At 40.4% G+C, this 144,179-nt stretch overlaps 2 protein-coding genes across 6 annotated transcripts; one reads left to right on the top strand and one right to left on the bottom strand.

Moving 5' to 3' along the window:
- Nucleotides 1-68,285: 68,285 nt before the first annotated feature.
- On the bottom strand, nucleotides 68,286-70,434 carry TMEM100 (transmembrane protein 100). Its single transcript, XM_069481161.1, has 2 exons — nucleotides 70,430-70,434; nucleotides 68,286-68,796 (listed from the first exon to the last, which is right to left on the bottom strand). The coding sequence occupies exon 2, from the start codon at nucleotides 68,725-68,727 to the stop codon at nucleotides 68,323-68,325; it is 405 nt and encodes a 134-aa protein (XP_069337262.1). The 5' UTR covers nucleotides 68,728-68,796; nucleotides 70,430-70,434; the 3' UTR covers nucleotides 68,286-68,322.
- A 31,393-nt stretch (nucleotides 70,435-101,827) lies between these two features.
- Nucleotides 101,828-136,737, top strand: PCTP (phosphatidylcholine transfer protein). Of its 5 annotated transcripts, none has more exons than XM_069482368.1 (6): nucleotides 101,828-102,057; nucleotides 114,261-114,378; nucleotides 117,030-117,109; nucleotides 120,450-120,621; nucleotides 121,509-121,576; nucleotides 136,693-136,737. In XM_069482368.1, the coding sequence occupies exons 1-6, from the start codon at nucleotides 101,917-101,919 to the stop codon at nucleotides 136,696-136,698; spliced, it is 585 nt and encodes a 194-aa protein (XP_069338469.1). In that variant the 5' UTR covers nucleotides 101,828-101,916; the 3' UTR covers nucleotides 136,699-136,737. The 5 variants fall into 5 exon arrangements, with proteins under 5 accessions (XP_069338469.1, XP_069338468.1, XP_069338467.1 ...); XM_069482367.1 differs by lacking the exon at nucleotides 136,693-136,737 and adding an exon at nucleotides 122,723-123,976; XM_069482366.1 differs by lacking the exon at nucleotides 136,693-136,737 and adding an exon at nucleotides 122,209-122,660.
- The last annotated feature ends 7,442 nt before the right edge of the window (nucleotides 136,738-144,179 follow it).

Genomic DNA, 144,179 nt, shown 5'->3' with positions numbered 1-144,179 from the left:
GCATTTGAAAGATTGAGGATGTACCTTCACAATAAACAGAAAACAAGAAGTGTCAAATTGAAATGTCAGAGATAACAATTGTCAAAACTTTATACTTAAGGAAATGGGACATTTCATACTTAATAACCTAATACTTTCCCTTCTCCCTTCTCCAGGGTAGAGTGTGAATGAAGTGAGTTTGTCAGTACAGATGAGTGGTAAACATAAGAAGATGTCTTGAACCCTGGTAATGAGAGGAGAGTGGGCAGCCACGGATGTCACTTAGGAGGCGGAAGAATAGCAGTCGGGTCACTCAGATCCATCAGAACTGGGTGGAGAAGAGATAAAGGCAGGAGGTGCAAAATTCTGAAAATAATCAAAGCCCTGAGAACCTCCCCTCCTCCGTGTTTGGCAAGGCATTGGGGGATGTTCTCTGACAGCTGCAGATGTGAGCATTGACAAGAGAAGACAGGGAGGCTCTGTTTATTCCTGAGTAAAAGGAACACTAACTATTTTTCATTTAGTGATTGCTTGCTGTTCTTGCCTCGTTGCCAGAGAGCACGTCAGTGATTATGCATCTCAATGACCATGTGTTTCAAATAGACGCTGTTTGCTGCTCACTCTTCAGCATGTACAGTCCAGGGAATGGGGTCTTCTCAGAACTGAAGAGAATGTTAGAGGCTGGGCCATATAGAGAGACATTGCATCTATAAAAATAAAAATAAATTAACTGGGCATGGTAGTGCACGCTTCTAGTCCTAACTACTTGGGAGGTTGAAGTGGGAGGATCGCTGGAGCCTAGGAGTTTGAGGTTACAGTGAGCTATGATCACGCCACTGCACTCCAGCCTGGGTGACAGAGCAAGACTCTGTCTCTTTAAAAAAAAAAAAAAGACAGAGAGAGAGAGAGAGAGAGAGAGAGAGAGAATTAGAAGAGACAATACCTAAGAGATATTAATGAAGTGTAGACCTTACCCAAGTCTCAAAGTAGAAATATAGAAAAGGAGTGTGAAGTAAGTGAAAGAGATACAAGAGAGGGTTCAAATGTAAAATGTGTGCGATCCCTTCCAGGCAAGGGGTCAGCCAGGTACAGAGACTATGTGGACAGATATAGGTCACTGCTGGGGTGGGATCTAGATACATGGAGCTGGGTTCCTTGTCCTGGTTCCTTGGTTGGTGTCCTTCCAAAGCCCCTAAGATTTGGAAGGGCCACAGTCAGGACAAGTTTTGACTTGCTATTCCAGGAAAGTACAAGTCCAAGGGAAGAAGAGTAGACAAAGCCAAGAGCGTTCAAATGTAAAGATATAGAGCACTGTAGGGCTCTAGCACATTGCCACAGTGTTTTATTATGAAAATGGAGTAAAAACTTCAAAAATAAAACGATCCTTTCTAATTTAAAGAAAAATTTGTTATTTTTTATTGATTTCTGGGCGTGTTATATGCAACTTGAAAAATAGTTCACATGGCTCCCAAGGTAGAGATGTGGGAGTTACATATGCTTCATGAGGCCCCGAGCTCAAAACTAGCATGAGTTAAATACAACTCACATGGCAGTTAATGTGGTAGACACTTCCAAATTACAGCTTCAACCAGATCTTCTACCACATTCTGTAGGAAGCACCTGGGACTTAGCACACTACTCCAGGCATTGCCTAGCATGCCCTCTATTTCAACCCTAGTCAATCATCCTCCTTCATATCTCAGTTCAATTGTCCCTATCTCTGTGACCTTGACCACCTTGCATTCTCCTCTTATGGCGCCTGGGACATCACCTCTGTAGCACTTTTCACAGGTGTAATTTTGCAATGATTTGATTGGTGCCTGCCTTTACCATAGCAGGTAAGCCCCACAAGGCCAGGCCTTTGCAAGTCGTTGCACTCTCAGATCCTAGTTCAGTCTTTAAAACTGTGTAGGTTCTTAGTTGCATCAGTTTGATGGACAATGGAGCAATGAATAAATGTTCTGGTTTCTCAGATTCTCATCTCGTTTCCTGGTACCTGGAATCTCTTGCTCAGCTTGGCCTCTCGACATCAGTGATTCAGTTACATCTTTTGCTTGGCTTTGGTTTTAGTTTCTAGCCTTGAAACTGCCTTGGCTCCAAGTTCTGTGTCTAAAGGATTAGATAACAGCGGAAATAGAAACCACACAAGTAACATAAGAACAAAGTACTTGAAGGAATGAGTAAGAAGGACCGTGACAATTGATAAGAAGAAAGAGAGGTCAGAATGCACTTTTATTGAGCTTTGATCAAGCTGTATGGGTATGGTATGGAATCAAGAAAACCACAAGAGAAGAAGAAATTCAAAGAATGTCCTGAGATACTTCAGTCAAGCAAATTTGACTAAAGGGGTATTGAGTGCATCAATCTAGATTCTTATAACTTTAGTTCTCCAATGATGTCAATAACTTTCTCACTGTTCTCTTGCATCTTAAACTCTGAGTTTATTCTGTACATTGCCTCCAAATTAACCTTTCCAAAATACTTATGTGTTGTGAAATTGCTTTCAATTCACACCCCTGAAGAACAAACAGATAAGAGATTCACCTCCTGGCAGACCAGAATTAAGAGATAATAATATTATCTATGCCTAATACTTATCAGGCACTTACTGGATCCCAAGCATTGTGTTGAATGCGTTAATAGTTATTTTCATATTTAATCTTCACAAAAACTCCAGGGGATGGAACCTCTTATGTATATTTTATAGATGAGAAAAATAAAACCTGAAAACTAATAACTTGCTTCAAATTACACTGCTGGTCACTGGTGGAGCTAAGATTTAAATCTATCTATACCCATCTGATTCTGGGGCTTAAACTCTCAGGTAAGCAGCATAGTAGCAGAAGTGTGCAAGCTCTTTTTACTATATCAAAAGCATCATGGAGCTGGTAATCTAAATGCCCTGGGGCTAAAGCCATTGCCTATGAAGTAAGAGATCAATACTTTTCTTCACCATAATAGTCATAATGGTTATTATCATTGTCATGATAGATATTATTATATTAATAATTGAACATCTAATTTGTGCCAAATATGTTCTAAGCATTTTATTTTCATTTTCCTCAATTCCTGCTTTATATGTGAGAAAACAGGCTGAAATAAGTGTTTTTGCATGTTTAGATTAGAAGCTCCATGAAGACAGGGACTCTGTCTTTAGTCTACTATTTTATCCTCAGCGTCCAGCATTTTGCCTGGCCCAGAGATGGTGATCAGTAAGTATTGACGAATTCAGTTTATTTGATTACAAAGCATCTGTAGACCTTCAAGAGATGAAAATAATTGTTATGAAAGAAATAAGAATTTATGTGAAAGGGGGAAATTTTTGCCTATGAAATACCTGGACTGATGCTGGCCGGTAGGAGAAGAGAAGCTCATGGCTCACGGTGGGGGATTGTGTGTGCACAGTGCTCAGGTTGGAATATAAGCTATTTAGAAGCTTTGTTAAAGAATGATATGTGGAAGGGAAAAAAAATAAGGCTAAATATGTATAAAATTGAAATGTATAAGACATATAAATATGTATCACAATGAAAAATTGATTTATGGTACAAGGTACTCCAAGCAAAGAGACGATGGGTGCCTGGGGTAAATTTCATGCACATGTCAAAATAGGAAAAGAAGGTTAGATATAAAATATTTTAAAGGACTTATGCACTGGCTGGGCACGGTGGCTCACACCTGTAATCCTAGCACTCTGGGAGGCTGAAGCAGGAGGATCGCTTGAGCTCAGGAGCTCGAGACCAGCCTGAGCAAGAGCCAGACCCCGTCTCTACTAAAAATAGAAAAAATTATCTGGGGAAAAAAACACATAAAAAAATAAAAGACGTAGGCACTGAAATCTTTTTAAAATGCTCATAATAATAAAGGATTAAATAATACTAGTTTGTATTTGCTTACTGACAAGTCAGCTAGTGGAATTTTCATTGTTTATGGCCAGCGAATGTTGTGATATATAACTCGAAAATCACGATAATCTCTGACCACACAATGATTCATTTCAATTTCTCAAAATTTCTCAAAAGCTGAGTAATTTTGCCTATGAAGTCTCACAAAATTCTTTTGAGAATAGAAAGCAAAAAAGTTAAATATCTAAAACAGGGAATCTCCAAAGCATGAAATCTGTAGTCTCTTTCCTTGATAGCATAAGCTAGGAATATTTTGGTCGTATAAAGAAAGCTTTCAAGTAAGTAAAAAAAAAAAAAAAAAAATATGCTGAAGTCTTTGAAGAACAAACACAGATAGGCATGATAGCAGAGGAAAAGAAAGGGCAAGAAGGTGAGGAACTATGAGGCTAAGTATTGAAAATCAGAAATTCAATGAAACATATCTGTTGACAAGTTCAAGGAAGAGATCAAGCAAGACAAAAGGCTCTGCCCAGCAAACACATTCCAGGGTGTCCAAGGAGGTGGTGAGGGAAAAGGACGATGATTCTTTTAAAAAGAATGGATTAAGATTGTGCCAAGAAATGATCTGCTGATAACTAAGAGTTTTTCTTCTTTCCTGAACTTGTCCAAGGCAACACACGGAGCAAAGAGGAGGACAGGGCAGGAGTCCTCAAAGGATAAATATGATTAAAGGCAGAGCCCACAGCTCCAGATGTGAAAACCAGGGATTGTCAATGAGAGACTGGCCCCTGGGTTTGCCGACCTCCCAGGGAGCAGCGCATCTCAGAGGGCTGTTGGAGCAGTTTTTTTTTTGTTTGTTTGTTTTTTAAAGCTCTGGTGTGTTTGTTTTTATTTTTTATCATTTAATTTTTTTATTGAGACATAATATATGCACATAGTTATGGAGTAGGTTTTTGACTGCAGAATTCAATGATCTAAGAAAGAGGAGATGGACAAACTCAGTGTAACAAGGAAGCTTAACAGTGCTATTTAAATGGGAAGGAGAGTATCTATTGTATTTGTTTCCTATTGCTGCTGTAACAAATTATCAAAAATAATCAAAACTTTACAAACTGGCAAAGTTATAAACACACAAACTGCCTTAACACAACACAAATTTTTTACCTTACAGTTCTAGAGGTCAGAAATCCAAAATGGGCTTTACTGGGCTAAAATCACGGTGTTGCCAGGGATGCATTCCCTTCTGGAAACTCTAAGGGGAGAACGCTTTTCCAGTTCCTAGAAGCTATGCCTTCCATTTTCAGAGCCCGTAAAGGTCAGTCTAGTCTTTCTCACATTGCGTCGCTCTGACACTGACTCTTCTGTATGCCTCTTCCCAGTATAAGGACCCTAGTCATTGCATTGGGCCCTCCCCGATGACCCAGGATGATCTTCCATCTCAAGGTCAACTGATTAGCAACCTCAGTTCTATCTCAACTTTAAGTCTTCTTTGCCATAGAACCTAACATATTCATAGATTCCAGAAATTAGGACATGGACATGTTTGGGCAAGGGTCCTCATTCTGCCTGCCACAAATATTATCCTATTTGGTTGAAATCAAGCCTACAAGGTGCTATTACCTCTGTGTTATAGGTCAGGAAGCCAGTTCAGAGCGGAAAGTGCTTTACCCAAGGACACAGCTATTCTCAGAAACAGACCTAGAATTGAACCCAGTTTTCCCTGACTCCAAAGTATGGCTCTTTCTACTGAGAATATTGAATACTGGATGTGACTAAAACTATGTAGCATTTATCCCAGGCTATAAAGACTCGTTAAAATAAGATAGGTCTTAAAGAACATGAATTCAGGAATGTTCCCAAAAGATCAAGGCAAAGGCTGTTTTATTGAGGAACTTCTGAAAAGCTATGAAAACCTGCCAAAGGAAAGAGGGAGAAAAAAATAATAAAAAAGAAAGAAAAATGCTTCTCATAGACAAAGTTTAGGGCAATGCCAAGGATTTGGTGCCTCATGGGCTACTGAAAAATATTCTTTTGATGGTATCCTAGACCTAAGGAAACTTGGAGAAAAGTTCTGTGATTAGTATCTGCAAATTTCTTAAGCCTTAGGTTTTCTTTCTTGGTTAGCATCTGACTGCTGTGTTTTATTCGATTTAAATATATTTTATGATGTCTTTAAGAAGTATCAAATCCTTTTCAAAACAAAAAAAGATGTGAATACACAAGCCAAAATATAATTTGGAGAGAAAATAGGAATGTAAATTGATATCTTACTACTGGCACTACTATTCTCCACGGGCAAGAAAAAAAACTGAAGCCACAAAGGTCAGGAGAGGAAAACTAGCTATGTGGTCTTCATCTTTGGGTGGTCTTTAGATATATCAGACCACGAAGAAGTGGTCTTTTTTTTTTTTCTTTAGCCTAACAGGACAGGTATGAAAGAAGTGGTCTTTAAATAAAGAACAGGGATGGGAGATACATAGGTTTGTTTCAGCTGCCACATGTGTAGGTAAACCTTTCTGGCAATAACAGCATTTAAAGCGCATGGATTCTATTAATACCAGAGATCTTAGAATGTAAACTCCATGAGGACAAGGTCAGCATCATTTTATTCTCCCCTGGGTGCTCAAGGTCTAGAGAATAAACATTTATCAAACAGACTGAAGTGATTTTAAAAACGCAAACATAAAAGTTACGGGGAAAAAGGACAATAAAAACAAAACTTTAAGCGTATAGGTACAAAAAGACATTTTTAATTGGAGAGAAAGCAAAGAAAGGAAGCAGAAGAGAACCAGCTACCCAGAGGTGTGGAATAAATTAAATGGTATGTGAATTATATCTCAATAAAGCTGTTAAAAGTGCCAGCGCTTGCTAAAGCACTTTACCTTATGAGGCAGGATCTATTTGCATTATTTTTCAGAGGAAGAAACCAAGACTTAAAGTGTCAAATGACTTGCCTCAGGTCATGCAACCTAGACATTCAGACCCACGTAATCTGACTCTGGTAGCAACCGTGAGTGCAGATTTCTTGGAGGGATGGGGGTGGGGGCGCTACCTGTAGAGATTTTGGATAAAGAAGAGGCCGGGCGTGGTGGCTCACGCCTGTAATCCTAGCACTCTGGGAGGCCGAGGTGGGCGGATCGTTTGAGCTCAGGAGTTCGAGACCAGCCTGAGCAAGAGCGAGACCCCATCTCTACTAAAAATAGAAAGAAATTATATGGACAGCTAAAAATATATATAGAAAAAATTAGCCGGGCATGGTGGCTCATGCCTGTAATCCCAGCTACTCGGGAGGCTGAGACAGGAGGATCGCTTGAGTTCAGGAGTTTGAGGTTGCTGTGAGCTAGGCTGACGCCACGGCACTCACTCTAGCCTGGGCAACAGAGTGAGACTCTGTCTCAAAAAAAAAAAAAAAAAAAAAAAAAAAAGAAGAAAACACACTTTTGCTGAATACCGCTTGGTGGTAAGGCTTTAGCAAGTGCTGGCGTTATTGTTCACCCATGGCATAGGCAGGCACTGTGAGGCCTGCTTGCCAAATGGGGCAGAGGGTCTTGGGGACAGTTCCTAAGCCATGTTTTGTAGGAACTCTTGGAAATAATTTGCCAACGTTTTTCAGTTGGAAATTCAATGTATTTTTGGAGTCTCCAAAATGAAAGGTCGTGTCTGATAGTAGCAGCGCGTAGAAACATGAAGCTGAAACTGGGTGGGTTTTCACCAGAGTTCATTTCCTCTCTTTCCTGTTGGCTTTGTTGTTGCTGTCCTACAGAGAGAAAGGCTTGGACCTGGATAGCTAAGATTCACAGGAGATTTAACCCTGTGAGATCATATGCAAATTTCTGTCCAGATGTGCATCCTTCTGAGAAGAGGGTTTCTAATTCTAAAAGAAGTTTCTGATTTCTCTGAAAATATTTAAGAAACTCTGAGTCAGAGAATGAGTCAAGACATAAGGATCCCAGAACTCAGTAATCTTTTTTAAAAAAATCCTATCTTTAGACTTTTCTTACAAACCTGGTCAAGAAACAAAATTTACTATAGCCCATAAGTCTTTTGGTGTTGGTTTGCCATTATGTCCTTTATTCATCAAAATTATTTAAGGATTTCATCATGTAATTTACATGAACAAGAGTAATTAATTTCCAGTAGTGATGAATATAATTTTTTTTTTTTTGGAGAGGATGCAGTAGGAATAGAAATATGACATTATAAAAGATTGCAAGACTGGCAGGCAATTTTTCTTGCTTATGGTCATTGCTGTCGGTTTATACATCATTAGTGGAGTAGTATTAATAGCATGAGTTACTTATTTATAACAGGGTCGGGTTAATAAATTATTCATGCTCAAGCACTGAATTTTTAGAAGATGTATACTCTGCTATTATTCTATCTAATGGTTATGCACATAATGTTTGCAAATATGCCATGACAAACATGCCTGGGAAGAGAAAATTATTGTCAATGTCTATTATTTGGAAAGCAGGAAATTTAAAAAAAAAACAACTAAAACTCAATAATTTTCAAGACACATTCTGAATGAAGGAGAACTGAATTTTATTCTTTTACAAATATTTTCATAAAATGTAGGAAACCAATTATCTTATTGGTACTTCGGGGAATTTAAGTAACATAAGTAGAGTCACAATATTGCCCTAACATGATTTATTTACACATTCATGAAACATGTATTTACTGAGGGCTGCTGTGTCCTGCACCAAAAATAAAACAGTGAACAATACAGAGGAGGGTGGAGAACCTGCCATAAGGTAGGATCTCAAAAGTGCTATTTCCCTTCCCTTGCTATTGAATGAAATCACCGTGCCCCAAAATTATTATTCGGTGTTGTTAAACTTTAGTAACTGAACTGCATAGGAAACAATGGTATGTAATTCAGAGCTGATTTTTCAGAGAAAGTAAGTGTCCATGAGTTTGTACCAAAGAGAAAAGACACAAAAAGATTGAAGTCTGCTATGGGAATTATAAAATGTATGACTCGTTCCTAAGTCAAGGGCAGGGAGAACATTCCTAAATAAACACTTCTCTCATCTAGATGAAGAGAAGTAACAGAAAATGAAGCTTGCAAGCTTCCCATGACTTCACTGCAATCACACATTGTGTGACCTTCTGCAGTCGTGCGGGACACACCTTCGCATTTCCTCCCCAGCGATCCAGAAACCCTGCAACAAGCCACCTTTAGGAAATCTTTACAGTATTGATAAAAATATCACTCTGAGCCTAGGGCCAAGTACTTTCTGGGCACCACTAAGGAGAATGACCCAGGCTGGACCTAACCTTTTGTATTTTATTCAGATTAAAAAATAAAGAATATTTATCCATCCTCCCTCTCACCTCCCCTCCCTCCCTCCCTTCCTCCTTCCTTCCTTCCTTCCTCCCTCCCTTCCTTCCTTTTTTCTTTTTTCTGCTACATTATAAGCTCCTTGAAGGCACAATAATGTCAGTCTTTTTTGTTATGCTATCTTAGCACCCAGCAGAGTGCCTGGCATATGGATATACAGTAAATATTGAACAAATGAGTGAATGAATTCAGCAAATGTCTATTATGCATAAAGGATGGTGTTAGGCCCTGGGGGTGGGGGTGGAAAGGAAAGTGGGCTCAAGGATGAAGCAGCAGTCCCACGTTAGTGAAAGTCTATGCCCTTCTAGTTAGCCAGTACTTGATCTGGGAAGATGGTCTCTACAAATCAGAAGTGCCAGGCTTGTGTTCCCTTCTACCACATCCTAGCTGTATGAGCTTACGCAAATTATTCAAATCTCCCTGAGCCTTATTTCCTTGTTTCTAAAGTGAAATAATGCATGCTTGTCCTATCTACCAGGGTTACAGTGAGGAACAATTGATTTAATGGGCATGAACTCGTCCGTAAACTATTAAGCTATGAAATTATTTGGGCCTAAATAGGAGATGACACATACAAAACCACTAGTAATTACAAAAGTAAGATGATTATGGCATGAGAGAAGTTCAGATAAGACGCCATGCAGGTGGATGACACTGCCATAGTAGTAATTAGAATAGTGCTGCTAATTCAATATGACTTTCTTCAATTTTATAGATGATGAAACTTACTCAGAAAAGAGTAAGGTAGCACAGCTAATAAGTAGAGCAGATGGGATGACCAGATCTGCTTTTTCATTGCTCTCTGTGTCTATTCCAAATTCAGTTCAGTCACTTAACATAGACATATATTAACCAAAAGATGGTGGTGTTACTGCCATTTTTCTACATTTCATTGTTTGTTATCCTTCTGGGTTCAAACTTCAGGTCATACATAAAAGTATATCTTTTCTACATATCATTAAAGGATCCCAAGAGGATCATCAGACATAAATCAGAAGAGAAATAAGCATTTATGTCTACTAAACAATAACTTAATACTCAAATTATGGAAGAACCTTGCATCATTGGTTCAAGAGGAAATAGAACTGGACTTCTTGTTCAAATAAACAGGCAGTTTCAAATAAATGGCAGCCAGAGGGCTGTAGTCTGTCTTCATCTCCCATTCCTGACATTTTGTCAGAGTAAAGATGTTATGTTCCCTTACGAGAAATATAGCCTTGGAGGAGGGCAGCGAAGATTAAGCATGACCATAAGCGTGTGTGAGCTCACCACACTGTCAACATGTAATGTTTTCACACTCTGCAACAGGCTACTCTTGGGGCCTGGACTGGGGCTCTCCACGTAGAGTTCCGGATCTCTGCTGCTGTGGATATAGAAGCTGGAAAGAATGGGACACGTCCTCGGAAAGCCTGTCGGCTGCTTTCTTGTGCCATTCAAGTTTAAAAGGGCACATTACATGCATCAACTGGGAGATGGGGGGTGGGTTCCTGGGAATGACAGTGATATCCAAATTAGCACTAGTTCCTTTGGTCCTAGCATAGTGCCTTTGAATTGGTGTCCCAGACATCCTGCATCCACATGTTCTCATCTTTTTTCTCCAAATTCCCTGAAGTCGTGCCATGCCTCTGACAAGTGTACCTTTCAGCTACTGTACACTGGGTTGTTGGTCCATCCTCTCAGGCCACAGTGAGGTTTCCAATGGCATCTATAAAGGGACTTTCACTCACCCCCAATTGCCTCTGCTTCCTCTGCTATACCCTCTGCTTGCTCGGTCATTGCCTAGGAGGTGCCTCCAGGCTGGGAAAAACATGAATTTTATTATCTTGCTTAATGCTTCTTGGCATTTTAGCAGCACTTCCAGGACATTTCTCCAGAACAGAGACTATCTATCAACTGGCTCCACCATTTACTCACTGTGTAACCTTGATACTAACCTTTCTGTGCTTCAGTTTTCTCGTGAGTAAAATAGGGAGGATTAAATAGGTTAATTTATATGATATGCCTGGCTCAGAGAGAGTACTATATGAGGATTAGGTTAAAAAGAAACAATAGCAAAAACTCTCATTGGCTGACTATGGTGCTCATTTCCTCTATGCTGTTCAACCGGCCGTGAGATTACATATACACATAAGTATAGGTAGAGATATACATACATGTATGCGTTTATATCACTGTTCAGTGCTGTCTATACATATCTTACATATGTGTATGCAATAATATATACATATATGTATTTAAAATTGAAATATAATCCTAGAGAAACTCTGCTATAAAGTATTAAAGCTTAACTAGGGAAGCAATAAATGGTGAGATGTGATCGTATTTGTTCTTCAGGTTTTATCACAAATTATAAAATGCTTCCAACATCAAATGAGGACCAACAACTCCTTCTTGGTCTTTCTCATCCTTAGAGGCAGCAGCTTTTGCCACAAAGTCTTATGATTGATTAGTCAATGGATTAATGAACAGCAGAACCGGTATCCTTGCTCTTTGCTGTGTTTCCTATTCTGTTAGAAATCAAGATACCATAGCTAATAATGATCATAGATACAGTAATTTTGATTTTCTTGCAATGCCTACTCCATGCTAGATCCTGTCCTAGGCACTTTTCACATATTATCTCATTGAGTTACTATAGCAGACTGATGAGGTAGGGCCCATATCTCTTTTAATACATGAGAAGGCTCCCAAATGCAGTAGTGAGTAAGGCGTGCAGCCAGCCTGACTCCAACCCGGCTCCACTGTAACCTGCTTCATTCCCCTGCCTCCCCACCTTCCTCAAAGGACTCAACTCAGTAGAACTTCATTTCTTCTGAACGAATATACCCTCTGCAAATCATCGATGAACATTGCAGACTACAGTGTAGATGTTGTGCGAGACGCAGAAGAGAGTCTATATTCCATGCCACACAGGAGAATACTTAATATGTTCCCCTTGAGATATATTTCTGCTCACTCCTCCCCAAACTCTCTCTTTCAAGCAGCTACTCAGGTTCTCCTTGCCCTCAACGTACTTCCTATGATCTGAAGTAATTCAGTTCACTGAAAACTTGCGTACACTTCTCAGCAAACAAATCCCCAAAAGCAAACAGAGCCACCTTCCTTAGCATGAAGTAGGGCCCCTTAATTTCCACTTGGGTGTATCCCTCCAGCCCCAAACCAACATATCAAAGTTTGCTTCCAAAGACCTAGAATCTCCTCTCTAAAAGGAATCCTGATGCTAAGAAAAGCATCATTGTTTTCCAAATGTTTTCATAATGGTTAGTCTTTTTTGAGCACCTACTGTGTGTCTTGGGCTTTATGCCCATAGTTCTGTGTTATACAACTTCCTTGGGATCAGGGGACACTTGCCAAACTACCAGGTGGTACCCAGTGGAGAGGGGACTAAATAGGGATGGGGGAGAGGGGAACTAGAGCACAGGGTTGGGAATGTGAATCTGAAACTAGACTGTGGGCTTCAAATCCCAGCTCTGTCATTTCCTGCTTATGGGGCCTTGAGTAGGATACTTCACCTCATCTATTCAAGTGGAAATCATCATCATCGTACCTACATCATACAACTGAGATGACAGTTGAATAAGATAATATTTATCAAGTGCTTAACACAATGCTTGGCCCTGAGTGTGAAGTGCTCAATAACAGTTATTAATTATTATTATTAATATTATCAGCAGCAGCAGCCTCATGCTGGTTCTGTTGGTAACTCATTCTTCTCTCTGTACCACTGCTCTTTTATCTAAAATAAAAAAGAGAGAGAATAATAATAGTTTGTCCTTCCCAAGTGTTAAGATAAAAACTTTAGATAAATTAAATTCAGCCGAATTTAATTGAGCAAAGAATGATTCACACACTGGGCGGCCCACAGAACCAGAGGAGGTTCAGAGGGGTCCCGTTTGCAATGTGAGCAGGCAACGTTTATAGACAGAAAACTGAAGTAAGGTACAGAAATAGCTTGATTGGTTACGGCCTGGTGTTAGCCTTATTTGATCAGGTCTGGTTAGCTGGCCACCTGTGACTGACTGACATTAGGCTGCTGAAGCTCAGCTATTTGTTATAAAAGTAAATTCCCAAGTCAGGCCTTCAGTTCCTTTATGTACTATGTTACGTTGCAGTTGTTATATAAGGAATCAAAATACGGAGGCCTTCTCAGGCCAAATTTAGTTTAATTGAACCCAGGTAGCAAGAATGACCAAGAATGATGATTGAATATGAATGTACCTTGAAAATATATAAATGACTACACAAAAATAAAGGACCGCCATTCTCGATATATCTTTATGGGAATAGAGTTTAGAACTGTTCAAGGCCCCTGTGATTCAGAGTAGAAGTTTGCATTTAATTCCTAAGTCAGTTTATCAAGTAATACGATTCAAGTACAACACATCTCCTTCCCCAGAGATCAACCAATAATTGTCATTTGACACATTTACAGCCCACTTCCTTAAAAAAAAATGCTCATTGAATGTTGTACAATAAACCATTTCCTCATCTTGATGCTGAACAACAGCAACCCACAGGCCCCTTCTCAGTTTCAATGAGCTAAATGCTGTTTTTTTCATAGCCTAACCAACCCAGCTTACCACCTGATTCCCAAAGGATTAACTCTTTTTGCTCAAGGGGGCTCAGACTCTCTCTGAGCTAGCAAGAGTGTATTCATTCTAAAACTGGAAACGTAACAGGATAAAGCAGACCATTTGCATTTTCCTCACAGCGTGGCTCTTCTTTGCTCTGTCAAAATCTCTGTGCCTGGTCTCACCATTTGTACTGAACCAAAAGGACCAGGACTTCAGAAGATAAATCTACATCAACACTTTACGGGAACAGTAGCATCTCTGCCCTGCCAGGGTGTAGGGTTCAGGGCTGACATAAAGGTCTCAAGGACTCAGTACTTGTGAGCCCTGCACTACTGTCTCCAGCAGACCTTTTAACAAGCTCCACCATGGCGCCTCTTGCCAGGCAGGCTGGTCTTGCTGACTCTCTGACTCTCGAGTCCCACTTTTGACACCAGGGAGTCTACTTCTTCCTCCCTGTCTTGTCTGCTTTACAGATTGGTGTCAAGGAGCCACAAAACGTAGGTTTGCATCCTGATGTAGAGATTTGGTAGCTGTGGGTACATGGGCAAGTCAGCTTAGCCTCTTTGAGCCTCCGTTTTCTTATCTGCAGAATGAGGTTTCATTAGTTTTCCCATACGAGTTTGTGATAATTGAATGAGATGATGAATGCAGAAGTTGCTTTTTCAACAACTGGTACATGACAGGGTCTCAAGCAATATTAATGAAAGTTGAATGCTTATCTGTGCCTCTAATAGCTTCCCTATCCTTCAGATAAGGCCAACTTCAGTGCTTGTCTTAGCTGCCTAACCTTTCCTCATTGTTATTTATACTCTTTAAGTACACACACTGACCTTTGCATTTGATGCCTAGAAAATGATATGTCTCAAAATCCTAAGTGCATGTCAATTAAAGCAAATGTAATGTATTTCTCAGGCTGTCAACATTCATTTCCCCCTGAAAACTCCAAATGCAAATGAGACATCTGGTTCTCTTGTACAGATGGTTTGTGCATTATTTGCATCTTTGGCAAACAAAGCTAATGCCCTCTGTTTCTTTGTTAGAGAGTAGAGAATATAATGAAAAAAATGACTAGGATATGTTAAAAGTCTTCTCTGAAGTCACACTAATTTGTATTTTGCTGTAAGTTGAATCAATTGATTGTTCTCAGCAAATATTTGTTGTTTCTCCATGTCTGTGGCACTGTTTTCAATTCTGTAGAAAATTCAAGAAAACCATGGTGTAGACTCCACCCAGAAGGGTAACATCATGAGCCCTATCTTTTTTTAATAGAGAGAGTATTAGATTATGCATTGTAAATCCTAGGACTGGGTTTTATAATTGGAGTCAGGACTCTCAAACTCTGAGTCTGATCAATTTAAAATCAATTAAAATTCAGCAAATATTTTTGAAATGTATACCACTACTAGCCATGGATGACCAATGATAAGCAAGCTTCTCCCTTTGCCATTTAGTGACATTTAGATGTTTTCAGTTTAATTGAGAGAGGCAGACAAGTAACTAAATAACTATAATACAATGTGACCAGTGCAAATGTCAGTCCTATAAGAAGGAATTGAAAAACATTGTAATTGTACACACACAAGAGCTAGGGTGGATTTTAGTCCTTGCTCAGATGCCAGCTTCCTCTTCTAAACTCCCCCAGCATTTTATCTGAACTTCCATGATGGCCCTTTTCCATTTTTGCATCCTCCACAAATATTTGTAGAATGAATGAACAATTTCCTTACCTTTTCCAAACACAGGAAGCCAGTATCGCTGAATAGTTACTGCTCGATATCTGATCCTGCATACTATTAGACAAGCTGCTAGCTGAGTGATAAAGTCCCTTGGAACCCCACCCCTGAGAACTTACATCTTTGTGTGACCCTGAAAAGGGTAAGAATTCAATGAAATGAGCAAATTATCAAAAAAAAAAAAAAAAAAAAAAAGAACCAACTTCCAGAATTTTAAACATGGCTGATCTCCCTCACATCATGCTGGGCCACTGTGACCAGAGGATCTTCCTAGATATCCATCCAAGAACACTCTCCTGCCCTCCCTTGGCCCATGACACCCATATTCCTCAGTTTGATTCTCTGACCCCAGTATGCATGCTGGCTTCTGTCTCTGCTTCTGACCCTACTCAGGTTTGGAGACCTGTCCTAGTATCCCCATCTGACGATGTTTCCCTCACTCTCTGTTCCTTCTGCCCCCTTGATGCCAGTCTTATTTTTATAGCTTAAAGTAAAGAACCCCCACAAGGTGGCTTCCTCTCTAAAAACCTCTTGCATCCTGGGCAGGTCCCCGGTTTCCCCCGAGGGAGGGAGAATTTGGACAAGGAAAGGAGGATGAGATTGAGGTGTTGGGATTCCAGCAATGGCACAGACCAACTGTGCAATCTCGGATTAGAGTCTTTACCTTTCTTTGTCTACTTCCTCATCTGTAAAAAGAGAGCTAATACCTACCTCAGGTGCTTACGAAAATCAAAGTTGAATGAATGTAGGTATAAGTGCTGGCAATGAAGATGACACTCAACAAATAGCAGTTCTTTCCTCTGTTACATCTTCCAGCTGAGGCCTCAGTTTCCTCTCAGGCCCTGCTGTCAATGTGATGTTATTATCAAGGCAGAAGGATTGAGAAGGCCCCTTCCTAAGGAAATTCCAGACTCATCTGCCTTTGGTGCTTCTTTATGCTCTTCAAAGGTTGTTTTTTCTTCACTCTTAGTTCATCTCAGGAATACTAGAGTATTCCCAAATCCAGTGCATGCCAATTGTTTTGCAACTGACTCATTGATAGTTGAACATGACATAAATCCAGGTATCCATCACAATAATAATAATACCATAAAAATACATAATATGATATAACATAAGAAATGTTACTTTTGTCCAGGATCTTTAAGTACCTATCTGTAGGTGGGTGCTGCAGGGTCAGTGATGCCATTCTGCCTGCCTTCTGATGGCTTCTAATCCTGATGTTCCATGTGTGTAGATTAAGGCTGGTAAGGGAACCTGATGACACTGTGGAGTTGCATTCTTGGCCCAGAGTTCTGCTCTTTGGCTAATCTAAGCATCAGGATTCTACTGAGCCCTCACAATGAGACCAGATCTACTGACCCAGCTACTTCCAGGTTGTGCCAAAGAATGCAAATGCTTGCCCCATCATTGAAACACAGATATCACAGCTGCCCAGAGACACCAAACAAAGGAAATAGAAGAGTTTGCAGGAACAAACTGTACCCACCCAAAACTGGTCATCTTTGGGTCAGTTGCTGGCATCTAGAGAAAGGTGGGAAATGGAGTAGTGATGTGGAGACCAAAGGGGCTTGCATCCTGCCTGCCTGAGACTATAACAGACCCCACCAAGGACCTCACAGATAACCCATCAAAATCCCTCACACACAGTCTGGTTATCATCCCGGTGGAAACCACAACTTTGTAACATATCCTGGGGTCATAAAACACCTTCAGGGAGCAATAGCATTTCTGAGAGAACTTTCTCCAGGGAAAGTTACACTGCTTCCTAGCCACACTGCCATACAGCCTAGGTACAATGTAGCCAGGTGACCAACACCATGCATACATCCTAGCCTTTTTTTACAGATCTAGCCAGGTTAAGTGACTTGCTTGAGACCACCTAGCAAACAGGTGACACACACTTATCCTTGCCAGATTGTCATTTCCAGCCACATCTTCCCTGCCCATCTCTTCTCATTCCAAATGAATCTCTTCTTTCTCTCCAACATGGACCTTTTACTCAAGCCAGACCAATTTCCCCAGGCACCTTGTCTAGAGTACATTTTCATTTCTCCTCTGTCATCCCCATGCCTTTATAATTTGGCAAAGAGGTCAGTTTGTGCAAATATTTTCCCCAAGCTCTAACTTCACCTGGGTTCTGAGTAAGCAAGAAAGGAGATGTTGGAACAACAGAGATGAGTGGACTGGGAGTGGGCTGGGACAGGAATGAGTAAATTGATAGATGTGAGGTGGTTGGTGTTTTTTTTTTTGTTGTTGTTGTTGTTTTTCTTTTTGCAGTTTCCATCTCCTCAACCAAAATTTTGACATCAGCCTTTACACCCATGCACATGCAGTCTAGTTTGCAGCGTGCATTTCATAGAAGAGGAAATCGATGCTCAGTGAGATGGAAATGACTTCCCCAAGGTTACATAGCTAGTTAATAAAGACTAGAATCCAGGCATGTTTTCCAGTACGGGCTCCTATTCCACAGGAAATGGAGAAGACTATTCACTATTAGAATGCTGATGTCTCTGAAAAGCATGCTGTGCAAGGCTGTTCCCAAAGCTGCTTCTGCTGTCTCCTGCCACTGGCACTTCCTTCTGCTGCATCCAGGTGGCACCATCACCACTGGGCACCCCCACCATTACTGCTAGTACGCAGGAGCCCCAAGCCTTGCTTTGGTCACCTCCCAGCCACCCTGTTGGTGAGAGAGGAATTGCTGCCCTAGGGTTATGGGAGTGTCTGACATTGGACAGATGAGATTGACAGCTTATGAGCCACATATACTCACAGTCTAGCGAAGGAGGACACTGCACACCGTGCAGGACCACACAGGGGTTGCCCTCGGGAACAGAACGGACAACCAGAGGATGGGAAATAGGCTTTGTACTTGCAAAAGGGCGAAGTGCCCTTGTTTCCCATGGGAGAATGTGATTGGCTTATTTGGATAATTCCACAGGCTGGCAGGGAACCGAAACCCACGCATCCAGGGTAAGCAGCACGGCACCTGGTCCATCCCATCATATTGCTTGGCGAGGGGACCTTATCAGTGGGAGCAGAGTGAGGAGAGGAACCTGCAGTTAGGCCATCCTGATTTCACCCCATGTCAAAGCAGCGCACAATCTGGGACCTTAGTTTTAGCCCTTACCCATCGCCTTCCTTCCCAAGCCCATCTGTGTTCTCGTTGGGGGGGGGGATGCTTCCCTCCCCCCGTGCTTCACAGTTTGTCAAAGGCTCACCGAAGCAGCGTTTGAGCATAAACAGTTCTTTCACTTTTGTTTTCTTTTACTACTCATAGAATCCCTCTTCACAGGGAAAACATCCAAATTACAGACACGACGCTTACTCATAAACCCCAGACCCATTTGAACACTGGGACTTTGTTTCCGGTAAGCTCATCTGTCTGCCTGGCTCCGTCTTCTCCCAGGCGTCCTCTCAGGCCCGCAGACACATAGACCCATGGTGGGCCCTGCCCGGGGGTCTGCCCAGTGTTCACAGATGTTAACAGACTCCAGAAGTGGTCAGAGTCTCAATCCTGCATCTCTGCCCCTTTTAGCATCGCGTATTCGAGAGCTAGAGGGCAAACTGTGGCAAGAATCAGGGTGAGGGACGGCCCCTTAGCCTCTGTGGCTGCTTTTGTTCATGCAGCCCCAAGCATTTCTGGCTGAATGCTGCCACTCACAGCACTCACACAAAATCTGGAATCGATTTGAAGTTCAAAGGCACCCACAGACTTCAGCAAAGCAAAGCTGGAGGCGGCCCCTGACTGGACAAAGGACATTAACACATACATCTGTTCAAGGGGCTTAGGGGCTTCTCAGTGGAGTTTCTGTCTGAAAAGTCACCAAAGAACATGCATGCCTGTAATATTCTCTCTGAGCCAGGGTTGGGGAGAACCCTTAGCATAGGATTTATGGAATGTCCAGAGAGGCATCTGTCAAAGGTCAGGAAATGAGAGTCCCTTGTCCACTCTCTTCTCAGCAGGCAGATGGCAAGCACTTGGCCATCTTGGCCTTCCAGTTGCTCAGGATGAGAACGGGATCCCTGGGTGCAAGGAACCCAGTGTATTTTTGCTCCTTGGTGCACACAGCAGACTCCATGTGATGCTCAGATTTGGAATTTCTGAACCAAGAACAAAAAAATATGCTCAAGTCTGTTTCTTGTTTAGTAATCCCCCTTCCTGCTCCTTCCTCCAGTTTGCTTTTTCTCCTTTGTGTTCCATCTTCTCGCCTCCTGCTACCTTCTTCCCTCCCCCTTCTACCATTAGCCCCTCCCTCCCCCCTTCTTCTCTCCCTCCTTCCCTGTCCTCCCCGATCTTGCTCCCATCTCTCCTGTGGTTGATCCTCTAAGAGCTGCACTTTGGCGGAGGTTGGCACAAGACCCTTTAGTCTAGAATCCTGCCTCTTTCTTCATCAGGGTCTGGTGATGCCTCGTGGCTGGGAGGGAAGCGCGCACTCCCCCCTGGTTCTGAGTCTGAGCCCTGAGATGCCTCCTCCAGCAATCCTGCTAACAGCTCATCGCCCTCCTGAGAAGCTGGGCAGACTGTGAGAGTGAGATGTGGGGCAGACACCACCTGAGAGCCTCAGTAAGGCAGGCGTTAAGGAAAGGGAGGGTGTGGGGCTAGGAGAGGCTCAGACAACCCGTGATCTAGTTCCTACTTTCCCTTTTGCAAGCTCTTGGGCAGGGCACCTTTCCTCTCTGTTCCTCAGAGTCTGATCTGCAAACGTCATCATGCTGGACTCAAAGAGCTTTACCAGTTCCTCAGTTTTTGGTCCCTTTTGTTTTGGCATTGCCATAAAACCACAGGCTTTATCTCCCCCAATGTTAACCTGTTTGATGAATGGGAAGACTTGTAATGCAAGTGGCCGTTGATACAATTTCCAAGTGGACAGAGGGAATTCAATTTTTCCCTGGGACTCTGGCTCACTGGTTCCACCCTTTCTTTGTCCCAGCCATACGCGGTCACTGGCTCCCACATCAGTGCCACTAGCCACTGGCCCCAGGACACTCTGACTTCCCTCTTTTCCAGTGTGTGGGGAAAAAATATTCCTTTTAGAAACTCAGAAGCAGGTTTGGAAATTAAAAAAAAATGAATGTTTACTGAAGGCAACACCACATGAAAATAAATAAAAGAAAGTATTTCTGAATATCGGCTTCTGAATATATTAGATTTGGGAGCCAAGCTCAGATAAGTTAAACCCTGGATTTAGGTTGTTTTGAGGCTGGGTTTCCAGATCTGACAAGATCTTCAGACTCTCTCAGGAGACTCCTTGCTCCATTTTTATGGAAACTAAACTTCAGTGTTACCACAAGACTTCTGACAGTCCACCAAGCTGGCTTTGTGGTGGGAATATGGCCAGTGTGTACTAAAAATGGAGCCATCTAGTGAAGGAGGGGCAACGGTCAGGACCAGATCAAAGACAGCCCTCTTTCTGCTGGGAACGCCCTTTTGGGACAGACCCTGTCCCCTAGACCACAGCTCTGCAACACCGGCCTCTCTGTTCCACCACCAGTGAAGTCTCTGGGGATGGAAAATCGAAGTTAGGAATTCATTTGGGGAAAGAATTGCTGGTTGGTTGATTTGTTTCTTTGTCATCAGACTTGGTTTTCATCCTGTTCATAACAGATCATTCCCGTTACCCTGGCGCGAGCCGGACGTACATGAGGGGAGTCAGTTACAGCCTTGGTCTTTGCCCCGCTTCTGTGGGGAGGTGCTGCCAAGGGCTGTGGGGAAAGGGGTGGGGCTCAGAGATGATGCCCATTTGTGGAAAATAAAGTCAAAAAGTTAAGGCAAATGACTTATGCTAGAAAGTGCAGTGTTGTTTCTAGTGAGCAAGGAGCTCTCTACAGAAGTGAATAAGGGTTGAAAACAGATACTGCTCCTGCTTCACTCACTTGTAAAATGAGCCAGTCTAATTTCTGCTTTCTAGAGTATTCTAACACCAAATTCTTTGGTTGATGGAACCCAGGGAGCATCGGCAACAGACACCTCTGATGTTTATACCTCTGTAGCTCTTTACAAATTATACTCTTCATAAATGATTACCCAAGGACATTAACGGAGATAGCCTTTCACCTTGCCATGATGCCTAGAAATTTTGGGGATGGAACAGAATTGTGCTCCCATTTCTCTTCTGAATGCCTTGTAGTGACTGTTCCCGGAACCTCTTGGAGTTGTGTCAATAAACCCTATTTTTCTTTCACAGGTAGAAAAGCAAGGCCAAGTGACTTTTTTAAAAAAAAGTATTTGAATCCTATATTCTTTTAATTTTAGACTATGAGAAGATTAAATGGATATGAAGTAGAATTTTTGAAATATAAGGATATCTTAAAGAAAGTTATCTCATAACTCACATGGTCAGCTCCATACCTAAGAAAATGCATTTGAAAAAATTCAACACCCATTCTTAATTTTAAAAAAGTAAAAATTAGTAATCAATAGATCCAAGTGACTTCTTAGGACTGGACACTTTGGGCCAGTGTTAGAAATAAGATGCCATGAAATGCCATGAAATATCTGGTACCTGCCCTACTTTGAACCTCAGGAAGGTGGGAGAATGTTAGACATAAATGTTCTCATTCAGACCTTTTGCTTGTAAAGTCCTGTTCATGTGCAAAAGCACATGATTTATAGTAAAAAATGGAAACAGAGGTGAATGTAGATAATATCTTTGAGCACTGGTATGGGCAAGAGTGTTAACTGTTAAGAAAACCAATGCCAGGAACACTTGAGATGCAAGGAAGCCCCTAAAGCCACATTTATTTGATTGCTTTTGCTGCTATTTAAGTAACTTCCTGCCATTGCTGTCACCCAGCTTATTAAGGGTTTATTCTTCAGAGACCAGGCTTCTGGGAACATCGCCCTGCCCCTGTGTGACTCCTCCCCATCGTGTCCCGGGCCAGATGGTCAGAGTCCACTTTACTACAGTGTGTGGAAATAACAGGCTAAACTCTATCCTGGTGAGTAATGACGCGTCTGGACTCATTACTCAGCTCAGCTCCGGTTGCCACAGGGAGAGTTTCACCATCCTCTCCCTTTCAGCTTCCCATTTCTCACTGTCTGCCACCCCTTCCAGTAACCTTCCTCTCCCCTCAGGCTCGGAATCTCTCTTATCCTCTCCCTCCACTCCCAGCTATCAAAGACAAACAAGAGTCTTTCTAGATAAATCTAAACTTTATAGTGTCGTGTCCGTGCAAGTCCCCAAAATGAAATAATACTTGACCTGGCATTTTTTTCTGAGTTATGACCCCAGAAATTCCCAGACCTAGAGCTTTTCCTTTCCAGGTATAGACTCCAAGGGAAAAACGTATTAAAGCAGTACACCTCCAAGCTGTTCTTTCAGCTATCATCCTGCCCTTTACAATTCTCTCTTCAGAGGATGCTGTAAATTTTTGCCTTCAATGTCTCCAAACATTCATATGTTTTTAACCCACTGTACAAGTCACAAAAGTATTTGAATGATAGCAGTTCATATTTCCATATGATCTTCAATGTAAGTATGCATATATAAAACTTAATTCCATTTAAATTAAAATAGACATGAACATATAGTTTCTTTCTTCTATGTCTATTAAAATAGACACACACACAAATTTGTGTATATATCTCTATTGATATCTGGGGGCATTTGCTTTTATAAATTTTAGTTAGTTGAATTATGAAAGTAAGATGTACATGTTGTAACAACTCAAAAAACATAAAAGAGTCTAAAGTCAAATTAATACTCTTAAGTTCTCCTCCTCCAGTCCTCCAGTGGGAGGCATACAATGGCATGGGGCACACAAATAGATGGATATATGTAATATTTTTATTCAAAGTGTGTCATACTCTGCATATTATTAGTCTTTAACTCCATCTTTTCACTCAATGATGTACCATGACAATTCTTTATTAATATACAAATCTTCCACATTTTTCTATTGGTTTAAATTTACTAGTTTTAAGAGTAAATGAACTATGTAAAAAAGAATACCAAAGAGTAAAGGCAATAAATGTTCATAGCCAAAAAAAAAATGTAAACAATAGAAATGTCATATAGCAGAATTTCTTCCCTTTCCCCAGACCTCTAATTCCCCTTTCTCAGAAGCTACAACTTTTAGTACTGTCTCGTTACTCATTCCTGAAATTTGGAACAATGAATTTGGAACAGTGAATCTTTCTCAAATAAATGTCTAGCTCACCTCTATCCTTACGTTATACTCATAGGTTGGAAAAATCAAGAAAACTCTTCTCTTTTGTAAATGTTTAGCGTCTTCATGACCTCATGAAGCACCAAATAACAATGGGATATTTCTCCGGGAAAGCCCCAAACCACATGCGGTTGATAAAAGAATATTACGATAGCTTAAGACTGCAAAGAGCCTTTGCCATTACAAGTCCAGAGGACTATAACCTCTTTGCAGTTCACTGATGCAGTTGAAACTATTGGAAGCTATGAACCATCTTGTCAGAAGAATAAACATATATGTATTTACGTATATTTGCAGGAGGCTCACAGATTTCCTGAAGTTCAGCCATGGAATCCAGGTTAAAAACACCTACTCTGGTCCAATCTCCTTCCTCTCACCCCTCATTGTATAGAAAGGAAATTGAAGTGCTGGTAGGTAAATATCACAGCCAGCATGAGACAGAGCTGTGATGGAATTAAGGTCTCTTGGCATCCATTCCACTGCTTAGTTTAGATGACATAACTATGAGGATGCCCTTTGTTTAATCATACTGCACACATAATAAAGAAGAGATCACAAAAAGGACAAAGGTGGAGGCATCACATTGCCTGACTTCAAATTATGCTACAAATCTATAGTAACTAAAACAGAATGTTACTGGTTTAAAATTAGACATCATAGATCAATGGAACAGAATAGGCAACCCAGCAATAAAGACATAACTATAGCCAAGGATCTTTGACAAAGTCAACAAAAACATACACTGGGGAAAGGATACCCTATTCAATAAATGGTGCTGAGAAAATTGGATTGCCATATGCAGAAGAATGAAACTGGATCCCTATCTCTCACCATATACAAAAATTAACTCAAGATGGATTAAAGACTTAAATGTAAGACCTGAAACTATAAAGATACTAGAAGAAAACCTAGGAAAAATTCTTCTGGACATTGGCCAAGGCAAAGAATTCATGACTAAGACCTCAAAAGCACAAGCAACAAAAATGGATGAATGGGACTTAACTAAACTAAAAAGCTTCTGCACAGCAAAGGAAATGATCAACAGAGTGAACAGACAACCTGAAGAATGGGAGAAAATATTTGCAAACTGTGCATTTGACAAGGGACTAATATCTAGAATCTACAATGAACTCCAGCAACTCAAGAAGAAAAAAAACCCAAATAACCCCATTAAAAAAATGGGCAAAGGACCTGGGCAAACATTTTTCAAAAGAAGACATACAAATGGCCAATAAACATATGAAAAAATACTCATCATCACTAGTTATCAGAGAACTACAAGTTAAAACCACAATGAGATATCATCTTACACTAGCTAGCATGGCTATTATTAAAAGTCAACAGATAACAGATGTTGGCAAGGATATAGAGAAAAGGGAATGCTTACATACTGTTGGTGGGAATATAAGTTAGTGCAACCTGTGTGGAATATAGTATGCCACAAACATGAAACTAAACATAGAACTCAAACAGAACTACCATTTGATCTAGCAATCTCACTACTAGGTGTATACCCAAAGGAAAAGAAATCATTATATTAAAAAGATACCTGCACCTCTATGTTTATCATATCACTATTCATAATAGCAAAGATATGGAATCAACCTAGGTGTCCATTAATAGATGATTGGAAAAAGAAAATGTACACACACACACACACACACACATGCACACATCATACATACATACATACCATGGAATATTACTCAGCCATAAAAAAGAATGAAATTATATCTTTTGTAGCAACATGGGTAGAGGCCATTATCTTAAGTGAAATAACTCAGGAAGTCAAATACTACATGTTTGTCACCTATAAGTGAGAGCTAAATAATGTGAATACAGGGACATAGAGTGTTCAATAATAGACATTGGAGACTCAGAGGGGTAGGAGGGTGGTTGGGGATTAAGGAACGAGAAATTATTTAACAGGTACAATGCACACTCTTTGGGTGATGGTTACACTAAAAGCCCAGATTTCACCACTATGCAATATATCCATGTATCAAAATTGCACTTGTACCCCCTAAATTTATACCCAAAACCCACCAAATTTGAATATCTGGCTATGAAAAAAAAAAAGCAGAAGAGATAATGGTGCAAGCAAGCAGTATGTGCATCTTCCTGCGTACTATTCTGAGGGAAAGTGGGCCATAGGGTTGTGAGATTATAGATTATGTAATATGTGTATTGGTCAGTGTATTAGTCAGGGAGCTCCAGAGAACCAGAACCAGTAGGATGTGTACAATTAGGGAGAATTGTTATAAAGAATTGGATCATGTGGTTATGAAGGCTCGACAGTCCAAAATCTGCAGGTGGCCAGCAGGCTGGAGACCCAGGGAAGAGCTGATGGTGTAGTTCAGATCCAAAGGCCATCTGTCTGCTGGCAGGCTTTCTTCTTGCTCAGGGGAGATCAGTGTTTGTGATCGACTTATTAAGGCATTCAACTGACTGGAAGAGGCACACTCACATTTTGGAGGGCAGTATGATTTACTCAAAGTCCACCAATTTAAATGTTAATCTCATCCAAAAAACACCCTCCCGGAAACATCTAGAATAATATTTGACCAAATATCTTGGCACCTTGGCCCAGCCAAGTTGATGCATAAAATTAACCACTATAGTCAGTCTTGTCTGGATCTTTTAGCTTCTTCACACTTAGGTCACAACCCATTGGAATGTGTTTGAACCTAGAAGAGCATTTTCTGGAATGAGAAGATGCATTTTTTATTATCCTTTGATAATGAAACCAGAAATGTGTAATTCCTAATGTTAGCAATTAACTAACTAATGAACTGTATTTACATTGTAGCAAAGTTATCCTGGAACAAGCAATTTTATATACAGATGGTATCAAATATGGAGGCTTCCCCAGATTCTAGAAAGGGTCCAGTGTTTTAGTGTTCAAAATTTCTGCTCCCTAAAAGGTATCACTTCTTTAGATAAATAAATATCGAGCACCTGCTATTAGCCAGAAATCGTGTTCATCATTGAGGAAATATAACAGTTCTTTTGTCAAGAAATTTATGGTCTAATGGGAAGAGTAGACAAGGGATTGAAAAATTTTCTCCAGCCTTCCCTCCAGTTAGTACTCTGAAAGAGATTTGCACAGTGTGCTAAAGGATGCACAATCACAAGCATGACTCCTATATCACAATTCATTTCCTCTTCATATTTACTGTGAACTCCTGGTTTCAAGATTGAGAGGCAAGAATCCCTCTGGCCAACTTGCTTAACCTTGCCCCAGTTCACACCATCATTAGTTCTCTAACTCGAGAATCTAGTTTCTCTGCAGTGGCTATATCAGAACAAAATTATTTCAATGGTTTCCAGGTGCAATGCAGACTGAAGAGTGAGGAGTTCAGGCCCAGAGTATAATTGAGCTTGTGGTTCAGATCAGTCACTTCACCTGGGGAGAAAAGCCATTTGGGCTGATTTGGATCCCAAGAAGCACAGCCTTTGGCATCTGCATAAATTGAAACCCCTTTTAGGGAGGCAGCTGAGTATTCAGTGGATTTCTAAAATAAGGGTTCCATTAACAAGGTCGCTGTGTTGTACTGTTATGTTAGCAATTATCGCAGAGGAAGTCAGTCTGGGATTAGGACCAGATTTTCCAAAGCTGGACTTGTAAACACCGTGGAAGTAGACTTTCCTGTTGGTGATAGAAAGATTGACATTTAACAACAGCCTTTTGTGCAGCAATGACAGGTCTGATTATTCTGAAGTTTGACCAAGCGTGCGGATTGATTAGATTATGGTTTAGTGGATGTTTCAATTTCTGGTTCACTGACAGCTAGCTGTTAACTGTGGGTCCAAAAATTTTCACGTGTGTTACCTTTGTGCTGCGCTAGCCCAGGTGGTATTTGTAGTTGAGGGGAAGGTTCTAGATTATTGTGTTAAATATTTAAAATTAAGGAGGGAGAGTATAGCATAGGCTGGTAATGGAAATCTCAGTTCTGTCATCCTAAATAAGCTAAAAGTTTTCCTGAAACCAATGATACTCTTTCCCCTGAAGAATTTGTGCTCCAGTTCAGAATTTAAAACTTGAGCAATAAACGCATTCACTAAATATTGGAAATAAGAGAGTATACACATTATTTTTCTTCCAAACTCAAAACCGAATGAACTAAACCTTATTCTGTTGGAGGAAACAGTCTCTTAGTTTTAAGTAAGGCCTCATAGCTGAAACAGATTAAAATGGTAAGGAGCTTAATGTTGTTTACTTTTGAGCCAACAAAATAAAACATTGTTGGACAACAACTGTTTTACCCAGAAGAGAGCAACAGGGAAGATTTCCAATTAGGTCAACCCCTAAAGAATGTTTTGACTTTACCTTACGAACTTGTCCGGGACTACAAAAGGAGAGCTAAAAGCTGTTAATAAAAATAGTTGTCATGGTAGCTTGAATTAGGTAAACTTTTAATGTTATTGAGTGTGTTATAAAAGAAACGCTCAGATAACATTTTGTTTCAAGCTGACTGATCATCTACAAGATTTAAGATCCATTCTGGAAAAGTTTAGCAATGTACAAAAATTGGCTATAATTGGTAATTTCTTTCAAAATATTGTGAAATAAGCTAGTAAACACATGGTGAAACATAAGATTTAAGATGGAACAGAGACTGATTTGAAGTCAGTCATGATCCTCATGTAATAAATATTATCCACAATAGTCTTAACAAATCATCAAAATTAGTAATAATTTAAAAACCCAATGGACACACTCTTTTGCTGATGATGTCAATAATACCGTGAGCCACTATTTGTGATCACAGTGAAACAGGGCTCAACAAACTGATGGCTATTTTGGCAGCTTATCCTTGGGAGTCCCTTATTGCTGCAAGAAACAAGAAATGAGGAGAGGCAAGACTGAGAAATGTTTTCATCAGTAGTGAGTCTCATTAAAATCTATGAAGAGATTGGCTTTCTCTAAAAAGATGACGCTGAAAGACATCTCAGTGACCCTGGCTATCGTGATGCTGAAGCTCAAATATTTTGATGGGTATGAATCAACAAACAGCCAAAATAACATTTCTAGAAAAAATATTAAAGGGATAGTAGATATGAATAAGAATGTGATATACTCTATAAATCCTAATAGTATGGAAATTTACAACTGTTCTATAGACTTCCCTGCCTATATCTTCAACATTTTCTGGCTTGGCTCTTTCCTCTCAATCTGTGAAAATGTTTAATTCTGTTTTTAAGCTTTCTTTAGCATAATTTATCTTTATAGCTATTATTTTTACTCTTTCTTACTATCCTGAAATGCCTGAGAAATTAGTCTGCTTTCATTATATGTATTTCCTTATCTGTATCTCTTTGAATTTACTAACGGCTATGTCCATAATAATTGTTCTTGGTCAAGTCACCAATGACTTCCTAATTCCCAAATGCCAAAATCAGTGGGTGTCCTTACATCCTCATCCTCTTTGATCTCTAAGGCACTAATACTGCCTCAACCTTTTCTTTTGAAATCCTCTGCTTTTTTTGAATCTTGGAAAAGGTCCCTTGTGGCTGTCCTCCCACCTCTGGTTTCCAATCTTCTATGTGTGGGCTTCCCTTCCTCTTCTTTAGAGGTCAGCATTCCAGTAGATTCCCTCCTAGTCTTCTTCTCGATCTCTGTGAACCATCTGACTCCCCCATGGCTTCAGCCAATAATAATTCCCATCCTACTATTCTGAAAGTTCAACAATCATTCATAAGTCCAACAGTTGCTCCTTGAGCAACTTTTATGTGCTTGGCACTGGAGATACAATGAAGAATAAGATAAGGTATCTGACTTTAAGGACCTTAAAGTTTAGTATGGAAGCAGATAGACACAGAAGGATAAATACAGAAGGATAAATGGAATTATGCTTAAAGAACTATTTTATTTATTTATTTATATATTTTAAAGACTAGTCAAGTGCAGTAGTGAGAAGGGGGGAAAGTAGTAGAGCAAGAAGTTCAATCTGTAACTGACTGTGCATAATCAATAACTCACTACCTTAAGACCAGCCTTAAAGAACTATTTGAACACAGAAAAGCACCTCCCTCCAGCTTACATCTCCCTTTTGAGCTTCACGTGCATATTTCTAGCATCTTTTATTGAATATTTCTCAGTCACCACAAACTCAACATGCTGAAGTGAGAATGATCTAGTCCTCCATCCCACACTCGCCCAGTATCCTAAACCCACATCTTTTGCTTATTCCGCATATTGGTTAATAGTGAGAAAGCAATACATGTGTAGGTGTGAAGTTCCACAACCATTGGCATCCATTTTTTCTTTCCCACTCTTTACGTTTAAGTAGTTGCCCCCCAAGTATCTTTCAAATCTGTTTTTTCCTTTCTTTTTTCCATATCCTCTATCCTTTCTTTATTTTGATCTCGCTTCTTCTCTCTACTCTAATTTTCAATCTTCTGAATGCTCTTCTTGCCTCCCAAATCTTCCTTTCCAATCCAAATTATCATTAGAGTTAGCATTTTAGATCTCAGGGTTGTTTACGTTGCTGCCCTGACAAGGCGGCCCACCTGGCCCAGCTGTCTAGATCTCTCCATACTCTTTGCTGCCAGTAGGGCCCAGTGCACTGCAGTGAGGCCCAGGCCATATAGGAGACTCGATAAGTCACAGCACTCTCTGTCTTCCTCTGCTTACCCCGAAATTGAACCTATTTCATAGAACTGGACTTCTTTTTAGGCATTTCTTATTTGTTCTCAATTTTACTGTACAATATTCAATATCCCCATAGAACTAAGAGAACCCTAGAGATTTTAATCCTATTATTCTACTTACCACATCCATTTCATTCATCTAGCCTTATAGTCATCTTGAAAATTGATTGTTGAGCTTCTATTAGGTACCATCCACTGTACTAGGCACTGGGGTTATAGACGTGTGTAGCATCAACTTTCAGCCTTAGGAAACTCATGATCTATTGGGGGTAGAAGGTCATTTAAACAAATCATTACAATATTCTATGTATAGAGAAACAGTAACACAGTAGAGTGCAAAATGCACAAAATGTGGAGGGATTGCCATTCTCTACTTTCCAAATTCTCTACAATGACCCCTTATTCCTTTTATAACTAAAACAGTATAAACGCACACAACAAAATCTCAAGAGGGCATGAAGAGTACTTGCAATATTCTCTATGAGAATTCTTGAAAATAATAGGAAATATGAGAAATCTGAATTTTAAATAGCTACCTTTAGAAAACATACTATATGTGAACTTAAAATAGCTACCTTTTAGGCACATAAAATAAAAATTTCCAAATATATTTTTCTACTCAGCTCCTATATAATACTATATATTTTATTTTATTTTATTTATTTATTTATTTTTTTTGTGAGACAGAGTCTCTCTCTGTTGCCTGGACTAGAGTGCCGTGGCGTCAGCCTAGCTCACAGCAACCTCAAACTCCTGGGCTCAAGCAATCCTTCTGCCTCAGCCTCCCGAGTAGCTGGGACTACAGGCATGTGCCACCATGCCCGGCTAATTTTTCTCTATATTTTTAGTTGTCCAGCTAATTTCTTTCTATTTTTAGTAGAGATGGGGGTCTCGCTCTTGCTCAGGCTGGTCTCGAACTCCTGACCTCCAGCAGTGCTCCCGCCTCGGCCTCCCAGAGTGCTAGGATTACAGGCATGAGCCATCTCGCCCAGCCTGCTATATACTACTATATATTTTAATACAGCAAATGCATTTGCTCTGTGACTGAGGTACTGGTATGTGAGGGAGAACCCAGGAAGTGGCTTGGCCCTCACTTACTCTTAGCCTCACCCTGCCCCCTCCCCTGTTCTCTGTGCCCTCAGCAATCCAGATTCTTTCTGTCTTTGGTACCTCTCATGTTCCCCCGGCCTCAAGGCCTTTGCACATACTGCTGTTCCCTCTGCCTAAAACACCCCCACCCACTGCTCTTAACTTGTTCATACTTTAGGTCAGCCATGCTCAATTCCCTGCTTGTGTGAAAGGGGTGGTGCCCCAGAGGACACTTGAAAATGTCTGGAGACATTTTTGCTTGTCACACTAGGGTGGTGGTGCTATTGTCATCTAGTGCGTAGAGGCCAGGGATGCTGCTAAACATTCTACAATCCACCAGACAGCCCCCAGCAGCAGAGAATTATCTGGTCCCGAGTGTCAACAGGGCTCACATGAAGAAACTCCGTTGTCAGTCTCGGCTCAGGGAGGAGATTTCTTTGACAAAATCAGGGCCTCCTGCCATCCTTTCTCAAAGCACGCTATTGCCTTCCTTCAGAGGACTTAGCTCTGTTTGTAATAATGTATCATTTGCGGGTAGGGACCATGCCTATTTTGCTTGCCATTTTATCTTTGATGCTTAGGTGAGAGTTAAGTCCAGTGAATATTTGTTTGCAGACAGGAAGTAGGGAAGAGGACAAAAGGTAAAGGAAACAAGACAGGAAGAGAGTTGGTTTTTCTGAGCCCTTCATCTGGTATTAGTTTGCTAACATCAGTGACACATTTTTCCCCCCTCATCTATAAGACAGGAATGGTTATCCATTCTCTGCCTCTGTGGCTGAGGTTATGTGAAGAGTAAATGAGCGTGCTGACTCGGGGGGATGGGGGTGGGGGAAGGGGATGGGTGTATACCCACGTGATGAGTGCGGTGTGCACTGTCTGGGGAATGGACACGCTTGAAGCTCAGACTCGGGGGGGATGGGGGGGCATGGGCAATATATATAACCTGAACTTTTGTACCCCCATAATAAACTGAAATAAAAAAAAAAGAAATGTGTCAAAAAAAAAAAAAAAAAAAAGAATAAATGAACTTAGAAAGCATGAGGAACGGAGGTGAAAAGGGACCAGAGCATCTGATGCAGCAATCTGTGCAGAGGCAGATCAGGAGAGAAAGGGAGAGGGCAGCTGCAGTCATGATAGAGAAGCAGCAGCAGCAGCAGCAACAGTGTCCCGGGGGGTGTGAGATGTTCATAGAGCTGAACCACCTGCCTGCCCTGGCTGGAATGGCCAAGGGCGCAGCTAGTGCCATCTACGAGACAGGGTTGAAAAGTTTAGGCAGGAGAGCAGAAAGCAGGTACAACAATCCAAAAAGGAAAAGGGAGCACAGAATGAAAATAAGGGAAACACTCCTATGAGCCTTTTGGCTTCAAGAGGAGCATCCAGTAGACAAGAAAAGAGAAGGGGAGGCTTCTATAAGGAGAAAACTCAAAAGGACTCCTTTAAACAATGGTGACCTTATAACAACGTGGAAAACGTGATTAACCTGCATTTTGATCTGGGGAAGGTGAGCTGACCTGGTGAGTCTGCTTCTCCTGGAGAAGCAGTGGAGAGAGGGCAGGAGGGGGAGCTTAGAACATGCCTTCCAACAGGCTCCGTGATGGGAAGCAGCCTAGCGAGAGAGAGAGCCAGAGAGTTGGCGAAGAATGAGAGCCTGCCCTGTGATCCACTCTCCCATGACGTTCCATAGTTTGCATAAAGCTGTTGACTGTCACATCATTCTTATGGCTAGATTTCTTGTGGAAAAGAGAGAGGACAGCATTTCAGATTGGAGTGGCATAGGCCTGCAGAAGCTGCAGGGACCCTGGAAAGGTGGCAGAGAGAGACTGAGGAAATAAAAAATGAATTTGTGGGGAGAACTTTGCAGGCCTCGCTGTCAGGTCTGCCGCCTCAGTCTCTGGGGGCCTGAGGATGTGAGCTTACATTGGAATGACGGCAGATACTCAGTGAAAAACTGTATAACGGGAACACCGATGTCCAATGACACTATAATACAACCCATAGATAAGATACGAACTTTCAACGAACTCCAGATGAAAAAGGAAACTGGGTTTGCTTGGTGAAAAGGGCCTAGAAGTGTTGTGAGTAATTTATGGTGACCCCGTCAACAAGTCAAGGTGAAAGAATCTCTTCTTTCTTGCAAACGAAATGTCACAAAAAGGGAGATATTTGACTTTGATGAAGAAATTACCATATACTTGTAGACTAATTTAAAGCAGTTGATTTTGCTGCTATTCTACATACAGCAGTGAATCTTCAAACTAGCCTGGTAGGCTGAGTCTTTTGAGTCCCAATTCGAGCGTGAAGCCTAGCATGTTAGCAGGCTCTGAATACATCCTTACTGAATTGACATGGATTAATAAAGGAATTATGCTGCTTGATAGAATAGCTGACAACCTAAAATGTTTTAGAAATATAATTGCCATCTGGCAGGTGATGCTCTCAAATCTCTCAATTTCCAGGCTCACAGTAGAACAAGAAAGTGAATAAGGAACTGAAAAAAATGTAATTGGATAACTAAGAGAACTTGTGAGTGGCTTTCAAGAATGACCTGTCATTTGTAGACAGTTTTTATTTATTCCTTATGAAGTTCCCCAGGAAGAAGCAAAGGAAGCTGACTCAGCATTAATGCATCTTTGTTCACAATCACTGAACACACCAGAGGAGCAAAGACGATGCTGTCAACACCTTCTCATGAGGCAGCGTGGAAGATTCCAACACAGTGCAGGTTGCTGTAAACAGACCCTCCAAACAACGTGCAGTGGACAATGTGTGATGAGTTCTCTCTCTGTTGCCTAATGTTTCTCTTCCCGGCAAACACTCCCAACCATTCTCACTTTTAATCACAAGTATCTATGCAACAAAGGTTTTCTAAATCACACAATTCTGGATCCCAAGAGCCCCTAAATATATGTTGTTGTATCTTTTCAACCCACAGCAGAGGAAACTGAGGCCCAACATTGAACATTTGCGGAATGCCTTACTAGGATAAGACCTGAGAGAGCCAACATGCCCAAAGCCACACCAACCACTTTAAGTGTTCTAGAAAACCTGGCCTTTGCCCTCCAGATTCCTCTGGCTGTTGGAGAGTACTGTTCCCAATTAGGACCTTTACTTTTCTGAACCTCCTTTTCCTCATCTTGTAAAATGAGCATCATCATAACTTCATCTCAAGGTTAAATGATAAAAGTGAGTGAATGTATATAAGTCTTATGAACTCTCAAATGTAATAAAATCCATTCATTTATTCACAATAAATGAACAATATTCACTGATAGCCAATCCTACCCTCCTGCACTTGGGCTTTGGAGACCAGCCCCTTTCAAGGATTTTGCTACTAACAATTCTCTTTTTTCTGTTTCATCTTTCTTTTTTTAAATAAGCCTTTTATTTTAGAATAGTTTTAGATTTACAGGAAAAAATGGGAAGATAATACAGAATTCCCATATGCGCCACACCCTGCCACATGGGAGTGCAGCCTCCTGTCTTAGAGCAGAAGGGGAACTTCTCCCCTCACTTCCCCTTCAATTATTGTTCAATTTCACTTTTCCACTTCACAGCAAGACTACTCTAAGAGTTATTTATCTCTGTTAATGGTCTTCTCTACTTCGCCCCCATTACTTCCATAATCCACTTTTGTCCCCATGACTCCACTGCCTCAGTGCCAGTGGTCACTTCTCTGTCTTTATCTTATTCAGCCTCTCATCAGCATTCGATTCACTTTCTTTCTCCCTCCTTCTTGGAAGCCTCTCTCCTTACCTTCTGTGATGCTACACCCTCTTATTTCACTGGCTGTCCTTCTCCAATCTCTTCTGCCATCTACTTCTTCTCTCTGTGCTCTCTGAATGTTGGCATGCCTCTGGGCACTGTCAACACCTTCCGTTTCCCCCTTCTATATTTGAGTTTTAGAAGAGCTCATCTAGATGCATGGCTTATATCCACCGTATCACCAATGACTCCCACATTGGTATTTCCAGTCTTTACCTCTCCTTTGAGGATTGGAATTGCATCTTTGCTTGCTGAGTTTGTATCTTGACTTGGATGTCTAATTGCTGTCTCAAGTTTTAAGTGGTTAAAACAGAACTCCTTACACAACCTGCTCCAATCTGTACTTTCCCCAGTGCTCATCCCAGTAAAGGGTGCTATTCAGGTGCCCAAGCTGAAGAGACAGGCACCACCCTTGATATTTTGATTTCCTCAACCCTTCACATCCTATCTACCAACATGTCCCTTCAACTTTACCTCAAATGAGTATTCTCAAGCCATTCCTGTTTCCATCTCCAGACACACCACTCTAGTTTAAGTAGCCATCCAGCCTCCTTGAATGGCTTCCACAGTGGTTTCCCTGAGGCCTCTCTTGCTCCCTTCCCACCCCCTACTAAACTCATTCTCTACATGGCAGCCAGAGTGATGCTATTGGACACTGACCATATCCTGTCACTTCCCTGCTTTAAACTACTCGGTGACTTGACAGTGCGTTCAAAATAAACCCAAACTACCCAAAATCCCTTGGGCTTCAGGGCTCTCTGCATGATCTGAGCTCTTTTTTTCTCCCAGGTCTCATGTCTTATCATTCTTTTCCTGCATAGCAACCGCTCTTGCCTTTTGTAAGTTTTGCAAATACAGGAAGATTGTCTCTGCCTAGGAGCTTTTCTCTTGCCGTTCTCTCTGCCTAGCACACTTTACTTGGCAAAATTATCCTATGACCAGCTTTTTACTACCTGGTCAGAGAGACCTTTCTACTCCTTGCTACCTGGTCAGTTAGACCTAACTGCCTTTTGTAAAGTACCCTCTTTCTCCCTCCTTTAGCTGCCTGCTATTTTGTATCTTGGTTTTAATTTCTCCATTGCACATAGCATGATTTTAAATCTTCTCATTCATTTTGTTTGTCTTTCCCCCCCCTCTTGAGAGCAGGCACCCCATCTGTCTTCTTTGCTACCATCCCTGGAGTCTCAGCACTGCTAGCACATAGTAATGTGTTCAGTAGGTACCTGAATGGTTAAATGGATAAATGTGCTCGGCAGTAGAGATGTAGTGGTGAATTTTAATTGCTTTCACAGCAGGGTACTTTTGATAGTTACTTTAGTGTCAAAAACCCACCCATTCAGAGCCATGCAGGTATTTCCAAACTGCCTGCCTGGCCATACAACCCAAAAAGAAGAGTGAGTTGATTGTTAAGAGTTTTGTGGTTGATTAGTGGATGTGTGGGTGACTCCGAGACACTTGCAAGCTCCCTGGATAGGACTGGCAGTTTTGTAAGATGCCAGTGCTATCCATCTACTTGGCAGTACAGAGGCATAACACCTGCTCACTGAATGTCTACTCTACGCTCGAATGCTGCACCGGGCTTCTATTGGGTTATCTCATTGAAGCACTCCAATAATCTCACAAGGTGTCATTATTCCTCCCACTTTACAGACAAAATAACTGAGGCACAAGGAGTTAAGTAAACTGTAAAACAGCACAAAACTAGTAAATGACAAAACACAGATTTCTAAGACAATATTCTCTCCATTGCACATTGCAGCTTTGAGAACTAAGACATACTCTCCAAATCACAATAACAGAGAAGTGAAATAACAGTTAGACCCCAGTGAGCCCAGACCTATCCAAGTTACTCTTGTCTTGGGTTGAATACAAGGTGTCCCAGATATTGGCAAGATGAAGAATTTTTTGTGAAAAACTGGAATGGTCATAAAATATGTTTCAGTATTAAGAATTAAAATGAGCATTCTTCCCCACCTTATTCATTTTCTTAACTTCTAATCTTTATTGAGTGCCTACTGTGTGCCAGGTACTTGCTAGATTCTGGGGCTGTAGTAGTGACAAGACAGGCACAATGTCCTCTGGTGGATTCCTTTTGAAGAAATTTAATTCCTCACTACTTATACCGTCGACTTCCAGTTCCCTAATGGCAACTGAGTTCTTCAATGTGGTCTGGTGTCAGCCAGGTGTTGGTGAATAAAAGGGACCTCCAGAAGTCTCCATGAAGATGTTACTTGACACAGAACATCAAGCAATAGAACCAGATGGCACCATTCACAGCCAGGCCATCTTTAGTTCAACTTATGAGTGTGGCTTCCCTTAACTAATTAAGCTTTATAAATATTTGCTTTAACGGATAAAATCTTTTTGGTACACTATACATTTGTTACATGAGTTTGGGAAATGTTTAGGAAGTGGTATTGACAGGCTTTGGAGTTGCATGGATATGAAGGGGATGAAGAAATGGAAGAGTCAAGGATGAATTCCGGGATTTGGGTATGAGCAACTGGGTGATTAGTGTGTTATTTACTAAGATGACATCCATGGGAATAGGAGCAGGATGTTTTGTTTTGTTTTACTTTGTCTTGTTTAGAAAAAATATCATGAAGTCAGTATGTTGAGATAGAGTTGCCTACAGACATCCAAGCAGGATATTCAGTAGGTAGCGGAAGATACAGGGTTGAATCCCAAAAAAGATCTAGAGAAAAACTGGGAAATTGTCAAGAAATAATAATAAGGCCATGAGAGTGGGAAACTTTTGAGAGTGGTACCATGGAATTCAATAACTCATATAGATTGAATAGTTTTGTACTATTTAGACAAGGCATTTTTAATTCTGTGGCTTTGTTGTCTTTAACATTCAAGTTTCTTCCCTTGGGGGGAAAAATCCAATAGGAAAAAGAAAGCAAAGCAAACAAAAACAAAAACCCAATACCACCTTCTCTGCTAACATTGTCTTTAAACAAGCTTATCTTGCCTAGTCCTTTCAGCATCCAGTCAGATAATCATTTCCCTTAAGGGAAGGAGGCAGGCATGGAAATTGAATTAAATTCTAACGACACAAGCCAATATATTTCCCCTTCCATTTATGTGCAATCTTGTTTCATCCCAGTTGTGACTGATGCCTCTGATAAAAGAGTCATGCATCTGTGACTGATTTAAACAGTGTTATGCAACACACACTCTGTCATGATCAAACCTTTTGTTTTCTTTGAATTTTGTGTTGTTTAAAAAAGGAGCTTTTTCATTTTTGCTTTTGCTTGAGAAAAATGGTAGGGTGCACGTGAACTTTGAGACAAAAGGTTTAGATTTCTCTCCCAGCTCTGCAGCTTTGCACTGAATAATTTTCAGCCCCTTCTTTCAGAAACGATGTACCCATTGCCTTCAGGGGGCTTTGAGACTCAGACGTGCCTGGTGGGGAGGAGGGGAGCTAGTGGCGACACTGTTCGTTGCCTGCTCAGCGTCTATGCTCTCTGTCTTCCTTTCCAACAGAACCCCAGTTTTGTTCAGAACCCCAATGTGTCCATATGAAATTGCCTCTTTGATTAAAAATGCCCGTATGTTGGCAATTTCATAGGGTCCATTCTAAAACAAACCAACCTGTCTTCCTCGCCTCTCTTACATCTAGGGGTAGCACAGAGCTTTTTCTGGCCAATGAGGTATGGAGGGGCCATGCGTGGAGTTGCCCTTTTCTGAATAAAAAGGTGAAGCCCATTTTATCCCTCCAGGAATGTAGACATGATGCCTGGAAGAACAACAGACACACTGCAACTGTGAGAATGAAAGGCATATACTAGAGATGGGGAGCAGAAAGCTAGAACAATAATTTCCTCCACAAATAAAACTTGTACTGGTTTAAGTCACAGGTTAGTCTGGGTGTCCTGTTGCTTGTAGCTGATTGAAATCCTTTCTGATACCATACTCACCAGTTGTTAGTTTCTCTTCACCTCCCCTCTCGAGAATCATCCCATTTTTTTTAAAATTCCAAGATGAAGGAGGGCCCGACATAGCTTCCTCTATCATTATTGGAGTCAGTCCAAACTACTAGACTTATTAGTAGATCTCAGTGTGCAACAGTTATTTGATAAAATGGTTTCAGCTTCAGAATAATCACTATCATTTTTTGAGCCCATGTGATGTGCCAGACATCTAATCCCTTTGCATACAAGGTCTCATTTAATCCTGGCAACAAGCCTATAGGAAAATAATATCAATGAGTACCCACATTTTATATAAAGGAAAAATCAGGAAGAGACTTTAAGTAACTTGTTCAAATCAACCAGCTTTTAACAGGGTGAAACTAGATTAGCGTTCATGTCTATTCCTAGCTACTGTGCCATGCTGTTTTGGTTCAGTCATTGTGCTGTGACCAGTCCTGCTACAGGTTTCCCTCCCTGTGGAGTTGTTCATTTCATTCCTCTATTCTGCCTCTCTCTGTAACAGTGCCATCAAATACTTTCTGCGATGATAGTAATGCTCTATATTTACCCCCTGCAATATAGTGGCTCCTAGCCCCATATGGTCATTTGGGACTTAAGATATGGCTAATGCAACTAAGGAATGAAATTTTAATTTTTTAATTTTCTTTGTTTTTTAAGAGACAGAGTCTTGCTCTGTCACCCAGGCTGGAATACAGTGGCATCATCACAGCTCACTGCAACCTCAAACTCCCAGGCTCAAGAAATTCTTCTGCTTCAGCCTCCCAAGTAGCTGGGACTATAGGTGCACACCACTACACCCGGCTACTTTTAAAATTTTTTGTAGAGATGGGGTCTCACTGTGTTATCCAGGCTGGTCTCAAATGCCTGGCCTCAAGCAATCCTCCCACCTTGGCCTCCCAAAGCCCGCCCACAGGTGACTTGCCCAGCCAGAATTTTAAATTTTATTTAATTTTAAGTAATTTAAATTGAATAGTCACATGTGGCAAGTGGCTGTCGTATTGAACAGTGTCTCTTTAGAAGACCACAACCAGATGATGCCCCAGCCAGGCCAGGCCTTAGGTATCTCCTCTACCCTTGACAGCCCTGACATTTTCCAGGGTTAGTAGTTGTCCTCCCCAGCCCTTGCTTGTGGAGCTGACTAGAAGGGATACAGCCTTTCAGCTATACCCATGTCTTTCTTCAAACTCAGTGCTGTAAAAATGACAGCTTCTGGCTTCAGCGTTTGATGTACAACTCTTGCTGCAGAGGTAAAATATCAAAATTGCTGTGAAATGATGGTAATAAATGTGTAGTATTTTTGTGAGTTACAAAAGGTTGAGAGATCATCATTTCTTATGGTGAGTGATTTATCTGGGGATCTTGAATGTTTAAAAGGCACAGTGAAATAAAATGAAAACCAAATGAAAGTCATAAAATCCCATAACGCTTTTAAATTTCAAAGTTAGAATATCGCCTGTAATTTTCCTACTTCTACCCTGGATGTTAACCTCATCTTTATTTCATAGTTGAGATCTGGATGGTTTCTGACACTACCAGTTAGTGTGTCAGGAAGCAATGGATCTACTCTGTGGACTTTCTTAAGAAAACTACCTATTTATAGTCAAGTAGCTGGGACAGGTACATGGCTATTTATTAATACAAACTTCCTTCAGGTGATCAGTTTGGATGGGGCCACAAGGAAGAAATGGTGTTGCCATTTCATCTCCCTAGTTTGGGACAGGAGATTGGAACTGTTGGATGTAAGGAAATAGAAAAAGCACAAGGTAAGGAATTAGGAAATGTGGCTTTCCTACTAGCTGACAAGTCATGTAACCTCTCTCAATCTGTTCCATCCTATGTAAAATCAGGATAATAAAGATGGTCCTTCCAACGTCAAAAGTTTGAATTCTAAGCCGATGGCGCATGCGGGGCCAGTAGTGACATGGTGCTTGGCGTGAGCTGTGGAATGTTGAGAGATTCTAGAAGTCAATCTACTAAGATGAAGAGAAGGAGGAAGACAATTGTGAGGGCTCGTACAGCCAGCCATAAGTCAGTTGGGAAGATTTGAGAAGAGATGAATAAGCCGTAAATGCAACGGCACAACTAGAAAAGTTTACACGTGTGCACTTCTGAAGTTCCTGCCAGGCTGACTTTGGCAAGGGGTGTAGTGTCAAATAGGGTGTTTGAAGAAAGGAAAAGAATGATCACAGTGGTAAAAAGTGTGAACGAGAAGAGGGAAGGATACAGGAAGAGAGGAACAAAAGAAGGGAGAGGACAGGGAGGAAAAATCTAAGAAAGATAATGTTACTTGCTGTCATCTTCCATAAGTATCGTCTGGTACAATTCTGGACATATGCTAGTTCAGCCCACAGTCTTCCCCTGTCTGGATTATTGCAGTAAAGTCCTAATCGGTGCCCCTGCCTTCAGTCTTGCCTGCTTCAATGCATTCTGCATATGCAGCTAAAGTGACTTTTCTGACACACAAATCTGACGCCCACATCATTCTCTTGCTTAAACTCTTTCATCAGCCTTCACATTGCTCCTCAGAATCAAGTCTAAATGTTTTAGTATGGCTTTCCAAGACCATCATGATCTGACCGCTTTGTATCGCTATATCAGTGGTTGGCAAACTCTTTCTGTAAAAGCCCAACTAGCACATCTTTTCTGCTCTGTATTCCAAATGGTCTGTGTGGCAACTAGTCAACTCTGCCCTCATAGTAAGAAAGCTGCCATAGGGAATATGTAAATGAATGGGTATGGCTGTGTTCCAATGAAACTTTACTTACAAAAACAGGCAGCCTTCCTGATGACCTTAGTTTTCTGACCCCTGCCTTACAGTCTCAAAATCATCTCCCTTACCCAACCCTGTAAACCTCTGTAATTTAAGATCCAAGGAACAATTTGCAATTCCTTAACTGTGCTCTACTCTCTCTCAATATTGTGCCTTTGCATACACTCTTCCCTCAGTCTAGGTCACCTTCCCCCCATTCCTTGTCTAGTTAACCTCCACTTATCTTAAGATTCCATATAAACTTCCTTGACCACCCTCACTCTGACCCTGTACTCTCGCTTAGCGCACCAGAAGACAATTTACCTGTTTGCATATGTCTCTCACACCTCACTACATCACGGGCTATTGGAGGGAAGGAACTATGTGTCATTCATTTCAGTAATAAACACAGTGTCCCTGGCAATGAATGGTTGCCAGAATCCATTTATCATTATAAAGATTTAAAGCCCAAAGTATGTATCTCTAGCTCTATTGCCTAGATACAGAACGAATGCAAGACACTGACTGATGACAAATTGAGTTTAGGAGATTATAGGCCATATCTTTAATGATTCTAGCTCCTAGAAATAAAGAGTTTGACATAAAGCTTCAGAAAGGATAAATGGAACTTAATTTGGAGCACATTTCAGGAGAAACGAGGGCAGTGGCACTGGCAGCTTCATTTGAATTTATGAAAGATGATGTGTGGGTCACTTAAAGAGATACTGTGAGGGATGCATTTAGTAAATTTAGAAGATGAATTACAAGGGGAGGATGCACCTGCCATGTCATTTTTGTTAGGGTCAGAGAACAGTTTTAGCTGGGAGAGCTGACAGCCAGAGGCATGCCAAGTAAATAATCTGCATAGAAGGTATAAGAATGCAAAAATATTTCTGATGTGGAGAACAAGGCCTTGGCAGGGTTTTCTGTGAAAGGAGATTGTGAATAACTGCCCTAATGAATGTGCAAACAACCTAAGGGATTGCCATGAAAAGATGAGGGACAACTAACATTTTGTTGGGTGACATCCATGTGCCAAGTACTATCTTACCACTAATAATCCCCACAAAAATGCATGAAGCATGTTGCAATTTTATGGGTGATAAAAATGAGGCTCAGAGGGCTTAAGCAACTTCTGTAGGGTCACAAATCTCTGTTTTTTTCATGGCACTAGCAGATGCAGCATAACCAGCATCTGGTGACCAAGAAAGGGAAATGAAAGAACTAAGCCAGTAATGCCTGGCCAACTGAGTGGGGAGCATCTATCTGGATTTGAAAAAGAAAGGAAAGACAAGAGACTAAAGGCCTATACTGGGCACCTCCATTTTTTTGTTCACCAGCCTTCAGTCCCCTTCCTGTTCACTCCCCTTCCTGACAGCACTCCAATTTCCTGTCGGAGTATCACCTACCCCATTTTATACAAGCTTGTTGGTGTTGTAAATGTAGAAGTCTTTCCCTTCTTTCTGTATGGAAGCTTAAGGGATCCCTGGAGGTTACTTCTACCAGATCTTTTCTATAATCTCCCCATACTTAACCTTGGCCAGACTCCATCTCTCAGGACGTTAAATCTTGAGTGGATAAACATAGGCTAAGGAGATGGCTAGAATTCAATCCAACAGCATCTTGATGATTAATAGTTCCTACGCTATTTCTAAACCTGTTTTCCCAGCCTCCCTCCAATTCTTTAACTCCCCAATAATATCCTAGTAAGTCCCTATTTTTTGGCCAGTATTGGTTCCTATTACTAACAATGACAGGTGTCACTTATTTCCTTTTTACAAAAAAAAAAAAAAGAGAGAGAGAGAGAACAGAACAAATAAATTCTAAGTAATATTCTCAAGAATAACTCAAGTATGTAGATTAAAGAGACTCATTGATTTCTAAGACTACATTAATGTAAACAGGCAAACACCTGGACATAATCTGGTACAACTTCTAAATTTAAAGGATAAACAAAGGATCCTATAAAGTTCTATACCAAAACATACAGCTACCAACAAGGCAACAAAATACAGGCTGACATGAGGTTTCTCGTGGAAGACGTGAACAGAAACATTTTCCGACTTCAGCAGGGCATCCCCTGTAGAGAGTGACACTCAGCCATTTACTGCAAGTAAGGGATGGTTACATAGCTTCAGGAATACAGAAGGGCAACAGTAGCCTAATGCTACGGCACAATGCCTACTGCATTCACCTCACTTCATGTCATCATGTAGGCATCGTATCATCTCATCATCGCAGGAGGAAGGGTGAGTAGAGTACATAAGATACTTTGAGAGAGAGGGAAAGGCCACATTCACTTATCTTTTATTACAGCATATTCTTATAATTTTTCTATCTTATTATTAGTTGTTATTCTCTAACTGTGCCTAATTTGTGAATTAGACTTTACTATAGATATGTATGTATAAGAAAAAATAGTATATATAGGGTTCAGTATTATCTAAGTTTTCAGGTATCCACTGGGGGTCTTGGAATGTATTCCCTGCAGATAAGGGGGAACTATTGTAGTAGAATCAATAGTAACTAATATAACAAATGGCAAAAACCAATCAGAAATAGAAAAGATTTCAGCCAACAGGATTAACAAATTTGACCAAATTGACATATGACACCACACTGTTAGGTCTATCTAGATGTTTCCCTGTCCTCAGTTCCCAATGTCAAGAGTCAGTACTGGTACCAACTTGACCTGATGATGGAGTGATCACAAATACAAAGTGATCCCACACAAACAGTTTATTACAGAAAAGAAAGAAGTTATACAAAGTGAAATTAAAGAAGGAAGCTACCCAAAGTGAAGATACGTTCCAGAGAGAGGAACGAGTCCGTCCCCACGAGTGGAGAAAGATGTTGAGGACCCCCAGAGGGTGTCCTATCATTGGTCTGGTCTGGAGGAGGGCTTATAGGAGGTGTGGGATGTTACCAAATGATTATCAGGTGTTCAGCGTTTTCCTGCAGTCCCTTCCCCTGATTGCCCCCCCTCAATCTCCCCCACCCCCTGCCTCTCTTCCCCTAGGAGCCACCCTCCTAACCTACACCCACACCTGCAGATTTGATCCCTACCTAACACCACCATCAACAACCCAAAATACATGCTCAAGTGCACATGAAACATTTACTAAACTGACATTCTGGGCCGTAATGCCAATCTCAATAAACCCCAAAGGCTTGATATAGAATACATCTTCTGACCATGTGGAATTGAGCTAGAAATCAGTAACAACAACAATAGTAACAAACAAACAAGAAAATCCTCAAATGTTTAAAATATAAGCAATATACCTAAATAATACAAAGTATAGTATATCCATATAATGGAATATTATACAGAAATGAAAAAATAAAATACCACTACATTCAACAATATGAATAACTCTTACAGATATAAAACTGAGTGAAAGAAACAGACATGAAGAAATATCTATTGTAATATTTCTTTATATAAGGTTCAAAAACAGACATAACTGATATATGGCCCTAGAAGTCAGAATAGTGGTTATATTTATGGTGGAATTAAGGGCTTGGAGCCTACTGGGTTCTGGGAATGCTCTGGATGGCAGTTACAAGGGTGTGTTCACTTTGTAAAAATTCATCAAGCTTGTATATTGAAGATTTGCATAATTTTTTTACACATTGTAATTCAATTAAAATGTTTACAGAAATACTTCTCAATTCCAAAAAATAATTAGATGGTTGACTTAGAAATAGCAAGGGAAAAATGAAAACACATGCTATAATTTGAGGAAGAAAACCAAATAAACAGCAAGAGAACTAAAATAAAATAATGAATAGAAATAGGAATAAAATCAAATATATCAATTATGATAGTAATGTGGACTGGATTATCTTTTTTTATTATTTAGTTACTAAAAGCACAGACTCTTGCATTGGGCTGAAAATGCTAGATAAACACTGTTCTATCTTTAATAATACACTAAAAACAATGCAAAACAGAAACTTTAGAAGTCAAGCATATGAAAGGATATTGTAAACAAACAAAAAAGGGTAACTCTTAACATCAAAAATATCACACAGACTTAAGACAAAGATGATAATGAAGATATAATAGCTTTGAAATGTTAGGCAACAGATAATATCACAATATGTTTATTTCCACGCATTAATCTCCTTCGTGGTTACTGAACTAAATTTCTATTCCAACTAACCTCTGATGAGTCTTTGTCGGGACACTTTGGCAAGTAACTGGCCGCTGTGAATTGTGTGATTTATTTTTACTGACAATTTACTCAATACCATTATTCTTTGATTTTAGATAGCATGCCTCTACCAAACTGATTTATCACTTCTAACCATCTCTGAAACTGTGGTTAGAAGGAGAGGATTGCTTTATCCTCCATAATTTCCTTTAGCAATTCTTCATTTTGAGCAATTACCATCTCAATTTATGCAAACCTAGGATCAAACACTCCCAACCAACCTGTGTCACTCCCAGATAAAAATTCTGAAGCCAACCATGTTCCTAAATAGAATGGACTTTTTCTTTAACTTTTTAGTATTGAACATTTCACACATGCACAAAAGTAAAGACAATGGTATAATGACCTTCCTTGTACCTAGTTTCAATAATTATTCTTGGCCAATCTTTCACCTATATTTTCCCTGACTGCCTCCCCCGGGATTATTTTGAAGCAAATTCTAAACATTATAGTTCATCATATAATGTCAATATTTTAGTATCTAACTCCAAAAGTTAAAGACATAAAAATTAATTTTTCTAGCTGTTGTTGCTTTATAACTTCTCCATAAAATAGCAGAATGAGTCCATTTTTAATCCCCATTGTATCTTTAGTTCTCATATAGCATCTGGAACATTCTAAATAAATATTTTTTAAATCAATAAATGAATTTAGAGAGGATCACTTATGTAAATTAATCCTGGGATACTTCTCTGCCTGGGTCATTAAAAAAAAGATTGTGCTTAGAAATAACAAAAAATAGTTACAAAGATTTTAGAAAAATTTATTTAAAAGGATAAAGCAGACACAAGATGGCAGAAATATTGAAGCCTATAAATATGAAAAAGAAAAGAACTACTCCAGAAAGCAAAGTAATAAAACCCATAGTAGAGAAATGGGAGAAACCAAAACAAAGGCAAATTTGGTAAAATGAGCTTACAAGACGTTGATAAGACATGTTTGTGGACATTTGACTGATTTTTCAATGAGAAGACAAATTAACTAAGAAGGTGTGCTTAGCATGTAAATGTCATTTATTAAAAACAACGACAAGGAGAAATAATAGAATGGATGTGAACATTGCTGGAAAGCTATTAAGTATTATCCTTCGGGTTTCAACAACAAGCTTTCTTTTGGAATTTCCCAAAATTAGTTTGAAAGAGATACAAAGTTGGAAGATATTTCTAGCCTTGGTAGCTCAACTTAAAGGCAAAACTGAGCTGACATAAAAAAAAAAAATACCCTGTGATATGAATCATTTGTGCATGAGAAAATGTATGAGTGTGCCAGATGCTTTCCAGGTGCTCCTTGAGACCCACTCTGTACTCATCCTCAACCCCCAGGAAGTCGATTTTCAGGAACGTCTCTAGCTCGCAGTGGGTGTGGTCAGTAGGGCATGCTCTCAGGAGGTTGAAGGGGGAGAAGAGTGCGAGGTCCAGGTGTTTATTCCCCCACTTCCATTCCTGCAGGTTGCTTCGGACTGGCCACTGTTCCTCTCAAGTTGGTTATCTATTTATCTCCTTTTGGGATCCCCTAACTCCTCCTTTCCTTGTATCTTTGAGTCCTGGGTGGTAACATCTTCTGTTACTATCCCTGAGGAAGCTCACTCATACTTTTGATAACAGCCTTTATGGACTGTCCTCAGATTATCCTATTAACAATTTGAGTGTGCCCCTGTCACTGGCAGGTATCACACAGGGCTTTTACAATCACACAGTTATTTCTACTGCTTCTAGGCAAAATAAAAACAACAAAACTTTCCAGCACCCTAGCCTGATGTTTTCCTATCTTTTCCTAGTTATTTTTAGAGAAAAAGATTCAGCTTCCCTCAATAGCTCATCTAGCAATAAACCTTCTCAATAATACATCCAGCATTAACTGACCTTTGCTGATAGCAATTTATACTTTTGCCAGGCACGGTGGCTCACGTCTATAATCCCAGAACTTTGGGAGGCTGAGGTGGGAGGACCACTGGAGGCCGAGAGTTCAAGACCAGCCTGGGCAATACAGTGAGACTTCATCTCTGCAAAAAAATAAGAAAAAACATTAGCTGGGCATGGTGGCACATGCCTATAGTCCCAGCTACTTGGGAAGCTGAGGCAGGAGGATTGCTTGAGTCCAGGAGTTTGAGGCTTTAGTGAGCTATGAATGGGCCACTGCCTTCCAGCCTAGATGACAGACCAAGCAAGACCTTGTCTCTAAAAAAATTTAAAAATTAAAAAAAAGAAATTTCTACTTTGTATGTAATGATAGTCCATCCCTCTTTCCCTTGTGTGCTTGTCACTGAGAACAAAGAATTTCAGTGTGAAAAAAGGGACCTCAGACATCATCAAATCCAGAAGTTTCCAAATGGGTGTTTCTGTTTATGTTCTGACACATTTTCTAAATGTGTTATTCTGTTGTTTGCCATGTATTTAGTGGACACAATCTTTCCGAACACACACATTCCACACGAAAAGTTTGAGGACTCACTAACCTAATTTAACCTCCTCCTTTGACTGTAGCTCAGAGAGATTTACAGCTTATTCAAAGTTAGCTTGCTGCATGGGTTGGAATATAGCCCTGGTTTCCTTGCTCCTAATTAGTCCTTTCCATTACACAATCTGCCGCCTTAGATGAAAACTTCCTGCTCCAATATAGTTTTATTATCCATGTCCTTTTGGGATAAATTTTCAAAGAGAAAATTGCCAAGTAAGAGCAGCCTTGCTATTCGAAGTGTGGTCTGAGAACCAGCAGCGTCAATATTACACGGGAGCTTGTTAGAAATGCAAACTCTCAGGCCCCACCCCAGCCTAAAGCGCCTTAACAAGGTCCCCTGGTGATTTTGGATAGATAGATAGATATAGATATATATTTAATAAATAGGAGATACATAGATATCACTACATAAAAAGTTTTATTATAAAGCATTCATATACACAATTATGAAGATGGAGAAGTCTCAAGATCTGCAGTATGCAGCTGGAGACCCAGCAGGGCTGAGGGTGTAGCTTCAGTCCAAGTCTGAAGGCCTGAGAACCAGAAGAGCTGATGGTGCAAGTTCAAGTCTGAGTTGAGTCCAAAGGCAGAAGAAGAATGAGGAATGTCCCAGCTCAAAGACTGTCAGGCAGAGAGAATTCTCTTTCAATCAGCTTTTTTGTTCTGTTCAGGCCTTTAGTGGATTAAACGAAGCCCACCCACATTGAAGAGGGCAATCTACTTTTCTAAGTCTGTATATTCAGATGTTAATTTCATCCAGAAACACTCTCACAGACACACCCAGAATGATGTTTAACCAAATTATCTGGGCACCCCATGGCCCAGTCAAGTTGACACACAAAATTAACTCTCACATTCACATACATGTTATAATTTGAGATACTTCAACCTGTTGTCTTTCTCATTTCACAACGTAAGAAGAATCTATTGATAGGAAACACACCTGTAGGTGGTCCCCAGCATCAGATGCACAAGATCCACCTTCATCACCCCCAGTGGAATTTGCTGTAAGAAGGCTCACAAGGAGAAGAAATTGTACCCTCTCTTTCTGCTCAGAATAGAAGGCTGACGTTGCATTAATATGATTCCCCAGCCACCTAACAGTTCTTTGTTTAAGGAATGAACTAGTTCTAAGTTTCCCAGGGTTGGTCATCTTTATTAGTGAGAGCTCCTTGAGAACTCATGTTTCTTCCACCTCATTGCCTAAAACCTGCTAATAGAAATTAGGAAATTAAATGAACAGGGATAAAGGGGCTAAGAGGTGGCAGTGGGGAGCCTCAACTAAACAAAGAGAAATCACTGGGAAATTAAAAACAAAACAAAATAGAGATCCAAGAGTCTGGGAGTTGAAAAGGGAAGTTTTATGTAATTCTAGCCAGTTGATGTCATCAGAGCCAGTTCTCTGCTGGCCAGGGAGGCCGGGGGAGGGGAGGATGTGGAGGTGGGAAGGACCCAGACGTTCTCCTTTGGATGTGAGACTCAGCCTTATGTGTGCAAGATGAGGTCAGTGGGAACAAAGGGATGTGTCTGAGCAACAGCCAGGGCCATTTCCCTGCAGAGATGGTTCTGCAATCACAATTGCAAAGGAGGGCCACTGTGAGTTTAAACCTCTGTCATCCCTCCTGTGCCTCCCCCTCCCTCCTCCAGCCTCTCTGCGGCCTCCCAAGCCCATCCTCACAGCGGTGACGCCTTGCAGGCTTCCAGCCCATCTGTGCTCAGGAATGGGAGGGTCGGGGCCACTGACACACACCAGTATCCTGCAGCCTATTATTTCCTGCCTGTCCTGGCTCCCCTCCAAGGCCCAACATGACAGGTGGATGAAGTTCACGAGAAAGCCCTGCCAGTTTTCCAGGAATGCCGCTGCTAACTAGACTCACGAACTAAGCCAACTCCCCACCACCCAAGCTGAATGGGGAGGTAGCTGAATGGGGCAGAGTTGGTTTTTTTCTTTTTTTCTTTTTTTCCCTCTGTCTCCAGTCTGGATCCTGTGATTGTTTCAACTGGTATAAGCAACTCCCTATTCAGGCTCCAGGGTTCCGAGTGTTTCCAAGGCCCATGCAAGGAACAAAGGCGCTTAACTCATGCCTCTCATTTCCAAACCAGTGACCCACAACTGAGGACTGGAAGGAAAAACAACCTGTGACATTGTGAAGCATGGGGGTGAGGGGGTAGGAGGGCCTCAGCCTGGTTTAGCAAGGAAAGTCTCAGGGTAATTTGATAATCTGATTGTGGAAGGAGGAGATAGGGAAAAGCATAAAAAGATCACGACTTTTAACAGGCAATCCAGAAAGATTTAAAGAGCCTGATTAAATTTAGAAAGATAAATTATTTCATTTGAACAGGGCTTGGATAAAAGTGGCTCATCTTACAGTACACTTATGGCTATTTCTTCCAAGTAAAACTGTGAGTTAACAGGGCAAAAAAATATGCAAATGCTTTCTTTTCTTTGTTTTTATTTTTTGTTCCATTTTTTTCTTCTTCTTTTTTTTTCTTTTGACTACCAATGGCATTGTTATATGCAAATGCTTTTTATCCATGGCTTCAGACTTAGCAGGGCATCATATATGGTCCATTCAACAGAGCATTCCCTGTGCACCTAATCTGTGCCTCCCACTGTACTGAGAAGGAAAGGAGAAGGGGAGGAAATGCAAAAATAAGTATAAATCCCTGCCCTCCTGGAACTCACAGATAAGCAAGAAAGGCAGATATACAAGTGGATAGATTATAATACGATGTGGCTGGCTAGCATTGAGATAGAGGTGTGTGAAACTGCCACGGCAACTCAGAGAAAGGGGACCAGGAAAAGATACCAATGCTGGGTGAGTGAGAGTTGCCTTCTTTCAAATTCAAGGTGAACAAAGCCAGAATGGGATGGATCTGGCTTCCAGATTTTAAGGCAGTAAAACTTGCTAATGGGACTGGCAGTCAGAAAGCTGACTTTAGCTAAAATTGCAACCCGTGGGCTAGGGTCCGTATCTATTTATTTTGGGCTCTCATTGGATGCTAGTCACCACTTCTTACTACTGTGAGCCTAGGCACCACTGGGTAGGCATTTGCAGAAATCCTTAGAGAGCTGCCAAGAATCAGCAAGCCTGCCGGGAGAGCTAGCTTTATACTTCACACAGATGTCCTAGAGATCTGGTGAAAAACTATTTGGGATAGGAGTATGTATTCCAAGGTCTTGGCAGTATCTAAATAACCTTTGTTTTTGCCTCTATGGTTAAATACTAAACATATCTTCCCCATGCTATAGCATCAGTGCAAGGAAATGAACAGGAAAAGCCAACCATCCTCCACTTCAAATCATTTCCATTCTGCCCACAGGTGGAGAGGGGGAGATTACTTGGATTTGGGGCTAAGAAACTCTCTTACTTTCTCTGGAAAAGATTTAGAGAAGGATGAACAAAGGAGTTCACTTGGCTTTGCATAAATATAATACCGTCCCATTGGTAATAGGCTCTTTGAAGTTTATCTTTTATATAGGAAAGTGTTTCACTTTAAATAAGTCTCTAGACTACATTTTTCTAAATATTAACATTTATTCGTGAGTGGAGGGGAGTATTTACATATGTGTGCCTTTGAATCAATGTTTATTTGCTTGAAAACTAGAACGAAAGAGAAAGCATATCCGGATGTCACAGTGATAAGGATTTATCAAAAGGGACAACAGAGTACCAAAGTCCACCCTGGGATGTTATCTTATTGAAATACTGAAGTCTACCTTTGAATGTCTTGCCAAAGTCCCTATCATCTCTCCTATTCTTCCTTTCCCTTCCCTGGGTATTATTCTAAGGGGAATAAATGAAACTTTGGAAAATTACTGTAAATTATTATGCTTTAGCAATTATGTTGTTGTGTTTGGAACAGAGGTAGAGATGGATTCTACCTCTCTGGGAAAAGAGTAAAGGATCCTGAAGGAGTGAGGTTATTTGCAATGTAAAGATTTAATACAAAAGCCAAAAATAGGACTCTCTGAGATGGAGAGCCAATCTTGGGATAGAAGAGTCAGGGTAGCTAGAGAATAGAAATTCTCTATGAGGAACTTCCTCATAGAGGAAGTTTAAAACTATGATAGTTTAAAACTATGATAGTTTTAAATTATCTCAGTTTCTTAATTTGTTCTATAAAAATAATATTTATCTTAAGTCTGAAGTTGATTTTGCCTTTTTAATACCTCTTTTATTATAACGACCCTTTGATAAAATGTAAATACAAAGACATTTGATGTGTTAGGAGTTAGGGACTTTCTATTTTCCTCTTTAGTGGTTGAGATCTTTGTTATAGTAATACCATCATCTTAAGAAAAACAGTAGTCCAGGCATTCTTAATGGGAGTAAACCTGATATCAAAGATCTTTTCTAAAAAGATACCAGAAGGAGAACATGTTTAAAAAGAGTTGGATATCTGGATACAGGAGGAATTGAAGAGAAAAAGAAAAAAAATTTCTTATGACCCTGCTACTTTCAAGGGGCTTCCAGTTTTACTCAAGAGGATAAAGCATACATTCATCACTCAATTTTTCCAAGCAAAGTGGACATTTGCCCGTCCTGCCTTGTCTCAACTTGCTTTCCCTATGGTACCCCTATCTTTAAGAATGGGGTACAGGCCGGGCGCGGTGGCTCACGCCTGTAATCCTAGCTCTCTGGGAGGCCGAGGTGGGCGGATCGTTGGAGCTCAGGAGTTCGAGACCAGCCTGAGCAAGAGCGAGACCCCATCTCTACTAAAAGTAGAAAGAAATTATATGGACAGCTAAAAATATATATAGAAAAAATTAGCCGGGCATGGTGGTGCATGCCTGTAGTCCCAGCTACTCGGGAGGCTGAGACAGGAGGATCGCTTGAGTCCAGGAGTTTGAGGTTGCTGTGAGCTAGGCTGACGCCACGGCACTCACTCTAGCCTGGGCAACAGAGTGAGACTCTGTCTCAAAAAAAAAAATAAATAAATAAAATAAAGAACCATAGTCCCTAATGAGTTGGTGGAAGTCAGCAATAATCATTGATAGCTACTAATATTACAAAAAAGACAAGCAGACATGTAGTGGCCCCAGATGAAAGTATTCAATAGTTTATGCCACCTGCAAAGCATTCTTGCCAATAACATGAAATCTATATCTAATCGAGGCTTTCCATTTCATGGATATTAGGAAAATTATTATTAACTATTATATACTTATTAATAAATAAATGACAAAATGAAATATATAATAGATTATAGAGTGAATTATTATGCGTATTGTATATAATAGATTATAAAGTTAATTATTATGTACATTATCATTATATAAATTAAAGGAAACATGGGCTCAAAAAGACATGTTAAATGATACCATAACAATCTAACCAGCAAAATATAGACTGCGTAATTTCTATGGGACAAAGAATCCAGTTTCTTCAACAAATATTAATATGAAGCAGGGGGGAAAAAAGGGCAATGTAGGGGCAATAAAAGAGGCATGGGATATATCGACCATTTGCAATGCAGGGAAGTTATTTGGCTTTTGATTCAAAAAAGTCTGAGACAATGTGGGAAATTTGAACACTGACTAGATATTAGATATGAAGGAAATATTTCAAAATTTTTAAGGCATTATAGTGGTACTTAGATTTTTAAAAGTCTTTACCATTTAAAGATACACACTGAAATATTTACAGATAAAATGATATCTGGGATTTGCTACAGAATAATCTGGGGCAGAGTATTCATCAAATAAGATTAGCCATAAATTAATAATTTTAAAAGATGGATGATAGAAACATGGTAGTTCATTATACTTTTTTCCCTTTACTTTGGAATATGCTTGACATTTTCCTAATAAAAAGTATTTTAGATTCAGATTCTTTGGTTTCACCCCCTAGAGATTCTGATGCCATAAATCTAAAGTAGTACTTAGAAATCTAAAATTTTTAACAAGTGCCCTAAGGGATTCGGAATCAGATGGTCTCTAGACCACAATTTAAGGAAAATTAGACCAAACAGTGTAATGACTTGAATGGAAAAAAATTAAGCAGGAGAGAAGTTGACAGCGTCTTCCACAAAGTAGGTGCTCGTAATAAATATCTGCCAATTTTGTTTGATGATTGTTTATGAGTAATTGCCCCAAATCTTAATAATGTTCATTTATAATAATCATTCAAGAGTACAATTACCAGCACTATTTCCTGACTTGCGCTTTTTTTTTTTTTTTTGCTATTAGATTTTTAAGAGTCCTCTAATACTTGCCACATGAACCAAGGCTAATTCCCTGATTAGATAATCATCCTTGTGAATGCTTCCTTCATAATCACAATGGCGGGAGAGGTGTTGCCAGGCCTTTCAGGAAGGGAGAGACACCCAGTTGTGACCCATTAAATTGGCATCAGCTCTCACTCCACCCGTTCCAGGAGGAAAGGATTTTATAACCCTGGAAAGGGGAGGGAGCAGAGAGGTGACCCATCTATCCCAATGTTGTCAGGTCACATCACAAGGTACACACTCCCACCCCTTTTTCTTTCCATATTGGAGACCTTTCGACTGGAAAGAGCCCTCAGCCCTAAGGGCTGGGATATGTAATGAAGACAGGGCTGGCCGTGTTTGTTATAAGGCAAACAAACTGAAAATTGGAAGGTCCAGCCCTAGCTCCTCAGAACATGAGTCCCTCTCCAGCCGTTAACCTGCAGCTGGCCCTCCCAGCGAAGGCAACACACAAATCGCTGCTGTTGGCTGAGCCTCCCTGGGATTGCAAACATGCTTCCTATCCAGACTCAGCTCTGCCGTCCTGCCAGCAACAGAAAAGCAGTCTTCCAGAAGAATCTCCTTATCATGAGAGGTTCCGGGCTTCAGACCTGTCCGGGATCAGCTCAGCTCGGGGTAGGTAGATGGAGTGGCTGCATGCCACTCTGCCCCGAGATGCCCCGAGACACTGTGAACTGCAGTGGCCTTACCTTTCCTGCACAATCCAGGGAAACCTCATTACATCCTCCTGATAAGGTAATGAAATAACAATAGCTAGAGATGGGCACTGTTCTTATCCCGATTTTGTAGACAAAGACCTTGAAATGTAAGGTCTCAGTGACTCCTTCAAGCTCACTGGGCTCAGAATCAGAGCCAGGATCCCAGTAATCTTGCTCCAGATTTTGTGCATTTAACGCCCTCAGCGGTGTTTTGTTTAGTTGCCTTGATGCAATCGAGGCTTAAGTCCTCTTCCCTAAGGATAACCTACACTCTGACCAACGTGGACTGCATGTGTTTCCTGAATGTGTTCCACCTGTTCTGATATACTTCCTTTTTCCTTAGCTTTCCTTCTTCCTGCAGGAACTGTCTTCCCCTCAGCCCCAATTTCACTGATTGAAATTCTTCCCCAGCTTCAAGGCCCATGTCAAATGCCTCTTCTTTGGAGAAGGCTTTCAGGATTCACTCCCCCACCCTCATCTACGAGACACATTCTTCTACTTCGCATCTTCATCACATTCTGCTGATTACATTTTTTGGCATTCACATTTGTTTCTTTTTCTTGTATAATTTTATTGTGGCATTATGGCCATGTCTGTACTTGCCTTAAAACTCCTATTATGTTGCTAAGTCCTTGAGCCCAGTAGCCATTTATTATTCAAATTTTTATTTCTTTCAGCATTTACTACAGTGCTTTGTATATAGTAGGAGCTTAAAAATACCTATTGGATTGAACATATGCAATCAAACACATATCATTTAATTTGCATTTACCAAAATATAATTAAATGCACTGAGGAAGTTTCATGCTGCAAAGGAGTAATGCTGTGATTCACCTTTACACAATTAAAAAACTCCTTAAGCAACAGTATAATTTATGTCTTTGTTAAATATGTATTTGCACGTGTGAAACACATTAGAAGTGAACTGCCACTGTGTTTGGAACATCTGGCTCCATTTCTCCACTTTATAGGCATGAGAAAGCAGACAGAGCTGCAGAGCTGCCTGGGAAGTCAATGGAGTTGATGCTCACTTCCAACCCTCCTTGCCCTTTTGTGGTTCCGGACTGGATTGGGTATGTAAGGAGGGAAAGGACAGCCCTCTGGGGAGATTAATAATGTGGTCTGAAGGATGAAGATCAAAGAGTAGCCTTGGCTGTGGACCACGTAGTGACCACAGTAACCGGCAGAGGCTTTCTGATCTCCACGCTCCTCAGTGCCCCCTGTAATCCCACACTGCATTTTGCACCCTTTCTTGGGGTCAGCACCCTTCTCAATTACACCGTCTCCACTCCACTCTTGCTTCTTCAAAGCTCCACCTCCTGCAAGGCTACAGGTCTGCCGTTTCTCTGCATGTAACCCACTGTCCAGCCATCAGAGAGTGCCACCAAGAAAAGTTTTACAAAACTGATATGAAGCTAATTTTTAGTTAGCATGAAAAATCAAAGGAATTTTGTTTAAACTACTCTTAAAATATCTACCCAAAATGAATGATCCTAATTGGTCTTCTATAGATAGTATCTAACTTCACTGAAACTGCAGCCAAGCCATAAGCCTTATGAAAGTTTTATTGCAAATCATCGATTGCATGTTGTCTGAGATGTGCTCCAAAATAACCTGGTGGTAGGTGGCAGTTGAGGGGAAGGGGACAAACAAACCAAGACTGACTGTGAGTTGATAATTGTTGAAGCTGGTGATAGGGACCCGGGGTTCATTATGCTATTCTCTCTTGCTTTAGTAAATGTTGTGAAATTTTCCTTAAGAAATTTTTTCTTTAAAAAAAAAAAAATCTGTTTTGTTCTCAAATTCTGGCTCCAAACAATTCTAATGTGGTTAACTTTCCTGTTTTAGAATGTGGTCCTCACTTAGTTGGGTCCCCTGCTCCCTCTGTCTTCCTTATTCTCAATTTCTGTCATTGTTTTTTGTTTTTAGCTAGCTTAGTGAAACAGTGCTCTACCTGCTTGGCGAATCTGAAGGTGCACAGACTGGCCCGAGAATCTTGGGCATTGCCAGACTGAATGCTCAGACTCCTTTCGTAACCATTTAAAAATATGCAGTGGTAGCTGTAGTTCCAAGCTGGAGGGTTTTATTTTCACTGGGGACTTCAAATACCACCACTGGGCTGCAAATAGAAACTAGGATGGTGGCTTGTTTATTAAAGTCACCGTGTTTGTTCCTTTTCTTTTCCTCTTCCTTCTCTCTCCTTTTTCCTCTATTGGAAAAGCACCTATTGGTGAATAATCACCAATTTGGGGATACAAGAACTCTCTGGTGTTAAATATTTCCTAGGACATAGAAAGCCAAGCTGTTTGAGCTGCTATGAATGATACAGTAAATTGCCAGCCTTTGTCCTTGTTTTGGAGACTTAAATGATATTGTTGGTCTGGGAGGAAAACAAGCTCAAAACCCATCTGTAAAACACTAGATGCAAAGGTGATACTCCAGTTTTGTTTCACAGGTGTTTTGGCACCAGCAAGCAAGCAAGGCATTTCTTAACTCAGATGAGCAGACGGGCTTGCCATTTGATCCACAGCAGAGCTTGTCCTGCACAAACCGAGTCCAAATTATTCCACGCAGTGGGCGATTCTTTGCAACACCGGTCACTGGCAGCCTTCCCTTGAGAGCTGCCTTGGGAACGTCCCCTGAGGTGCTGCATTTCTCTAATGCTTATCTGACTCCATGAGGCCAACAAGATTCCTTGAACAACCAAGAAGAGTAAGGCAAAGAAAAAGAGCAGTTCAGTCGAACTGGTTAGAACCTCAGACCGTGGGGGAAGATGTGCCAATGAGCCTGAATTTACAACTGTCAATCATCCCTCTTGTTTTGCACAGGAAAGGCGTCTCTTTAATCCACCTGTTCAATTATTTATCATCTATGTGCTTCCTCTTAATTGTAAGTCGGGCAAAGCCTTTATGTTGTAAGGGGACACCCTAGTATTTTTTAATGACCTTAGGCAAAGTGATTGACACTAGATCCTGGAGTCAGATGTTCCTAGTGACGCAACTTGTTCTCCCAGTAGCAGGAAAGCTTCCTGCCATGATTAAGTTAGAACTTGTGAAAGTGCTAAAATGTGTGGTCAGCCTTCCTCTGATGCAAGCACTTTTATTATAGAGCCTAGCTGCAGAGGGCTGTAGCAACACAAATCCTGCCTCCAAATACCCCTTCTCTCTCTGGACTAACCGCTCCAAACAGAAAGGCACTGTGCTCTATACATGTACCGGGCACTTGAAATATCCCTGATCATAGTCGTACTTTCTCCAAATTTACGATTTTACCGGCTCTATCCCTTTCCCCTTTTCTGTTTGTTTTTCTGAGTTCGTACCACAATGTGATCGCAACTGATTTATGTCTGGCAGGCTGCCAGTCTCTGCGCCCTCATCAACTACTCTAGTCGAGCAAAACAAGAAGCAATCCATTCTGTATTTGAACTTGAAATGGAAAATCATCTGTGTTTGCTTTTCTAGATAGGAGGCTGAGATGGAGCAAAAGTGTCATTCTATTTTTTTTGGATGTGGCCTACACTTCCCACTGAAAACGCTTGAGAATGTGTGAGCAGTGGATGTCAGATCCACTGTGACTCAGCGCTGGATGATCCCTTCCTAGTTAAAACAACACAATAGGGCTCCCCGCTCCCCTTGGCCCTCCCTGAGCCCGCCTGCTACTCTTCAGGGTTCCTAGGCAAAGGGTATTTTTAGGATGTGATTGCCTTCGGAGTGGTTGGATGATGAATTATTACTGATTCATTAATTTACCAATGTTGTACCACAACTAACGCAATAAGACCAAAACACACACGAGACTATGACCCTTATAAATTTGTGACTAACTTGGAAAGGAACGGGAAACCAACAGAGAGTATGTGCACTCCCGTTACTTTATGCTCAAGACTCTTAAAGGTATTTATTCCAAATAACCATAGGCATTTTGTTCCCATTCTATCTTGATCTCAAATACTCAGATATTATAAATCTATATACATAATATCAGATACTATTTATTCCAAATAACCATAGGCATTTTGTTCCCATTCTATCTTGATCTCAAATACTCAGATATTATAAACCTATGTATATAATATCAGATAGTAAAAACCTATATTCTATAGGTTGTTATTGTTTTTGTAGAAGGTTTGTGTCTAAATGACCTTAGCCAGACTCACCTTAAGGCAATTGCAAAGCACGCCTTCTTACTGCTTGACTTTCCAATATCTATATGTGCTTGGTGCATTGTACATGCTCAGCAAATATTGGGCAAAGGAGCAAATGAGTGAAGGAATGAATGGAGAAGACCCCCGGTGCAGAAAGGAGCTGGCCTGAATCAGCAATTCCCTAATGTTGCTGCACACCAGAATCACTTAAATGTTTTTTTATTTTTAATGTCTCTCCATTTTATTTTCCCCTTTTCCATTTATGTTCTTTTAAAGCTAATTGTTGTTCATTCAGTAATTTAAATAATACAGCCATCTCTTAAGAAAAATGTCTGATTTTCCTTGAAGTAACATCCTAATGATGTAAATACTCTTAACAATTCAGCAAGTGTTCTATATTTTTTCTTTGTTTAAACAAACCCAAATACACTTTCAATTTATTTTATAAGAATGGCACCATCTGAGAAAGATTAGTTTAAAACTTGATTTTTTTTCACATAATATATTTCAGACACCCTTCCAAATTAATATTAGTACATACCAATCTGCCTCATTTATTTTATTAGCTACATAGTATCCAGAATATAGATGCATCATAATTCATTCAAATGTTTGTGTGTGCCCACATGCAAATGCTGACAATGCAGATATAAATATTCTTGTAGTTCTGTTACATTTATATCTTCTAGATAAATTTTCAGAAGTATGATAGTAGGAATAAAGAGCATATACATTTAAATTTTTTTTTAAATGGCCGTATAACCTGATTCCCTTTTACCAACACTACACTTATCAATCTTCTACTTTATTATATATCTATTGAGAAATAAAATGATATCATATTGTGGTTACTAATTTGAATTTCCTGGGACATTTTCTTGTTTGTTTTTCCCACTATGAACCTACTAAACCAGAATTTCTTGGGTCAGCACCTGAGAATCCTGGTCTTTATGAGAACCCCTAGGCACATCTGACGCAGCTAGTGCCCAGACGGGCATTTGGAAACCACTGGTCAAGACAATCTCTCAGGTTCTACTGAGATATAAGCATTTATTATTAAAAAAAGAAAAAATGAACCCCCCCAACAACAACAAAAACCTCAAAAGCAACAAGAGCTGTTTAGTGAAAAATGTGTATTGCATTATCATGTTATGTTTTCTATATGATTTAAAACCCTACAATTATTTTAGATGTTGATGCAAATTTCAACATCATCACTTTTTTTTAAATGTCTAGTCCAAGCAGAAAGAAGATAGCTATAGACATAACCAATTACAAGACTTGCTAAAACATTTTTAACTGCATGGCCAGGGAGCATTGAACTCCAAGGGAGGCATCCTACAATGCCTGGGCTAGTGAAGCAGTGGAAAAATGCAAGGGGAAGAAGAAAAATTTGCAGTCAGAAGAGCTGGATCTGGGCGTAAGCCTTATGTCTACCACATGTGAACTATTTGGTCATGAGCAAATCATTTATCCTTTCCAAGCCTCAGTTTCTGCATCTATTAATAAAAATGAGAATAACATTTGATAGAGTTTCTGGAAGGAATTAGCAAGGCAGTGCAAGGGAAAGGTTCTGTCCACGTTAAAGTACCACGGAAATGCTTATTGGCCCTCTCTTAGGTAGTTTGATAGCATCAAAGCTACTTTTGAGATATGTAAATTTGGGTGTGAATATGCTGAACACAAACAACTTCTGACTGAGAAAACAAAACATCGATACGTACATGGATTTGGAGAGGATGAGTTCCCTGCAGGATAAGGCCTAATGCAAATTTCTATGTCAACCCATTTCCATCAGAATTTACAATTTTATCCACAACATAAACTGCTGTTTTTCTACCAATGTCCCCTTTAAACTGATTTTCTTGTAGCTTTCATAGTTTTATATGTCACCTATTCACTCAAAGCATGTCAGCTTTGAGATAGAGAATAATATTTTGAGTACTAGGCATTGGCAGAAGCTCTTTATATCTATTAATTCAATTAATACTTACTACCACCATATGAGGTGAACAATTATTAGTCCTATTTTGTTGATGAGAAAATTGAGGCAGGAAGAAACTGACTTGTACAGGGACATATAGGTAGTAAGAGGTAAAGCTGTATTTTAAGCCCAGGTACTTTAACCATAGTGATATACTGTCTTCAGGAAGAAGTATTTGATATGATGATGAGGCAAAAAAATTTAATTATGGTAATATTTTTTATTAATGATCCCCAAGTGCTTTTAGATTGAAGTGAAGTGCTGGTGCTCTATTAGAACCTAAACATTTTATTCTCTGGTCAAAGTTCGAGCCCTACAGATTTTGGAGTTATTTAATCCCTTTGCTTGGACAGAATTTTGCAATTGACAAATACACTCAACAAGTTCTTTCATTGTCACCCTGAGCCAGTGAGGTGGAGAGACTGAAGGATAGCTTTTCCTCTCATCTCCCGGCATTCACTCATGGTTTTCCCTCTGGGAATATTCCTGATTGCTCCTCCTCACTTCCTGTCACCTGGCTAACACCTCCACCTGTCCTAGTCTTATCAAGTCACCACCTGCAGGAAGCCTTCTTTGATTGTCCCTAAAATGTGTTAAGTTTTCCTGCTCTGCACTTCCTTCACAGCCTGCCTCCAGTGGCAGGTTGAGGCTACCTCATATCCTGAATCTCGAATTTTCCACATAGGAAACTCAAGGAGGCTGAGAAAGAAAGCAGCAACTTTGGTGGCAGAAGATGTGGTTGGCTGGGGTCCTGAGTCCCATGTCCACTAACAGGAGAGAGTCCCTTGATATTTGTAAAAGGCTACAAATATATGGAAGGTTCTCAAAAGAAGGCCTAGCTTCTGACGGCAACTGATTCAGTAATCATCTCCAATTTTAGTCTTGGTGTCTCAAAAACTGTTGCTGACCCCACTCTTTAGCTGAGACACTTGACCCTGGGTCGCTCAGCTTCCATTTGGGATGTTTATTCAGGAACCGAGTACCAAAAGATTACCGTGTACCAGGCAGGATAGGGCTAGTGGTTAAGCGAGGGGGTTCTGGATTTTGAACTCAGGCCCTACTCTTTACTAGCTGTGGGATCTCAATTAGTCGGCTTCATCAGTGTCTCAGTTTCCTCATCTGCAAAATGAGGACAGTGATAGTATCAACTTCACTGGATTGTTGTGAGGATCAAATGAGATATTCCACACAGAGCTCAGAGTGTGATGTTTGGACCATAGTGGATGCTCGATAAATGCTGCTGCTGGGACTATACATTAAATTCCTAGTCTCTAGGCTGGTTTCCTGATTTTTAGAACACTTCCCTGAGAATTCCCTTTTGCTGCTTTGCTCCTTCAAACCCCAAATCTAAATCTGATTTTTCTACTCTAAATCCCGGTTTCATCTCTAACCTGTGATGCCGTGTCAGAGCCCGTGTTCCAGGGCTACATCTCCTCTCTCAATACTTTAAAAGCAGAATGACTAAAATGAAAAAGATGAAGATGTCGTACATCCAGGCTCTCTTATCATGCTGGTCAAGAGTAAATTGATTCCGCTATTTTTGAAAAGTGTGTGGCAGTAAAGCTGAACTCATACCTATCCTTTAATCCAGGAATTCCACACCTAGGTCTATCTTTAAACATGCACATACGTACATCAAAATTCACGTAGAAGAAATTTTACAGTAGTACAATATTAGCTACCTATTGCCACAAAACAAATTACCCCCAAACTTAGCAAGTTAAAACAACAAACATTTATTATCTCACAGTTTCCGAGGGGCAGGAATCTGGGAGTAACTTAAATGGGTGCAGGGCCAACTCATCCATTAGATGCGGTAGGCCCAGTGCCCAGGGCCCACAATACTTGTCAGTACAATTTCCTCCTTCCAGTGAGTGAGACACATCCTTTTTTTTTGGAATGGAGGAAGGGGCCCACAAAGATAAAAGTTCCTGGGTCCTGTAAAGTCACAGTGCAGCCCTGGCTGGGCAGGGTGGGGTGGGGAGGGGTGATGGTGATGGTCTCTCATGAGGTTTCGGTCAAGCCATCAGCAGGGAATGCCATCGTTGGAAGACCCCACTGGGGGAAGACCCACCTCCAAGCTCACTCAAGTAGTTGCTGGCAGGTCTCAGTTATTCTGTGATTCTTGGCCAGAGGCTTCAGTTTCTCACCACGTGGACCTCTCGAGAACTGCCTGGGTGTTCTGATGACATGGCAGGTGGCTTCCCTCAGAACAAGTGGAGAGAGTGAGAGTGAGAGTAAAAGAGAGAAACACCAAGATGTTTTTCATAACCTAATCTCGGAAGCGACATACCATCACTTCTTCCATACTCTACTGCTCACACAAACCAGCTCTGAGACAGTGCGGGAGGGGACCACACAAGCACACAAACACCAGGAGTCAGGGGTCACTGGGGCTGTCTTAGAGGCTGGCTACCCAAAGTTCTATCTTTTGTTAGAAACTAGAAACTATCCAAATGCCTGTAGACAGGATAAATAAATTATGGTGTATTTGTACAATAGAATTCTATACAGCAATGAGAAGGAACCATTTATAACTACATACAATAATAGGGATGTATCTTATAAACATACTATTGGACAGAAGTCAGCCACAAAGAGTATACACTATATGATTCCATTTACACAAACCTAAAAACAGGCAACACTACTCTATGTGTTAGAGGTCAGATTGTGGTTCCTCCTGGAGAGATAGTGACGAGAGGTGGGTACAAAGAGATTTTAGGTGCTGGCAATATTCAGTTTCTTCATCCAGGTGTTAGTTCCACAGGTTTGTTTGTAGAAATTCAATGGAGCTGTATGCCTTTCTCTGAGTGTGTTATACTTTCATAGGAGTTTTTCCAAAGTAGGTGTTATAATACCTGTATTGTCTCCCTTTCCTAAAGAGACATTCTGGGAATGATTTAGGTTATGGCTAAGTATAAAACTGGGTGCTATAGACTAAATATTTGTGTCCCCTCAAATGTACATGTTGAAAGCTAATCTCCAATGTGATAGTATCTGGAGGTGGGGTTTTTGGGAGGTGATTAGTCATGAGGGTGAATCCCTTATGACTGGGTTTAGTGCCCTTATAAGGGGCCCCCGAGAACTTCTCTGCCTCTTCTGCCGTGTGAGGGCACTGCAAGAAAGCTCCACTTTATGAAACAGAGAGCATGCCTTCAGCAGAGACTGAATCTGCTGGCAATTTGATCTTGTTCTTCCCAGCCTTTGGAACTGTGAGAAATAAATTTCTGTTGTTTATAAGCCACTCAGTCTGTGGTACTTTTGTTATAGCAGCCCCAGAGCACTAAGACACTGGGATAACAATAATGTGTGGTCGATGTATTGGTCCCAGTGCTAGGCCTCACTCGCTGTGAGATATTGGTTGAACAAGTCACTTAACTCTCTGAACTGTAGTTTTCTCAATTACAAAGCAGAGTGGACACTTACACTACTAGACTCAGAGTGTAGTGGAGAATATTGAGTAAATAACAAATGCAGTTGAGTCCTGTTACACTGTAAGTGCTACGATATCAAGATCTTGCAAGTTCAAAACTATAATTACTTCCCAAGAGATCAGGATAACTATCATCTGTCTATTATTCATGTATCTATCAATTATCTATCTATCTATCCTCTCTCTCTCTCGTCTCCCCATCTCCCCCACTCTCTCTCTTTCAGGGCGGAGGGGGTAAAATAAGTAGGTTTGAGGATTCGTGAACTGGCACTCCTGGGTTTATCTTCTGGCCTTAGCCACCTGCACTATCCACATGACCTCCTTCCGTGGTGAGATTCCCTAGATTAGCCAAAACAGTAAGGTGGGGAGAGCAAAGCCGCCAGGCAGCTGTGGTTCTCACTGACTAGGGTCAGGTTAAAAGTTGTTTCTGTGTACTCTGGGATGTGTGGGTTTAGGGGGAATCCTAACAAGTGATACAGCTGGTTTCTGATGTTCCAGGATGAGGCTAGATTATCTTTTTAATACATTTACGCATGCATGCTGTATATGTATTCATTTAACACCTGCTTCTTTGTACATAATAGGACCACTTGTAAAGATAGACCTTGCCCAATAAAGACATGCTGTGAGATAATTGTGATAATTCATAATTCAAGTCTGGGTATTTTCTCCTTGTGGAGCTGGGATTCACAGTGTGCAGGACTGTCTCTGTGCCTTTATAGCTTTGCAACGGTTTGTACCTCTTAATGTAACTAGAGGCTCCCTAGACAAGGCAAGTCCTTCCCGTACTGGGAGAACCCCAAGATAGCCAGTGTGAAGTGGCTTAGGGTAGTGGGTAGAGGTGGGCTAAATAAAGAATCTCCTCCAACTCCTCACATCTGGGAGAGAGATGATCCTATTTCAGTAATTACAGCTTAAGTCTTTTCATAGTACTGTATATGAATGTATTTTGTGGGGACTCAAGTAGCAGCATGAGGCCCCCTGGTGGCCAGAAATAATCACTGCGTTTGCTTTCCAAGCATTTCGAAGGGCCGATCTGGTTGAAGAGGTACAGAGGGAGTAAGTACTCACCTAGACAGGGTGCTTATAGTGCAGGCATGATCGGGTGGAATGACCCATATGGGAGAGGGTTGAGAACTAAACCATTTTTAAGGAGATTAGAATGAACTCTAATTTTGGATAAACCAGTTATTCTCTGATTTTTCATTCTATGGTTCATTTACCGCCCCAATTAGGTACTTACTGAGTACCTAATCTGTGCAAGACATTATATTAGGCATCACCTTGGAGTTAAAAAGAAGTTATATCACACACTTCCAAGAATATTTGGATAAAACATTTATACCACCAACACAATAAAACATAAGAGGTGCTAACAGAAAACAAATAATGACTTTCGAAAGGCCACTTTCAGATGAAAGAGAAGGCTTCCAGGAAGAGGTAGAGTTTGAGCTGGGGTGCTGAGGAGAAGCGGGATTTGGGGAGATTGAGATGGAGGAAACGATGGTATTATAAAAGAGAGAAAATGCAAGTTTGAACAGATATAGAGGCAAGAATACCAGGGCCCAGTGCAGGAATGGTGAATAGCCTCATCTGGCTAACTTGTAAGTCCCTTTGGGGGTTAGAATGAGAATGAAAGCTGGGTACATTTGTTTGGTTCAAACTGGAGGAACTTGAATCTTGCCTGAGAAATTTCTTCACAAAACAATGGGAGCCTTTGATTATCTTTGAGCAGAAAAAGCAGACTAACGTGCATTGAAATGAACGCAGTCCTATACACTTGCTTGCATTTGGTTGGGAGGAATGTTGATCTGCGCATGCCACTATCTGACCTCCAAATTCATTAAGGTGCTTCCACTTACCCAAACTACATGAACTCCAGGGAGTAGTCAGTGCCAGAAGGCTGCTGCCATGTTTAATTAAATTCCTGAATAAAAGGCCTGTCAATGAATGTGCTATGCTAGGCTTTTTTGGTTTTGTTTTTTCCAAGTTTTAAGAAATGCCACATGCCTATCTTCATGCTTTAGTTTAATGTGGTTTAAACTACATGGATGAGGAACATTTCTGGCTGGAGTCATGGGGTAGAGTCCTAGCTATGGAATAGCTCAATGTCCACAGAAGAATTCAAGCTGTAACCTTATTTGCGTTGCAACAGAACTAACTGAGTAAGCAGCCTGAGAATCTACATGATGTCTGGCATATAGTTCGTACTTAGAAACATGTTAAGCAAATAATTAATGACTGAGTCAATAAAAATGTAATGCACATTTAATGGGACATTATAAAATCCCTGACCCAGGTGTTGATTTCCTAATAATTATGTCAGGGAAATCCTTTAGAATATAGTAAACATAATTAATACTATTCTTCAGAAGTAATGAGAAAATATGATAAAAATAAAAATCTTGAGTAAAGTTAAGAAGAAGCAACATGCCCATTTGTGAGAAGTACAATTGAGAACTTGCAAATGAGACAAACAAAGATGGGCAATTTGGAACTGCAATAAAAATAACTACAACAGAAACAACCATTTAAGAAGTTTCAGCAGCAATGAGTATTTATTATTTTGAATTAAATGTACATTTACCTTTTATATAAAAATCATCAAAAGTGCTTGCTATACTGGATTATTTTAATATTAATTTAGCCCCCAACATCATCTATTAGCTATAACTTTGACTTTTTTTCCCTTCTGATACATCATTACAAACACCTAAAATGGTCTAATGTTAAAACATAAAAAATATTAGTTTATTCTTCAAGATAAAGTACCACCAGTGATGAGTTACTGAAAGTGAAAAATAAAAACAGATGCCAGAAAAATCAACTTATTGAAAAAAAATTATCACAGAATTTCATAGGAGTATGCAAAGTCCAGAGAAATTTAGACCCTTGGCAGAAACCTTTTTATGATACAACTTCTAAAGAGTAGGGGTTATTTCTTTTGGAGGCAGGTGTCTGGTGTGTCAGGACTAGCCTGTTATTTTTCTTATCTTTTCTCAGCAACTTTCCAGGGTGAACCAATTGCTGTCTAATGCTGTGCACCTCCTATGACCCCCAAAAATGTTTAACGTAAAGAGAAAGCTGATTTTTCAGTCTTAGAAATAGCCCTTAGGGTTAAGTTTGTCATTAAAGAAGTTACGAGTCATTTCTCTCAAAGGAGAAACCCCTCCACCCCCTCCCCACCCCCAGTTCTTCTCGTCTGCTCCGATACCAAGTCAGCTGTCTCCCTTGATGGTTCTGGGTGCCACGGCTGACAAAGTTAGAGCAGGTGTTTGGGGCCACGTAGCCCGCTGGGTCTCATTCAGTCTCAAGCAAACAAGCTTCTCTGATTTGCCACGAGAGCTGTCTGACTCTCCCGTCTCTTGGCCTTCTTGCTCCTTTGTCTCACCTTCCAGCACAGGGCGCTGGAGGCTAATAGAAAAAGTCCAGATGACAGAACAACCAGGCCAAAGATGGAGATGATGGAGCCGTGGGAATTGAAGCTGTACGCCACCGCGGTGACCACGACGCCGGCGATGAAGACGACCACGGCGAAGGGGATGATGCAGCGGTAGCAGGAGAGCTCCGCGCCCCCTGTCGCGGCCATCAGCTGAATCTCGCTGACCAGGGGCACTGTGGGGACCACTACTTCACTCTTGGGGTTCTTCTCCGGCGTCACGAGCATGGGTGCCTTTGGGGCTCCCAGGATCTCTTTTATGGGCTCTTCAGTCATTTTTATAATGGTGACTCTTCCTAGCTGGGTTTGCAGACTTAGATCTGGAGAATGTCTCGAGGGTAGAAGCTGCGGAGAAGACAGGAGACGTCAGCTAAACATATCAGAATAAGCCCTGCAAGCAGGAATGAAAAACCGGGGAGACAGATGCATTTAAAAATCACCTTGACTCTTTTCCCTAATTGGTTGCATTCTCTTTGCATTGAGCCAAAAATTAAGAAAGATGAAGCAGATGAGCATAAAGAAAGGGAAGACATAAAAAGCAGGAAGCACTTTACAGTGTTTAATATACCCTGGCAGTCTACAAAAATGTTTTACAAGCTTTTCCGCTTTGTCTATTGCTTCTCTTTCCCCTAAACACACAGAAAAGCCTGAATCCTAATCCAAAGACGGCCTCATTTCAAGAGGAGAATATGTTATAAACAATATTTCGCACAGTTACTTCCACAACTCATAGCAACTTAGACTCTGCCAGTCTTGCCGGGCATAACATGCATTCTTTCCAAACTATCGCCCATCCACTGCCCACAAAATCCATGTCAAGACAAGTAGCCAGCAACAAATTATGTTCTTCTCCATCAACTGACAGCCAACAAGTCCATTGTGTTACTATTAAACACCTGCGCCCTGGGACCTTTCTAGTCCACCATTGTGGGCGGGCAGTTCAGCAAAATATTCATTGACAATGAGGTGAGGATTTGTGATCTGAAATATGACCATGTACATTTGAAAAGAGAAAAATAAGAAAAAAGAATTCAACAACTTCATAGGATATAATTTTGTGCTTTGTCCTGTTAAAAATAAAATCAAGTGCTAGGACAATTAGTTGTCAATTCACAAATTTTCTATTAATCAACAAGGAATTTCAATATTATGTATACTATGGCATGCTTAAACAAATAAGCATGCTAGACTTTTGCAAAAGTTTACAAATTCATTTTTCTCCATGCCCTTGTGTATAAAACTTGTTGCTGTGCCTCTTCCTAAATATATATATTTTTTAAATTTTTAAAGTTTATAAAGTAAAAAAGTTACAGTAAGCTGAGGTCAATTTATCAGCTTTTTTTCTTATTTCAGCATATTGTGGGGGTACAAAAGTTTAAGTTACATATATTTCCCTTGCCTCCCCCCACCCCCCTGAGTCAGAGCTTCAAACGTGTCCATCCCCTAAATATTTTGAACCTGAAAATTTCAGGACAAAACGTGAAACGTTTGATCCAAAGCATCTGGTTGAAATGCTGTCTAGGAGAAATCAGTGACAATTCCTGTCTGCTGCTCAGACATATTAAGTCCCTGCCTTCCATTCTCAAGAAGCTGTCTAGTTGGTGAATAGTTAAGCAGTTGCAGTTACCGAGTTTAAAAGACGATACTTGAGACCATTTCAATGAGATTCATTCTTTGACTATATTAAGCATCTACTACAAACAAATTCAACCCCAAATCAAACCCCACTGGTTCTCCTCCCACCCTGGCAGATTAAAATATCACTCTCTGAGCAATGAAACTAAATATTAGGGCTGTCTACTTACGTGTCATTTTTAATAACCAAACAAATTAATCACTGTTGTCCAATGATACCCTAAATACTGGCTGAGCCAGTTAAAGGATATTTGAAACTATGTCTGAAAAAAAAACTTCACCCCAAAGCTGTGATTGAGCTAATCTGAAAATGAAGATCTACCCCCAGACAACTTGCACGTACCTCGGAGAGAGGCAGTCCATTACCAGGGAAACCACTTGACTTGGAAGGGAAGAAACAGCAACAGGAGCTTCTTCGTTCAACTTCTGGGAAAGAGCCTGGAACAACCCGGCTGTCAATGAAATGACAGGTCAGGGATCTCTTCTGGGGAAAAGAAAAGATGTAAAAATACTTTACTGCATGGGTTGGTTTGGGATCCGGAGCTCTTTGCTTCTCTCAGGCTACCTCTGTTCCTAAATGACGCTTGTCTTTCCCTCCCTCTCTCTTTTTATTCCCTCCCCCTCGGGTTTGCCCCTCCCTGACATTTTTTTTTTTTTTTCCTTTCGTTCTTTTCCTTGCCAGCAGATTTTGGCTTCCCCCAACTCTGCTCAGTGACATGATAAGTCAGAATCATTTCTACAGAGTCTCTAGAGACAGGAGCCAGCTTTTACTTTTATTTCTCTCGCAGCATTTACTAAGCAGACTGCTTTGTGAATTTGAATGACTCATTCTTTCCCCAGCCAACCTCCAGATCTTCCTCCCGTCCATCAGGCATTTTTATAAGAAAATCCCAGAGTCAGCGTTGCAGGCCCAGCTGAGGGGACAGAGCCGAGGGGGCAGACACGCTAGGGTGGCAGGAACAGCTGTGAAGTCACTGGGCAGCTGAACTCAGCCTCTAAGCCAGCAAAAATCCATATTCCTAGGTTTTCCCTGTCATGTGTGTGATGGTCATATGACGCTTACAATCCCACTTGTTTGATGTTAATTTATTTAGGAAGGAGGATGGGAGACACAGATGTTTTTGGTTAAGGGGGGAAACTAGTCATCTTGATTTAAACAGAATTGCTGACAGCTTATACGAGGAGGTTAGTAACTTGGGGAATGCTTGGTCATCATCATTGCTGCCATTTACAGAGTACCTATTACTACCGTGGGCATGGCACCATTTAACAAATGCCACCATTAACATTAATTCTCACTAGTTGACTACAAAATAAAGTAACAGAGGCTCAGAGAGGTTAAGTACTCTGACAAAGGTCACACAGTAGGAAAGAAACCCTTGGTTTGAACCCTAGTCTTTAATGGATACATAAATCACCTGTGGAGCTTGTTAAATGGAGATTCTGATTCAGTCAGTCTGTAACAAGCTCCCTACCTCCCCTGAGGCTGCTGTTCCTTGGCCCACTTTAAGGAGCGAGGTATTTTAAACATTCAAGCATCTATCACATTGACACATCGTACTCTCAAACAATAAAGTTACAAGTCTATTTCCCACCTCAATAAATGGCCTTATAGAGTTATGCTTTCTTACAGACAAGCTATTTGAAATTTTAAAGTATTTGAGATACATAAAGCCCCACATTGCCTTTTTGAGGAAAAAAAAATGAATACTGGGAGACTATCATAAGTTTGTTCTATAGTTTTGTAGCTGAAAGTTATCTACCCCTAATTTTTAATCTGTACAAGTGTTAATAACTCCTTTTAATTAATACAGTGAATCTACAAGTCCAAATGAAATCTTGGAAGAGATTTGTTTTCCTTGTTTCAGATTGTTAGATTTCGCTAACTGCCGGCAAAGGGCTTGGATGTTCTCAAACATTTTACTTCCATTTTATAATAGCACATTCTTTCCAGCCTCAGCTAGTAATGATACCATGGTGATTTTGTCCCAGAGGAGGAGGGATCAGAAGTCCTTTTCTTCTAGAAAGAAAGCCAGGGATAAGGCTTCATCATTTCAAAAACTAAAGTTGAAACGTCCCTAAAGCCTGGCTGAGTTAGGTGAGCCCAGCCTGTGGCAAGTACCTGGAGGATCTCGGTCACCATCCTCCCCCTCTTAAAATGTGGCACCTAAAGGGACAGAGCCATCATCCCCAAGGAGTCCTGTCACTTTGTCACTTGGTGTTGAAGATCAGGGATACTTAGAACCAGGGCATCTCAGAACCTGCTAAAATTGCCCCGGGAAGACAAGGAGATTGGGAGCCACTGGCTACAAAAACTGGAGGTTCTTGAGAAACTCCTTAAAAGAGCAATCTTCCCACCTGTGAACTCTGACCTTCGGGAGCAATTCTGCTCTGCTTCCTAATATGGGCCACTTTCCCCCCAAATTAGGTCAATTATTCCACCGAAGCTCTGAGTATCACCTGATTCTGTTGAAAATCATGATTCCCTGTTACCAAAGCTAAAGGTAAATGAACGGAACCTCTTGAGAGGAGCCCTTGGCTGAATCTACAGTGAGGCACAGTGAATGTATCTGTGCCTGGGGATCGTGGGCAGATCTGTCATTACTTCTAACAGCAAAGCTTGCTTCAGCCCTGGCAGGCTTCAGGTGACTCGCTCACCCTAATTCTCCTTCACCCTAAGTCTCCTGTGTCTGCCTCTGCCTACATATACATCTTCAGACTCTTAAGTACACAACCGATGATTTCTATTGATAAATTCAAAGAAGTATAAAAATTTGAGGTAAAGTGGCAATTGCATCAGAAAATACCTATTATTATAACCACTGACACAGGCTGGCTTTAACTAGCTTTACTTCTTCAAATTGAAATTCAAAGAGAATTCCTAGTGATGTATGCCTGATGCCTTTGAATGTTTATTCCCCCTTCCATTCTATGCCTATAAGCTAGTGGACACCCCTGGGAATCCCTTCAGGGACACCTGCCCCCAAATGCAAAATTTTATCCACATGCAACCAGTCTTATTTTTGCAAGTCTTTTCTTTTCAGGAGAGAGAGGAAATCTCTGTATTTCTTTGTAAAGTACATGGCTTTAGGAGACTCCTTTAAGTTTGGAGAACTTTTCTGAAAGTCTTCAATGTATGAATTATATCTATGCCCACCCCCCCAGCCCCGACCCTCATAGGCATTCAACATTTCCCTCCTGGATCTTTTCAAAGAACAAGGCAAAGATCTCTTACCTTCCCCAGCCAGAGTCGGACTGAGACAGCTGCCGGCCCCCACCAACAGCCACCCAGAGAGGGGGATGCAAATCACTGTACTAGGGACCGTAAACAAAGTACTCAGCAAGGCTTAAACACAATTAAGGGACCGGAGACAATTTGGTAGGAGGAAATCCCTTGAATGCTGTTGTGTTTGTGCGTTTTCCTCTATGAGAATGTAATCCATACGTTCCTTTTAAAGGGCATCATGTTTGCAAAGAATGTCTGTCTTTGTTTCTCTCTCTTTATATCTTTATTCCGTTTCAAGATTTTCTCTATCCAAAGCTCCATTCTGACACTATCCCTCTGTATAGCCTGAACCTGCTGAAAAGAATTTGTCTGTAATCTTTGTTCTATGCTTCTAAGAGGGTGTGAGGCTTGGGAAGTGTTTGTGTAGGGGAATGGGACTGTAAACTAATCTCTTTCACTATTACATGCAGGTAATAAAAGGGGTGCACGGAAGGTGTTAGTGGTGAAAAGGGCATTTGGTGCCTGTGTGGACGCTCTCCCTGAAGTCAGGGCAGTGATCTTATCAGCACTTTTCAACAGAGATCCCAAGGCGCCACGGACAGGGTGGTGTACTGGACAATCACATCTCTGTGGCGACCTTCCACCAACGGCATCATAAACAGCAGAGCTAGGAACACTTGCCCCCAAATTTGAAAAATCTCATTTTTCTTAGAAACAAGACAAGAGACAAAGTTACTTGGGGGAGGGCAGGGAACATGGTGGGTACCATGACAAAGAGGTCATTTTGTCCATCTCCCTAAAGTAGAAGCCAAAGGTTCTACTAGGTTGGAAAGGAGGATGTGCTACGTTTTGATTTTGCCTTTGAGTATACGCTGTTGACAACTTGGAACTTTCTCCCTTGGGAACTCATAAGCTTCGCATTTTGTGAAGGGTACCCCCATGTGCATTAGATTATTCACCCGTGTTTACTTGCCGTTTGCTTTTGCTTGGTGTGGTTGAGTTGGCCAATGTCCAGCAGCCCTGAAGATGCCAGTTCCTCCCGGCCTCTGTCCAATCACCGCGCGCCTTTGATCTCGGTCATCACCCAGTCCAGTTGGATTCAGTGAGATTCGGGAAGCTGGCCAGTTTTTCTCCTTCCTAATGCTTCTTTTAAGGGTGTGTCTGCATTTATGTTCTGAAATCATGGACATTTTGGAAAGTGATCTGGGCTTGTGTGTTCATTTTGGGCAACAGGTCATGTTATTGCCCTTTTTCTTTTTTTCTTCTCCAAGGCACTTTTCTTTGAGGTCTAGGACATTAAATAGAGAGATCTGATAGTACCGAGAGGAACAATGAGTGTGCCTTAGATATAAAAATCTATTTTACTGTTTGCTGGTCAATTTCCTGGTACTGGAACCTCATAAGATCCACATGGATACAGAAAGGAAAACATAAATGTCACAATCCCCATTCTCTTACCCCATTTTGTTCTAACTATGAAAGATGGCATAAACATGAAAAAACAGAATTGCTGAAATCAAATGACACAGTGGGACTTGAGGGAGGGCTGAATAAATCATCTCTCACTTCACCAAGAACTAATTGTCATACTGGCCTCAGATGAGAAGAATTTATTTCCTTGAATCAAAATCAGAATATATGCTGAAACTCCTATGATCCTGGTACATCCTCATGTATTTTGCGTGGTCCTTTATATTTACGTACATAATTCTTTGGAGGCTGAAGACAAGGAAGCCCAAAGCTAAAGATTTATAGCAAATTGGGCCAACACTTTCCTATGTGCACACTCGTAGGGCCAACCTGCCCTAGTGAGCTATGGGTCATGTATTTGGGGGCTTGCAGGAAACCCACCATACTTGCTTTTTCCAGGGAAGAGAAGAGAAGGAAACACAATGGCCTCACTCCTTTGCCATTCCTTCCTATACCTGATACTGCTGAGTCCTTCTATGCCTGTTTATAAAACCAATCCCCACCCCCCCAAAGGTTCTGGCAACAAATTTCACTTGTCCTGTCCACAAAATAATTTACATAAACATTGTGTGACCCCAATCCACTCCTACTCAGCACAAAATTCTAGGCTTCAGCATCAATCTAGTGCCGGAGATCTGAAACCACCCTGCAATACGTAAAGTTTCTTAAAAACTAATAATCTGTGACATTCCCTGTATGGGTCAGTTAGCTTTGCTCTGTTCCATATTCATAGAGCAGAATTACCTTCCCACCCGATTAGGCTTCTCCCAGTTGTGTAGCACTGGTCTTAAAATGACGGGCTCAGGGTGAGCCCATCAGTGCTGGCCCTCCCCCAAATGGTTAAAAATACAGTTCAGTAGACTTCAGGTTCTGTGCTTGGATAAGAGGAGCATCGAGCATATTTTCACAACAAGTGGTCTTTCTTATCTCTGTCTTGCAAAGGAAGAAATGGAGGTTTAAAGACTGGTGCTGGTGCCAGGTTTAACTCCAGAGCCTGGGCTCTTTCATTCTGGGCTGACCCACATGGTATGCTCAGTTTGAAGAGTAAAGGAGCATATGAATGCTCATGAAGTGTCTAATATGCACCACCCATAACACAGACCGTCTCTCAGGTATTTGTATTTTTACTTTGCTGAACAAGACACTGAAACTCAGCAGGGTTGAGTAATTGCCCAGGGTCTACCACTAGGGAAAGTGGCAGAGCCAGGTTTCAAATCTAGGTACCTCTTCTATGTTGTGCCCTGAGGACTCCTTTGTGTATTATTTTATTAGATTATGTACATATTCCTAAGGTCAGCTAAAGTCTCATTTTCTTGGGTTCAGGGTGCCATACTCTCACTAGGTTTAGTTTTGGAAGAGTGCTCTGAAAAGTGGTACCTATTTCTTCTAGAATGAATAAACCATGCATTTTGCCTTGTATACATTTGGGTATTGAAATAGAGCTGTGTTACTAAGTAGATTCAGGTAGGTTTGAGGCCAGGACAGACACAGGCCTGGTACCACCAGAGTCTATGGAAGATGCCATGGCAATAGGGGCGTTTTAGAGGTCACTGAGAACATCCCTGTGCTTCCATCGGAGCATTTTACTTCCACTAATGTTTACTATACTCCTTTTGGGTGTCAGGAACTTGTCAAATGCTCTCACTAAGTGGTATAAAACAGTGGATGAAACATGGTCTCTGTTTTCAGGGAGCTTATGGTACAGAACAAGAAATCCATTGGGATACAAATGCGGGTGATCTTTCTACTAGACAGAATTACAAACTGCTATGGTAGGCCCAGGGAATATGAAATTGGTTCTGATCTAAGTGTGAGTGTTGGGTGGGGAAGGGGGATTGGAATCTTCATGGACGACAGGCATTTGACATTATAAATAGAGGAGAGAGTGTGATTCTAGGTGAAAAGTGCAAGACTTCTACAGAGAGCGTTGATTAGTTTGTTTGACTGAATTTTAGAGAGTATAGGGTAGGCAGAAAGCAGTCAAAATAAGACTGGAAATAGTTTATGGTCATTTTTATGCCTCAGTGGTGAGTTTGGACTTTATTTCGAGAGCAATGTGGTTTTCAACAGGAAGGCAAAGTCAGCTTTGCGCATTATAAACAGTAGTCTAGCATTAGAGTGTTGGGGTGCCCTGGGGAAAGTCAGTATGGGGAAGAGGAAAAGTGGGGCTGAGACACCAGTTGGGAAGCCTCTGTGATCGTACAGGCAGAGGCACTGGGCACTTGATATTGGGAAATGCCGACAGGCAGGGAGTCACCACAATGGGTAGAATTAGCAAAACTTGGCAATGAATTTCAAGTGGGGAAAGTTATCAAGGGAGAAAAGTTTGCAAGGTTTTAAAGCCTAATTAATAGGTTGGAGATACTGTCAGCAGAAATAGAGATACCAGGACAAGGAGTAGGTGTGGGGTAAGGGATATGCACTAATGTTGTTAGCATAGCTATCACTTCTCCAGTGGAGAGGCAAATGCTAGAAAAAGTTAGCATTACTGTCTGACTATTAATTTATGATGCATTGTCTGAATTGTCAAATAACACTGTCATAGGCTCACAGATGAATTTTCCACTAAAATTATGAATAGTTTTATAATTCACTTCATTCCATACACACATGCACACACACACAACTGCTGGCACACATACAATACACACACATGATTTGAGCTTGCTAACATTTTACATACAAGAAAATACATATTTTAAGAATTCCAAGTTGAAACTTCACTTGTACTGACTACATACAAAGAATGTATTGATTATATGTTTAATTTTAAATTCCTTGAGAACAAGAACATAACTATCCAATTCTTCATGCGCAGTGTCAGGCATAAAAAAAAGCATTCTATAGATGTTTTCTCATAATAAAAATGTTTTCTCTATTGATCACTACTCCAAGTTTCTACTCATGTAGAAAGGTACATATAAAATGTTCCAATCTCCCCACTTCACATGTAGAGAAACAGCCTTTGCCTTACCAAGAACTAATTTTATGTTGATCTATGTATTAATGCTATTAAAAAAAATAGAGCAAATCCACTATGGCTTTCTTTAGAAATGTCATGTTTTGGGCTGGGCACGGTGGCTCACACCTGTAATCCTAGCACTCTGGGAGGCCAAGGCGGGAGGATCGCTCGAGGTCAGGAGTTCGAGACCAGCCTGAGCAAGAGCGAGACCCCGTCTCTACTAAAAAATAGAAAGAAATGATTTGGACAGCTAAAAATATATATAGAAAAAAATTAGCCAGGCATGGTGGGTGGCACATGCCTGTAGTCCCAGCTACTTGGGAGGCTGAGGCAGAAGGATTGCTTGAGCCCAGGAGTTTGAGGTTGCTGTGAGCTAGGCTGACACCACGGCACACTAGCCTGTGCAACAGAGTGAGACTCTGTCTCAAAAAAAAAAAAAAAAAAGAAATATCATGTTTTGGACCTCATGCAATGGAAGCTAACCTTTATATTGGGGTGATCATGTTGATTGGGAAATCTCCCATAAGTTCCTCAATGCTTAGAAAGTCGTTGCCAAATAAATATATGAATAAATAAAATGACTCCACATTGAAATCAAATGTAAATTTTAATTATTTAAATGGATTATTCCAAGGTGTCTAGATATTTAGTGCTAAGTACATTCATTATTCTTTATAATTATGTTGATAAATTATAATTCATAAGTGAATAATTATAATAATTATTCAAGTACATTTGGAAAATGGTGGTGCCTAGGACTAGAAACAAAGTCTGATTAACTCCAAAGGGTATCTTCCTAATCCCTGTGGAATATTGTTTCTGTGCTCAGATGATGTGCACATTTTCTGTAGCTCATAGGAGGATATACTTTCCCCCAAATAATCTCTTGGGTTTGGAAATGATTATTTTACCAGAAAAAAGCATGTCATCACCTTCCCACAGAACCTCTGTAGTGGAACATTGATTGAGAATACAACCAGCTCAAAAAGCCTTTATGGAAGCATTTTTATTCCCTTAAAAACTCTTTGATGTCCACGACATGTGTTGAGTAGTGGGAAACAGGACAATTTGCCCAGTTGAACTGAGTTCAAAATAGAACTGTTTATCTTATGAACTTATCTTACGGAACAATGCAGAGGACAGATTTTTTTGCTCTCTTTCTTTAGATAAAAATTTTAAAGTCTTGTTTCGCAAAGGAGACAGTATTTTTGCTGTCTCCTTCTTGTTTACTTAAATAAACTATACAGGAAACAGGCATTATTGTCTTTGTAAAAGCAATGTGAAACTTGGTAAAACCAACGATCCCCCGAGAGCGCATGGCCACAGAGTGAGAACTCGATGTTTCTTCCATCAGGGCACGTGAAGGGGCATGTTCACTTTGAACTCTCCTGGCCACTTGCACCTCGTCAGTAAATCTGCCATGGATGACTCTGGCTGACTTCCAATATGATGGACTCAGTAGCCTCAGGAGAACCTTGTTTCTCTGATTTATTTCTTGCTATTTATTTTCTAAGTTATACTTAGTTTGGAAAACTTTCTTTACAGTACCGATAGGACTTGCTCATTTTTTCTTGGGTCACAGTGTAAGGTTTCAGATCATTTCCACAATACCAGTTAATGTCTCTGACTCTCTACTCTTGTTGTGCAATGAAAATAACCATGAATTCAGTGTCAGGAAACTTGGATTTGAATCTTTCCTCTTTGTGACCTTGGGCAAGTCACTTAACTTCTGAGAGTCCCATCTGTCAGATCTCAGGGCTCCACCTGTAGATATTTTATTATTCTTTTCTTCTCTTTCTTAAACATCTGATTTGGGCTCAGCCTATCAGAGAATGGGGACAAGGCAACTTGGGGAAATAGCTAACACTGCTGCCCAAGCTACCAGGACAGCTGTAGGAAGCCTCTTAAAAAAAAAAACAAAAATTCTCTGGTGCAGCATCTGTCAGTAAAGCCACTGACCTCTTACTGAGGATATTCGTCTATTTCCATGTGCAGAGAGTCACAGGTGACTGGCTCAGGGACTGACTGCTGCACGGAAGGTTTTCTTCAGTTTCGACCAGAAATTCTAGGTTTGCAGTGTTTGCATACCAAGGTCCACTCTTGCTTACTAAAAACCAATGCAGTAAGGAGCACGGGGTGTCCCATAACACAATAAACTGCAAACTGAATTTGAAAGTAAAGCAGCAGGGGCCAGAATTCTCACTTGTGGAGCCTCGCCCTGCTGTGACTGACATGACGTAAGTCCGAGACCTCGGTTCACAGTTTTATGTGACAGGACACAGGAGCAGCCAACTTTAGGGAAAACTGATGGGAAAGCCCAAGGGTGACCCCCCTCTGGGAACAGGAAGCAAGTATTGCTGGACCAACAAGGCTTTTGGACAGAGGACTTTGACAGGTTTTGTAGGAGCAGTTGAGCTCCCCAGAGGCTGCCAAGAGGGTGTGCTCTTGTCACATGGAGCGTGCATTTCCTCAAAGCTTCTCCCCTCCCAGCCCACAGAGTCCAGAAAGGAACAGCTGTGCTACTGTGTGACTTCCATCAATGCAGTGGATGCCTCGTAAGCACGCGGTTCACATTCTCACATTATGGATTAGAGCAGAGAAAAGGATAACTCTCTATATTCCTCTCTTCCCAGAATTCTCTTATTTCCTTTCTGGTAGGATTACAATCTTATCGCTGTCAAATATGTGAGGATTTTGACTACCTGCATCAGCATCACAAGGGTGCTTGTAAAATATGTGGGTTTCTAGGCTCCACCCCAGCCCCACTGCATTACAATGTCAGCAGGGTATTTGGAGTATGTGTGTATATTGGAAGGAATCTGCATTTTTTATCTGCCTCACAGATGAAGTTTGAGGTAACCTGCTTGACACCAATACAGCAGGATACCAAGCTTGTGAACTGACTATACCCCTCTCCTGGTTAAAACCCATCAACAGTTCCTCTTCATCTAAGGTCTGGACTCTCAGCTTGACACACAAGTCTTCCCTTGCGCTGGCCTCACCCTTCCAAGGAGAGGATCAAATTACAAATTGCAAATCACAAACACAACACACAGTTTCATGTTCCTCAAGCTTTGTTGGTTCCTATTCTGAGATATTCAAGATGATATCTATTCATCTTTTTATGACTAACTCAAGCATCTCCTGCTTCTAGAAGCCTTCCCTGATAAGTCCTCCTCCATCTTCAGACTAAGAAGCTTGAGTGTCCTTCCCCTATGTTTCCATAATGTTTTATGCCAATATATCTCAACCTGGGCACTTCTGACATTTTGGGCTGGAGAATTGTTTGTTGTGGGGGGCTGTCATGTTCATGGCAGAATGTTTAGCAGCATCCTTAGCCTCTACCCACCACATGCCAGTAGCAACAGCCCCACCCCCAACTAATGGAGGCAACCAAAAATGTCTCAGGACATTGCCAAATCGCCCCTTGGGCGGAAAACTGTCTCCAGTTGAGAACACTGTTCTGTGCTTAAATATATCATAGCCCCCACCAAATAGTGTGGAAAGTAGCTGTTTGCTTATCTCCTCTAGCCGAAAAGACTGAGAACTTCTCAAAAGTAGGTAGTATACAAAAGTTATCTTTGTGTCCCTGTGCCAAAGCATAGCCCCTGACACATAGCTAGGCACATATTATACATCTCTTGAGAAAAACTGTATTGAAGTCTAGGTATCAAAACCCTAGCCCATCTTGGTTGGCTCTATTGCTTAAAATCTCTATGCCTCAATTTCTCTCATTTGGCAAAGGGGGATAATAACGCCAGCCGTGCTGCTTTGGGTTGTTACGTGGATGGAATGAGAGTGGGTATGGGGAAGTGTAATGTGCAGGAAGAAGCCTGGTGAAGGCAGCATGACCTTAAGGTTGCTGCTCTCATGTTTGCGTTCTCTGGGCACAAAGTCTGGATAACACTGAAAGTTCAGGGCCACTCAAATAATATAGTCCTCTATAACAGTATCTGGAGGATTTCTTTAATGCAGAACATTATTAATACAAGAACTTCCAATATGGAATGAAACTGGCAATTAGTAAACACTTATCTTAAGCATAATGCTATTTTTTTTACCCCAAAAGGCAATTAAATGTTTTCTGATACATACTGAAATGCTATGCACATCTGATATGCTATGCACATCCTAAAGGGCAAATGGTGACGCCTCCTGATGAAGACTCCGCCAGGCCTAAAGGAGCCTTCTCTGCTCTCGTCCTGTCTGATTTTCTGTGTTCTCGGGCTGCCAATCCCATTCTCCCACCTTCTTCTATTCTGGTTCCTTTCTGCTCTGTGCTGGGACAGCTGGCTACTTCCTTGCTTCCTGACCTTTACTGTCAGGTTAGGGAATTAGCAGGTTTTGCATCGGCAACTGCTCAGAACTCACAGTCTTAGTAGGGAGTCTCGTCCACTCTTTGTGAAGGAGGTCATTTCCTCCAATACAGTCTACGAGATGCCTCTCCTGTTATTTATTTAGCACCTTCAAGAAGAGTCTCTCTATCTCCCGCTCGCTCTCCCTCCCTCTCTCTCTGCCTATTTTATGACTTCCTTTTACACTCTGGGCATTCCATCACTGGTGCCTCTGTGTTAGCCCAGCACTGTGGAAGGCTGATTTATACACAGGATCTCCCTCCCTCCTTTAGTTTCCAGATTGAGTTCAGCTGAGAAGGACCCCTGTTGCATGGAAATGTAGACTCTGCTTCTCTGAGTATGCCACCCCTCCAGCTCCAGCTGGCCGGGGCTTTCTCATTAACCATTTCATGCCCCAAACATGTAGACTATAAAAAACACTTATAAATGGTAAAATTTGATACAAATGAGTCAAAATTCCAGACATATGCTTTTAGGGCTGCAAGAGGGCTTGGAAATCATCTAATCTAGCTCTCACATTTTACTCTTGGGAATACTGAAGATGGAAGAGGTTAAGTGACTCACTTATTACTATTTTCTTTGCAGTTTCTAACCATCTTAAAAAGCTAATCTGAATCTTTTTGTTTTTTAGTACATCGCTGCTAATCTTTATTTTTCAACCTTTCTTATACTTCATGATCCCCTCGTTAAGCTTAAAATATTAATAATAACTTCCCTTTAGTGCAGGGTTTGGGGATGTTTCATCTGAAAGTGGTGATAGATGTTGTTTTTAAAATATTGGATTCTGTGTGTCTATTTTTACAGTAGCACAGGTTTAGAGTGTTAAATAGGTTTTAATTTTTTGTACATTTTTAAAATTTTATTTTGTTTTTACCCCAAAAGGCAATTAAATGTTTTCTGATACATACTGAAATAGTTCTATTCTGTTCTAAGATTTTTTTCTTACATTAAATATATTTTTTTATTATGCAGATTGCCTGGACTTTTTTGTAAGAAGACTTCCAATTTGAAAATTTGTACCTCTCATTAACTACTAAAATTTTTCTATTACTATTTGAGAATTTTGGAGGTCTTGCGGCTTGGATGTACTTGTCTATTAGTTTACCTGAAGAGCTCATGAAGGGTTTCAGTGTGGATTATCTAGGGTATCTAATTTTATTATTTATGCCTTCTTATGTTTCACTTTGACCATGAAGTTATTAGGAAAGAACACTAAGTAAAACAAACCCTTTGAGTATTTCTGAGACATCTGCAAACAAATTAAGGGTTAGATACTCTAAATTCTTTACATATTTATCTATAGAAGAATATAGATCCATGTTTGTATTTACATCTATTCATGTATTTATTTTAAAATCTTATTGTGAAGAACACTTAACATGAATGAGAACTATTTAACAAATTTTCAGGTGTACACTACATTACTGTTGACTATAGCTATATCAGAATTGAATCAATTTGCCATATTATTCAGTAAAGTATATTCACTTAGAAAAAATTTTTAATGTGTATTTTGCTATATTTTTCTGAGAAGCATATACACTCTTGTTTGAATATTTTCTTTTTAGCCTGTTAAACTTTTCTTATCCATTTATTTTTTATTTGTATGTATTCATGAAATACAAGTGCAATTTGCTACCTTGATATATTGCACTGTGGTGAGGTCAGGACCTGCAGTGCCTCCATCACTGAAGCAATGAACATTGTACCCACCAAGTATTAACCTTAGTAAATCAGTTCTTATCCTTAAAAACAAAAAATCCTTCTCAAGGCTGTGTTAATCTATTTGCAAAGTCTGATTAAATGTACCAAAATAAACTTTACATACTACAGTATATAAAGACATGAAATATATGTCAGTGCCTGGCATAAAATAGGCACTCAATTATTTTTAGTTCCCTGTACCCACTGAAAGTACATGTTTTGACTCCCCATATAATGTAATGCCAAAAATTCTGCAATGTAAGTGATAGCCAAACTGCAATTATACTTCTATGATCTGTTAGAAATTTTCTTGGATAAATGAGCAAAAAGGAAATCAAAATAAACTTTAAGTGTTATGAAACCTTTCAACCCAGCTACACACCAGCTTTTCCTACTCACTTCTTTCTGTCTCTCTTCTGCGCCCTCTACCGACAGCAAGACTGTATTGAATTAGCAAATTTAACTGTTTTGAACAAACGATCACAATTCTTCCCAGCCTGTGACCGGAAAGTGATAAGTCACAAATTACCACTTTAAAAAAAATCATGGTGTCTTCTTTTTTTTCTCTTTTAACAGCGCCAGGAAAACCTAGTCATAATATAAAAAATGAGATAATATGGATAAATATAAGTAAAAAATAAAAATCACATGTTAACTCTACCTTCAATAGAACTATCAACATTTGCTGAATCATCCTTCTATTTTTGCTACATAATACGTACATTATTTTTCTTATAAAAATAGGATCATTTTGTATATAGTTTTTAGAAACTTGCTCTTTTACCACTAACCATACCTGGCAAACTCTTTCCATGTCAATAAATGAATCATCAGAAATGACTATGTGATGTTTCATTGCAAGGATGTCCCATAATGTCTTCATGCGTGCACACTAGGTCTGCTTCCAGCTTTTCTTGTTTTTTTTTTTTTTTTGAATTTCTTCTCGTGTCCCATCTTCTTTATGAATATATATTAGAAACTAGGGCCAACGCTGATAATATTCAATAACTAATATTGGGGGCTAAAATGATACACCAGCACTCAGATCTCAATATGCATACTGTATTGTCAAATATTCTTCCTGTCCCTTTCCAGTTCGTGCACTGCCTATATTCTTTTCTACTAAATTACATTAAAATAAGCAGTATTTATCATAAAGAATGAACATTTTTTAAAAATTTAAATTTCTTTCTCAATAAGATTCAAGATGATATTTCACTTCCAAAATGAGAGTTGATGGTCATGAAAAAGGAAAAATATGAATATATGAAAATAATAAGAGAAAAAGATAAGAAATGAATCCTAGTCCAAGTGATTAATCTATGCAAAGTAGGAGTCCAGAAAAGAAAATGGAATGAGAGAATATAAGCAAAAAGAAAAGCAACAGAAGAAGAAAATTTTGAGCTAAAGAAATATTTGAGTTTGATGCTTAAAAAGATTCACTGAAAAGAAATGAAAAAAAAAAAAACCCACATGTCTAGGTATATATACAGGCAAAATTCTTGAATATAAAAGACAAATAAAACTTCTCTAAGAATTGAGGCTTTTAAAAGAAAACAAGTCATGTATTCTAGAGAGGAACAGAAATCAAGCATTCTCCCCAAAGCCAAATGCCAAGCAGTCAATGTGTACAGAGTTTTGAGCATGGATCCAAATTAAGAACTCATGAATAATGAAGACATAGTTTAAAGGTATTCAAAGTGAGCAATAAAATGCTTTAAAAACATTTTACAAATGTAAAAACATAATTCTTTAAAGAGAAGATGCATGTTTTAAACTATAATAATAATAAAATAATCCAGATTTTGAGTCCAAAATCCAGTAGATGGTGAGAGGAAGTATAAACTCACTGTATTTATTTTACACAGGGAAAGTCAACAATATTTTTTTCTTGATTCTAATACACATGATGCGTGTATTCAAAAACCTAAAGGCAACCATTAATAAGATTTTCTCTTCTTTTACAATTTCATTTCTTCATTTATACTTTTCTTTATTTTGAAGGACAGATACATAGGATGTATGTTTTCTGTTTTACTTACCTATTGCTGTGTAATAAACCACCCCAAATCTTAGTGGCTTGAAAGAACAACAGTTATTTATTTTGCCTGTGAATCTGTAATTTAGCCTGGGCTCAGTAGGGACAGCTCATCTCTGCTCCAGGCAGTGTCAACTGGAGCAGCTCAGCAGGGTTTGGTTAGGGTGGGCTGGAGGATGCATTTTCAAAATGGCTGCATTTCAGTTAGTATTCCTTTAGGCTTCTGTGTGCCCCTCCTTGATCGCAAGGGTCTAAACTAATTCCATCCCTCTGAATGGGCCCTTACAATCTCACATGCCCTCCTCTTCCGCTATAGTCCCTGGGCCTAGAGGGAGGATATCTGAACAGGGCTTTGTCAGATTCCATGGTTCTAGGTTCCAGAAATTGGTAAACTTGCTATTTACTTAAAATTTGTCAGGAATCTGGAAAACAAAACAAAAGAATTAGTAATGTTTTAAATAGTCTTTTTGTGAAAATTTAGTTCTGTCTCATGAGGCTGAGTTAGCTATACTCATGGTCATAACAGTTTTCTAATTAAAGTCTTGGAAGTTTGTTTTGTTTTAGTTCAAAGGTATATAATCTCCAAAGTGATCAGAAATCAATATTCTATTCAAGTGGATTTGTCAGTCCTTTCCATGACTTTACTTGAAGAAGCCAACTTTGGACTTAGCCGGAAAGAACCACTTTCTGAGATTAATCAAAGTAAAATAATAATTTTCTGAAGATGATAAAACTTGGACTAGCCATGGTTAGAGACAATTGACAAACCAAATTGGTTATTTTTGTGGCATACAGCAATTTACATAATAACCATAATTATTACTGATAACACACACCAAGACATGTCAATATTTTACAATACTGGAACATGTATTAATAACATACTTATACAAGTATAGCCCAAAGAAAGTTAAATGCCATTTCATATTTGACAATGTTCCCTGGATGGTTTTGACACACCAAATAAATCTAATGTCTGTCTTAGACTTTCAGTGACCCTAATATATAAAAAGCTAGTTTAAGGTCAAAAGGCTGGATTTAGAATTTAAGTTTTGGAAAGTTTGTCAGATATCAAAGGCTTAAAACATTTGTTCAAATACAATCACAAACCACCATAAAATAAGGGTCATTTACTTAACCAAGAGAGAGAGAGTCATCAAAAGATTCTAAAGGCCATAAAGTTACATGGATGTAAACCTTAACCCTTTTAAAGTTTAGTTTCTTTAGTTAGTCGAAACCTAATAAAGAGAGTACAGGGATTATCTGATAAAGCATAAAATCTTTGCTTCTTTTAGGTCAGTTACCAAAATTAAAGAAAAACCTTCTGCAGTATGATATTTTTTAATTAAAAGGGAAACATGTTATAGAATCAAAATGAGTACATCATGTCATTTCCTTAAGAGTAAATTAATATCTATAGAAATCTTTGTTTTAGCAAAAAAAAATCTTTTTTAATTATAGCCAGCTGGACCACATACAAAATTCCTTAATAAATTCTCTTTTATAAACATTCTGCCAACCTGCACGTACCATACACTATCTACAAAATATACCTAAAAACTTTCTGTTTTGTCCTAACATTCCCTTTTCCTAAATAACCAATCGTTATTTAGGACAAAACAATTCCATGCAAGATCCTTTCTTTACATTATTCTTTCTGTTTAACCTTTCTTTTTCTTTTTTCTTTTCTTTTTTTTTTTTTTTTTTACCAAAAAACATATTTCTATATTCATTGCCTTTTTTACATCTTTCTCTTACTCACAAGGGGAATTTTGTTTTTATTTTCTTTCTTTTTTTTTTAATCTTTTTGACTTATTTCCTTCAGATATTTTTTCTAAATTTATTTTGATTCAACCTTTAAATAACCTCTGAATTAGATAAAGTTGAATATATTTTAATAAGAAAACATTCTGTTTCTTTTATAATTTTTCTTATTAAAAACATGTCTTATTCTTTGGTACACCTTATATATAGAATTACATGCATTGACTAGAATTCTTATTTTTAGTAACTTTAAATTTTAGTGAAAGCTTAAAGAGCAGGAAGTCATGAATTGTTCATCATAAGACACTTGTCATGAAGCAAGATTGCAGGTTACTATAAAATTATAGCCAAACTGATAATTCATTTTTTTTAAACTGCAAAAATCCTATTCTTTGAGAGACAAGACTCAGTTTCCCAAACAAGTATAAGACCTAATAGACAGACTGAAGGGAGGCTGAATCTGTGTCTTTCTTTCCTTCCCTTCCTTTTTGCAGTTTATTAAAAAGTGAATAAAAAATCTTTTGTTATTCCTGTTAATAGCATATGAAAATCTCATTCAAAAGAGAAAACCAAATTTCATTGTTTTAGTGTATTAAAGATAGTTAATTTTAATAAAATCTTATGAACAAATCCATCTAATTTTAACCAATTTGACTGTAAGTTAAACTTTTATAAACCTTTTATAACCTTTGACTTTTATATCCACTTAATTTTTAATGATCATTTACATATTGAATTTTAAAGTAGTTTCAAAAACCAATAAATTAGACAAAATTATCTTTTAACAAAACTAATACTTAGGTCCTATAACATTTTTATTAAAAATTTTTATATAGAATTGTTTCCCTTTCATCTAGAAGTTTCAATTACATATACTAATCATAATGTCAACTCTTAGAAAAACCTAGGAAGTTAAAGTAACTTTGAACTGTTAGTCACCAATTTTATTAGCATTCTTAAATATAAAAATAAGGTATCAAGGTATAAGCTTAAACTTACGTTTAAGAACTAATGTTCTAGTATTTCACCTTATAAATGACCCAGACATTTTATGATTATCTTTTTTTTTTTTTGTTGAGACAGAGTCTCACTTTGTTGCCCAGGCTAGAGTGAGTGCCGTGGCGTCAGCTTAGCTCACAGCAACCTCAAACTCCTGGGCTTAAGCGATCCTACTGCCTCAGCCTCCCGAGTAGCTGGGACTACAGGCATGCGCCACTATGCCCGGCTAATTTTTTCTATATAGATTTTTAGGTGTCCATATAATGTCTTTCTATTTTTAGTAGAGACGGGGTCTCGCTCAGGCTGGTCTCGAACTCTTGACCTTGAGCAATCCACCCGCCTCGGCCTCCCAGAGTGCTAGGATTACAGGCGTGAGCCACCGCGCCCGGCCTGATTATCTTTTTTAACTTAATGATTTTAAGATTTTAAATTATATGAAAATTTCATTTGTATTTATTTTATTTATGTTTACCTAATTTATCTATCTTAGCAGTTCACTTAGATTCCAGCTATTAGTTTAAGTTGCTTTTCTGTTAACTATTTTTATACCCTGCAAATTAGGTATATAACACAGAATAGGGATCAAAATACAGTTTTAATTGCTTTTTTTTTCCTTTTAAACTCATAAATCTTACCAAGAAAAACAAAAAAGTATTTCAATAAGGCCTATTATTTTAAACAAATATAACATCACGTCTAAACTTTATAAACTTCGTAGACATTTTAGAATATCCTGTTTTAAGGTATTAGTTAATTAGATCCTTCCAAAACATCACATCCCAAAACAAAATCTATTGACATCATGGGGATCAAAGTGTCTCTGGCCCCCAAAGTTTGGGAGCAAAGATCACTATTCCCATAAAGACCTGCCAAAAATTTACTGACATGAAGATTAATAGGAGAAAGAGTTAAAATTTGTACATGGACACCTTCAGAATGAACACTCAAAAGATGCAGGGGAAATTGTCCATTTTTATGTTTAAAGTATGGACAGCTGTGTAGAAATATGATTGGACAAAAAGGGTGTGAGCTAATTCTAACAGGCTGAGTAGCAGACTCCCACATGGCTTTTATATTTAGATTCTGTTTGGCCTCTCTGAGTGTGCATTCCTTCCTTGTGGGTTCAGGGCAAGGCCCTTTCTGGAATGGGGTTTTACAGTAAAACAAAGTAGGTCAGATAATTATTTTATGGCCATTTTACATAGAATAATTTTAGGTTTTATGGCTAGCTTTCAGAAAAGCATTGAGGCAGGCAGACAAGGAAAGGTCAGAAATTTTTTGCTTCTGAAGCCTTTATTTTAAGTTAGTTTTCCGAATCCCATCAACATAAGATCACCTGATTGTAGACTGAAGAAAAAGAAACTTCAGCGCCAATGCTTAGCGCCTCAAACAATGATACGAAGTGGTAACATGATTTTTACGTGAGGATCAAGATTAAGCTGTTTTAAAAACAATCTAAATAGTCTCAAAACAATTTTTTTCTTGGATGTAAACTTAAGTACATGCACTATTTATAAACAGTAAGACTGTTTTGAGATTCTCTTTGGATTTTAGCCATCATTCACTTTTTATCTTAAATTACTACACAAAAATTAATAATTTAGAAATTTTTTCCTAGGCAAAAACTTGGTTACAGCGACATAATGTATACGTAACCAGCTATCTTGTAAAGAGTGGGACAAAAATGGAAAAGACCAAGGGAAAACTAAACCTTCCAATTTAAGCTCTTCTAACTACAACTTCTAGGACAACTTTGAATCCCTAACAGTACTGGTAATATTAGTTGATATTGAGTTAGAAACACATTTTGTGTACCTCTCTACAGACATTGAATCAGTGGAAGTAAACTATATCTGCAGTTAGGATTAAAAGACCAAAACCAAAAATATTTTCATAAACCTTTGACCATAAGTTTGTTTTTAAGCTCTATCTACTTGGTGTTTCATTTATTCTAATTTGCTGACACTTAGGCATGTTTGCATTTTTACCTTAAAGTTAAACACATAGGTATTTTTTGTTGGTAACTCAGATTTAGTGATCATTAGACCAAATATTAAATTTATCTTATCAAAAATCACAGATTATTTTGTCTTTAGCTGAGTTTATATTTTCGTAACCTTTATGTCAAATCTTGACACCTCAAGAACATAAAAATGTCCAGTAAAACCCAGGCAAAAACAAATGTATGCTGACAATTTGAAAACATTTTTACTTTTACTTTACTAATAACATCTTTTTATTTTTTAATAATAACCCAGATTATTTACCAAAGATTACTAAATTCACATGAACCATTTGGGCTTAATTTATGAGTGCTCCCTTATTTTTAAGCCAGTCTGGAACCATGTAAACACAGACATGTAATACATGGACATACACAAAACATACCTAAACACATACACTCTCACACACATACACATGCACACAAAGTTCTAATAGATTTTACTCTAGAACTCTACCCATGAGATGGTAACACAAACTCACCATTCTGTAAAAGACAGCTGGACCCAAATTTCTTCTGACGAAACTGGAACTTGTTCACATGGCAAAGTTCAGTTGCTTCGCTAGGTAACCTAATTAGGCCTGAGGATCAAAGTTTTTGGGTACAGCAGTTTCCATGGCAGTTTGATTTTTCAACCCCCCCCCCCCCCCCCCCCGTTTACCCTTTTTTTTTTTTTCCTTCAGTTCAAAATGAGTTTTCAATGTTTGCATTTAGCTAGAACTGGCTGTAGGATCTCCAGGTAGCTTTTCAATTGTAAATGCCAGAAACAATGAGTTATCTTAACATCAGTAGAAAAAGTTAGCAGGTTTTACAGTAACCAGAAAAGAGAGAGAAATAGCTTGAGACATTTTAACTCTACAGTGGTAGGTCGACCATTTGAGCTCTGAGTTTTCCTTGATGTAATTCTCCCTGTTGTAAAAAACTTGCGCACAAGAATTAGCTATAACCAGCTGGAGCCCTAGAAAAACCTGGCATGCCTTTGAATCTTTTCATTTACAAAAATACTTGCAAGTAGAGGTGCCACAGATCAACTGGGGTGCCCAATGGGGTTCATTTTCCTTGTCTTTCCTTATTTTTAAAGGGTTTCCCATTTTTCTTTAAAAAAAGCAACTGAACTGTAATATAGGGTCTGGTGTTATGGATCAGAGTGTGCTAGTACCTCTGAGGGGGCTCAAAACACCAAATGATCAGCTTTTATATGCGTTTCTTGGATGAGCCTTCTTTTAATTAATTTGTTGGGGGGGGTTCCCTACAGGGCCACTCGCACCTTGGGGAATTGCCCCAGGCAACTCCCACTCAGGACCCCAGTCACCCAGGGCTGCCAAGACTGGGAGGAGATTAGGATGCCCCTTCTCTTCAGATCTGAGGAATTCAGTCTCTCATTTATCTACAAACAAGATAGTTCAGTTTCCTCTTTCAAAAATGCACAGCAAAGCCAATTGAGATTAATTTTAAGATAAAAAGACAATGGAGAAGACCTTTAGAATGCACCTCCAAATCTAAGTTAGAATCCCAAACAGCAATTCCTAGGAAAAGAACCAGCTCAGAGTAAACTAAGACAATCAACCAACAATGGGAGGTCCAGAGCTTAGGAGGACTTACCAGTTCCGTCAAAGGAGAAGCTCGGAGTCGGAGGGCCAAAAAAGGGCCATGGTGGAAACTGGTGCTGAGTTTGGGCTCCTCCTTTGGGGGTCCTGAGTCTTCTCTGAGCCCCATGTTGGATGCCAATCTTGTTAATGGAAAAAAAGCCAAACGCTGTAAAATAATTTTAAAAAGATTTATTCTGAGCCAAATTTGAGGATCATGACCCACAGCCACACCCAAGAAACTATGAGCAAGTGGACTCGCTGTGGCTAGGTTATAGTTTGGTTTTATACATTTCAGGGAGACAGGAGTTACAGGTAAAGTCATAAATCAATACCTGGGAGGCATACATTGGTTTGGCCTGAAAAGGTGGGCCATCTCAAAGTGAGGGGGCTTACAGGTTATAGGTGTGTTTAAATATTCTTTGACTTGTAATTGGTTAAAGACATGAAGCTTTGTCTAAAGGCTTGGAATGTTCTAACATAAGGAGCTGTTTATCAGAGATAAGCCATTGGACATACATTTGTTGTGTAAGATGAGGACATGCAGGTTTGTCTTGCATACCCTTAAGCCTGTTAATGGGTTACAAGGGATGTCTCCCAGAAGGGAGGGGGGCATGATGAGGCATGTCTGACCTCCCTCCTCCTGGCAGGCAATTTAGTTTTAGGATATTCCTTTGGCCACAAGGAGGTCCATTCAGTCAGCTGGTGGGGAGGATCGTGAGCCTTAAGATTTTATTTTAGTTCACATGTTTTATCTTTGTTTTCTTGCTGATATGCATTATACAAATGGAGCAGTAGCTCATTATTGGAATCTTTGGGCCTGTTCTGCCACTGACTTAGTGAGAGCATCTGTTTTGGCGTTGGCAGCATTCTTTGAATGAGTTGGGTTTTTTTTTCCTTTTAAAAAAATTCTATCTGCTCTGAAGTCCAATGTACTAATAAAATTAAATAAATAAATAAATAAATTCTAGCCAAAAATATGCCTATTTTGTTATTATGCATTTACACTATTTTAAAACCACATTTGCCTTAGGCAAGTTTATCAAGCAGTGAACAATATTTTTACAACGCAAAGCGAAACAATCTAGACAAGTCTAAGACTTTCTGAATGGAAAGCACTCTGTTCAGAACAGCCGGCACTGGCCAGTCAGTGATATGTAAGCTATAGAAGCTCTGAGAAACTGTATGTCATAACCCAACTAAATAGCAATTGAGTAATTTTTAAAAGAAATCCAAATGCATGCTTTTAGAAACAAAATTCAGATAAACAGAACAATTTTCTATAGCTTCTCCTTTTTAGCCATAATTGAAAGAATGTTTCAGTGCTAGGGCCTTGTAAGATCTAAAAGTTTTTGAGATTTCTCTAAATTTTCTTCTCTTCTATAAAAATCTGTGAAGCCTTCATTATGTGCTGGGCCTGCGGTTATATTGGCAGAAAAAGACATGGTTCCTGCTCCTGCCAGGGCTTCCAGCTTAGTGCGGAGAGATGTCGATGAAATAATCACATGACTAAACATAAACCTGCGACTTTAATGAAAGGGGGAAGAGCGCCTATGAGGTTGTCAGGTGCAGCACCAGAACAAATCCATTGCTTTAGAGAGGATCCTGCTAGAGCGTGAGTTGGGGTTGAGCAGTATACCAGGTGGAGAGCAGTTAGGGTGGCAGCGTTTCATCTGCCACTGACTATGGAAGCTTAGTGGGCTTCTTGGTATCTTTGAGGTGTAAAGAGAATTATTTCATTGTTCGGTTGGTTTTTTGTTTATTTGTTTGTTTTGGAGACAGGCTCTTGCTCTGTGGCCCGTACTGGTCTTGAACTTCTGGCCTCAAGCCATCCTCCCATCTCAGCTGCCCAAGGTGCTAGGATTACAGATGTGAGCCACTGTGCCCAGGTGAGGGTAGATTTTCACGTAAAAGATCTTTTCTTCCCCTTTCCTCTTTTAAAAGTAGAGACTAGGGGCTCTCACTGGACTGTGAGCTGCTTGAGACAGGAGCTGTGTCTGATTCATCTTTTTGTTTCCAGTTCTTAGCATGTTTGTGGCCCAGAGCAGGGACTCAGAGTGCCTTAAGTGAAGGAAAAAATGACCACACCCCCAGGCCCAGGTAGAGGCCTTTAGAGACCCTAACCACCATAGGGTGTGCCCACCACTCTTGTGTGTGACTCAGTAAGTATAAGGAAATCCACTTTTGTTTCTGAAATATTAGATGTCAAGAAGGTTGTTTAGGTGCCTGAATGTGCCCAGTATTGCCTATCCTGTGACCATTGTCCCTGTCATCACATGTCCTGCCATGCTGGTATGTTGTGGCGACAGCCTTAAACAAGGCAAGACTGTGCCTCTTCTTTTTATTTTGTTTAAGATGGGGGTCTCGCTATGTTGCCGAGGCTAATCTTGAACTCCTGACCTAAGTGATTCTCCCGCTTTAGCCTCCCCACTAGCTGGGACTACAGCTGTGTACCACTGCACCAGGCTTCTACCTCTTTTTATTTTAAGAAGAGGAGCTATTTTGTTTTGCCAAATTGAAAAATTATGAATATGTGATTTGAGGAAATATGCCTATGGTTGGCACAATAATTGTTATTTATTTATTTATTCTTTTTGCTTTTTAAACAGATAATAAATACATATTGTATATTATGAGGAAATCTGATGAAAAGCCCATATTAGGGCATATGATTTCCTCAGAAGTCAATATATATATAAAGTCAATGTGGATGTTGGCATTTGTGGGATTAAGAGGGAGTTGTAGGGGTCATTGTTAATATGTAATTTATTTTTAATTTGTAATTTATCATCCTAAGAGCAGCCTCAGATATTGGCACATCTCCTTGAAGTGCCAGAGATAAAGAATAGTTGCGTGTGTGTGTGTGTGTGTGTGTGTAAGTCAAGAGACCAAAAAAGAGTTGAAGAGAAGGAATTCCAATGTTCACTTGTTAATTTCTAGAAAAACCAAGTACAAAAGCCCTTTTTCAAAAACACAGCTTTTCATTTGAATTATAATACTTCCATCTGTCTTCAGGAGTTTTCTGAGTATGCCCCTGTTTAGACTGTAACCAGAAAACTTTGATAAGTAATTGGTAACAGAACCTTTTTTTTTTTTTTTTTGAAACAGAGTCTCACTCTGTTGCCTGGGCTAGAGTGCCGTGGCATCAGCCTCGCTTGCAGCAACCTCAAACTCCTGGGTTCAAGCAATCCTGCCTCAGCCTCCCGAGTAGCTGGGACTACAGGCATGTGCCACCATGCTTGGCTAATTTTTCCTATATATATTTTTAGTTGTCCAGCTAATTCTTTCTATTTTTTAGTAGAGACGGGGGTCTCGCTCTTGCTCAGGCTGGTCTCGAACTCCTGAGCTCAAACAATCCGCCTGCCTTGGCCTCCCAGAGTGCTAGGATTACAGGCGTGAGCCACCGCGCCCAGCCTCACAAACTTTTTAAACACAGGGTCTACCATCTGAAATGTTTACAGATGTGAGCCCAGAGCAGCCTTGGCATTATTTCCATTCCTTTTCTAAAGGAACTGCTGTCCTCTAACCTGCCCCTTCTCCCCCCCAACCCCCCAACTTGGTTCTCACTTTGGATAGGAATTTGCAGCTATCTTCCTACAGCTGTGAGCTGTGGCTTACAGTGTCCCTAGAGTCCTTTTTCACTGATAACTCTTCATTTTATCACTTTGGCCAGAAAGAATCTTTTTTTTTTTGAGACAGAGTCTGGTGGTAGACTGCTGAGATAAGCTGTACTTCATCCAGCCCTCTGGCTGTGCCTGGCTGATAGAGGAGGCCTCAGGGCTCTAGCACTCTTGCTAAGGTAAGGGCAGGGTCTTAGGAGTAGGCCCTTAAGGGTACTGTGAGACTAGAGCACAGCTACTGCCTGGAGGTTCTTTGTATGGTGGGCCTCAGCGGGCAGGGGCAGTATGCTTGCCCCATTCTTCCTGGACAGGTTCCTAGTTAGACTGTGGGCAGTACACACCTACCCCCTTCTCCCCAGCTTGTTCCGCTGTGGAGGCCTTGGGAGGGCTCCTCTCACTTCAAATACTGATAAGGGGTGGCATGGTTTGAGATGAGGACCACTCAGAACCTGAAGCCTGCCAGCAGCTTTTGCTGACTTTGTAGTTCTGCTTTATGATGGTGGACCATGAAGTGACCACAGTGAATACAGTGGTAACACCAGTGGGTGCAGGGCTCAAGAAGACTAGGAGTGCTTAGAGTGGCTGTTCCCCAGTCAGGACAAAGGCCTGCACTGTGGGACAGGGAGGATGAGCCTTTGAAATTGGGACTGTTCCAGAGCTATGGAAAGCTATGTTTGTGTGCTACAGAAGCACCTTGTTTCAGAGAAAACATTAACATTCTGTAGCTGTGCTGTGAAGTGTGGCTGATTGGAATTGACTGAAGTGTAAAATACACATCAGAATCTGAAAAGAGAGTGGGGAAAAAATGTAAAATATCTTACTAATTTTTATGTTGATTACATGCGAATTATATTTTGGATCGACTGGGTCAAATAAAATGTTATTAAAATTAAAAAAAAATATGCCATGGACCCTCAGTCTTTATGGATCTGTGACAACATGGTTTGACTAACTGAATAACAAAGTTATTATTCAAGGTATCCTTGAGCATCAATTCCCTCATCTGTAAAATAAAAAGGGTTGACTAGAAAACATATGACATGTACCGAAAATAATTTCTCTAATTAATTGTGTTCACATGTTCACGTGAAGTACTGGTTAAGGATGAGAATTTGCATCTGCTGCATAATGTACTGTATGATAGCTGTTTTGGCCATAAAACCATAAAATTTCATACTGAAAACGCATTCCAATACCACCTTTAATGCATTCTTTTATCTATTAATGTACTCATTCATTTGACAAATATTTATCATCACTAAATAATTGTCAAATGAGTATATAAATGAATAAATATGAGAATAAATTAAAGATGATATCCAAATGCTTTTTCAGTATGAAATTTTATAGTTTTAAGGCTACAAGGGTTCATAGAAAGTATTTTAGGAACAAAGATCTTTATAAATATAATCAGGTTAGAAGCTATGTTCACTGCTTCATGTCTGTAGATCCTACATCCTTAATAGGTGACCTAAACATGAGAAAGTGGTCTCTGGAGTCTCCAGAACTGATTTCAAACTCTAGCTCTGCCTTTGACCTACTTATGTGACTTTGGACAAGTTACTTCACTTCTCTAAAGCTCAGTTTCTTCTGTTAAATCTGGAGATTATAATAGAACTGATTTCACAGAGGCATTGCAGGAATTAAATGAAAAAACTTAGCATAGTTTCTGGTTCATAACTGAGTACTCAACAATATTAAACTGTTACTAATTGACTGTTACAAGTTATTTTATAAACTTTGGAGACCAGCAATAGCATCCTCACCCTCTTTTCTCCCTTGACGTAACACAATAACACTCTTGTGCATTTTACGTTCAAGGGTACAAGTTAAATAGACTAGAAATAAACTGATTTGGATGGCAATTGAAACATTAAAAGCAGTTCTGCTACAGAATTTAGAAATACCTATTAAAAGTGTTCACTTTCACTTTTCAGAGTGCTTTTGTTTGTATTATCTGCTTAATTGTCTCAGCAAATCCTTGAGATAGGTATTATTTTTATATCAGTTGTTGAGTAAACAGGTTTAGAAAATTAAAGTTAACTTGTGTGGTTCTTAAAGTGACTAGAACCCAGATCTCTTGACCATGCTAACTTTAGGAATCTACATACCAAATTAGTTCTGTATTGTGGAAAATATCCCTAGGGAAAGTGAGAAGTTCAGATCTTTACCCAGTTTTTTCTCTGATACTACGTATTTCATTCACTTCTCAGTTGCTTGGTGCATAGTAGCTTTTCCTAGTAAATAAGAACAGATATAGTAGTACCCCTTTATCATTGGTTTTGCTTTTGACAGTTTTAGTTATTTTTGTTCAACTGAGGTCTGAAAATATTCAGTGTAAATTTCCAGAAGTAAAAATTTGTAAGTTTTAAATTTTGTGCCATTCTGAGTAGCGTGATAAAATCTCATACTGTCCAGCTCCTTGCTGCGCTAGACATGACTCATCCCTCTGTCCAGTGACTCCAGGCTGTGTATGCGGTCGTCTCCCTTTAATTACTCAGGAGTCACCTGGGTTAGGAGATTGACTGTTGCCTGTTGTGGTATCGCAGTGCTTGTGTACAAATAACCCTTATTTTACTTAGTTGTTCTATTTTATTATTATTTTTTAAATCTCTTACTGTGCCTAATTTATAAATTAAACTTTATTGTAGGTATGTAGGTATAGAAAAAAACATACTATATATAGGGTTAGCTACTACCCATGGTTTCGGGTGTCTATTTGGAACGTATTGCCTGTGAATAAAGGATGACTACTGTATCCTTTTAGGCCTTCATTTTTTTTTTTTTTTTTTTTTGGAAAAACCAACTGATCAACAGGAAATCTATGTGTGTTCTCTGTGCAAAGTTAGGCATTTGTGAACATTCATTCATTCATTTTTCATAACATTCCAGAATGGTGTTTTTCTTTTTCTCCTGCTATTTTTAATGAAAATTATAAGATACCTTTCTAGCATTTTTATTTAAATTATGCACATTTTAAATATACTGAAAAGTGCGTAGAATAATAAAACATTCAGAAACCCCCCATCAGCATATACATTAATATTGTGCTGTATTTACTTTACAATTTTTTTAAAGAAATAAAATTGAACAGATGCTGTTGAACTTAACATGAATCCTTCCTATTCACATTTTAGCAACTTCAGGGCATATGTGTAGTCCACAAACATTACAAAGTATCTTACGCTATACATTCTTCTGCAGCTTATTCTTTTCATTCAACAGTGTTTTCAAGATTTATCCATAATATACAAGCAGATTTTTTTTAATCCCAAAAGCTCTGGAATAATATATCACAATCTATTTGTTTATTCTTTGATTGGTGGACATTTATGCTGTTTCCAATTTTTTTTGCCACTAAAACAGTATGTATCCTTATGCAGTATCATCAGTTCTCACAGAAGTGGAACTGTTGTGTCGGAGAGCATGTGTATCCTCAAATTTAACAGGTCTTGTCATATTGTTTTTCAAACTACTATTTACACCGTAATTGGAATGTTTTATGTTGTGGCTTTCATTTCCCTGAAAATGTACTAACACTCAATTTCAGATTTTTACATTTTTGACAATTTTATGTAAATGAAATGGTATAATTTATTTTGCATTTCTCCAATTACTATATAAGTAGAGCAACTTTTCATTGTTTGTGTACCAGTTGGGTTTTTTCACTGTTCGTATTTTCAATTGCATTATTTAGATTTTTCTTATTGATTTCTAAAAGCTCTTTGTATATTTTCAATATTGATTCTTTGTTGGCTATGTAAGTAACAAATGTCTTTTACCAATCTATGTGTTGGGTTTTAATTTATTTGTGGTGTATAGTTGAACAGGAGCTCTTGCTTTTTAATGTAACAATCTTTTATGGTGTGTGCTGTTTTGTGTTTTTTAAAAAAATTTTTTTTAAACTCAGGTCATAAAGGTTTACTCCTGTATTATCATATAAAAGTTTCAGTGCTTTGCCTGACACAGATAGTTCTTTTATACATCTGGAATTTACGTTTGTGTATGATATAATATAGGAATATCATTATAAGAATAACCAGTTGTTCCAACACCATTTTCTAAATTGTCTATCTTCTTTTACTTGCTATGTTTCAATATGTACATGGACATATTTCTGAGTAGAAATTTATTTCATTGTTTTATTATTATTTTTTTCCTAGCCCTGGATCAATATCACACCGTTGTCTTTAAGGTAAATCCTAATATCTTGTAGGGTAGGTTTTATTTTCCCCCCCTTCTTTTAAAAATTGCTTTTCCCCTTTTTCAAATTGCCTGTCCTTTAACTCTTCTCTATGAATTTTAGAATTGGTGTGTCAAGTTCCTTGAACACCTTTTATGGATTTTCATATAAATCTCATTGTATTTATAGTTTGAATTGATAGAAATGGTCTTTAAAATATTAAATGTCTTAAACCACGAATATAGTATCAGTCAGGGGTCAGGGCAGAAAACAAAAACTCTCTAGATACCAAAGCAGAAAAGAATTTGATGCAGGGAATTAATTGCTGGCTAGGCTACTGGAATAAATGTGTATTTGTTTTGTTTTTTAATTTTCAAATATATGGGGACAGGGATTGGCTATTTTTGTTTGCTCCTTATTTTTGCATTGTCATCAGAGAATGCTATCAATTCTTTGGTATTTGTTGGAATTATTCTTTGTGGCTTATAAGACTATCAATATTTTTTACAAGATTGTCAGTTATGAATGCTTTATGAGTATTTTCAATTAATATTTGTTTCTATTTATTGGGTATGGGGTTCTATATATGCCCTTTAAATCAAGGATATGAATTATTATATATACTCAAGTCATCCATATCTATAGAAATTTTTTGGTCTGCTTGATTAGTTCATTTCCTAGAAAAGGACCTTAAAAAGTTCCATGGTGATTGTGAATTTGCTGATTTCTTCTTGTACTGATGACAGTTTTTGCCTTATGTATTTGAGATTATGTTGTAAAATGAGTGAATACAAATGTAAGCATTCAGAATTCATGAAGAGTTGTCCCTTTGTCATTAACTCGTGAACTTCTATTTTTTTTCTTGACGTAAAGTCTATTTTATCTGATATTTTCAGAGCCATAACAGCTTTCTTTTGTTTAGGGTTTACTTGTGTATATTTTCCATATTTTTACTTTCACATTTCTGTCTAATTATGTTTTAGTTATGTCGCCTATAAACAAGTATAGGTAGGTTTTTTTCTAAATTTTTATTTTGAATAAGTTCAAATATGCAGAAAAGTTGAAAGAATAGAGCAATAAAACTGGCTCCCTTTTATCTAAATTAATCAGTTGCTTATATTTTTTCACTTTTTCCTCTCTGTCTATATATCAATCACACTTTTTAAAACAGAATGATTTGAATGAAAGTTGCAGGTACCAGCCTACTTCACCCTAAATAATTCAGCATGTATTTACGAAGAACAGTAACATTCTTCCACTCAACCACCATACCAGTTTTTATACCTAAAATATTAACAATAATTCTATAATATTAACTGAAGACAGGGTATATACAAATATCCCCAATTATCCCAGAAATGCCTTTTAATGGGTTTTTCCTAATCCATGATTCAATTAACATTAGTATTTATGCACCACATGTGCTTGTTATTTCTTTTGAATTGGAACAGTTTCTTTCATGTTGACTTTTTAAAAATTTCAGGTTAGTTATTTTGAGCAGTTTTCCAGTTTTTGAATTTGTCTGATTGATGTCTTATGATTAATTACAGGTTTGTAGGTTATGTGGGTGGGGAGGAGTATGGGATGCGCTACTGAGGAGGTGTTTCTGAGGTGACATCAATGTCTTCCTCCCTCTCCCTTTCCCTTTAATCTCCTCATTTCTCTAGCTTCTCCTTCCTTTCCCAGATCAAGTCCAATTTTTCTCCTTTTACCTCTTTTTCATTCTCGGCCCCGCCCACTCTTCTAGACCCGTCCCCTCCGGGGCCACGCCTCCCCATAGGCCACGCCTCTGGTCGAAGTCCCGCCTTCTCCTCGGTTCCCTGCTAATCACGCTGTGGCCGCCCCGTCGTCCTGTCCCGGAGCGCATACCTAGCGGGCCCGCGGCCCGCACTCCAGGCGGGGGATCCCGGGCCGAGGAGGTATGGCGGGGGCGGCGGGCGGCTTCTCGGAGGAGCATTTCCGGGAGGCCTACGCAGAGCTCCAGCAGCTCGTGGGGGCCGGGGCCGGCTGGCAGCTGCTGGTGGAGACCATGAACATCAGCGTCTACGGGCGGCGGGACAAGGTAGCGGCCGGCGCGCTGGAGGACCGCGGGGGCAGGAGCGCGCCGGGGCCACCTTCCCGCGGGGCGTGCGGGGCTGCCGCGGCGGAAGGGACTGGGGCGGGTCTTCTCGAGCGCGAGGAGGAGCTCCGCCCGGCCCGGCGCCGGCTCCGGAGCGAGCGCGGGGGCGGTGCCTCCGAGTGACTTTGCCTCTGTGCAGACCCAGGGGAGTGGTGAGGTCATCGGAGTTCAGCCTCAGGTCAGTCAGGACTGGGGAAGTAGTTTCTTAGACGTTAATGACAGCGTTAAAACCTGGGTCGGCTGATTCCTAGGCCCATGCAAGGGACAAGAGTCCCCTCTCCCTAATGGGCGCCTATGGTGCATGGGACTGGGGGAGGGGCGGTGTTCTAAGGCTTGATTATAATGGGAAAGAAACGAGACTCTTAGGGGACTGGATATGTAGGGTAGCGAGTGTGGGGGGTGCCGAGAAGGGACCTATTATTTTAGTGACTTGCTTCTTTTGGTGGCTGCCTCTTTCTTCTAAGTTGCACTTGACAGCTTGAGTCTGAAGCTTCAGGCAAAAAGATCAAAGATGTAGGAGGAATAGAGTTGGTTATTAAACAATTCTCAGGACCTTATTGGAGGCATTTGGAACCAGGTAGCCATCCAGGTGGAAGGCATTGCCCCTGAGACCTGTCATACAAAGCTCATAGTCATTTGCATTGTGTAACAGTGGCAGCCTGGCAAGTAGGTTAAAAGTCACCCGCAGGCAATGTAGGTGAAATCGAAGTGTTTTGGCATTGGACCAGAGTATTATAATGTTATTAATGTTATAGCTGGGAGGAGCCCTGATGCTCACCTGGTTCAACCCCAGGTTTCATAGATGGAAGAAACAGGCTTGGAGGGGTGAAACCAATCTCCAAACAGGCCCTGCTAAGTTAAGGGCAGTGGTGGGGTTGGAAGGTTCATGATCTTGTGAATGTTAAATGTGCGGTTGCTTTCTGAAGCAACTGCATTTTAGTTTATATCAAATATTGTATCTCTGTATTTTAAAACAGAAAAGAAACATTCACAATAGTTAGAATTTGTTCATCTGTAAAACAGGAATGAAAACTCTGTCCTGCCTCCTCACAGGATTACTAGGAGGTTTCAATCAAATTTTTCAGATGCGTGTGAAAATCTGAGAAAGCTGTATATAACTTTGCAATGCACAGGACAGACCTCTTGCTAGGAAGAATTATCCTGTCCCAAATTACAATATTGCCAAGATTGAGAAACCCTACCCTAAATAAATGGAGACTATTGGTATTATGAAGTAATTTCCTCTCTAAATATATACATATTTGCTGTGGAGACAGTCCACCCCTCTCCCAGTTACTGGAACTGTGGAATATGCTACTTTGAATATTTACAAATTAGTAGGGAAGGCCCTTTTATTATAATCTAGAACAGAGCAGATGCTGGAACCGCTGTATTTACTTTTTTCTGCATCAAGTTGTTATATTTTGGTGGCAATTACTCACTCAGCAAACCCTAAATGCCCACTACGTACCAGGACCATTGAGTATAACAAGATGACCAAGAAGCTCATAGTGTAGACCTGGGGCCCATAACTTTACCAGGTACCTTGGTTTCACACAAAATCCTTTTACCTTCTCTCTGACTATCCCATTTTCCTTACCAGCCACATCAAGGCATTGGCCAAGCTTTATTGATTTGACTACTCAAACATATCTGGCCTCTGGCCCATTTCCTTCCTTATCTTTCCTTGGCCACGTTGGGTGCCCAGCACCTCTCATCTAGAATTGCAGAGCCTTCTTGACTAGTTTCCTGAAGGGAGAAAAACAAAATTGTGATCATGATCTAAATGATGCTGTAACAAAGTTACCATGATGTGCTTTGAAAAAACAAGCACAGAGGCACTTGAAAGAGTTTTCAATGTAACAAATAAATTATACATTAAAATAAAAAATTAAATTGTGGCCTTCTTTTAGTAGACACAAATGATTCTGAATCCTGTTCTTGGACAAATGGGCACTTTTGATGTACAACATTTTGATCTATATATATTTTTTTCTATTAAATCACAAAAGTTTGGACTTAGAAAGTTCTTCTAAACCATTCTGTCCGACACCATCATCTTTTCCTTTCTCTTCTTTCTTTCTTCGCCTACTCTATTTCCTTCCTCTTACCTTCTTTTCCTCCTGATGTAATGATAACGTCTCATGCTGCAAATTACAAAATGCCATCTCATGTAAGTTTTCATTTATCTCTGTAAACAAATCTGGAAGATAGGCATAGATGGGCTTATTTTCTTATTTTACAGATAGAAATAAGACCCAGAGTTGCTAAGTGAGCCACATAAGACATTACAACTAGTGACTAGCACAACCAGTCTACTTTGATAAACTCAGTGCCAAATATACAGTTTGGCAGTATACCGTTCATAGCAAGAACTATATTCTCTTGCTGTAGGCTAAGCAAAACTAGTCAAGGGCTGCCATGTGATATGCATGAGAAGAGCATGGATTTTGGAGTTAGGTAGGCCTGGGTTAAAATCTCAGCTCTACTATCCATTTATTCATTCAGCAGACAGTCATCAACTTCCTCCCACCTGCTTCTGCCTTCACAGATACTGGGAATAAGTGGTGACCAAGGAGGAGGGAGCTGCTGCCTGAGTGAATGAGCTTTTTGAACAAGAGTCATACTCATTGATGAGAATAAGCCCATAGTACATAATGAAATGTTGGGAGAAGAATGCTATGGAGAAGATAAAGTGGGAAGACAAAGGGATAAAGAAATGGCATGGCAAGGGTAGCTGGAGTGATGTGGTTTTAGATAAAGGAGTCTGGAAAGCCCCTCCACAGGCCTAACATTTGAGTGGAGATACAAGTGAAGTGAGAGATTATTCTAGACTTGCAAATGTCTGGAGGAGAAATGTACCAGTGAGTGTGTCTCAAAGCTCAAACCCATTCCAATTACGTGGGAGCTTTAAAAGCAACACCAAGCCCTACAGATTCAGATTTAATTGGTCTGGGGTAGGGCTTAGGTGGTCCTTTTGAAAGGTTCCCCCTTCACACTGGGGTGGATTATTCTATTCTCTCTACTTTTGTGTATGGTCGAAATTCTTCATAATAAAATGCTTTTTTTTTTTTTTTTTTTTTTCTTTTACGTTAAAGCTCCCCAGGAGATTCTTATGAGCATGCTGGCTTTTAAGTCACTGAAGTAGAGAAACTGAGCACTAGTCCCTGAGCCAGGCTGAGCTGGTTTTCTGGGCAGAGCCAGAAGGTGGACAGGCCTGACTGGGGCGGAAGTGGGAGAGCCTGGCTGGGGCCAGGCCCCCTTATAAGCCAGGTGATGTCAGTCAGATACCTTCTCATTTAGAAATCTCAGCTTCCTTATTTGCAAAACAAGGATGATACTTAACCTTTCAGGGTTGTTGAGAGAATTGAAAGAAATGATACCTGGCAGAATGATTCTCAAACTTGAGTGTACATTGAGTGTGCATTAGAATATATATATATATATATATAATTTTTTTTTCCCTTTTGCTTTTCTTGCATTCTATTTCTAACCAGTTGCTGAGTGATGCCAAAGCTATTGATCCAGGGACCTTACTTTGAGAACCACTGGTACAAAGGGAGCATGTAGCCTGGTGCTCAGGGGGTCCTGACATTGACAGCTAAAGCCAGAGGCAGGATGCAGTGCAAACTGAAAGGTGGGAGTGAGACAAAGACTACCCTAAGACAAAAGCAACGTCCATTTGAAGACTCACTGTCCCTGATTTTGAAATTAGTGGCCACTTGAGAGTAAATGTGGTCCCTTGAGCAGTGCTGAGAAGTTCCTGTAGGGTGACTTAGAAAAGCTTTTCCAGTGATCTGCAGTCAGGCCTGGCAGGAGCTTTGGGCTGCCATACCATGCCAGGCCACCGAGACATGCCCTTAGACAGTGTGAAACCTCACACAGAACTTCACAGCTTCGATTTAAACAAAATAAATGTTCAACTGAAAAGCTCTGGCTGATGGCTTGACTTGTTAAGTTTTTAAATCTAAATGCCTGGCACTGTAAGAAGGGACTGCCTAAATAGCGTTTTTGTCCTTGAATAGGTTTTCTAATCAAAGAGTTTGGAGAGGAGCAGACGGTACTTTCCCAGGGACCGTTCTTCCCTGTGCTGTTGACCTACTAAAATACTCAAAGCCTGACGTCGCTGAGAAAACTCTGCCTTTGGTCAGGCTGGGCTGAGAGAGGTCTGGCCTTTAGAGAGAAGCACAGATTCAACTCACAGAACAGAGTTCCCTCTAAAGATGAGAAGATGCCACCACCGTTTCCCCCAGGTGGGATCATAATCCAATTTGCATCATGAGCTTCTCTCACTTTGTGGTTATAGAACTATTCTGCCCCTTTCTCCCACCCTTCTGGTTACCAGCATGATTGATAGGACAATTATTAAATCAAAGGTCACATGTTGAGCTGTATCTTCCTAGTGGACAGGGCCACCATATCTCAAGCTGGAGGGCACCCATGAGTGGCATTTCCTACTTCCTGGTGTGGCCTGAGGTCAGCAGCCTCTTCTTTTCCATCTGCCCTGAGCATGCAACTGGATAGATATACTAGAGCCTCAGTTCCGCCTTCCCTCACTTCTCTCTCAGGATGAGCCCATGGATGTGAGGCGATAGGAGAATGCTGCCCCAAGGTTCAGATTTGGTGGGAGGAGGGGAGAGGGGAGAATAGGGTGCCCCTTCTGTCTCCAGACCTAAGCCATGTTTCATGCTCTCATCCTGTCTGTCACCAGGTGCCTGCATGGGGATTACAGGAGGTGGCTATTAATAAAGTGGAACTCTGATTTTTCATTCAGCCTTAGGAACCCCTTTGAGAGCAGGGGTGACTTGCAGGGAAGGGTTTAGACATTCTGGATCCTTGAACATAATACCATGCTAACAGCTGAGGTGAACCAGGGGCAATGCCGAATGGAGGTCCTTGTCTCTATAAATTTCCCTTTTCTGGACATTTCTCAGAACATCTTTAAGCCTCAGTTTCCTTGCCTGAAAAATGGGTTTACTGATGGTCCAAACCTCATATTATCCTTATGTGGATTAAGTGAAATAATCCATGTAAAGCACTCAGTTCAGTGTCTGATATTCAGTACATAGTAAGAGTTAGCTATCATTATTATTTTACCCAGCTATCTACAGTCCTTAGGGATTAAACCCATCCAGTTTTCTTAGAGAGATCTCAAATATTAAATCAGATTTAGTCAACTGTCTTACGGTCTTGCTACATCCTTCCCAGTGGCAGCTGCAACTTTGACTTCTGACATTAGAATTGTTTTACAATGGTGAAAAATGCTCACTTTTCATAACATCTGAATCTGTTACTTGCTGCAAAGTGGCTGGAGTTGGCAGACATAGATTGGGGAGGCTTCCTGTCTCCCCGAGAAGTAGAAATGAGCTCTTCCGTGAGAGGCAATGCACACTCAAGGGTGCATTCCCAGGATTTGAGACTTGTGATTCAGCAAACCTGCTTTGTAGTTAGGGATGTAAATGCAGATAAACACTATAAATCAAAGGGAATGAGGTCTGGTTGGGGGGTGGAGGTGGCAACTACAGGAGGTTACTCCTATGTAGGGATTACAAATGTCAATTGCAAACATTATGACATTTCTCATAAATAAATGCAGATCAGCTCTTTCAGAATTTATTCTGCTTTGGACAAAGAAGTGTACTGTCCATGATAATATTTCTCAAAGTACTTTAACCCTGTGAATACAATTGAAAATAAATTGCACAGCTTTTTTTTTTTAATGCATTTGAATCACCATTGCTAAGAATAAAACAGCTTGACATTTAGACAAGTTAGCCAGGATAACACCATCTCAAAAATTAGTGATGTCAGTAGCAAATTTCCTAGTCATTTGTCCACCTCCCCCTTCCCCCAGCCTCCATCTCTCCATTTATAATGTGGTGCTAATGGTGCTTCCTTCACAGGATTATTGCAAGTATTCATCACAAGCACAGTGCCTGGTTTAAAGCAAGTACTTCATACATTTCCTGAAAGTGCACATTATTACAATTCTGAATCCTCAGTTCTTTAATCTGGAAAAAGCAGACTATAATACCTACCTTATTAATGAAAATGATAACTAATATTTACTAAGTACTTACTATGTGCACCACATAATAGAACTGTAGATGGGTTATCTAATTTAATCCCCATAATTGTTCCATGAAGGAGAGACTCTTATTAGACCCCATCTGCAGGTTACCAAGTGGAAGAGCTTTACCCCTCCCAGACTATGACTGTAAGTCTATATACTATAACCACCATGCTGTCTTTTCTGGCTACCTTTTCTGGTTTATGAGACAGCTCTTTGGAATTATATCTGGGAAAACTTGGTACAGTACCTAGTCTGTTGAAAGTGATGATAGTCATCTTTCCTCCATCCCTGCCTTTCCCCTGATTTTTGTCTGAACTCTTTAGAAGCAGCATCTGAAAAATGCTTTGGAGGCCTTGTGGGCAAACACACCAGGCTTAGGGTTGAAAGGGAGCATCTCTGTGGGAGGTCCATCCTGGGTGGCCTGGAGCAGGAGCACTGGGCTGAGAGAAGGAACTGGTTCCCATCCAGGCCTTTCCACCAACAGCCTCATGTGCTGCCTCTTGGCAAGTCACTGAAGTCTTTTACGCAAGTGATCTAAGGCCCCTTCCTGCTCTAAGATCCTGTGTGATGGGTCTTTACTTTGACCATTAGCTTGTGGTCTGGAACAATGATTTGGAGAAACCATGCAGAGAAGTAGAGCTAAATAAGGAGAGGTTGTGGGGAATCTCTGTCTGTCCCTTTACTAGCTGTTAGACTCCGACAAGTAAGTTAGCCTCTCTGAGCTTCATTTCCTCATATAAAGATGGAGATAACACCAAGTCCCTATGTACATCTCAGGGCTGTGTCAACTATTACATGAGATAATGAATATAAAACTGTTTGGAAATCAGACTGTTACTGAAAGAATTTTTATCAGGTCAGAGTGATTGGAAATCTCCTTCAGGTACAAATACATCACCGTTGCAGTGACTGTTAAATCGCCAAGGGAAACATATTCCAAGCTGCAAAATCAAGTAGAAGCCTGTGCCTGATTTCTTCTCAGGGTCAAGAATCCTAGCAAGTTTGTATCTATTTTTTTCGGAATTATTTAGTGGAAGGAGGCAGTACTTTCTATAATATGTAATGTGGAATTTTATGTCTCTGTGCAAAATTGAATGTTATACCCCAATTTAATATCCATTAAAGTGCCCATTATCTTTTACTCCTTGGCAATGCATTTTAGCAACATTTATGTACTTCTGTACTGGTTTAGTGAATTTATACATAATTATATTTCTTATATTCATAAGTCTTATCAGCACTATTCTGTCAGTCTACTGTTTTACTTTAGGGTAATGTCAAATAATAAAAAGTACAAATCTGGACTTACTTATGAAGAAACTTTTATTCAAAAAGATTATTTCAAGGAATGGGGGAAGGAAATATCACAATAGGAAAAGTCTTTGCCCATGAGATCTGCAAGCATCTTGAGAGTTAGGCAAAAGAGCTTTTCTAGGCCGGGCGCGGTGGCTCACGCCTGTAATCCTAGCACTCTGGGAGGCCGAGGTGGGCGGATCGTTTGAGCTCAGGAGTTCGAGACCAGCCTGAGCAAGAGCGAGACCCCATCTCTACTAAAAATAGAAAGAAATTATATGGACAGCTAAAAATATATATAGAAAAAATTAGCCGGGCATGGTGGTGCATGCCTGTAGTCCCAGCTACTTGGGAGGCAGAGGCAGGAGGATCGCTTGAGCCCGGGAGTTTGAGGTTGCTGTGAGCTAGGCTGATGCCACGGCACTCACTCTAGCCTGGGCAACAGAGTGAGACTCAAAAAAAAAAAAAGAGCTTTTCTTTTATAAGGAACATTAGAAAGAACCATATGTAGGGAAGTGGGATGGAAGGGTGGGATGACTGGATGGTAGATCAGAGAATATTTTACCCTGAGGCCAGCCTGTTTCCAGGAGGGGCTGTCTGTTGGCTCAGTCTTAGGGTGGGCCAAAGTTCAGGGGCCAAGAGGAAGGAGAAAAGTTCAACTATTTCAGTTAACAAGTACTTTGTTCCCATTGATCAGTGGAGACAGGCAGCTCAGCTAATCATTTGAGGCAAAGAAAGGGAATTTGCAGAGTCTATGTCTGGCCTTGTCATAGGTAAACGAGGGGGGCATCTGTGAGTCTTATCTAAATCATATGGGAAAGGCTGGTGGATCTTTGCAGTAAGCTGCACAAAGATTTTTTAACCTTTACCATTTTCCAGGATCACAGGGTTCAAGTAAAATTCAACATTGTTGATGAGGACCACTTATGTTAATTAGGATTGCTTTTAGCAGCAAAGAATAGAAAATTGGAAAATCAATCACTTAAAAAAGAGGAGGCATATCTTTCTTACCTAACAAATGGCTCAGAAGTCTACAGTTGCTGTCATTGGTGTAGCTGATTAATGATATCAGGAATTCTTTGAATCTTTCTACTCTGCCTTCTTTTGTTTGTTGTCTCTTGGTCACAGAATAGTTGTTGTAGCTCCAAACATCATGTCCACATTCAAAGTAGGGAGAAGTCACATGCCAACTCTACCTGCATAGGAGATCAGGAAAGTTATTAGCTGTGTACATGGCCACCGGGATTTTCTTAGTAAGAAGGTACGGAGGTGTATAACCACACCAAATCTTATGTTTTTTCTGGTAATTATACTCTATACATGATATTGACTAATTCTCTGTCACCAACATAATCATTTAACTATTTGAATTGTAGGAAACTAAATGTCTTATAAATGGAGCATTAGAAAAATATCCAGTATATTTTAGTCTAGATGAGGAAATTGAGCCACTGTTAGAGGTGGTTTTCTGGAGGAGCTTCAAGAAAAGTCAAGAATCTCTTGAGTAAACTTATTTGGAGGCTTTTATTCAAATGTTACTAAGCTTGGAAAATAAAAGAAATATTGCAAGAGATTTATATCTCTAATTTTAAAGAGCTCTTACACATCAGTAACACAAACTTTGCCCAAATAAAGCAAAGAATTATGCTTTTTCATATCATAATGTTTATATAAACAATGGTACCCAATCCTGGTGTGATGCTCCTTTGCTACTTCATACTTGTTATGCATTTTCTGAAAAGTTTTTAAAAAGTATAAAGAGCTTTAAAATGTTAATGCACTTAAACCCTAAAATTTATCTCTAATGAAACTTTCCTAATGAAACAAAATTAGAATTATGGACCAAGTATTCTATACAAGCATAATTACGCTGGAAATATTTATTTTCATAAACATATTTGGAAACAAATATCTCAGGAGAATGGCTAAGGTGTGAATTCTCCATAGCCTCAACTTAATCAATATTAAGTTAAAAATAAGAACACAAACTGTTTATACTCTTCTAGTTTTGTAACATGGAAGTATTTATTATATTTACTTAAAGGAAGTAGGTCAAACATTATCAGTGGGTGTTTGCGAATTTTGGGGTTCCATAAATAAAGAATATTTCTTTATTTTTAGCATTTTCAAATTTTCCTATAATGAATATGAATTATTTTTATAATTATAAAAAATTCACTTTATTTTTTAAAAGCCGAAATAAAAATGAGTATGTTTGCTGAGATCTTTTTTAAAAAGAAATAATTGGTGAGAAAATGCTTTGATGCAGAAATTTCAGCCGAGCTGTTCAGCACTTGAAAAGAACATTTTTTGGGGAGGTAAGGTGTTACTGAGCATTTTGTTCCTCTGGAGTTCTGGCATTTCTCAGTTCTGCCATGAAGGGAGTGTTTAAAGGAAGTTGCCACAATGGTTCATTCTTTCATATTCACGCAAATCATGGTCATTCTATTTTTCTCTTCCTAGAGAACTTTCTGTTCTTTTCTTTCTGTGATATATGATAGGACAAAAGTCACTAAGGGTTGTAGCTACATTCAGGAGAAGAAGAGAATCAGTTTAAGGAAAGTGTCTTGATTTACGCAGATATTCAAAGCTAAATCATGTAAGACTGGGGAGGTTGTTATCTTAACACGTAAGTATCCCTTTTGTTCCATATGTATAGAAAATGGGGCCTCATTATTCTCGAAAGAGTTGCCAATTGTCTCTTTTCCAAAGCTTGTTGATGAAAATGGGGGGGGGTGTAAATGAGTGAGGGTGTATACACCCTAGCTACGTTCTCTTAAGTGTGTGAGGACAGGGACAGGAGAGATGGGAGATGTTTCTCTTGATGTCTCTCATCAGACCCCAAGCTCTGCCCCTCTACTCGGGCATCCATGGCACGGCACATGAGGGGTTCAGATATGTCAGCTTGTCATTTGCTGGTTGGAAATTCTTGGTATGAAGCCACATGCTTTTAGAGCTGGAAGACGCTTATGGATTCAGTTTCAATTTTACTGTCCATTTCTTGCCAGGTACTTTCACGTACATCTGAGATTCCTAGACTGGGATGTGTTTATCCCTGGGTTATGCCACCTGAGCCAGGAGGCCCTGGAAGTTTCAGGATCTCTAGAAAGATTCACCATGTTTATTCCTCGACTTCACATAAGTCCCTGGCAGAGTGTTTAAGGAGATGGCTTTACAGATGAATGATTAGCCAATAATATGGCCATAGCACATGGAAGCAAGATTTCATCTAAAAGCTTCATTTTTGTTCATTTGTTTGTTTACTTTCATATTGAAATTAATCTACAAACTATTGCTTTGATCTTAATAATAGAGCAGCCTTTTGGCAAGATGAGGGTCAGGAATTGTAAGTTGCCATTGTGCAGTGAGTGAAATGTGTCGTGGGGCCCACTCTAGCCCAGAACCCTCCCAGACGAGGATGTGGCTTACCATGAAAACAAGGAAACTCTCCTGTACTTTGGAATCTAGAAAGGTCTTTTTCTGAACAAAAGGAACTAATGTGATTTGAAGCAGATGTTTCTTCCCCTTTTTCTGTCCTTTATACATGATGAAAAAGAAGCTGTTGTTGAAAAATTCTCTGGGATATATAATAGGATGGAAGTCACTAAGGGGTGTAACTACATTAAGGAGAAGAAGGGAACCAGTTTAAGGAAACGGTGTCTTAGAATTGATAAAATAATAAATTGAATTTCATTATGACACATGGATATTTAAAATATAACCTCTCCCCAGAATTCTAGCTGCCTACACGACATCCATACTTGGATGTCTAATTTGTATCTCAAACTCAGCTTTCCCAAAATGATGACCCCGTAGCCCACAAATCACTTCTTCTCTGAGTTTTCTCTATCTTAGAAAATGGAGCCCCAACTACCTGGTTGTTCCAGCAAAGGTTCCAAGAGTTATCCTTGATTTTTTGCTTTACCTTCCCCCACAGTCAATATATCATCAATTCCTGTTGACTTTACCTCCAAAATATATCCCCCAATCACTGACTTCTCCCCATCACTGTTGTTACCTCCCTGTTCAAGTCACCATTGTCTCTTACCTGGACTGTTGGACTGGTCTTCTAATCTGTCCCCTTGTTTGTTTTGATCTATTTTCTACCAAGCAGCAAGAATCATCTTTTAAAAAAGTGAATCAGATCTGGTCATTCCCAAACTGAATTCCTGATCAGATCTGGTCATTCCCCTACTTAAAGCCATCCAGTAGTTTTCCATAGCAATGAGAATAAAAGCTTTACCTCTTACCTCAGTTTACAGGTCCTTTGGGGTGCAGCACCCACAACCTCTATAACCTCAGCTCCTACCACTCTGTCTCTCATCCAGAACTCTCCAGACTCCAAGGTCTTGAAGCATGCCAATCCATCAATCTAGGGACCTTCCTCCTACCAGGAATGGGCTTTCCTCATCTTCCCATGGCCAACTTCTTCTAACATTTAGAACAAGATGTTCTGATAAATGTTATCCTTCATAGAAGCCTTTCCTGACAACTTGATTACATAACTCTCCCCCCGACTAAGCACCATTTATCACAGAACCCTTCTTATATCCTCTTTACGTTACCTGTATGGCACTCTTAGCTATCCCCACCACCAATGCGTGCCTGCATTTCAGATCCCTGAGAACCGGGGCCATGTCTGCTTTTTCACCATTGTGTCGCCAAGACCAACGTCAGAGTTTGGTGTGGTATGAAGCCCCTTCTCAGCTGCTTTTCGTGAATCCAGCTTTTTCTCAACTTGGGAACCAATAGATTGTTTCTATTTGTTCTGTTTCTACAGAGGACTGGCCTGTATGAGTATAAAGTCTTTGGTGTTCTGGAGGACTGCCCGCCAGATGTACTTGTAGCTGTCTATATGGACTTAGACTATAGAAAACAGTGGGACGAGTACATTGAAGGTAAATGGTGCCTAATTTTTTTTTTTTAATCATTAGAAAGTAGAATTTATTCTTATTTATTCTAGCCAGTAGAAAGAAATGTTTAATTTCTACTATATTGTGCTTCCTTTTAAATTGTGCACAAAAGTCTTTTAAATGTGGGGCTGAAATGCCCCTTTGTTATTCCTAGGACTTGCTCCTTGCATACTCTTAGATCCTCTCTCCAGTTTGCTCCTGGCGCTACTTTGATGTCACTGTTAAGTTGTGTTATCATCCTGTGTACCTAGGTGGTTGTGGGAGGCTTCTTGGAGGAGGTATAGTGTTTAAGCTTTGTTTTGGAAGTTGAATCACAGTTTTCTAAACAGACAAGAATGCCCATATGTGAGGAGGTGAGAGGGTGAGGGGAGGAGTAGTTAAGGGCATTCCACATCCAGGAAACAGCAGGAGTCAAGGCAGGAAAGCACAAAGCAGCATGTTCACAAACCGCCAGCAGTGTGGTGTCTGTCGCCGTGTTGGTTGGAATAGCAGAACCTATCCACGTTCTACTGCTAATGCTAGTACTAGTTCTACTACTGGTACTAAAACAAGGGCAGCAGTTGGGTCTGCATCCTCAAGGGCCCAGCATGGCCCCTGAGCTACAGATTTTAGACTTTACCTTGTCACTGATATTGAGTTACGAGGGACATTAAATGGGGGATCCCCCCGCCACTTAGAGCTGGGAGTGGCCTCTGGCAACTAAGTCGCAGTGGAATAGAACTTCACAACTAGCCAGAGGCACATAAAGTCTTTCGTCAGGACTCTGGGTTTCAAGTTACAAGTACCTAACTAAAGACTGTAAGAAAAGAAAAGAGAGTTTATTGGTTTCTGGCATTGGTAAGTCCAGGGGTTTCTGGCTTCTAGGACAGCTGCAATTTGGGAACTTAAATAAATTCTGTGGGGATGTTTCTTTCTCTATCTCTAGACTCTTTTTTCTGTGCTTTTTTCTAATTTCCAGAAAGATTCTTATGTTATAGCAAAAACATCCATCAAAAAACCCAGACTTATATTCTAACCGTATAAATAACCTCAGAGGAAAGAGAATTCCACTTTCCTAGGGATGGCAGGCAGACTGCCAGGACTGGCTCCCATCAGCTCAGCCGTAGCACGTGCTCATTTCCTGTGGACATTTGTCATGGTCTTGGGTAACTTAGTGTTTTCAGATGCCCTTCCTACTTAGGGGGTGTTGTGCCACTCACCTGTCCAAGGGAGCCGCCAGGCACTCTGCCTCAGTCTTCCTGGCAGCTGTAGTGCAGTCGTGTGATACAGACTCTGCCAATAAGACACAAGTATGGCTTCCCTTTGGAGAGCAACGTGAGAATGCAGGCAGCATGCAAAATCCATTTTTTGGTGATGGCTAAGGCATCTGACATTAGGGAAAACAATTGCAGAACCTCTGATGTTTGCTACCCAGCAAACATTTCACTCTGGGTTCTGATCCAGCAGAAACAACAATTTGGCTTTTCTGGAACAATCCTGAGGCTCTAAACCTCACTGTGGTCCTCCTGGATGTTATGTGAGTACCTGAGAGCCTTTGCTAAACCGCTTTTCAGCCTGAACTTGCTAGAGTGGCAAACTAAGCACCTGGCCAGATGTACCATCCTTGTACCATCACCATGGCCGTGTCTTGTTCATTTTCCCAGCCCTGAAATTACTGCAGAGTCAGTCTTGCTTAAAACACACCGTCAAGATGTAGGGAAAGGGTGGTGCCTTGAAGGAAAGCAATGTCTATCAATAGACGTTGATACAGAAGGGGGAATCAATGTCGGGCATGCGAAAGCAACAGATGTCCACTCCTCCCTTCCTTTAAGGGCTGTCATCAGCCTCCTGTAGCCCTAATGGGCTGGAAAACTCCCTAATTCACAGTCTGCGTCTAACAGATTTTCTTTCAAAAACTAAACTACTCCCCCCGCCCCCAACATCACCTCAAGGGACTGTGGGTTAGGAAGTCTCTAACTGGTTGGGAAGGGGCTTACCGCACAGCTTGGGGTCAGAGGGTGTGCCTGTCATTAAATTCCTTTGCTGTCTCCCCAGGAGAGTTGGCTGCTGTTTGCGCATAATAGCAAGGTGGAATGAGTGTAAAGGAAATTTGGTCATTCTGGCTATGGTATAGTGTGAATAAACATGGGAGGAAAGGAAGAAACAGCCAGAGTCCTACCACTTTCTAGCTATTTAGGAAGGACATTATCCTCTCTGGAACCTTTCATTTTCCACCTGAATGTGCTAGACTGGGTGACTCAGTTAGCTGTAATGTGTCGACAAATCTTAAAGGAAAAGAAAAAGGGTCTAAAAAGCAAAATTATTGGTACTCTGGTGACATCTAGTGGTTATCCTGATTTAAAGACCTCTGACTATTTTTTGATGCATGATTTTCTTACGTTGCATACTATACAGGAATCTTGTTTGTGCTATACAAAGGACAAGTTTGGTTAGGCTCTTTTATTTTTGCTGTGTTTTTTATCCACCAAACTCCATCCCTGGTCAACAACCTTTCAGTGGTAATTAATCTGCCTGACTTTTTCTAGAATTCTATGCCGTATGAGTTAGTGGTTTATCATACCCTACAAGGTCATCTTATTTATTAATTGAAGCCAAAGAAGTTTCTAGATGCATTAACTTCTTTTGTTCTCCTTTAGAACTCTATGAACAAGAATACAATGGACAGACTGTGATCTACTGCAAAGTGAAGTACCCTTTTCCCATGTCCAAGAGAGATGTATCCTTTCCGCAAGGCACACCGTTCCTCTGTGTCCCTCGGCCATTGCCCGATGCAGGTGCAGACAACACTGTCTCTGATTCTTGCAGCAGCATCTGCTAAAGCTGTTGCTTCTTGTGTGGTTTGTGGGGACCTCAGAGTGTGACTTCTGGGCCTGACCACATGGAGCGTCTGTAATTGTGGTTACTGGAGCGCAGCTCAGACTTTCCTGAGAAGTTTCTTAGGCCCAGAGACTGTCAGGCCACAGAATTGGAGACCTGAAAGGAACTTTTTATAAAGAGTGCTTAATACAGCTCCCTCAGCCTACAGAGGAGGAGGGGGCCGTCCAGAGAGATGACAGAGGCTGACAGGTGGCAGAGCAAGCATCAGAACCCAGGCCGCTGCATTCTCAGCTCTCTCCACGCCCTCCTGTCTCAGCTGACCCTGAACGATCCCTCCATGACTGTTGGCTCTGAATGAGTGTAAACTTCTTCCCCGCACTTTCCTTGGTTATGAAATGAAGCAGTTGAATGAAATGGGGGGAGGTTTGGCTGGCGCTCCTAAGTTCTCAGAAGCCTCTTCAGGACCAGCCTGGGGGTACAGGATAGAAATTTGTTGCATGGGCAGGATGGGGGTAGGATGACTCATAGGTGAGATTTTGATTCCTTCATTATTCTCTTCGATCATAGCAGCTGAGTGTTTTACATACTCACATATATGTAAATGACCATATATGATCCTTTTAACAAAGAGTCTGGGAAGTAAAAAAAAAAAAAAAAAAAAAAGATTGGAAGCCACTGAATTAGATGATCACTGGAACTTTTTCTAGCCCTGACATTGTATAAGTCTGGTTGTTCCTAAATAACTATTCTCTAGAAAGAGAGGCAGAGTGTGGGTGTGTTTGTATGTTTTTTGTGTCTGTGTGTGCACGTCTACCCTGGACTCCAACTAGATTGTGAATTATTTCTTGGCACAATATCTATGTACTGCTAGTTTGTATACACTTAGTTCGTATTTCAACAAATTGTTGATTATGTGACCCCTTAGATTTCATGTGTTTTTTTTTTTTTTTAATCCTGCCAACAACTAGGCAAGGGAGGTATCCCTGTCCCCATTTTGCAGTTGAGGAAACTGTGAAAGCTATCAGGTGATGTTCAGTTCTGCTCCAAAACTAATGTTCCTTTCTACTGCACTATTCTCTGTTCTCAAGAATTCAACAACCTTTACTGGGGAGACCTAGATACATATATAAAGACTAAGAAACTTGTTATAGGATTGTGTGACATTGGAAAGCCAAGGAAATAGGCCTTCAGGGAGCCCCGAGTGTCTACTCCTGAGAATACCTACCTAGCAGTGTCACGGTGGGATCAGCGAGATGGGATGATGCCCTGGTCAAGATCACAGTCTCTGGAGACAGCTGGACCGGAGCCCCAAACCTGCCTTTGCCACCCAGCATTGTGTGAATTTGAGCTAAGTTCTGAATTTCCCTGCCGAGCCAGCAGATTTGAAGTCTAAGTACATTCCCTGGTTTGCTGTGTGACCTTGGAAAAGGCCCTTCACTTCTCTGGGCCTCAGTGAACTGGTGGTTCTCCAATCATAGGCTGTATGGCACTCTGGAACTGCCAACCCTTCAAAGGCACTCTGCCAGATTATAATCAATATATCAAGGTCATTTTCCATCTATGGAATATAGGTGATGTCTATCACATGAGCTGAGTAAGCTGGGAGAGAGAGTGGGACAACATTTGCCGTGAGGAAAAATTAGAAGGCTTGGAGAGAGGAAAGACAGAGCCAAAGCAACATCATCTCTTCACTGAAACATTTAATAAATGTACTCCTCAGTAAGAGCATGGGGCAATAGACCGCCCAGTAGGAGGGGCGGGCATTGGTGAGGGCTGTCGAGACATTGAGGTGGACAGGGCTGAGGTGGTTGCTGTGATACAGCAGGTGTAATTGTGTCAGACTTAGTGACTTATTTTTTTTTTTTTTTTTTTTGAGACAGAGTCTCACTCTGTTGCCTGGGCTAGTGTGCCGTGGCATCAGCCTAGCTCACAGCAACCTCAAACTCCTGGGCTCAAGTGATCCTCCTGCCTCAGCCTCCCAAGTAGCTGGGACTACAGGCATGCACCACCATGCCCGGCTAATTTTTTCTATATATATTTTTAGCTGTCCATATAATTTCTTTCTATTTTTTTTAGTAGAGATGGGGTCTCGCTCTTGCTCAGGCTGGTCTCAAACTCCTGAGCTCAAACAATCTGCCTGCCTCGGCCTCCCAGAGTGCTAGGATTACAGGCGTGAGCCACCACGCCCCTCCGGCCCTTAGTGACTTTTTGATTGTTTTAGGCTTTTAATTCCCTCTAGCGTGAAACCCCAAATTCTATTATATGAGAGTATATTTAACACATTAAACATTTGAGTGCCATCTATCTGTGAAATTCTAGCTAGGTTTCAGAGCCAGATCTGAGTTCATAGTCAGTTTTCATGACTGCAGCTGGGCTGTGGGATTTTGGGCAAATTTCCTTACCTCTCTGGGCCTCACTTTTGTCATCTGTAAGATGGGGATGCTTATACCAAACTCACAGGATCTGGAGGATCAAAACTGACGTTGTACGTAAAGCTCATGATGTTACATGATGAGGGCTCAGTAAGTAATGATTTCTGTTGTTTCATAGGATTTAATGTCTTCCCTCGAATAGTGTCATAGACCTAGAGGTTGTTCTGTGAAGGTTTATGGAAATGAAATGACTTTGTTGTCCTTGGTGAACCAGTGTTAACACAGAGAGGACATCTGCCTACTATTCAGGTATTCACATGTCTTCCTGTGGTCACCAGCTGTAGCACTGCTTGACCGTCTTCTCTGCCCAGAGGTCAGTAATTAGAGCTCTGGGTGAGGACAAGACAAAGAGCAGTGACACCATTGTCTGTTGGGTGCTTATTCTGCCCTAGTCTTTCTCTAAAGCCCCCACCAAGCCTACCTGCTGGGCAGTCTTACTCGCTTTTTCTACATAGGGAAACTGAGTCTCAGAAAGGTTGAATAAGTTACCCAGGGTCACCTAGCTGGTAAGTGACCCTTCCCCTGCTATGTCCTAGTGCCTTCGTGGGGAAAGGAAAAGTGGTTTCCTCACATAATTAAAAGCATCAGGGAATCATTCACAGGTAGGTAATGAGGATAGTAGTTGGTGTGAGGGTGCCATCTTGCAGCACAGGTAGGGAGACGGGGCAGGTAAGTGGAGTAGCAGTTTAAGGGAGCACAGGCCAAGTGGGAGGCACAGAACCACCCCCCTTTGCCTCCAGCTTGTGGAGCTTTCCTTGTGTCATCTCACATGCTGTCATTGATGGCTTGCCTTGACCGGCAATACAGTATGTCTACATCCAGCAGCTGCAAGAGCTGGACACGACCAGGGGGAAGATCTACATGGTCGTGTCCCAGAGCACCTCAGTGCCTCAGCTTCCTGAGAAGCGGGGGGTGATCCGGGTGAAGCAGTACAAACAGAGCCTGGCGATTGAGCGTGATGGCAATGGGGGGAGCAAAGGTAAAGCCTGGGGTACATGCTGGCACACCAGCCAGGCTCCCCTCCAGAATGCTGTGCTGACGGATGGAGGGGCCATTGGGTGCATGAAGCTTCTCAGGGGAGGGGGGGGGGCAGAAAACGGGGACAGGTGCAAAACAGACCAGAGATCAACAACTGGGGAGAGACTTGATCCACCCCTACAGACTTGGCTTCAGCCTGAAGTGGATGTTGAAATCTGACCTGATCCATTCTTTCATTGTCCAGGTGAAATGAGAACATTAAAAGTAAACCAGCAGGCTTAGAAATCCATTCCTTCCTGGTCCTGTGGATGTATGTGCTGGGCCTGGGAGTGGGTAAGAGGACTGGCGGGTCTGTCTTGGAAGATGCAGCACCTGCTTAACACGAACCCAGAGACTCAGAACCTGCCCAGCTCGAGTTCTGGCCCCCAGGGAGGAAAGCTGAGGACAGAAAGTGAGGCATGAGACCACCTGCTCTACTGGAATGAGTACGACCTTATGTCACAGGCAAAATCAGAACCATAGTTAGATTGGTTACCTTGGATATGTCAGCTAACTTCTCTGAGTCTCCATTTCATCATTTATAAAATGGGGTTAGTTTTACCAGTTCCTTAGGGTTGCTGGGATAATTAAATGAGAGACTATATCCAAGTGTATCCAGGTATTTAATAAATAGTAGCAAAATATGCCTGTGACTGTTTTTCAAAAATGCATATGTGTAAATGTGCTATTATAAGGCAAGTCAGTGGAGGGAAGTCCGTCTGGATTATATGCTGCTTCCTTCTGCACTTTCTGGGCCTGAATATGAAGATATAAAATTTGCATGGTTTTATTGCTATATTTTCCCGGTGTTTTTCCTCTTTTTGAATTGTCCTTTCTTTCTTCCTCTAGTTTTCATGTATTACTTCTATAACCCAGGTGGCCTCATTCCGTCCTGGATCATTAACAGGGCTGTCCAGGTGAGATCCCAGGAGGCATGAGGGGGGAAAGCGTGTTTGACAAATGTTGACTTAGCTCTCGCTCGCGAGGCTGTCAGGCTGAAGAGACACATTGTCTCAGGAGTAATGAGGCTCTTTTATGAAGAGCTTGGTTGAGTGACTCCGGTTAGGTCTGGGATTGCCAACACCCAAGACAGTGGCTGGGACAAAAGACAAAGAATGATCAGCTTGGAATGCCAGCCTCTCCCTCTGCCCCGAGACCCTGCCAGAATCACTCTCTGGAACCTCCAGACAATAGTCTGTTCCTGGGAGGAACAATAGGGCCTGCAGACCCCGTACCCTTCTGCTAGTAGATGAGTGAGACAGACTGACCTGGCTTGGAGACAACCAGACGTGTCGAGGCCTGAGGGAAGCCCCCAGGCTTGTCATTGTTGCTTACTTTTTCTGTAAGGGGAGGGAACGGCAGTGGTGGTCCCCGTCCCTAGAGACTGCCCTAGGTGCCCGGCATCGTGGGAAGCATCTGCCAGCGCTGTACACATCCTGCCTACCAGAGAGTCCAACAGATTCCTCGGGAGGGTGAAAAAACACTAGGCTTTGGAGTCAGATGTAATTTTGAATCCTGGCTCTGTTACTGACTGTCTTGTTTTATTTAGGGAAGCCGTGCATTTCTGCCTTTTCAACAATGGAGCGGGTATTACCTGCCCCACAGAGGAGGAGTGAATAAGACAGTGTTTGCGAAAAGTCTTGCACAATGCTCAACATTAACTGAATAATAATCCTTCTCACCCTTGACACCCAGTCCTTACTGTTTTCTAATTCTGTAAAGCAAATCCTTTTTCTCATTTCTTTGGCAGAATCTAACAACCTAGTCCAATCCGATTTCCTGCATTTTCTTTTTCTTTTCAAGAAATGATGTCTCAGGAATGTCTTCACTTTTTCTTAGCGAAAGCTAAACTATACGGCAGTGTCTGTCGTCCCATCTTATCTGTGCTCTGGGTCTTATCTTTTGTTATTATCTGTGCCAAGGTTCTGTTGAAATCTTGCCAGGGACCCTATTCTCTTTCATTATCCTCAAAGGCATCTGCGTTTACCTTTTGCCACATACTGAAGATCAGGAGTGATCACTACCAGGATGTGAAAATGACAATCTTTTTTCCTTTGCGGAAGGGAATTCCTAACTTCTTATGTGACTTGGTGAAAGCATGTCAGAACTACCCCAACACAACATCTAAGCAAAAGAATTGGTAACGTTGCCTCCATGGGGCGATGTCTCTGGAAGGGCCACCACCCGCCGATGCCCAGCCGTCCTCTCTTTCCGTCTCCAGAGGCCTGCGCGCTCTAGCACGTCTGTCCCGAGCATGTTCGCCTGACGCCTGGCTCACTCGCCCGCTTCCTTTGTCACTCTCCCCACCCTGGGGCTGGCTGCGTCTTCCACGATTGAATACAGAGCAGATCAGGGAAACCTTCAACTGTTTATTTTTAAGAAGGGAAGTCTTCAATAAGGGAACACAATCATTCCATTGTGCCATTTTAGGGGGATGGGTGGGTGGAAGGCCAGACAACAAAACATAAGAGTGACCGTTCCCGCCACGCTGGCTCCTTCTCAGAATGTGATTTCTTCCCGCCCAGGAGGGGCTGCTGGCAGTGGCATTCCATTTGGGTGACTTTAAGTGCACCCAAACTGGAAGACGTGTGCCAATGACCATTTATTTGTCTGATGCTTTGTTGAGTTGATTAGGCTGAGATGTGAGGTGATGATCTAGTCCATCTTTCCTCTTCCTACTTTTGGATCAGTAGCTATCTCAAACTATTTGCAGAAGCATCGTGGGCCTGAGTGAGCACGTAATGTGATAACCATTTTTTTTTCCTCATTGCCTATGTTTGGTTTTTTTCTGTTTTCCATATGTCACTGAGAAAAGGCTGCCCATACCTCTTTAGCTCTGCATTTTACTGGAGATCGAGGCATCAGGATGGCTCTGGCAGCTAGAAAAAGCAAAGATACTTTGTGCATGACCTTGTGATAAAGTGTCCTTCTGTGCAATAAGATGAATTTCCCTTCTAGAATGTTTGGAGATATAGAAGGGATAATAGTTCACAGCTGAGTAAAATTTAATTAATGGCTTGGTTGATTCTGCACCTTTTTCTCAGGAATTCTACCCAACTTGTCTGGCTTTTCCACCACCAAAAGAACTTTCAGTTTCCTATGTTTTCTCCTGAATTTTGGTAGGGTAATGATATCCTTTAGCCAAAGGCACAGCCTTGATGATCTCAGGGAAAAATTTTAATCACTGTCTGTAATGGTACTGAACCTCGATGAATGAACATAGAAATTCAGGATGTAAAGGCAGAGGATGGGATTTATTAAAATGGGATACTTAAGACTGTGTGTTTTCTTTCTGGAAAAAAAAGTATATTCTATAATGAATAAATATAGAGTGGCTTTTACCTGTTCTGTTTGCAGCTTCCTTTCTGTCTTCTTTCTTTCGTGAGAATGAATTCCTTAGGTCTCCTTTGTTTGCAAGTGATATACAGCCTAACTCATGGACTTGAACATAAAAAAGAATTTTGGGTTCACTTACATGCAAGACCAGGTATAGGTGGCTTCAGGTAGGGATTGATACAGGTGCTCAAAGTGAGATTAGAATTCAGATCTGTTCTTCAAGTTATCTTTGACATTGGTTCACATTTGCTAGTAGGATTGCTGTTAACAACAATAGGTAGGCCTGCCTCTTCCCACGCTTATGCCAAGTGAAAAAAGAGACAGCATTTCTTTTCACCAGGTACTGCACTATTCCAAAATGTAGAGTCCCTCTAAACCATGTGCCTCTCCACACCCCAGTCATTGTAGTCATATGGACAGAATTATGGAAGTAAGCAAATATCCCATAAATTTATCATTAAAATGTCATTATCAGTAATGTAGCTGAAATTTAACTTTAGATAAACTAAATATAAATGCCTCCTATTATAGAGGCTAAGTTCAAATCTTACACATAGCTTCTTTGAAATGCAAGCACTGAGATTATAGTCGTTGAATGGAAAATCAACATGAAATGGTATCATGTAAACCATTTCTTTAAAAAGCTTTCAATCGTTTGCTAAGAACTCTGAAAATACCAAGCACTCAGAAAAAAGTCACAAAGTTCGCAATAATTAGTGGAGCTATGAATTTTTGGCATTTATGCTTGCTAATTTGGAGTAGAGGACAGTCCTAAACAGCATGGGAATATGAGCTTAGGTGAGAAACTGAGAACTCTTGAACTATAGTAGGTGCCAGAGGCACAAAAAAGGTAGAAAATGGAACATGTGCTTTAGGGCTTGCACCTGATCTTTCAAGGTATACCTTTCTGCAATGGCTGATGTATCATTTGGAATTTGAAAGTTATATTGTCATTCCTCTAACACTGTTTTGCTTATTTTCCCCATGTCTGTCTCTCCGAGTAGATGACAGACTTTTTCTGTACAGAAACAGTTATTTCACTTTGATTACTGTCCCCTGGTGTAGTATGTATTAATAGTGGGCCCTCAAATGGTAACTAAAGGAATGAATAAATGATTTAGAGAATATTGACCAAATGACACAAACCCAGAAGAACTAAATCTGTCCAGATATAGAGGTTCATTCCTCATGGACTCAAGCCACATTATTCCCCCAACTCAGTGTTTTGGGGGTTCTAGATTCCCGGGGTTCCCACTAGACCTTCCTTGAAAATATCAAGGTCTTCTCTCTGTTAAGCACCAGCTTTCCTTGTGTGGCCATGGATTATATTTTAATGTTACAGAAATGGCACAGTCTAGACTGGGTCTGGCTGAGATGAGTCAGGATTTCAGTTGCAATTTAATGGCAAAAGTAGCACTACTGTTGGTGCTAAATTTTTTCCACAGGCGGATTTTTCACACTGCTTAACAATTCAAAGTTAATGACCACCTTGAAACCGAGGAATTCCAGCAGAAGGTCACTTCCCTTGAAAATGTTCTCATTTCACAGCCAGAGTCCTGGCCTGACTTCCTGGCTGGGATTCCTCACCCCAGAGCCCCCATCTATAAAGCCTGACCTCCAAACCTCCTGCTTCCCAGCTGGATTTGGAAGAGACAAGGCAGGAAGAGCTCTGTTCACTTCTCACATTTCTAGTAGCACCACCCAGTCCGCTCAGAGAACTGTCTTTAAAAGCATCAAGACATTTATTGTTTTCATGACTATTTCTCCAGAGGCTGGAGATAGCATGGAGATAGGCGTGGCAGTTCCTGGGATGAAGGAGAGAGATGTGGTGCCTGCCGTCAAAGAGCTTATGATCTCATGAAGAAAACACAACGAACAAGCTATTGAAGGATGACAAGTGCTCAGAAAAGGCAAATAAAGGGTGCCGTAAAAAACAGGGCACTAACCAAATGAGCGGCAGGGAAGAACATGCTGGAGTTAGCTGGGCAAGGCTTGGAAAAGAAAACTCTTCATCATGGGAGAACCATTTGCATAAAGCCCCCAAGGAGGAGGGTCTCAGCAGTGTAGTCAGTCACATCTGAAGAACTACAAAAGTCCAGCGTGGCCAGAGCAATGACCTGAAGGAGAGGCATCTTGTATGTGGCTGAGGAAGTGAGCAGTTGAGCAACGGGGGATCCTGAGTGCCACGGCCAGGACTGTGGACTTTATACCAAGAGCATTCGTAAGCTTAGAAGATGTTAGGCTGAGGGGTGACCACTTCTAGCACCACGCATTTTTCTCCATGGTTCCCCACCATCTCTAATAGTCCCTCTAGTATGATCGAGGGGGGCGCTATCCAGAGTGCTTTAAGCCTTGTTACTTTGAATCCTCTCCACTGTTAGGCAGCACACAGAGTAGCCCATACGTAAATAGAGTTTCCAAAGTGAAACCTCAGCTCCTGAAATTTAATGGGAAAAGAAAAGGTGGGAGGGAGGACATCCACGCATATCCCCTCCGTGTCTCCTGGCCCGTGCTAGTGTACAGCACCCCCTCCCATGTGAATGCGTCCTGCAGCCCATCAGAGCCATTTCGGGGGCCAGAAGTAAGACAGAAAAAAGGAAGGCACAAGAAATGTTAAGCAGGTCCACTTTCTCCGGAGTTTATTTTTCTATACTCATCCCCAACTACGAGGAAGAATATTTTTTTCTTGAGAAGACAGAAACATAATTGTTTGTTTGGGGTTGCAGAGCTTAGAACTAACAAAATGGGAGGACTTCAGAAAAATTATTTATATTGCTAATCTATTTATATGTATGTATGTGCATGTGTCTACTTGGATACACATAATAGGTGCTTCATTTTATAAGATATGATAATGGGACAACAACTAAGCAGTGTGCTATGTGGGTGACTTTTCAAGTTTTCTACATGATAGGCCAGGTCTAATGCCAGGCAATGGCGTACATGAAGGTGGGATGGGTTCTTCCGTTTGGGAATTAGCATTCTATAGAAGACATGGAATATGTGCCCAAATGTTTATAGTAATGAGAAAGAAAGTGATCACCACTATGTGGAAGGAAAATGTAATTATTTCAGAATTGGTAGATCCTGTAGCACAGTGGTCCTCAACATTTCTGGCCAGGGACTTGTTTCATGGAAGACAATTTTTCCATGGATGGGGGGTCGGGTGGGGGTGGGGGTGATTTGGGAGGGGTGTCAGAGCTCTACAGCCTGGTCCCTAACAGGCCACAGACTGGTACCAGTCCGTGGCCCAGGGGTTGGGGACCGCAGCTGTAGCAAACTGCAGAATCTATGGTCTACTAATTCCAAAGTTGCTGTGTTTTATTAATAGCAGAGTGCATGGCCTCCCAGCCTCCCCTGTAGTGCAGTGTGGCCGCAGGACTAAATTTCGGCCAGTATCATATGAGCATAAATATGTGCCACTTCCAGCTCAGGATCTTAAAAGGGAAAGGTATGAATTCACGTGGTCCTTGTCCCTTTCGCTATGTCTGGGCAATAATGAGAACTAGAACAAATGCCCTGGATTCAATGATGAAAGCCTGAGATTAAGGATGCCAAAGCATCCCTACCACCCCTGGGCTGTTACAAGACAGAGAAATAGACTTCTTTCTACTTAAGCCACAGCATTTAAAAACAAAATCCTGGAAGTTTTGCCTATGCCAACTAATGAATAGCTCCAAGGAGAGTGTTCCTTTGGACCAAGATCACGAACCAGCTCAAATGCCTCCTCATCTATAGACCTCTGATCTCTTGGCCTGTGCCTAGCACTTAATAAGTGGTCAACAAATCTCTGATTTGTTCCAGTTCCATTTAATAAGTGGTCAATCAATCTTAGCTATTATGAGCTATAACCTCCAATTGTACATTTCTGTCTATGTCCTGCTCTCCTCCCACCACACCTAGCCTCAGGCTATTCCTTTTGCCTGTGAAGGAAATCTTCCCCAAATTTTGTCAAATTTCTGTCTGAATTCAAGGTTCACTATAAATTTGTTCTCTATAAATATTCACTGGATTTAGATAACCCTAATCTATGATAGTGCTGAATAAATGAAATCTAGCACCTTCAGATTGGAGCAGTTTCCACGTCTATAAGTCACTTTTGATAGACTTGCTGTATTAGTCCAGATTCTCAGAGAAATAAAACCAGCATCTCTGCACAGTGATGTTTTGGTCAGTGATGGACCACATATACCACAGTGGTCTCGTAAGATTATAATCCCAGGTCTTACTGTAGCTTTTCTATGTTTAGATACGTTTGGATACACAAATACTTACCACTGTGTTACAGTTGCCTACAATATTAAGTACAGTAACATGCTGTACAGGTTTGTAGCCGGGGAGCAAGAGGCCATAACATACAGCGTAGGTATGCAGTAGGCTATAGCATGTAGGTTTGTGTAAGTACACTCTATGATGTTTGCACACAATGAAATCATTTTTCAGAACGTATCTGTTAAACGACACAGACTGTGTGTATATATAAAATAAAGAATTGGCTTACGTGATTATGAAGGCTAAGAAGTCCCACGATGTCAGCTGCCAGGCTGGAGACCCAGGAGATCCCATGGTGTAGTTCTAGTCCCAAAGCTGGCAGGCTGGAGACTCAAAAAAAGGTAATGTTTCAGTTTGTGTGTGAAGACAAGAAAACACCGATGTCTCCGCTCAAAGCACCCAGGCAGGAGGCCTTCCCCCCTTACTCAGAAGAGGGTCAGCCTTTTTGCTCTATTCAGGCTTTCAAATAATTGGATGAGAACCTCCCACATTAGCAAGGGCAATCTGCTACTCAGTCTACTAACTCAAATGTTAATTTCATCCCAAAACACCCGTACAGGCACCTCCAGAATAATGTTTGACCAAAAAATCTGGGCACCCCATGGCCTAATCAAGTTGACACATAAAATTAACCATTACACTTGCTGAGAGCCTAGTGTTCTCACATAAGGAAAAAAATGTAACAAGCTCCTACTGTATGCTAGGCACTAGCCTGGGTGCTTTTCTTAGTCTTTGGTGAGATAGGGAATACTTTCTCCCACGTACTGATGAGGCATTATGTGACTCAGAGAGGCTAAATAATGTGCCTAAGCTAATGTGGCGAGTTAAGTGGTAGGCTGGGAACTCAAAGCTAGGCTTCTTTGATTGCAAATCCCTTGCTTCCACCTTCCTGCTCACATTCCGCCCCTTTTAATCTTCTTTCTGTTCCATCGATGTGCCAAGCTTGTTCCTGCATCAGTCCTCTTACCTGCTGTTCTCCCTGCCTGGGATGCCCTGCTCCCTGATCCATGCAAGCCTGAAAGCTTCAAGTCATGCCAGTCATTTAAATGTCACCCCTCTGAGAGGTTTTGCAGGAGAAGTAACCAGAGAACAGGGCAATAATCATTCCCTAAATTTCATGACCCTGTCTGCATAGCACATGATATTTTTATTCAATGTATTTATTGTTTGTTCATTTATATAGGCTCCAAGAGGGTGCAGAACTTGGTCTTATTCCTAAATTATATACTCAATATATAGAACACAAGAAATATGCTACAATATGCTAAACTACCTGCTGCGGGAATGCATGAATCAATGGAGGAAAAACAAGCCCAAAGCCTCGTGATCTCAATTTGACCAATAATGCCCAAAAGATGGGTCCAAAAAAAAAAAAAAAAATGTACTCTTAATCATATGTTCTACCTAATTCTTACCAAAGAGTAAACATTGAGAACAAATGGAATTTTAGAATTTTTAAAGCTAAAATTGCTTTGTTTTTCAGGATTTTTTAAAAATTTTGTTTCATTATTTTATTTATTTATTTTTGCCTTTGCATTCTGATTCAGCACCTTCGGAGGACTTATACTGGCCATCAAAAATTCTACACACCAGAATGGGATTATTGATTTAACTGGGGGAGGGGAGAGAGGCTGGAGGCAAAACAGGCCTAGAAGAGAAGACCTTTTCATTTGCAGGCCAGAATCCTGAAAGTTAAGAAAGCCTGTGTTCCCCCGGGGACAGATATGGGAAAGCAGGTTGGGGGACAGCACACCGAATGCATTTTCTCTTATCTGTTTTACCCAGTTCCTCTCAGGTGGTTCGTAAACTGAGAAAAAGTCCATGGAAACCAAGCAGGACAAAAACGGTACTTAGAGCTCAGCGCGGAACATACAGCCACTTTTGTTTTATGCCAAACAGCTTATGAGGGGCTGGATGTGTTTGTAAGCGGTCATGGATTCTGCTCCCCAATGAATGCGGTGTTTCATTTTCCAAGGGAGAGTGAATAATATTCTTCGTTAGGAGCCTATATTTCAGGCCTGGTATTGAATAATTACTGGACTGCTGAAAGCTTCCAAGTAGCAGTCTGCCCTCCACGACACGGCTTGGCTCATGTTTCCATCTGGGCTACTTTGAGCTCTTGTAAACAGCGTTCGTTTTCCATTACAAGCTAGGAAATGTGACTGTGCGGCGATGTGGCCGGGTCCCTGGAGAGTGCCTGCGAGGGAGGCCGTTTCCTCACCTCTCATTTTAGTTTGTAACTTGGTGGGGAGGTTGAGTAATCGCTGAAGTCCCCCGTCTTCCCATCCCATTCTGTTCCACTAACTTATAAAACAGCCAGTGACCCGCTCGAGGACTAGCGGATCCACCAGATGTTTCCTGAGCAAAGACAGCGTGCATTTCCCCTTGCACATCATCTTGCGAGAGGGGAGGGCTGGCGGGGGCGCTCACCCCCTCTGACATCATTGTGTGAGGCGGCCTGGGGGAGAGTTTCAAAGCAGAGCTGCTTGGCCCAGGATGAGTTCAGCTGGCAGCTGTAGGCTGGGATTAACTGACCCAGATAACTGGGGAGAAGGAATTGGCAATTTAAGTGTTTGTTCTTCAGCAGGAAGTAGACTGCCTCCCTTCCACTCCCCGAATATCCATGGGCTACGGGAGAGCTTCCCAGTGACTGCGCACTCACGGTCAGGATGGTGTCCACCTGTGCTCCTAACGCCTCATTTCCCCTGACTTTTGCCTGAGATCGAAGTGGGGCAAGCTCACTTGATTGCAATGAATAATGATAATCATAATAATATCAGCTAATCCTTCTTCCCTGAACAACATAGAGGAGCTCAAATCCTAAAAAAAAAAAAAATCTATGATTTCAAATCATCTCCTTATAGATTCTTAGACTGTCAGATTTGAGGTGTTAAGAACCAGTAAGATAAAGTAATTTTTTAAATAGAGGGAACAACTGACATGGAATTGCCAGCTTCCCCATAGAAAGGTCATTAAACATAATACAAATAAACAAGCAAGTTGAACATAGCATTTACCATCACTGTGATTTCATAAAGGAAAGGGTAGTTGAACCTCTTCTGCTCCAACCCATCCAAAGGATTTTCTTCATACTCATAATTAAATCCAAACTACGGAGACCTGGAAAGTTCCACATGACCTGGGATCTGGCCGCTGCCTACTCTTCAAGCTCCACCTGTTGTTAGTCTTACTCCTCTCCAGCCTTCTGTCTGTTCTTCAAACGCACGCACCATGGTCTTTGCGTTTGCTGTTCCCGACATCTGGAATGCTCTTCCCCCAGTCTGCATGTGGCGCCCTGTGTAGGGAAGGCAGCTTTCTGGCGTGGCTCCCAGTGATCCCCATGTCCTGGTGTCATACCCTTGTGTCATCCTCTCCTCTGTATGTTGGGTGGGCCCAGTGACTTGGTGCTAAAGAATAAGACAGAGCAAAAGTGATGGGCTGTCAGTCATATCCAAGATTAGGTTGTAAAAAACTGACTTCTGTTCTTACTCAGTTTCCCTCTCTGGCTCCTCTCACTTGCTTCTTTGAGGAAGCATCTTGCCATTTGTGAGTTGCCCTGTAGAGAGGCCAAGATGACGAGGAACTGAGGGTGGCTTCTGGTCAGTAGCCATTCAGGAGCTGAGACTCTCAGTCCAGTAGCCAGGGAGGAACTGAATCATGCCGGCAACCTGAGAGAGATGAGAGGCAGAACCTTTCTGGTCGAGCGTTGCAGTGACTGCAGCCTCTGAGGCCACCTTGATTGCTGCCACATGAGAGATGCTGAGCCAGGGGACCCGGCTAGAGCCAAGCCCAGGTTCTCGGTACACTGAAAATAAAGGTGGTTGCTTTAAGCCAATAAGATTTATGCACTAATAGATAATTAATACAATGCCTCACTTTATTTAGGTCTCTGCTCAAATGTCTTCCCCTCTAAAGTAGTCTCTCTCCTCCAAAACTAAGCAAACCAAACAAAAATAAGCACACATTATTTTCTATCATTTTTGCCATCTTCATTTTTCTTTGTAGAAATTATCACTACCTACTTCATATCATGTGTTTACTTATTAGCTGTATTCCCTACTAGAATAAAAATTCAGCTAACAACCTGTCTGTCCTTTTGCTAGTGAGCAAGATGAACATGTATTTGCCCCAATGCTCCTTAAGTTTATTTGACAAATCCTGATTGTAGGGCTACTATATGCCAGGTTCAGTTATTATAGGTTATTTGTTCCTGGTTCTCTAGCATCTCAGCTAATTAATTATAGCCTGTTGTCTCTATTGCCTCAGCTGGGTTTGTTATTGCTGTTGTTTGTTTGTTTGTTTTTTAGCTAAGCTGCTCTGTTTTGATAATGTACCTTTCTATATCTTTAACTATTCGATTAAAGTCCCATATAAGATAGAGTCAAGACTAGAGCTTGTATATAGTCTATTGAAGCCCGTTGTTGAATGAACATAATTATTTGAAAAGTTCTTACTTTGCACTATGCTGAAGTCTACCTTCCTGCTACTTTCCTCTATTGGCCTTAGATTTCCTCTCAGAAATAATATATTATAGAGTATGGCTATTCTTCTCCCCAACTCCTGCTAAACTTGTTCTATTAATTCTATTTCTTTGGGTATAAGTTCTCTTTGTTGAATTTATTGTCTTTTGTTTGTTTGTTTTGTTTTTTATTTTTTACTCTATAGACTTTTCCTGGATATTTGGTGTTTCTTCATTTTGTGCTCATCTTGCAAGTTTAACTTTCTGCTTATTTGAGAGCAGGTGTGAGAGCTATAGCAGTGGCTCACTCTCCACCATTCCCAATGGGAACAGTAGGGCTCGTGGCACCATCACCATCTCTCCAGGGTTGGCTCCAGCATCAGCAGCCACCTAGGAATTGCCCTATCTCTCTGTCTCAGCTCCCACATTCACTATTCTCATCTCAAGGCAGATTCCTCTTTATCTGGTATGTTCATGCATTTGTACACGTGCACGTGTGGGTGTGGTGGTAGATGGTGGTTGATCAACCTGGCCACGCTCTGCTCTCACCAGAGATACCAGAGGTATCTCTGAACATAGATTGTGCTTATTGCTGTTCCCATGTTTGACAGCTACACTTTTCCACAAGTGTCCTGACCTGCAGCCTTCTCTGCAATTTTCTCTCATCCATTTTCTCTTTATTCCTGGACCACAAAATGTAACAACTCTTATGCCCCAATCCTTGTATTTTAATTCTTATGTATATATGTGTACATGTATTTGTGTGTGCATAGTCATATTTTATATTTTTTAAATATGTAAAATGCGAATATGCCTTTATATTTTATATCTACATGCCCTTGTAGGTCAGCTTATCTACCATCTTGAAACTATTACCTCTACTTCCTTTTCTATTAGCCCTTCAAATATTTGAAGATAATTATCACATTGTCCCTTGTCTTTTCCTCCTTAGTCTAAACATTCTCAGTTCCTTTATAATTATAATCTATAATAATATTCTGACCCTCTTATCACCTAAAACTCCCTCCTCTATCCCTCTAGACATCTAGGGTTTATTCAATAGTGCTGTTATATATTAATCATATGGCCCCCAGAGTTAAGAGGAATACTCCAAGAACAATGGTACTATTAATGCTTGCAATCTCTCTATATGTTTTTTGTTAATGCTGTCTAAGTCTGGTTTATCTTTTTTAACCACTTGTTTATACTACTAGCTTGTAATAACCAATTTCCTTTCTACCTCTCTTCCTAATTTTAAATATACAAACTCTGCCAAGCAACAGCTCCCTCATTCTCTACTTGTGTAATTGATCACTAACCAAAATGAAGGACTTCACACCAATCTTCAGTGAGTTTTATCATGCCAGTTTTAAGTTCTCCATGTCCTTTGGTAGTATGTGTCAGGACATGCAGAAAGACTAGCTTCAGTTTATTCTTGCTTTAGCAAACTGACAGTCCTCTGATATATTGATCCCTGGTGAATTGTGTTTCCTTCCATCTATGGAACACTTTCTCCTCTATTATTAACTTATCAGAGAGCATACTATATTAGCTTCTTTAGCTGAACCCCATTTTTTCTTACTGGGATTATGTTATCTACTTATTCAACCAAGATTTATCAAGGGCCAACTCTGTGCCAGGAACCAAGCCGAGCATTGGCTATGCAGAGATAAACTAACAAACGTCACCCTTGACCTTATGGAACTTACGGTCTGGTATTTACATTTTCATAATTATGTATAGACTTATGATTATAATTGCGAGTGATTATGTAGTCAGGATTTTACTTTTTAAAAATAATTCCAATCTTGATAAACCAAATATAGCAAAATGTTCATTGTAGAATTTAGGTGATGGGCTGTGTGAGTGTTCACTGTACAATTCTGTCAACTCTTCTGTATATTTGAAAATTTTCCTAATGAAAGGTTGGGGGAAAATTTGCCTATCCCTCATAAGCTATATTTCTTATATAGTCATCAGCTGTGGAGTTGTATATATCCTTTTCTTAAAACTCTTTGGGTTGTTTTACTTGCTTTTTATAAACTTCAGGATACCCACAGCCTCTTTCTCCCAGGGTTCCTGGGAGAAATCGTCACATAATAGAAAGAACCCTGACATTGGAGGTGGATTAGGACTCAAACTCTGAGCCTGGCACCTACTGGCTTTGTGCCTCTGGAGAAGTCAGTATCTTTGAGCCTCGATTTTTCTCATCTCTAAAATGGGCATAATCATACTCACACCCAGGTTGTTGTGAACATTAAGTAAGATTATGTATGTAATCACTTAGCATATTTAAAGTTCATCCTGTCCCACTTCTGCAACTTTATCCGTCTGTCTACCTTGCACATAACTATTCTTTCCTTCCTTACAAATCTGAATTTAAGCGATTAGTACCCACTCATGCTTTTTTCTTTCCTTACCCTTTGAACAATTCTTAGAAACTCTGAGCCCTAATGTGTTATTGGATGCTTTTGTTTAGCAAACATGGTGTCAGAAGATATAAATTCTTCCATCACCTTCAAGTTTCCTTTTTGTTAGTGTATGGGATCAATGTTAGGGAGGGACCATTCATATTCTGACCAGATGGTCTGTAATTGCTGCTAAATTGTAAATGCTTTAGTGCCAATTCCCGTCTTGATTTAATATGTTTATATTATTGTCTGTGTATCCTGATTGCTGTGTCTGCAATATTACCTCCCCCCTTCTATTTTTGCAGAATCTCTGTGCATCTTTTGAGAACAAGTTCAATGCTATGTCCTCCTGTGAAGGCTTCCTGAATCTCTTCCTTCAGCTTCTACTCATAATGTTCCCACTGCACCGTGTCATATCTCAAAATATCTTACATAACTTATCATTAGATGAAAAGAACCATGGGGCCAGAGAAAAGAACTCTTCCATCTTTCTATCCCTACTATATAGGCCTGGGAACATCCAATAGGCACTTGTTCAAGATAATTAATAGATGCCTGAATGGATAAATGACTAGAGTTCATCATCCCTGGGCCTCAGCTTCCTCCTCCAGGAAATGAGATAGATTGGCAAGTGACTTTGAAAGCCTATTTGAGCACTGAAATTCTACAATTCTCAGCTTTTGTGTTATGTTACTCACTCACATGAAATGCACCTCTATATTTCAAGTATTTGTCTTAATGCCAGAGCTTTCTGTATGGGTCAGAAGCTTCTTTAGTTTTAAGCAACTGGGATTTGGATGCTTCTATGTTCCCTCTTTCTGACTCTTTGCTCTCATTTGCTCAGTGGCTTTGCACCAAGGGTATGGCTGAGTGGATGTGTCCAGTTCCCAACATGTCCACAGTCCAAACAAACAAAAGTGCATCTTCCCATCCCCTTCAACTCCCCACCACTAACCCCTCCATCTCCAATATCGTCTAATTTAGAACATTTCTTCTTTTCTGTGTCCTAAACCTCTGCAGGAGGCCAAGTGGATTCACGTATCCTGGAGTCTTCTGGGTCTCTGGATAAATATGAAGATGATGCTGGTTCTCTGAGTCCCAGATCCTTTTATCATTCAGCTTCTGCTGAGTTTGAGTTGCCAGAAGACATTTAAATTCTCACTTTCTATGACATTGTGAATTCCCACTGATCATTCTGGAGAGTCAGCAACACGTGGGAGGAAGACAAGGCACACCAGGGAGGGGCAAGACCTCATAATTTGCCCCTCTCTCCTCACCCTTGAAGTTCCAACCAGGGTGAACATGTTTACCGTTCTAAGTTCTCTATGCTCTCACTCATCCCTTTCCGTCTGTTTGACACATTCTTCAAATCCTCTCTGCCCCCTTGCTGGCTTATTCATCCCCTGAGGCTTGGTTGAGAATCACTTCCTACAAGAAAGAGTTTCCTGATTCCCTTGTTATAACTCTTACTACACCGTGTGGTGTGGGTCTGATTATCGTGTGATTGCTCCACTGCACCAGTGCTGTCTTTCTTGTTCATTATTGTCACCCCTAGAGCTAAGCACAGCGCCTGACACGTGATAGTTGCTCAACCTGTCTGTGTTGAATAAATTGATGAAGGTGGCAGTCCTGTTCTCAAGGAGATTAAAATACTACAGAATGCACAAGGTAAGTACACAGATAACCAGTATATTAATCCCTCTCATTTTACAACTCCCAAGGATCCTGTGGAGATAGCATTATTTCTCCCATTTTGCTGGAAAGAAAATGTGGCCTTAGATCATTTCTCAAGTTATTCTACAGCAAGAAAGTGGCAGAACTGGATTTGAACACCAGCCTTCTCAGTACAAATTAAGTGTTCTCCCCTACATGATATTGCAAGAATACACAACTGTTGCAAAATTGGTAAAAAAAAAAAAAAAAAAAAAAGTCTACTGCATTGTAGAAATGGGAAAATTCATTCCTAGATAAAATGACATTGGAACTTGGATGTAAAAGACCAATACCTTGTTTAAAAATTATTTTCAATTGTCAAAACAAAAACTCTTATGCATCATAATAAATTAAACCAATACAGCCATATTTAAGAGGTGAAAGTTAACCCCCTTCTTGCTTTAATTACATTCCCAAGACATAACTATCATAAACTATTAATATATCTATGTACACATACATGATATGGTGGTTTTGTTTTATTTTAAATGGAATCATACTCTACTCCCCTGCAGCCTACTTTGTTTTTTTAAGCTTAATACGACTTAGACAACTTTCTATCCTAGTGTATTTCTATCTGCCTCCTGATCTTTAACTGCTGCATTTTATTCCTTTGTCAGAATCTTCTATAATTTGTTTAACCAGTCTCCTAGTGTGGGCATTTAGGTGTTTTTCCATTTACTCCTTTATAAATAATTCTGTGATAATTCTCGTTGTATCTATGTCTCCGAGTCCTCATTAAAGATTTTCTGTCCATCAAGAAATCAAATAGTATTTCTTATGTCATGTCTTCTATGCTATTTAAATTACAAAAGAAGCTTACAGAAATTCACAGAATGTGAAAAAGTTGAAATCAGAGGGCCGAAAACATTCAAGGTGGAGAAAGTCACACAAATAAAGGTACCCAAGAGCATAAGTCACATTCCTTTATTTTTCCCAAGAAGTGTCAGCATTTTGACCCTTTGTGTGAGCTCTAATGACAAATTCCAGCTCCTGCCAAGAGACCACAAGCTATTTGTCAGTTTGTCTTTTCATCCTCCCTCTTGTCCCTCCAGTGATGAAGTCCCCAGAGGTTAAACACTCTCATTATTAATCTGACCACAAGAATCCCAGAAAACCAATGTTTGCTGCCCTTTGGTTCTTTATTTTAATGACTCCTCACCACACACAGACCCCTTATTGTGCTATTCACAACTTTCCAGATGAAACCAAAGGCTTGATTCAACTGTAGTCAAAGGGAAACGAGTCCTCCACAATTCCACACACATACACACACTAACCCTCCTCTTTCCACCAGCAGCTAAAACTTAAAATTGAATGAACATGACACGAGATGTGTCTAAAGAACTATCCCTCTGCCATCCGCTTTATTGAAGGCACAAACGTGCAGTCGCATTTAACGTTGTTTATTTTGAAACGTGCGATGTTTACCCTTGAAAGCCTATTATGCATCTTTCACCTTACGGTGAACAAAAGGGCATTGTAACTTCGTGTAGTCTGACTGCTTGCTTAAATTTAGGTCTGCACTCAAACGAGAAAAATACTTGAGTATCAGTCATCTTGGAATCCAAGGGACTTATTCATAGAGCATGTGGGGCTCTATTCATAAATGATTTATGTCTTTGCATAAAGGGGAGTGGGGGTTGTGTGTGTTGCCCAGAGAACCATCGTCTGCCTTTCCTGAGTAATTTATACAAGATCAATATTTATCAAGGTGAGCCAAGAATTGTGCCATAACTCTCTGCGAGCCAAATACTTCATTTACAGTTCCTTCACCCATGGAAGGGAACATGACAGATTGAAATGTTTGCGTAAAAGCTACTTAAAGAGCTTCTCGCTTGGTTCCTGTTGCTTCAGATGCAGTGTGATGCTTTGCAAGAAACTGCACATTTCTGTCATAGACGTTGCTCTATGTAGACAGTAAAAAAAAATTGTTAAATTAATGACCGAAGGGAAATAAGCAATCATTCCTGCTACTGTTCCCAAAGAGAAGTTAGGATTGCCCACTTTATTTATTCTGTTAGCATATATTAATTGAGCACCTGCTAGGCATTTTGCATTGAATAAAGACACAGTTATTATTTGCGGTGATCCTCCAGACATATGTGTGAACATTTAAAAACATGTTAATGGAAAGGACAATATGGTCTATTAAAGGTTCAAAAAAGTGTTCTAGTGATCCAGAGGAAGAATCACATAATTCTGCCCAAAGGATACATGTAAATAGGAGGTAAGCCGGCAGATAGCGAATGGGGAAGGTCATGTGGGGAAGAAGTAATAGCACGAACAAACGAAGCGCGAAAGACATTCAGACTGCAGGAATGGGATAAATGTGTTGCCACGAGAGAGTAGAGTACTTGTGTCAGTAATGGTAAATAAATCCGAAAAGTCCTATTAAACGGGATTGTGAAAGGCCTAATACCAATACTTTATTTTGTAAGCAAGAGGAGATTCTCATAGATTTAATAAACACAAAAGTGACAGAGTCAGATTTCCCTTTAGGGGCATATCTCTGGTGGCACAATCTATACTGTCTAGATACCATCTGGTAGAGAGGATAGAGAGATGACAAGTGGGTTTAAATTTGTTTATCAACTCTTGTAGTGTCTCTATGGAGTGCTGTTTTGAGAAGAATTTTAAAACTACATCTGGACTTATCATGAAAGTCTCCAATAATAGAGAAGTGATGGCTGTCATGAGTGTGAGAACAGAAAGAAGGGAAAACGGCAGCAGGCATGAGCTAAGCATTTGCTCTCCCTGAGTCAGCAAGATGGTTGGGAAGGTCTCGGTGAGAAATCAGTGTATGAGTGGGAAGTGATGGGGGCATGTTTACATATGAACATGTGTATATGATTATATATATGAGATTTTATATATAATCTGCACGTGTATGACTTGACAATTTACGTGAGGTTGAAGGTAGAAGACTAGAGGATGACTTTCTGAAGCTTGCAGTTTAGGATAGGATACAGGAAAAGCAACCATAATTAACTAAGACAGGGAAAAGAAGAAGAAAATCAAACTGATAGTGGTAAAGAGGAAAGAGAAAAGAAGATGATGATTTTTGTGTTGGGCATACTATGTTCTAGGAGCACAGAGGATATCTAGAGAGGTGTTCCATAGAGTATTTGAAGGACGGGTTTGAAGCCCAGAGGAACATTCTGAGATGAAGCTATAAACCTGGGAGTCACCAGAATATAGGCAACATGTCATGCAATGTGGGGATAATATTGCTCAGGGAGAAATCCTCAGGAACACCAGCATTCAAATAATAGATAGAAGAAAAGGAAGGTCCATGGTGATGATTTAAAACGTGCAAAAGGGTATTTTCAATTTGAGAAAAATGTGACATCGGCCCTCTACTTTACATCATCACACAGAAAAACAAAAGGGGTTTCCACTTTTGACGATGAAAGGGTAGCTAGCATCTGAACAACCATCTTGTGGAGGATAACTGGAAAATCTAGATTAAATTTTTAAAAATCTGTTTGAAAGCAAGGGAGAGCTACCAAGAAAATGACGACTTAAAAAAAATCCAAGGAGAAGTGCAGAGATGAGCCTAATGTTAAAGCTTTATATTTTCTCTTGATGTTTTTTGCCAATGTACAAGTGAAGGCAAAGAAGCTGAGACAACTCAGAGCTTATGCGATTTCATGGGGCTGTGAAGCAAAATATCAAATTCAGAGCCTGCCAAGAAGAGATGCCAGATAAATACCAGGCTTTCAGCTGGTACCAGAGCCAGAACCAGTGTGTGACAAATGAAGCACGTTTGGGGCAAAATTTTAAGAGTACTCATTCATTGAATCCTGTGCCCTTGGTGGCTCACTTGTCTCAATTTAACCCCGACTTTTATTGGGACACTTGGAGGGTTATCTACAAGTAGGACAGAAAACTAGAAATAGATCATCCTTCATAAAGACCAGTCTGAAAAAGATGGACTCAAAATTGTATTGAGAACTGCCCCTATGGTCACTGCCTGAGAGAAGCAAAATTGTTTCCTCTTTAGGGGAAGAGAATATCATCCAGAAACTCAAATTTTCATTGCAACAATGCCTTTCAACACAAATTTACCAGGCAAGGCTATGAGATCTAACGATAAAAAATAAGAATATAAAAAGGACAAAAGCAGACAAGAGTACTAGACTGGTAGGAGATCCAGATATTACATTTATAAGACATACATGTTTTAAAAACTGGGATTTGCATGTCTCAAATATTAAATGAAAACATGAAAAATTTTAGCTGAAAACTGCACTCTGTTAAAAAGTCAAATAAAATCATGGAACTGATAAAATAAAACTGAAATTAAGAACTCAATATGTGAACATAACAGATTAAACACAGGTGAAGTAAGAATTAATGAGTGTAAAAATGTCAGTTGGAAATGTACAGATAGAATCATGAAGAGAAAAGAAGGATAGAAAATACAGAAAAGAGTCTAAGAGATATATGGGACAAGATAAAAAGGTGTACACTTTGTGTAAACACAATCCTATAAGAGTGACAAAGGACAATATGGCAAAAGCAATATTTGAAGAGATAATGGCTGAAAAACTTCTAAGACTGCTGCAGAGTATCTATCTAAAGATTCAGGAAGTATTACAAATACCAAGCCAAAAAAAAAAAAAAAAAAACAAAGAAACACATTTAAATTCGTAACAGTAATAATTGATGAAATGAAACAAAATGTTAACAGTTATCAAAAGACAAAAAATACTTTAGCTGTAAAGAAATAACCCTAAAACTTACAGCTAACTTCTCATAAAAAAAATTATGGGAGCCAGGAGACAGTTGAATGGCTAAATACTAAATTGAATGGCAAAATACTAAAAGAAAAAAAAAAAAAAGAAAAGAAAGAAAAAAAAACTACCAGCCTAGAGTTCCATACCCAGAAAAATATTCTTCAAAAATGTTGGCATAATAAAAACATTTTAGAAAACATAAACTAAGGGAATTCATCACCAGAGTCATAGTAGATAAAATACTAAAAGGAGATCTTTGGGTAGAAGAAAAATGATTTCAGATGAAAAAAAGGAAAGTGCAGAAAAGAATGAAGAAAAACAGAAAGATTAAATTTGTATTTAAATATAAAAGAATGTTGACTGCATAAAACAACATGTAATGTTATGTGAAGTTTAAAATATCTGTATAATTAAAATCAATCGGCCGGGCGCGGTGGCTCACGCCTGTAATCCTAGCTCTCTGGGAGGCCGAGGTGGGCGGATCATTTGAGCTCAGGAGTTCGAGACCAGCCTGAGCAAGAGCGAGACCCCATCTCTACTAAAAATAGAAAGAAATTATACGGACAGCTAAAAATATATATAGAAAAAATTAGCCGGGCATGGTGGTGCATGCCTGTAGTCCCAACTACTCGGGAGGCTGAGACAGGAGGATCCCTTGAGCCCAGGAGTTTGAGGTTGCTGTGAGCTAGGCTGACGCCACGGCACTCACTCTAGCCTGGGCAACAAAGTGAGACTCTGTCTCAAAAAAAAATAAAAAAATAAAAATAAAAAAAAAAAAATAAAATCAATGAAAACCCCAGCACAAGAGACAGCAGGGGTAAATAGTTTTAAATTTCTTGCATTAAAAAGCATGTTATAGCATTTAAAGTGGTCAGTTCACCAGAAAGATAGCACAATTATAAATTTGTATGTATCCAATATTACTTCAAATTTTATAAAGCAAAAATAGATAGAACTAGAAGAAACAGACAAATGCAGAATTATATAATCGGAGACTTTAACATACCTTTGTCAGGAGGTGAAAAACAAGCAGGCTAATTTAGTAAGAATATAGATCTGCACAACACAATTGAAAATTTTGTATCCTTTTAGCACCAGATTTGACTCTCTTCACATTGCTGGAAATAGTTCCTTATATTGTACCTGTTAAATCTTTTGAAAGAGAATTTAGTTTTGTTTGGCTTTGCTTTGGAGGTAGCATAAGAGAACTCCAGTTGTGGTTTTTCTCCTTCCTCCACACTGTGCGTTAACACGTGTGTATGCATGCATGTGTGTATGTGATTTTAAAGACATCTCTTTGACACCATTTTAAGGGAGAGTGATAGATCCTGAAGAGTGAACAAAAAAATTATTCTCCTCCAAGTGAAGGGAAATAGGCTATTGTGTTTCTAAGGGATGGGTTTTCCTTACCTTCTTAGGAGGATAAATAAGTTACCAAGTGCTTGAACTCCTTTCCAAAAAGCCACTAAGTTCTTTAAAAATAGACCACTGAATTCTATTATTAGAAAACAGAAGCACAATGAGAGCTTTTGCATTCAAAAGGGCAAGCAAGGAAAGAAGAAAGAGAAGGTACCTAGACTCGAAGATGTGGACATTTGGGTTCCATACTTGAGAGTGATACCCAAAGGAGGGTGTCAGAGCCAGTAAACAAGGAGAAGGACCTTATGACAATGGTATGCTGGAGCTACTGGTTTATACTGGCTCACAAGAGCATTTTGTGTGCATCTCTTCCCAGCTCCAAGTTCAGTAACATCACATTGGTAGCTTAAATGCATCTGTGGTGGGAGTATTTACACTACAGAAATTGGCAAATGGTACAAACCAAGATTGTGTGTTGGCAAAACTAGTTGTTAAACATTTACTAATATACCGTTGCCTGGAAACTACCACCTGAATGCCCGGGAACTACACAAGACCAGGAAAAGAATTCCAGTCCTATGATCACATGACTATTTGCCAGGGCAGGTCACTTATTGGAGACACAACGCATTGGTGAAAGTGGCTCCACCATTGTATCTCTGCCACTATTTATTCAGTTACCATGTAATTAGAAACATCATTCTACTTGTGCCCAGAGTTTCATCAATTATCCCATTCTACAAAAGGTAGGAAACAACACCCTACCCTATGAAAATGACTCCCCCTAATACTAGAGAATTCTTTCATGTCTCAAGTGAAAGTCTATACACCTAATGAGGGCAGAGGGTGTGGATTAAGGAAAGAAGTTTCCAACTTAAACCTTCGGACTGGGCAGGAACATGTTGATACAGTCTGAGTTTTAGATGGGAGTGCAGACATCGCTGTTACAGTCTTTGTATTTGTGTAAGCATTTATATGACTGTCTCTTCCATTTCATACACTTTGAGGAATAGGAAAATGTCAGCTTCATCATGAAAAAGAGATTTGTAGAAGAGACAATTCTCCAACTGAAGCTTGAGAAGAGTTGACCTTTCCTATTATTAAGTTCCACAGAGGTCAGGGTTGATTGCTTCTCTGTTAATGACTCAGGATGCATTTGGTGCAATGTTCTCTGTATCAAAACTGAAATTTATATAGACGTACAGGAAAACTTAAAGTCTATCAGAAC

Source organism: Eulemur rufifrons, chromosome 9 (genome assembly GCF_041146395.1).
Source record: "Eulemur rufifrons isolate Redbay chromosome 9, OSU_ERuf_1, whole genome shotgun sequence".
In the NCBI taxonomy this organism is placed as follows: domain Eukaryota; kingdom Metazoa; phylum Chordata; class Mammalia; order Primates; family Lemuridae; genus Eulemur; species Eulemur rufifrons.
Note: the sequence above shows the minus strand (reverse complement) of the source record. Positions and strands in the feature narration are given on the sequence as shown.

Bases quoted from the DNA above. Each gene is read 5' to 3' on its own strand.
- TMEM100 (XM_069481161.1), bottom strand. From the start codon at position 68,727: ATGACTGAAGAGCCCATAAAAGAGATCCTGGGAGCCCCAAAGGCACCC.
- PCTP (XM_069482365.1), top strand. From the start codon at position 101,917: ATGGCGGGGGCGGCGGGCGGCTTCTCGGAGGAGCATTTCCGGGAGGCC. The intron at 102,058-114,260 runs GTAGCGGCCGGC...CTGTTTCTACAG, and splicing joins TCTACGGGCGGCGGGACAAG to AGGACTGGCCTGTATGAGTA. The intron at 117,110-120,449 runs GTATCCTTTCCG...CCGGCAATACAG, and splicing joins TTCCCATGTCCAAGAGAGAT to TATGTCTACATCCAGCAGCT.